This window comes from Microchirus variegatus (genome assembly GCF_963457635.1).
Source record: "Microchirus variegatus genome assembly, chromosome: 3".
Taxonomy (NCBI): domain Eukaryota; kingdom Metazoa; phylum Chordata; class Actinopteri; order Pleuronectiformes; family Soleidae; genus Microchirus; species Microchirus variegatus.
This window is the reverse complement of record NC_139804.1, coordinates 18,460,546-18,604,724: the sequence shown is the minus strand read 5'-3', so window position 1 is coordinate 18,604,724 and position 144,179 is coordinate 18,460,546. Positions and strand designations below refer to the sequence as shown.

The 144,179-nt window shown below is 38.9% G+C and overlaps 4 protein-coding genes across 5 annotated transcripts; 3 read left to right on the top strand and 1 right to left on the bottom strand.

Moving 5' to 3' along the window:
• Positions 1-7,910: 7,910 nt before the first annotated feature.
• akap1b (A kinase (PRKA) anchor protein 1b) lies at positions 7,911-28,506 on the bottom strand. The gene is made up of 11 exons (XM_083886661.1): positions 28,497-28,506; positions 21,914-23,556; positions 18,103-18,227; positions 17,091-17,217; positions 16,843-16,970; positions 15,202-15,379; positions 12,989-13,139; positions 12,536-12,603; positions 12,288-12,361; positions 12,120-12,185; positions 7,911-8,713 (listed from the first exon to the last, which is right to left on the bottom strand). Exons 2-11 carry the CDS (start codon positions 23,529-23,531, stop codon positions 8,645-8,647), a joined length of 2,604 nt encoding a protein of 867 aa, XP_083742787.1. The 5' UTR covers positions 23,532-23,556; positions 28,497-28,506; the 3' UTR covers positions 7,911-8,644.
• Positions 28,507-48,491: 19,985 nt separating this feature from the next.
• usf1 (upstream transcription factor 1) lies at positions 48,492-55,338 on the top strand. The gene is made up of 11 exons (XM_083886706.1): positions 48,492-48,512; positions 49,165-49,229; positions 49,337-49,386; positions 50,663-50,775; positions 51,634-51,747; positions 51,953-52,106; positions 52,289-52,364; positions 52,460-52,518; positions 52,619-52,713; positions 52,924-53,052; positions 54,606-55,338. The coding sequence occupies exons 2-11, from the start codon at positions 49,222-49,224 to the stop codon at positions 54,693-54,695; spliced, it is 888 nt and encodes a 295-aa protein (XP_083742832.1). The 5' UTR covers positions 48,492-48,512; positions 49,165-49,221; the 3' UTR covers positions 54,696-55,338.
• Positions 55,339-55,733: 395 nt separating this feature from the next.
• Positions 55,734-69,359, top strand: gkup (glucuronokinase with putative uridyl pyrophosphorylase; the record flags this gene model as incomplete). Its single annotated transcript, XM_083886873.1, has 24 exons — positions 55,734-55,822; positions 57,231-57,337; positions 57,453-57,497; positions 57,588-57,741; positions 58,289-58,360; positions 59,197-59,285; positions 59,385-59,541; positions 60,722-60,799; positions 60,964-61,055; positions 62,892-62,997; positions 63,104-63,183; positions 63,286-63,354; positions 63,619-63,679; positions 63,809-63,825; positions 64,552-64,609; positions 65,037-65,129; positions 65,215-65,275; positions 65,365-65,478; positions 65,597-65,654; positions 66,603-66,671; positions 66,750-66,813; positions 66,946-67,017; positions 68,203-68,284; positions 69,268-69,359. Exons 1-24 carry the CDS (start codon positions 55,766-55,768, stop codon positions 69,357-69,359), a joined length of 1,947 nt encoding a protein of 648 aa, XP_083742999.1. The 5' UTR covers positions 55,734-55,765.
• A 65-nt stretch (positions 69,360-69,424) lies between these two features.
• On the top strand, positions 69,425-115,797 carry ubash3bb (ubiquitin associated and SH3 domain containing Bb; the record flags this gene model as incomplete). 2 transcript variants are annotated; one of them, XM_083887321.1, is made up of 14 exons in its annotated part: positions 69,425-69,552; positions 103,312-103,365; positions 104,418-104,604; positions 105,796-105,994; positions 107,067-107,236; positions 107,364-107,572; positions 107,966-108,110; positions 108,199-108,322; positions 108,447-108,566; positions 110,093-110,185; positions 111,612-111,756; positions 113,805-113,911; positions 114,036-114,145; positions 115,660-115,797. In XM_083887321.1, 14 exons carry the CDS (start codon positions 69,425-69,427, stop codon positions 115,795-115,797), a joined length of 1,929 nt encoding a protein of 642 aa, XP_083743447.1. The 2 variants fall into 2 exon arrangements, with proteins under 2 accessions (XP_083743447.1, XP_083743446.1); XM_083887320.1 differs by having other exon boundaries at positions 108,196-108,322.
• Positions 115,798-144,179: the final 28,382 nt, after the last annotated feature.

Sequence of the window (144,179 nt, the reverse complement as noted above, 5' to 3'; positions counted from 1 at the left end):
CTCGTTTCCATGTTGTCTAACAGGAAGTGCTGGAGGCCTCTGGATTCCTCCTGTTCAAGCGGGACAGCAGCTCTGAGCAGCAAAACCACACCAGCTCCACTTTATAGTCTGGATCCTGCAGCAGAGCGAGAATCGAGTGAATGGATTTCCAAGACAAAACCCACACTTCAATTGATCCAACCTTGGAAAAAATAAATACATTGTCACTGATGGTGCTCTTTGTTAATGCTTTTGTTGGCGAGGCCGGAGAGCGATTCACATACAAACAGCTGACATCAATCGGTGCTCTATTAAGAGACACTTCTGTCATTACAGCGAGAGGGTTATCACACCATTTTGACTCAACCGAACTTCAACTGAGTCAATAACATGTACAGCTGGGGTTAGTTGATGTTGGCCATGAGGATTAAAGTATAATATGGACTTTTTCTTTAAAATTATGATGACAAGGTTTATTTATATCATCCGACTGTTAGTTTTAGTCCACGGGATAATATAGGGTTTCAAGTGCTTTATTGTTGGAAGGTGCCAACTTCTTTATTGAAAAAAAGCCACGATGTTTATTCAAATGTCTCGAGGCCTATTGAGCTGTCAGAACAAGCACACAGTCTGCAGTTTAAAATGATATCCGTGTTCACTCTGCAAAAAGAGAGAAGGGGCCCTGTCATTGATAATTAGTGATCAATCACAAATTAGTTTAAAAGCTTGAAAAGCTGAGCACTATTAGACTGCAATGATTAACTACTCTCCAATAATTGCTTTGGATTTTTTTTCCCCCAGGAAACCAATGTTCTCCTGTTTGTTTCCAATCACTCCCATAAAGTAGGTGTGAGGAGGCTCCTGAGTGTTCTGCTCTCACTTGTACTCATATTGGACTGACAAATCTGTGCATGTTATAAACACGTATGACTGCAGCTCATATCTGCGCTAAGAGACGATAATAAAGACAGCATAACTAACTTGTCATTATAATTATTAACGTTATAATTGTACTTTCTATGGTTATAGCTGGAATTATACCAGTAAGGCTGATTCATACTCTCTGCATCCACCGATGTCTAAAATTGTGACATAAACCTCGTCATCCACTCATGATACATGCAGACTCTATCAGTACGTACTGTTATACAAGGTCCGCACATTGTGCTCTGACCATACATACCAACTCTATGTAATAGTTTCGAAGTTGCATTTGGTTGAAAGCGACAAAGAAAAAGACTATATCCATGGACGCTTGCTTCTAAGAGGAGTTATTCTGGTCCCCATACCTGCATTATTATTATATTATAATTATAGTTGCAGTATGAGGTCACCCAGCATTCACAGCTCCTCCTCTCTTCTCCAAGCAAAAATATTCAGGCTTCTTGAAATTTCACATACACCAACAAAATTGTGCCGTCAATGGATACTTAATGCAAAAATGTTAAAGGGCCGTTAATGTCATGGTCCACGCATAACTTCAATAGTACATCCAGACCCTATGCTGTTGTCGATGCATAGCCCAAACATTTGTAAGCGTACGTGTCAACTGAGCTTGGTTCAGGTAGGACAAGCGAGGGAATGGAATGTGGAGAGGCCTCATTTCAAGTTGAATAGAATCGGAATGCATACCAGCTCTCTGTGGACACGGAACACAAAGTATAAAGAAACCTTGAGCCTGCTAAAAGGTATGCCCTTAGCCCTCCAGGATAAGGAGAAATAATCTAAAATTCAGGAGTAAAAGAAAGTGTTCATTGCAGATAAAAATAACGTGATAGCCTGCTTTTTTGTCCCCAAATCTCTTGCTCATAGGCAAACACGTTGGAGGTGGCGGCCTTGTGGCTTCCATTTTTCGAGTTTGACCAATCACATGTGAGCAGGCTTTGGTTGCTTGAAGGTAAATGGTCCACGTGGAGAGGTTTCACAAACGTGCATCATCTATCAGCTTTTTAGCTCGTAGATTAGCCAAATACTTGCCAGTTGTGAGGGAAAGAATATTCAGTCGTTGACATTGTCTCTCAACTACAACTGTTGGACTGTAAATGGCAAATGCAGAAGTCTTGGCCTCAATGTTCATTGTCCATACAGAAAGCCTCAAATATTGGCCCCTTGCCCTAATTTGTTTGAGTTATTTGATCCTATAAGTTAAAATCTCTGAATATCTTTCCAACTTCACTGAAGTGTCAATCAACCTAATTCACCCAAATCACATAACCCATCTCCCTTTTCACTTTCTTTAACAGCCAACTTCCCAGGCTGCTCTCTCACCAGGAAAACACTAAATTGGTGATTGTTTCACTTAACTGTGAACGTTGTGTGTCACAAGTTCATATTTCATCACAGGCTCTGTTTGTACATGTATTACCACCTGTAAGGACGACAGAAGAAAATTTGTTTTTCTGACTAATTCTGGCATATTTTCCCCTGACAGTTAAGCAAAAAGTAACATTCAAATTAAAAAATATAATACTCACCGCTTCAGATTAACCACCATCTATGACCAGCTCCAGCTGAAGGGAGGCAGCAGAGCGACCACATGTGTGTAAATAATAATAAATAAATAATAAATAATCCAGTTAACGATGTTTGAGTTCACTTTAACGTCCTCAGTTTCCGGGTGCGTGTTGGCGCACGGTCCTGACTCACAACCCAACAGAATCCTAATTAATAATTAATCAGTAACACCTGTGCTCCTCCTGCGAAAATATGTCAAAATGGCTGCTGTGTGTGTGTGAGGTCAATTAGGCTTCAGATGACCTCGTCAGGGTACAGCCAATCAGGGCTGACTAACTAACTTGTTTTTTTTTTAAATGGCTATTGTGTGTGTGTGTGTGTGTGTGTGTGTGTGTGTGTGTGTGTGTGTGTGTGTGTGTGTGCGTGTGCGTGTGTGTGTGTGTGAAAAAATAGACAAAATGTCTTTATATATCTGGACTTTGAGTCCTGTAATAAATCCAAATTCAGTAAAATTAGTATTAAAGTGTTTGTAAATTTCCGTCACCTAAATGAAATGCTATTTACCGGCACGGTACAAAGACAAGAACGTTCAAAAAGCTCTTTGGCCTTCTGTCAGATTATGTATCTCCTTTAAAACATACAATGATCAGCCACATCATTTAAACCAGTTGCCAGATTTAATGTTGTGGCTCATCTGTGAATATGTGTAACCTGTTTTGAAAGAATTCTGAACAAGAAATAATGTGACATGTGAAATATCAGGACAGGTGACTGGTGAGGACAGATGAATGGTGAGGACAGGCGAATGGTGATGAGGACAAGTGAATGATGAGGACAGGTGACTGGTGAGGACAGGTGACTGGTGAGGACAGATGAATGGTGAGGACAGGCGAATGGTGATGAGGACAAGTGAATGATGAGGACAGGTGACTGGTGAGGACAGGTGAAATATCAGGACATGTGACTGGTGAGGACAGATGAATGATGAGGACAGGTGAATGATGAGGACAGGTGAATGATGAGGACAGGTCTGACAGGTGAGAAAGTTGAAGCATTGTGTTTACATTTTATTTTGTTAGCACTTTAATGTGTTAACGTTTGCCTTTCATTAAAAACAATTAATGTGAGATTTGTGTCCACTGTCCTCTTTGCACGACACAAGAAAGAACTCAAAACTCGTTAAAAAAGTAACTAAGTAACTTTTACTTTAACTTGAGTTAATATATGAGATTTTTAGACCAGTACTTTTACTTGTACTTGAGTAAAATGTGATCAAAATAGTGGTACGTTTACTTGAGCTGAATATTTCAGGACTCTTTCCACCTCTGATTGTTACATAACATCTGTCAGAATCTCCACTTGGCACCAGGACTTCCAAAAAAAAGAGACAAAGAACAAACTAAAAAACACTTTCAATAACTTTTATTACTTTTTTCTCTCTCTAATAGATCTGTACAATCAGCAAATCAAACTTACAGATGAGCCTAGCAAAAAAACAGAAGGTTAACCTGGTCTGTACATGGTAAATGCTTTTGGGCATGACAGCTTCAACATCCATTTAAATAATCAAATGATGACTTGTCTAGCTGTGCAAACACTTATAAATCAGCCCCAGCACAGCGTGGGAACACTGAGTGAGAGAAGGAGAGGAAGAGGCAGGGTGAACCAGACCAAACCAAAGAAAAAAGTAATTAACAAAAACACGCATGTTCCCTTTAAATCTGCTTATCTCCAGTGTTATAGAAAAGTACCGAGTGTCTTTTGTACAGAGAAATGAACAGAGCTCTACAAGGTCTATGAGCAGCAAAGAGGTTTACATTAATTTATAGATTAAAACGTAAAGCAGGGAGAGTAAGGAGCCGAGTTCATGTGAGGAAAAATGCACACAAGCCAACGTCAAACAACACGGCTACTGCTCCTATTCCAGCACCAACCATGTGCTCCGCCTTCCTCAGCACGTTTAACAACGTCCATTACAATTTCCTGTACATCATCATTTCATATGTTCAAGCACAGACACCATCAGCTGCATGTCCATTTATTACGCAATCACCTTTTTAACCTTTCCTGAGATACATTATTGAAGTTTACCTACGTTACAGTTAACTTTACTTGTCCTTAGTGTCAGATACAGAACATATACACCCACAAACTGTCCTTCAAATTATCCAAATAAAGCTGCCTTATTGCTAAAAGAACCTGGACGTTGTTTCCTCAGAAAATTAAAAGGTGTACAAATAATGTTTTTGTAACTGCAGTCGTGAGGTGGAAGGGAATCCCTTTTTCCCCTCACACAGCTGCTTCATGTTCAGTCTAAAGTGATTATATCAGAAGAGCAAATAGAGAGACACATGGTCTGACTTCATGACAAATCTGTTCAAGTTTTCAACACAGGAGACTCAACTTGAAACCAGTTCCTAAAAATAAAAATAATTGTCTGTTTCTAAATGAACTGAAAGGACCGTGCTTTACAGAGGCCGCCATCTTGCCCCACAGTGTTTTTTACAGCAGTCCAAAAGGACAAATCAAACATAGCACACGTTTTGCATTTTGAAGCAGAAGCAAAATTATACAAACAAGGACCATTAGATGTAACTAATTCTTACATACTGGCCTTTAAACCTGGCTTTTATAGAATAGTTTGTATATAAAAATTGAAGCAGTCTTCCGGTTTGAAAAGTGGAGCCCAGGAAGAAAGACGGAAGTAGCAATTAGCCACCAGAGGGCGACTCTGCTGGTTGCAAAAGAACTCCATTTGAATGGAAGTCTATAGGAAAATGAGACTACATCTCACTTGATTTAAAACGTTTTCCTGAGGAGTTTATGGTCTCAATCACTAGTTTCAGGTCTTCGTCAATAGAACATGATGTCAGTTTTGTAAATCATATTCCCATTTATAGGAAAATAGACGATAAAGAATGACACATGAGTGGACACCAGTGAGACTGACCAAGGTCGCTTTGCAACCAGAAGACTACGTCCATTTGTATATACAGTCTATGCTTCTTAATCGTCATCGTAAGTGAACTTAAAACACCAAACCACCTGATCGTTCTTCCTAACAGATCTGTACTCGGGCTGAAAAATGATGCTGGTTCTGATCCAGCACACTAAGTTCATTTAGAGCTGCTTTCACACATGCACTGAAGTTGGACATTTTCCAGAAGCTGTCCAGATGCTTCGTGCAAGAACACAAATGTGGACATAAGTCACACCAGATATTTTCCATCACTTTTCCCTCCAGCTCTCCCAATTAAATTCCCAATGTCCACTCTCATCCATAAGAGAAGACAGCAGGGAATTGTCTGGAAAATTCCTGCGTCCTTCACTCAAGACACTACCCATTATGAAAACCTCCTGCTGTGTATGGCAAACTCTTTATGTGTGAAAATTTATTATTTTGATATTTTGCCAATCGGAACTAACTGGGATACATAACAATGGCGACAGTAGCTGATTTTTCCCTTCATTTTCCATGTCCTACATTCTCCACACACCTTTTTCTCTTATTTGACAAATAAATGTGTTGTTACTTATCCCCCATAACATTAGCAATGCATTCTTTTGTGATTACATGTCTGCTTCATGTTCGTGATGTACTTCAATACTACATCCCATCATACTGTGTATTGTTCAAATTAAAAAATATTCGAAATTGGCTGCGTCTCTCCCTGCAGGCATCACCATTTTAATTCCTGGCTCTGACGATGATGATATCCAGATTTATCCAGAATGTATTTCATTACATCCGTTTCTAAACATTGGAATCATCTCAACAGTTCTCAGATTTGAAGACTTACTATAAAGAGAAGTTAAAGCTGCAGTAGGCAGGCTGGATGCAGAAATAGTCAGTTGTTTACTTTCATCAACTGTTAGTTCATAGTCAGTTCATGAAGGCAGATATAATAGATAGATCAACAGATATAATATAGCGACTTTTTAGAACAGCCAATAGGAGTGTCCCATCTCTCTGTACTGACCTATGATTGGGCAATCTTACCCTGAAACAACGCTCTTTCAGACCATCTGATGCACCTCATGCAGAAAGATCAATATGGGTGTACTGATTCATAATGTCATAAATATGTCGCCTAGTGCAGCTTTAACACAATCCCACGTTGAAAAGGCAGCTCATACTCTTTCCCTGCACCAGTGTTAATTTGACGCAGTCATAGTTCTGCAGTGAAGGGCAACAGTGGCGTCTCCTTTTCAGTGGTTCCCTTGTATAAGTGTGTAGATAATGCTCCACATTATAATAACATCGCATCAATCACTAACAGTGTATTAATGTTGTGTACCAGCTCACCAAGCATGGATTTCTTTGGTCAGAGGATGAAACCAGAGGAGACGTACAGTAACGTGTCGTCACACGTGTACAGTGCAGGAGTAGACCCATCACCTCTGACCCCTAGCAGCCATTTCCCCTCAAAATGTAATTGTCTTTTTGATAGTTCTTTGAAGAAAAAAAATGCACCAAATGAATTTAATTCAGCTCCTGTTCTTAACTTGGAGCAAAAGAAATAGTGTTGACTAGTATAAACTCAGCAAGCACTTTATTAGGAACATCACAAGAGATTCTTCTCGTTTGATCTGTCTGAACAGCCTCAGTTCTACAAACTGTTTTCTTTTGAGATTGGCTATTTTCAGGCAGACGGTCCTATCCAGTGTTTTTGCAAGGGTTGCTACAGTAACAGTATGTGTACCCAGATTTGTGGTGGGTACACATACTCAAAAAAAATGGCCCTTTATGTTATTAGTGTTTTTGACAAAATTGTTGTGTCGTGTTCAGAGGGAAGCAAAGTATAATTTGAAATCTGATTTGAGCATCATGTATCAAACCAAACCACCTGCAAATGCAAGTGGGGTTTATTTTGCTGTCAAAACCCAATCCGCTTAAAATCGGGATATGGATATTATCTGCTCATTAATCTCCTGCTCTACCACAGTAAAATGTTTTTTTCATTCCCAACACAGAAGACACTTATTACTTCACTCCCACGGAGTGGCTCTGTGTGTTTGTGTTTCCACACTTCCACTTGCCACTATGACCAGCAGAGGGCGCCAGAGGCTTGTTGCATAAATGGGTTGAAGTCTGCAATCTCTGACTGATCCTCCGTTGAGGTCATTCTGACCATCAAAACCAGAAAAACTTTAAGCATCTAATGCCGACAAAAATCTCAGTCATAAAGCTCCCAAATCATTTTAGGTTTTGCTCTGCTGCCACACTACTGCTGGAGGTGATGTATAAGCTGGTGTTCCTAATAAAGTGCTCTGTGGGTGTATATCATAGATTATCAGGACTTTTGACGACTAAAGATTGGGGTTAGAAGGTGCAAAATGCTGGATCTTTACAGTCAACAGAACGTCATTGTGAGGATTAAAAAACAGACAAAATGTTCTCTGACCAAATACACTTTGAAATTAATTCATCTGAAATATCTTGCCAAAATTTCCTTGGTCCAGAATTCAACTGCATTTTTCTGTGTGATAGCATGAAACTTCCACAGGTTAATCTGTGATGCAGTGAAAGCTGGTGGAGAAAAACAGGAGCAAAGGAAAAGCAGGTCCTCTGTCCTGGTTGAAGGTGCTGCAGCAGCTCTGGATGGAGACACCAGAAAAGTCAGCGTCAGAGCAGATGGTGCCCTATGCTCCACCAGGAACCTCTCTTTACCCTTCAGTCTCCAAAGCCTTTCTGTCCCCCACATTCTATCCAGACGACAAACATCTGCCAGTTCGTCGTTTAGAAAAGTTAGTGACCTGCACGCGACTCCAGCCGTGGTGTCAGTGAACATTTAAAACAGTCTCTCCACACAGCATGATGATCCACAACCAAAGTGCAAAGGCCCAGAGCAAAAATTAAGGTAGGATGGGTGGAGGAAAAAAATATTTGCTGCACCTTTATTTAGTTATAATATAGATTCTTTTTTTTAAAAAACAAAAAACTGTACCTCTTCAAGTTCATTTAGTGTACAAGTATCAGAGGGGGAGGTCGTCTTATTTCGAAGCAGTGCCGTGTTCTTGTGGATTATGCCTGCAATTATTTTTTTAATTTCTTTTCAAAAGGAATGGGGAAGGGTAAAGAGGACAATAACAAAAGAAAAAAAAAATGAAAGAAAAACAATCTTCTTCGATCCAGTGGTGGGGTGGATCCCACAACGCTGACCACAACAGAATAATGTGGGAGGATGAAGTTGTAAAAGGTCAGAGCATGTTAGTTCAAAAATCCTTCCATCCAGACACCCAGGTTTCTCTCTGCCAGCGTACGGTTCACTGAGATCACCTGGAACAAAGACAGTAGGATCATACAAGAGTCGTCTATCAGGGCAGACACAATCCGTTTTATTCTGTTAAAGCTGGGGTTTACAACTCTGGGAAAACTAGAAAACTAGCAATAGGCCATTTGCATAGTAGCCATTGTTTCAGGGTACTGTGGGATAAATCAGTCAATTACTGCAGAAAGAAAATACATAACTGAAAACATTTAAGTAACCAGTTAATTAATAATGCCAGAGTTCCATTAAGCGCCCTTGTTTTTAGCGTGCATCAGGCGTGTGGCCACATAAGGGCCAACGTGGGCCAGTGCCAATATGATTGACAGCTGGCCCACCATATCAGAGGTGCCCATCATTAACTTGAATTTGATGGCGAGAGATTACGCATCGCGCTGTCCCCGGTCAGTAACACTCTACTAGCGGTGGCAGTAGCTATTGTCCTTGTGCCACTTACCTCCTTGGCACAAGGTAAGATATTAACCCCCAGTCATGTGATTGTTTTTGAGCCTCACTTTTTTCTCCTTCTCCGGTGCTCTGACTCGGCCAAAGCGCCGAGCATCCATCCATCCATCCCTCCCTCACTCCCTCACTCACATGTTTGTTAAATTCAATAGCCTTTCTTGGTCAGTAGTTGTCATTTTCTGTTTTGTTGGGCTACCACAGAATTAATGTTTTGAGTTCAGGCTGTCTGACCGGGCCGTTTTTTTTGTTCACAAAGAAATAGATTTTTAAAATCACATATGCATGCATTTTGTGCCTCAAAAAATACTAATAAAGTATAATCTATTTATCATTGTACCCTATTGTTGTTTGCAATTAATCGTCTAATATGTGATGAAATCAAATGTTTAATTTTGGGACAAATACTGCCTAATAATAATACAAAGTCATTAATCACTCCTTGTGACTCGCCTAAACTTTTGATTTTGTTCGTTCTTGTGCGTATTGCTTAATCCAAGCCTGGAGGCCGGGCGCCAGCTGTTTTTAATCGATGTAGCCTATTTGTTTGCCATTAATTGTCTGATATGTGATGAAATAATGTGCCGTTAAATTTCAGGACAATTGCTGTAGGCATACTGACAATAACGTTATTTTTTTAGAAATAATAAAAAAGAAAAAAAGAGTAAAAATAGTGGCCCACCCTACTTCGCAAAAAAAGTCCACCCTATTGAAAAATAGTGGCTACGACACTGGCGTGCATGCATGTTCACCTTCACTCCGTCATGACTTCGATGAAGTGAACAGTCATCGTCAATATAATAAATAACACCTGTGCTTTCATTGTTAAATCAAGTCAAAATGTCTGCCGTGTAAAGGACCCACAGCAGGCACCACTTAAGACAAATGTAACCAATAAATCCCTTTCTCTTTTTTTGTCGCCTTGCTCTCTAAGAGCCTATCCACATGGAAACACGTATTGAATATGCATAGGTGTTTTTTTGTTTTTTTTTTTTTTTTAAACAGGCGTTTTTCCACACAGAATATGCATTTTGGGAAACCTGAAACTGTATTATTGAAAACAGCACAACGCACTTGCATTTTCATGTAGACTGAATACCCAACTTTGGGAAAATGATTATATCATAGTCCCAGCTGTCTTGCATTGTCCCTATTGTTGCTGTTATCATCATACTCTTGTGTTTGGAGATTTTTTGACAGAGTTGCCAACTATATTCAATGAAAAGTAGGGCTGCAACAACGACTCGATAAAATCGATAAAAATCGATAACTAAAAGCGTTGGCAACTAATTTAATTATCGATTCGCTGAGTCGCGCGATTAATACGTCGCTCCTAGGCGCGGAACTGTTTACAGATGCCGACTGTTTCATGCCGGTTGATGCACGCCCACAGCGAGCCTTGTGTGCGCGCGAATAGTCGAGCGAATAAGCGGTGCGGGAAAGTTTTAGAGTGAGCGACAACTCAACTTTTAGACTTGAAACATGGCGGAGGCGGAGAAAACCGTTCCGCCGAAATCTTCTAAAATGTGGGAACACTTTGCCATTCATGAACCTAAAAAGTGTGTTAGCTACAATCTTTGCAAGAGCGAAATGGCATGGCACGAGAGAACCACGGTGATTAACCAGCACCTAAAAAGAAAACACGTCAGAGTCCTCCGTGACAAGGAAGGGAGTAAGGAAGTAAGGACATGTAGCATTAGTCTCTCATGTTTCCCGTTTAGTGGGTTAATTTATTCATTATTCAGCTTTACAAACATGAACAGTTTATTAAACTAGCGAAAGCTGGTTAAAGTGTGTGTGGGGGGGGGTGTGTGTGTGTGTGTGTGTATGTGTGTGTGTGTATAAGTACTTACAGCTTACTTTAACCTGTAAATGTATGTATATCATACATTGTATGTTTTTTTGTGTTATTCTAGTTTTGATTTTTTTTTTTTATCATTTAATATTACTTTTGATAGATCAGAGACGTTGGAGCAATAACCAGTTGTTTTTACACTTTAGTCTGCACTATGAATTTGAAATGTTCCATTTTTGAATAAAGATGTGGCAATTACAAATGTTTCTTTTTTTTAACCGATTCATCGATTAATCGAAAAATAATGGACCGATTAATCGTTAGTTGCAGCCCTAATGAAAAGTAAATCAAGTCAGCTTGTTGAAGATTAACAGTGAAACTTGAATGAACAATACAGATTAGAGATGCACTGAAAATGTGTGCCGCCGAAAAATTTTGTACAAAAATTACCAAAAAAAGGCATTTCCAAAAGTAAACACCAATGCACAACCGAAACAGGATGTTGCGATGACGCACACAAAAGCTGTGACCAGCACACGCCTGTCTATTCCTGCTAAGAGTCTGTCCAAGATCAGTTTGGAACACCAATAAAATGATTCCAACAAAACTTGGCTGCATATGGGGCAGATTATGAACTCCCTGCGACATTCACTTCACAACAGAGAACACTCGCTCTTCTTGCCCCCTTTGAGCAGCTAACTAAAGAGATGTTATTCCCTTAATTGCAGCACTAAAGTGTCTTCTACACAAAGAGGTTGAGACCGCGGAGTGAAAAAATGAAAAGTGCGCTCTTAAAAGTCTATTTACATGTTTTACTAAGATCTACTCGGATCCCCTGCACTTCATCGCGACTGATCTTCGTCATAACAGCGTTTTGAGGGGTTTCCGTGTGGATATGGCCCAAACTGCAAGAAGCCTGGAGCGAGCAAGTGAGAGGCTCAACCCACTTTTCAACGCAGCACCAATTCAGTGCCAGATTCACAACCTGACCATGCCCCCTGCACTGCTCCCCACTCTCTCTCCCCCTTCTCCCCTCTCTCACTCATCTCACATCCTTGCATTTTGCAAAATCAGGCATTAGGCAGTTGACCTCACAAGAGGTTTGGTTGTCCTTTAAATAAATGTGACTCATACAGTGTGTGACTGGCGGAGTATCATACCTCATCTCCAACCATGTTCCACAGGTGGACGAGTGGGAGGCCTGTGTTGTTGTCATAGTTTGATACCTTCACAAAAACAGAAGCAGACAAACAGCCAGATTAGAGTCAGATTAGAGGACACTCTACGGTCTTTCTACAGTGGGTCTACTGTGATGAAGCTTTAGTGACCTGTGCAAGCAGTGGCACTCCTCTGGTCATCTCCTCCAACGCAGATGTTGCCTCTGGTGAGAATCGATCCTCTCCTGTACACAGACATTTCAGACTTACCATTTAATACAGCCAGACAATATCTGCAGATTACACACATTATCAGCCTGGATCTCAACTGACATCAATACCGTTTGATTTACTCCACATGATGTTAACTTCTGATGAATAGATTTTATAAATGCATGACAAAATAAATTGTTCTGTACCTGGAAGAGGGGCAATGTTGTCAAGCAGTACTTCTGCACCTTGAAATGGTAGCGTTACAAAATCAGACCTGGAAAAAAAAGGGACGAGAAAAATAAAAAATTGAAATATCTGAAGCATATTTCCATTTAAAGTTATTTTAAAGGTTGCATACATTAGTTTCAAGAATGTGGTCGGACATTTTGACAAAAAGTGAACAAAGCGAAATAATTCCAAATTAAGGTCCGTCACTGTATGTTATAAGAACTGGAACCTTATAAAGCATACCTGCCCCTGTTAGGTAGACAAGTTATCCCCCTCACATTTTTTCACTAGATTTATGCACACCCTTTTAATCACTACCATTTTGGTCTGGAAAGCTGCCAATATTAACAAGTACAGGTACATTATATACGTTTAAAATCCAATGTTCTTAACACCGTTTTCCATTACAGTTGCAACACAGTGACACTCACCTTATCTGCCGTAAAGATTCTATCTTTACTCTGTCGTAGCCTCCGTAATCAACATATCTGATCTCCACTTCATTGCTTTCTTTATAAAAAGTGATGACCTGAGCTCTCCACCAGGCACCTTCCACAGCTGGGGCTGCACAGATCACACCAACTGCAAGACACAGAGATAAGGTTGAAAAGCCTACCCGACGACAGTATTTAAACAGCTCCCTCTAATGGACAAACTGGGGAGAAAATAATATAATTTATTTGCACAGTTTCTCTGAAATTATTGAATATACAGTACTGTGCAAAAGTTTCAGGCGCCATCCCATTAGCTTTGTTGTTTTTTCTGTCTGTCAAATTATTTGATCATTGGAATTTGGAATGAAGTGATGCGACTTAAAGCTGGTCTTATATTTTGGCGAGCTGTCAATGAGTTTAACTCATGCAACATGTGTATGTAATGCTCAAGCATGTCTTGACCGTGGGTCCGTTTCACAAAGCAGGTTCAACAAACAATGAGTCTAACCCTGAACTCTGAGTTGATCTACTCTGAGATAGGAAACTGAGTTTTCAGTTCCACAACAGCTGATTTGAGTTAGTTTATTCAACTCAGAGTAGTTTCACCTGGAGTTAAGCGCGTGCACCACAAGTCTAAAAAGACAGCATCAATGGAGCCCCGTTTCAAGGAGTCACCTTGGCATCGGGGAAGCGGAGGGTGACGTTCTACACTCCACCGGGATTGAAAACATTAAAGCGCTCATACGTGAGTTTGAGCAAGTTTTAGAAAGAAGTGTAACACTGCTGCAGCAGCAAAAGAGAGGGAGATGGCGTCAGAGAACACTGCTGCTGATGTGTAAGTTTAAATGTCGTCCTTTGCGCAATCAAAATAATATTACAGGGGGAAACTACTTGAGTGGTAGCCTGTTAAATTATTTCATTTAGGTGTAATCCCGCGGGGGAGAAGCGCACTTGGCAGCAGTTTAAGATGAAACATAAAAACATTGTTCAAACAGGTAAGACCTCGGCATAATCTCATGAGGGTACCTCATTTTGATGATGTTTTACATAAAGTAAATATGAAGTGGCTGTTTGACTGTACAGTTGTTTTATCCCCAACATAATGCTGTTTTCACGCACATCATGTTCAAGTGCTCTGCATCTCCGACGTTCTATAAAAAACTCCCATTTGTAAAAAAAAAAAACCCAGCGCAACAGTTTCTGCTGGGACGTGAAAGCATGACTTCTGTTGTTAATGTTGGAAATGTAAGGACGGATTAGGTTGTGTAAGTAAACGATGGACTGTGACATGAAACTGTACCATTCAAAAAGAGAAGTGTCTGGAAATGCAAGAACATCTATGCGCAGTCTGATAATCATCTCCCGACGAATATTAAATTCTCTGCGCAGCAATGCTGCACCTTCATCCACGGGATCACTGTCAAAAGGACATGCCATGGTAGTGAAAATAGTTGCCACCTAATATAACTTCTAATGTAGACGGCAAAACAGACGGCAGAACTATACTACGCCAAAACTCTGCTGACTGAATGAGGAAATCAAATACCGTGTGTGTCTGAAAGAGGGCGGAGACGGAGAGAAACTACAGGTTTGTTGAAAACCTGCTCCCGACCAGGTTAGGTTCATAGAGCATGTTACCATGGTAACTGACCGAGAGCTTAAGTTACCTCTCTCTGTGAAACAGGCTAGAGTTACTCCTCTTTCTCTGGTTTGACTTACCTCCCTTTGTGAAATGGAAAACTCAAAGTTTCCATCATTTCAGGGTTAACAGACTCAGAGTTTTCACTAAACCTGCTTTGTGAAACGGACCCCTGGTCTTGACCTGGCGTAATAGTTTTTTACAGCAGAGATTTCTTTAAATGAAAAAGTAGGATAAACACATGATTTACCAGTAACGTTAATTAAGGTTCCACTCCAGTATTAACAGAGCTGTGTTACTGTTCAAGTGTAAAGGTAGATCACACTAAATACTTGACACCTGTAGAGGGTGTTTGTTTTTGTTTTTTAAAAAAACAACAACAAATGAAATAGAAATAATTATCCTCTATTGTTGTTATAGCATTGCTAAAACAACAAATCTAATGGTGGCTTAAGATTTCTGCAAAGTATGTATTTTGGGTAGAGATTATTAAATATTTGGAGAAAGTAAGTGGAAAAACAAGTTTTGCAGAAAACCTGAGACTTTAATCTCACTTTGTGACCGTGGTTACCTTCAACAGGTGACGGCAAGGCCGGGGTGCCGGGCTGGGAGTAGCAGAGGAACATCTGCTGGTCGAGACTTCGCAGGGCGTGGTAGGTAGGGTGGGTGTGCTGCTGGACAAAGACGTGACCGGCTGACACAATGTTTACCACGATCACTTCAACTGTCACTCCACTGGGAAGCAGGAGCTGTGAGGACAGATTACATGTTTTAGCCTATTATTGAGGCTAAAACCACAATTATTACTTTCCAGGTTTCAGGTATGGTGCAAACCTAAAATCAGAATAAACCTACAGAGAGGAGACAAGCTGGACAAAGTGCTAGTAAGGTGCAAGGAGGGAGAGATGGTACATCATATGTTGCTAGCACTCATGAGCATCGATAGTCCAAGTTTCTGAACTCTAAGAAATAAAAACCACTCGTCAAAAAAGACATTAGATTGTGATCCGACTGATTTACATCAAAAATATGGTAAGGTCTTAAAAAAACAGAAACAGAACTTCCCCTTAACAAACAATTTTCTTTAAAAGTTTTCCGTAAACATATATTGTTCTTTCTTGAAACAAGAATTGTTTGTCTTCATATACACAAAGCCCTAACCCTAACCTTCCAAACAACACTGTAGTATATATCAGCCCTGTATGTGGTGCTGTAGCGCTGCTATAGAAGTTCACTGAAAGGAAAAGACAGAGCATGCATACAAACTTCAAACACAAGACAATAGCGATAATGAAGATCAAAAGCTAGAACATCGTTTTACTACACATTGGTATGTTTTTATATAATGCAGTTAGTTTGTCTTTAAAAAAGCTTTAAATAAGTTCTGATATTTTAAGTGCAATGCCAGTCACCTAATCCTATTTATATTTTGTGTCAGTTACTAAAACCATCAACGCTTGAGGTTACTTAACAGTGTTTCTTCTCATATTGACATACCAAGAACTATATTAAGTTCTTAAATAGGTTCTGTCAGCATCTCGTAAAATGAAAGGCTCCACCTCCTCCACCTACCACTAGTTCATTTGTAGCCAGGTAAGAGTTAACCGAGCCAGCTAGCAGCAAGCTTTGTAGTACAAGATATTAACAATGTCAATGTTAGGGAAAGTCAAACAAGATACAAATTAGATAGAAAAAAATAGATTTGTTGAACTCACTTCATTGGTCAGGCCTCTCTTTGTTTTAAAGTTTGGCAAAACAAGTTGAACTTGCTTCTATGGAAACCTGTTTTTATTACAATATGGTAGTAGTTCCTGAGGCAAAGTTGTGGCTATTTCATTGTTGGCCTCATTCAGACCTAGTATTATAATCTGTCCTGAGAGGTTCAAACACAATTGGACACAATTCATGTTCACACCTGGTATTAACAAAGATATGTTCAGGTACACTCATGAATGTGGCCACAATTCCACAAACCACCTCCAAATGTAGATTTTGTGACAGGTTCTGAAGATGCATTTACACAAAGTGGATTGATTCAGATTTGCAAACGGATAGTCCACTTGTGCTCAAATCACTCAGATGTTAGGAGGTCTGAATGGGTAATTTAGGTCACAAAGCAAAGTATATCCCACAACTTTGGATTAACATGGAGAACACAGCGGCTTTTTGATAAGTGGAGACTCGGAGCAGCAGCCAGAGAGCACATCCTTACCCAGGAAGTCATGGGAAGTGATGGCAATGTGAGTGCTGGTGGTGGAGGTGCATATAAGTTTGTCATGTCCAGATCTTTAAATTTCTTCCCAATCAATGACAGGGCTTTGTCAACCTGCTGCTGCGTACCTGTAGAGAGATCAAACACGCGTTTCAGTTGCTATCCAAAACAAGTTTAGCTAAAATCCTCAGTGATTCCCTGCACCCTGCCTCTTCTTCCCAAGTGTGGATGTGGTTGGTTGAACTCACCCTCTATGTGACATATCTGGAAGTCCTGTGTGTAAGGCAGGGTGGATATGTAGATCTTTGCACCAGAGTTCTGCTTGATGAAACTCACAAATCTCCCCTGCTTCCCGATTAACCGCCCGACAAGATGCTGGAGCAGAGAGACAGGTAGCAGAGACAATGATATGTCAACAATAGATGTCTTGGATGGGCTGGGAATCACAGGGTGCCTCACGATACTAATAATATCACAATAGAATGATTGTGTGATAATAAATATATTGCAAGACAATCATATTGCGATATATTTTCACGAGTCAACACTCAGTTGCTCCATTTCCTTCTACCCCTCTCCTTGTGTGTGTGGGCCAAGAACAGGACATGGCTGCCTGTGCGTATGTTTTTACACACGGTTTAGGCTTGTTTTCCATTACAATATAGTGCCTCCTCAACCTGGGTGGAGACATCAATGCATGGCTGAATGAAGCTGCCGTGACATTGTTTTCCACATGACACACACAAATGAGTGACTAGTGAGCAATTGTTTTAAGTGTAACTGAATCAATAGAAACAGTTCATTAAAATATTTGTTCAGTACGTCCTCCATGTCTGGACCACAGACAGTCCAACACAGTCACTGTGGCAGGGTTTTTGATGCGTCTTGCCGGTCACGATCTGTGCTGTCGCTAAATACACTAGACTCCTTAAATATTGACATTTTTAATACTCTTAAGTCTTTTTAACTGATCAACAGTTTGGCATTGTTCAGCTTGATTCCTGTTGCCTCAAGTCTCGCGCATGCCTCTTCCTGTGATGATTCCTCTGGTGACAACTTGCATAGTATCGCCTCAGCTCACTTTTTACCAGGTACTATCGCTATTGGAAACGCAAAATAGCTGTGCCGAGTTGAGTCTGGCTAGTGAAAACATGCCATTACTGCATATGAAGGAAGAATAAACTTGTGTGTAAAGGGAGGTGATCAAATATTTCATACCAACATGGTGTGTTTTGCTTTTGTTTTGCCATTTGCACTCACCTTTGGCACCTCTATCTCCCAAATGGCGAGCTCAGAGCTCAAGGAAGCAGCATGGTTGCTCTGACTTTCCCCTGTGCCCATAGTGCAGCCGCTGTCAACGGAGTCCATACTATTCACATCGGAGCCTGAGGACAGACACAGGCACACAAAAAAACTTTACAAGCAATTTCCAAATTTCCAGCAACATTAATATTTAAAGCTCCAGCGCACCGAATCAATATGTTGACAAAGCAGCAGGAGCCATGAGGAAACTTTTTTTCCTTTCCAAAGCCGTTTCAGTTTTTACAATGTCCTACCAAGCCTGATATATTTTATGAATACACAGTCAATAACTGTTCAACTACAGGTCATTACTGCAGCTTGATGATTTTGTGCTGCATGAGCACCGGTACATACAGTATATCAGCTGGTTTCACAGTTCCCTTTGTTTATTTTTTTTCTGTCTTGCAACCGAGAGCTCAGGTCGTCACTTTTTTTCATGTTGAGGGTGAGCAATGAAACCCACTTCCCATTAGTCAGTCCGTGATTCTTGCATCTGTATCTGCATGACAGAATCACAACAGCAACTGGATCACTTCAAAATAATAAGTTTATGGGTAGCTTTGGAAACCCCAGGATGTAACTGAAACCCAGTTTTTATACAGATGATACAGTTGGAAAAGGTAGCGTTTTGAAGAAATAAGGCCCTCTTTTAAAGTCTGCAAAGCAAATAAGATTTGAACTTCTTAGCTACCAGCTTGCCCATGGTTAAACTGTCCTGTGTTATCACATCATGGACACCAAACTATGCTAAAGAGTAGGGATGGGAATTTAACACATTTTTAGAGTCGATTGTCGAGGTCCACGTGTCAAATTTCTTGTCGACTTTTTTTTTTTTAACAGCAGCAACGCGGGGGTGTAAATTATTCTACACTGTACTACTTCATTTTGTCGTGTCAAGGTGCGCACGTGTCGATTGTCGATCGATTTGTCGACAAAAAAGTCCCATCCCTACTAAAGAGCGCTCAATTCACTGTATGCAGTTTAGCAGCCGGTTTTCAAGGAATCCCTACCAACTAGCTAGTCTTTATGGTTTGTCTATTAGTTCAGATTTTTTTTTTCTAGATTCTGCTTCTTCTTTTGTTTTGCATAGTCTTGCATGCGTACACTTTTTTTTCACCTCGTCATGCATGTAGCCAGAGGGTGCCACCATGAAGAATATGTCAGTTTACGAATTACCTCTGCCAAAGGGCTTATGATTTTCAAATACGTTTGACCTTTAGGGGCTGCAAAGCATTTCACAATATTCATAGAGAGAGATCAGGGAAAGTGGAAAGAGCAGCATTACATTTGATAAGAAATGACAATGTGTAGTTGGGTTTTGGTTTTAATGCTTGAGAGTGAGTATTACAACATTAATAATGTGAAACTACCTTATTTTACAAGGGCATTCTGGTTATGTTAGAATTTGAGAAGTCTGATCTGAGACCAAAGACACATGACACGACACAGAGCTCCCTGAAGACATCGGGGAGGAGACCTTCTAGCTGCTTGGCCAGATCAATTTTCACAGTAGGGTCATTACACCATATGATGTGTGATTATATGCAAAGAAAGACTCCACATGACATATGGAGCTGTGATGAAACAAATAGTAGACCATGGTAAAGCTGCATTAGCTAAATCCCAGGTCAAGCTAAAGCCACACCGAAAAAAGTGAAAAAAATGGAGATTAAATGGTGAGTAGCAATGGTTCCAAAACCATCAGAGACCAATCTAGAGCAGTGTGGGCCTTTTGCAAAGCAGCCAGTTTGACATGGTGGAGTGCAACAGTGAACCTGTATGTACACTGAAACTGCAGAAGCTAAATTACACTCGGCCATCATTCATTTGGTTAGCTACACCTGTTTTCCAACTGTGAACACTCAAAATGGCTGCTGTGCAACGGACCGAGTGAAGACCGTAGATGGTTCCTAGGACCAACACTACTACTAACTCACATTACCAAAACAAGAATCATAGACAGCTTCAATTAATGGGACTACTCTACTGACTTCTGTAATTGAACTTAAAGATAATATTATAATCATTTTATAGGGGTTGAATAAGAGGAATGATAACAGTTGATATCATCCTAAAGGCTTTCTTGGTTTGTTTTATCTGCATGTTTTCCAACCCACTCCCTAGGCAACATCTTTGAAAAAATGGTCAATGCGTTCCTCTGTAATTGGCAAAGGCTTTTTTTCAAGTTTTGGCCACCGTTAAAGAGGAAAAGCCCCCACTGCTTTGTGTGCTTGCGATCCATACAAGGAGGGACATCAAAAGATGAGATTGACCAATGAAACTGGCAATCGGTTGGCCGATCAATCAAGTGGAGCAATCTTCCACAGCATGTTTGACACACTCCTTTACTGTCCACTTTTAAACACTTATAACCCATTTTTACTCTTTGGATTTCGACCAAATATGAGACTTATCTTTTTTTAATAGCTTTATTGTATGACCTGTTTATTTGTGTTGTTTTTATATTTTCTACAGTATTGTATGTTTTATTATATCTCTGATGTACAGCACTTTGTTTCAGCTGTTGTTTTTAAAGTGCTTCATAAATAAAGTTGGATTGGATCATGTGTATTTTTTTCAGATCATCAGTATCAGCTGATGACAGAGCATTTAATGCCACTTAATAGGCAAGCACATCTGCATACAGCCCAGTGTTGCTGTAGAACACAATCGCTTTTTCTTATTGTTTACAAATGTTCCTTTACTAAGAAATGAGGAAATGGTGCCGTCTATGAAAGTGCACACAATCTTTTAAGTACTTAGTGACTACAGAAGGACTTAAGATAATAATAATTTTTAAAAAGCTGTTCAAAGCATCTGGTTGAGATGAGGTTTGGCAAAAAACATATCAATATTTTATATAATTTTCATACACAATATATACTAAATGGATTGTGTAAATAATAGGGGTGGGGGGATCGATTCACATAGGAATTGCGATTCTAATCATCCACGATTCTGAATCGATTCATTAACTTCAAAAATCGATTTTTGGAGAAAAAAAAGGTGCCATATGTAAGAATCTGGCCAACTATATTTTGGCCAAATTCAAAATGCAGAGGTCCTTTTGGTTTTGTTTTCTGACATAACTGGCAACCCGTGGTTGCTCTGCAGCTGAGACTCTACCGACTGCAATGATTGGTAGACGGCGGTAGGTGGTGCCACATGCCAAAACATGATTTACAGTCTGCAAAATATTTTTTAATGTAAATATTTTGGCTGTTCTGTTGTCGTTGGTGAGTTCAGTATGTCATATGAACATTATTCCTGAGTCTCTGTGACATATTGGGAGGATTCTATGGCCAGTTGCTTTAGATTTATTACATAATGCACCTTTAAGTTTCTATTTTGAAAAATAGATATTCGTGTACAGTTTAATTTTGTAACTTCTGGGAGAAAAAGGCAGCGAGCCTAAGCTTTTATTTATGCAAGTTAATTTTTTGTACAAGTAAGTTTTTGTTTTGAATGAATAAATTTCAACTTTTGTCTTAAGTTTGTCTTTGTGTGTTCACATTATCTTATACAAACTGTATTGTTTTGATGCCATAGTAAGCCTTAACACACATCAATTTTTGAATCGAGAATCGATTTTGAATCCAATCGTGACCCACCCAAAGATTCGCATCCCTAGTAAATTATGAATATATTAATTGACTGTGATTGACAACAAGGGTTCATTGCAGCCCTAGTTACTATTGGTGATTGTAAATAACGTCTAACACTAATCCTCAGAAAAAAACAACCCAAAACAAACTGATTGATGCCTCACCTCCAGACTGGTCCTGGTCTGCATCCATGTCACATGTCCCATGAGCTCCATTCCTCAGACCCACTCCGTTGAGCCTCTTTATCTCACATACAGAACCCAGTGAGTTTTCGTCCGTTATGGGCAAACCTGCTGCCTCTGTGGAGGTCTCAGCTAGTGACTGAGTCTGTTCTGCTTCCTTTTCTGACAAGTCTGTAACTTGGATCACATCTACTTGGTTGTCCAACGTGCTGTTGTGGAGGTCCTCGCTGCTGATGCCATCCTCAGAGTGGCATGTGCTGCAAGCGGAGTCCTCGGCCAGCACAGTTTCATCGCCTTTCAGTTTCATGTTTAGCAGAGGCACGCTCTGTGCTGCATCCTGTGTTGCTGTAGGCCAGGGTCCTGCCTGATCAGTCTGATGATCCCTAAGACTGATCTCAACAGGCTCCCATACAGAGGCTGAGGAGCATCCATTGGTCATCCCCTGCTGTTCTTTTTCTGTCGTCTCTTCAGACTCGCAGTCGATTGGCGTGGAGCTTGTCAGAAGGTGATGTTGCTGTGTTGTTGTTGTTATTATTGGCTCCTGTTCAGAGCATTGTCTGCTGCTAGCCAGTGGTGGACTGCTGCTGCTGCAGCTGGGCTGGCTGTTGTCTGTGATCTGGCACCTGGTGACACCAAGGACCTCCTGGGTGGCTGCCGAGATGACCCCATAAATGAGTCCAGCTGCCAGAAGCTCCAGATCCTGCTCACCTCCACTGTTGCTCTGTATTTGGATGTCCTCTGGGGTCACAGATAAGGTGAGGGGGTTTTGTACCGTGGTCAAGGCAATGGCAGTTGGGTCTGCAGTGGCCGGTGTGCTCGTTAGAATGTGTTGGTGGAAATCCTGCAATGAAGGTGGCGTCTCTTGAGAGACGACCTGTGATGGGGGCACTCTCAGAACTTTGGCTGGGGTGACTGCACAAACAATGATCTCATCTTGCGTAGTAATAATGTTGTGGTGCTTTGCAACCTCTCCCTCTGGCTCAGGCCTCTCTTCATCAGAAATGTAGGCTGTTGTGGTGGGGGAGATGGCGACTTCATTAGAGTGGCAAGGCAGGATGACCTCTTCTACCGATGATACGAAAGCAGAGGCTGGATCTTTGAGCTGGTGTTTCTCCGTCTCTATGACCAAACCGAGTGACAAGCTTTCCTCTGCATCTGCATCGTCTTTCAATGACAACTGCAGGGTTTCTTCTTTGCCAGATGATGGCTGAGTCAAGACAGAAGGTTTCAGGACTTCTTCTCTTATTCTGCCAGGATGAGCAGCACCTTCATCATAACCTTGTTTTAATAAAGGTGCTGCTTGAGTGTCCTGAACATGGATATGGGAAATGTTTTCATTATCGATTTTCTGGTTGGTGACATTTGGAGATGTATTGGTGGGGCATTCGGTGTCATTTGTGGGAGATACGGTGCATTTTTCTACCAAACCATTGCTACTCTCTGCTGGAGATGTTATAACGGCTGTATCAGTTGGAGCCCCCTCTGGGCTGCCATGACTGATGAGCCGTTCTTTCTTCCGTGAGCTGTACCACCACCAGCCGATTAGTGCAAGTACTCCGGGCAGTGTGTAAGGTACAACAGAGCGAAACCTCAGCGGCATTTCCTCAGGACACTAGCAGCTACACCTGAAAGTTGCAAAGAAAACAAGTTTGTATTAGTTCTGATTCAAAACACCTCACATAAATACATTCAACACAGAAACAGAAAAAAATAGACAATAAAAACAATACCAGACTGAAGCTTAACCAAAATTTCAATGGTAAAAAACAGGCAAATACACAAGATAAACAGACACTGAAATACTTCAGCTGATACAAAGGCCTGTTAAATAAGTGGGTCTTCAGTTGGTTTTCAAAACGAGTAACAGACACTGCAGAATATAAATCAATAAAAAGATTACTCCATATTTTGGGGGGCACTACTTCAAAAGCCTGATCACCTTTTCCTTTCAAAAGGTTGCAGCACATCACCGTAGATCTACCGGTTACATCCCCTTAACATTTCAAGAAAAAAAAAGTTGTTTTATCAATAATATCAAATGTAATAATTTTATTCCATTCCATTTGTAGATTCACATACATTGACAGCTGTTAACTGCTGAAGTCATGGAAATTTAAAAATAAATGTGTGATACAACAGACACCAACAAAAAAATGTATTGTTATACCAACCTAAACAACAGAATAGTCAACAGTAGAGATGTTTGAAGCCAATCTAAAATGCATTAATATGCAGTATTGGCCAATATAATATCTGTGTAGAGAGAAAGAGAGCACACCAGTGAGACTTGACTTCTGACCTCTATGACTAATGGCACAGCCAACTGCTCAACTAAATAAACTGTTCACCCCCTGCAGGGTAGAAGTTGCAGTTACTTGACCACTTTTCAACATACTATTAAAGCATATACAGCTACTTTATTGAAATGTATTTGTGTGGTACCAGAAGTATCTACAGCTCTATCTGTGACTTTGTGAGGCAAGGAATAAAAAAAAACTCTCCAAAGTTATATTTCTTTATTGACTATGAAATAACAGTAATGGCACTTGCAGACTGTTCAGTAATGCATGAAAACAAACAATGATAAAGGGTGTTGCATGACTCGGGCTGCCCTTCATGTTGAGGGTCACGAAGAAATAAATGTACTATTCTCATCCAAGTTCTTGGTGGTACATTTAAGACTACTCTGACGTTCCAGCAAATAAAGAAAAAAGGCAATAAAAGCATTGTGCCAATTAGCTCTATTGTTAAAATAAAGTGTACTCAGTGACGAAATCAATCCAATTGTATTATGAATGCCCTGTGATGGACTGGCAAACTGTCCAGGGTGTACCCGACCTATCGCCCTATGTAAGCTGAGATAGGCACAGCACCAACCGCGACCCTCCGGTGGAGGATAAAGTGGTAGATGGTGGATAGATGTATTATGAACTACAAGAATGTGCATCCCTGAAGACACCAGCAAAAGAGTTTTACAAACTGTTGCTGCTGACAGATGTTTGTGATCAGTAAGAAGCGCATGCTCAATGTTGACTGTGATTATTGGGTCATAATAAGCGGGGAGTTCAGTTTGACAAATGATCAAATGACAGGAATGACCTAAGAGGAGGAATCCTCAACAAACTAGTGAGATGAAGAGCTGAGGGCTGAAACTGAAAACCTCCAGCATATAATCCTTCAAGTAAACATTAGCCGTCTGATCATGCCAGTGCCAACAAATGAAAAACCATTTAGATCATAACCTCTAATTACAGTTGATTACAGTATGACGGCATGCTGTGGTGCTTTTGTAAATTAATATTTTACTTACATTTACAGCTATATACAGTGCCACATAAACGTTGACACATTGTTAGGTTTGCTTAATGAAAGTTTATTTTGCTTTATTAAATTGAGGCAGCTTTTTTCCCCAGTCAAAATTATAGAAGAATTCTAACAAAATGGTTTGCCGATGAATGTTAAGTGAATTAGGTCTTAACATGAGGCCACAAACTCAGATTTAGTAAAAAAAAAAATGTTTTTGACCTCAAAACAACAATTATAAGGACTGTGAACTTATTCAAGACAAAACATCCTTGCCTCTGGTTTGCTATTCGGTCTAAATCTATCACCCTCTTCTGCATATGATTAATACCAGCTTCCACAGTGGAATGTATAATACATTTTGAATTTAAAAATATATATAGCACTGAAGCTTTAGAACTGGCTTTTGAGCATATAATAAAACCAGAAATGGAGAATCACAGGATCTATGTATAGCTTTGCAAAATGTCACCAAGCACAAATTGTTTCAGGACAAAAATGTGATCACTGCTAATCAGTTAAATTAAAGACAAATGGAAAGGATTCAGAGCAGACCCTTACAAAAAAATCTCACATACTAACCCAAACCACAGCTGACAGTCTGACAGTACGATAGTCTCCACGTTGAACACCCAGAATTTAATGAAATAAGGGTACACCAGGGACAATGCAGAGCAAATTGCCCCACCACAGGCAGGTCACAAAATAAAATAAGAAATCCAACATCATCGCACATCTTTCTCAGTCTGAAGAGAAAGTTGGTATATGTTTGAAATATTAAATTTATGATATGGTACACTTTATTGTCGACAGAATGTTCTATTTATACATCTATCTAACCACTTTGTGTTTTATTTATTATCAGTCAACTATGTTAACTAGTCCAGGATTTAAGTGTATTTATTAAAAAAGTTTCCAAAATATCTGCGTTACCCGTGAGAGATCACATGATCCTGCTTGTGATCTCACAACAAAACCTGTAGCTTTGCTGCTGATCACTGTGTGCACATGTGCCCATGCAATGGTGGCCCACACTACATTCACCTTGAACAAGGTTAAAGCAAAAGTTAGCAACAGTCAAACAAATGTTGAGCAGTCTTTCCAGGACACAGTGGGTGTTCCCTGGTACTTTTCTTGACACACTCAAGTCAAGGTACAGGCCTTAGATCTTGCCAGACAGGAATGGTCGGGGCATTTACATGTTAAAAACCATTCAACATGTACAAATACAGACAACCTAACCTGCCTGCCTGCAGCCTCTGTCTACAGTCCCAACAAACAAACAGTGATGATAGATATATACAAACTTTATCTTAAAATCTGAATGCTTTACTATCAGATTACCCTACACTCAAGTCCCTCATCGTGCAACATGACCTCAGTGTACTCTATACGTTAAAGGTCAATCACTGGTAAATGTGACACACGGACAAACTAGAGCAGTGCGCTGAAAACCAGTAAAACTCTACTTCACATTGATTCCTCATAAGAAGGGCGTGCGTTTCCTTCTGTACCAAAACTCAAACTGAGGGGAGACGTTACAATAAACACAAACGTAGGAGTCAAAAGTAGGATACAACAGACACACTGGCTGCATTCACTGCTACAGCCAAGTTTCAACCGATCTCGCATTTATCTTAGCTATAATAGGCTAATCCCGAGAATTTAGCCGACACTCATGCAACGAAAGCCACATTTACGTAATTAGCAATAGCATGACACCACCAGGAAACTCTACATTCACGTCACCGATAGTGTACGCGAGTGTCACAATATCAACTTCCAGCGACGATTTAGACCGTTTCAACTTACTACTGTGGATATTACCGACAATGTTTGTTACATATAATCCCACGTGTCTCCTGTACCTCCAAACTATACTCTTTAAAAAATAACCCCTGTCGTGTGCGCCAATTTTAAAACATGCTAATATAACTAGCTAGCCGGCTTTGTGGGTGACCACAACGGGAGACTGCGCTTAACATTCATACTGTTCAGTGTATCCATACAGTGATGAAGCTAGGTTACGTATACCAGAATCTCTTTACACCAACCCCGCTGCAAAACCGTGTATGTTATTTGCAGACACTGTGCAACTCATGTTTGAAGGGATATAAACAAAACTGGTGGGTTGAAGGTTTAGCATGTAGCGAGAACATTTTATAGAAATTATAGCTATATGTGTTCGTTTGGTTGTCTAAATTGAACGCCGAATATATCAGACAACTTTAACAGTTCAGAGAGATGCATGTGTCAAGTGACCAAATGCAATAATTTCTAGTATAATGGTAGTTGGTTACTAAATGACCGATATATGCAGGGTGTTCAGTGTAGAGTTGTCTGTGATCAAATACGGTACAAGGGGTGGCTGTGACCTCACGCTAACGTTTTACTACTTCACAGGAGAAAAGGCATGGCAGGTTGGGAGGCCATTGAGCATGATACAAAGTATTAATTCATTCGGATAGAGTGTGACCCTGGCATACTTCCTATAATGTTCTAACGCCTGTGCATGAGCACGTATCTGAGCGCATACTCCCCACACTGCATTATTTTTGGATCAGTGACTGTGACCGTTGAATGGATGGTCCCACGGTTAAAGCCTCGTGTTTTACTAGATTTCGCGAGTTTTCATTCACAGACTGACCAACGTGTAAAACCACAACATGAAGGCATTGTGTAACAACTCCAAACGTAACCTAATGCACCACCGAGGGCAAGTGTCACACTGAAGCAGGGTTAAAGGACATTTTTAGCCAAAGAGCACTTATGTCCTGCCTGGGCCTCAGACCTCCAAGTTAGCCTTGCTAGCCGGGCCTGGGGCAAACATAGCCAGGTGAATTTTCCCTGACAACCTAAAAGCACTTTCCACCATTGACGACATACGGCCCCTTTGTTAGTGGACTGGGAGCAAAACAGATAGGGAATTAGCTTAGCTGCAGTTACACAACCTGGACAGAGGCTAGTCGGAGTGCGCCGAGTGTAATGTTGGAGAATTATGTGTTGGCTAGTTGTTCAATGACAAGGGCTCATTGCGTCAGTTTTAAAACACGGTAAACTGTAGACATCACACAGAGAGGTGGGGTAATATCAGTAAATGTGTGTTTTTGTAACGATGTGCCACTGCTACACCCCCGTGAGTGGATTTGAACTAAGTCACACTGAGTGCACATTATGCAGACGGTTACTGACTAGCATGCTCTTCCACCTTAGCCGCTATATGATGCGTCCTTTCCTATGTAGTAGTTGTTCGTTTACTCACAGTGTTTTAGGTTCCTCTGTGCCGCCACGGTGAGAACTCCACTGATAATGTGCCTTTTCAGACGTGTCCCCTTGGAAAGTCAATCTCTCCTACCCACGTGTTGACCGACTAGCATCACTATATTAAAAAAAAAAGTCCAAACAGCTGGTGAAATCTCGCGATAGTGAGGCAGTTAGGCCCTCCGTGGTCTCGCGATAACTGAGAGTGCAGTAAAGGCATATGAGCTCCCTGATAACTCATGACATACTGTTAACATGACACATATCAGAACATAATGGCATCAGATTAACATAAATATTGCACCGGCCACAAAATGATAAATATCAAGGGAGATAAGTGTAAAATCTATGATCACAATTGTTAAATAATATCATAAACAATCGACAACAGACACCAGAAAAGACCACAGTGGCAGGTTTTTTTTAGAAAGACCAGAGGCAAAATACTTTGAAAAATATTCACAACAGCTGTAAGGCAAATACCTTTCTATACAGGTGCTGCTGTCTTGCCGCCATGTTTGTACAGTACTGCACAGACAAACCTGACAGTCTGTACATTTCACATTTTAAAGCAAAAGCTTCAATGCAGTTTGGTAATGCTGCACTGTATGCATTTACTGACTGCCCATGCCTGCATCAGATGGTTTCTTACCCTTATGATAACAAGGACATTATTTCATAAAAGAGTGGCTGGTGTAAAGTTAATTTGTAACAGTGACAGTATTTTGTATGGCGAGAAAGGTATAAATGAGAGTGGAGGCCAAAAAAGTACAACTCATTTCATTTTTAATCGGTAATTAGAAGGTTGCTTTTATGTCGCCCTTATGCCCTGATCAGAGTATAATCAGAGTCTCATGCTTGAGCAATAAGATGTAGCAGGACTGGGATAGATGTGACAGGTCCAATAAATATGGCTACATATAAAATAACACTTGCATTAACAAGTTATTTAATGAGGAAATAAGAACCCAACATGTGTCTTCTGATTTATCCTCATAAGTTTTTTGATTTCAAATGTTCTCATAGGGAGATTTATCTGCCACGTCTCATCAGTTTGCTGCTCCTGGAGCTGTTGTGGATGTTATGAACATATTTGGTTTACTTTCGGTTTTCTTTAGTGTGACCTTCCCCCAGATTTACTTCCTGCTCCTGTGTTGCTTCTGACTGGTTCCACCTGTATTTTTTGAGTTTCACCTGTGTTAATTAAAGCACCCCTGTTTACATTTGTTAGACCTGCAAATTAGGTGTGTTATTGAAAAGTCTTGAATACATTATGGTTGCAAAGCTGTGTATAGCACCATAAAATGTACTGTGTTTCTGGTTTGTCAACACTGTGTTGAGCATGTGCGGTGTATGTGTGCTTCATGGCACAAAACAGTTAACCATGTTTATATGAACAAAACTCAGACTGACAAATACAATCTAATCTAGTATTAAGGGGCTGTAAACAGAAGTCAACAGACACTGTAGTAAAGCAGGTGTCAGTGTCACAGCAAATTACATGGTAAATTAGACCCTGATCCTCCATCGATAAAATGAAGGCATTGCTTATTGATTTTGAAAGTAAGACATTAATTAAGATAAGACAAGTCTTATACTGATACTGTCTAGAAAGGAATTTTAACAGATTACTTAGTATAAACATGTCTCCAGTTTCTACACATATCTGACTGACATCTGACCTTTATGTTTACATTACAAGACAAATGCGAGAGCTGGATGCAATGTAACAAACAACTAATGCCACCAACGATCACTAGAGTGCAGTGGTGTACTTTGTATGCAGTTCCATTCTGCTGTGAGGTTTTTTAGTTGTCAGTGTCACTGAGGCACATTGAGACAGCCCATCCATCCAGCCTCGTCACTGCCAGCTCACCTGGAATGGGATATCAGCCACTGTCTTAGCAAGGTACTCGGATTCCAGGCTGTACCAGTAGTTTTGATGCTTCCTCAGAAACACAGGCATCTCCAGAGGAACTGGTGAAAAATAAATATTTAAAAAATTGTTTTTGCAGGAGCGGTTTGGTTTGATTTTCTAGCGTGAATCTTTCTTGGTCTTTCAGTACTCAGCTTGACTTCACCATTTCTGTGAACTGCCATCTTACATTACAAACCGAGGGAATGCCTGTATGAAAGCAATATACTGTCTTCTCCAGCTTGGTCCTGTATGAATAATAAAAAATGTTTAGAATGCCAAGCAACTGTTTAGAGAAGCCGACAGCTGCTGATTATAGGAAGAACTTTTGAGGAGTCAGAAGTATAAAGTCTAGTCTCATCCAAGAATAACAATGAACAGTAATAGCAAACTAATTGAGATCTGAGACAGGAAAAAAATTATTCTAATTTTTCCAATTTCACACTACATTGGTACCAAACAAAAATAATGGTGAAAATAATAGTCTTCTGGAAATCAGTAAAAAATGTCAAATCCTTCCCTTATACTCACAAATTATCCCAGTTGGCATGAGTGCACCAAATAGGAGGAAGAACAGGGAGAAGAAGAGGAACGCAGTGTTGTCCAAGACCTTGCTGGCATCATTGCCAATTTTCAGATAGAGCAAGCCAATTAACAGACCCATCAGGATGTGAGTCACCAGTCTTAGTTGGGTAAATATCTGAAATCAGGACAAGTACAGAAAATAATAAATACGAAGACATTGAAGACTTAATGGCTAATGGTTTAAGACATAATGACACAGAGATATATTGTCTTTAACATGTATTATACATCAAATTAGCACCACAATTGTGCAGTTAATTTAAAATATGCCACTTACCTGGTCTCGACGTGTGGTTATAATGGTTGTCTTGAAGAGGACACCAAACTGTGTCGGTGTGTTTGTGGCAAAAGTGTTCCTCTCCGTGCATCCAGTGTTCTGCGTACAAGGGAAACAGTTAACGCTGATGAATATTCATTCATTATCTACTGCTCTATCCTCCATATGAGGGTCGTGGGACCACTGGTGCCAATCCCATCTGACACAGGGCGAAAGGCGGGGTACACCCTGGACAGGTCAGCAGTCCATTGAAGGACCACACAGAGACAAACAAGCATTCACTCTCACACCTAAGGTCAATTTAGTGTGACCAATTAGAATAGAATAGAAATACTTTATTCATCCCCAAGGGGAAATTGTTTAACTGCGGGAGGGAACCTGGAGAACCAGGATAAAATCCGTACACACAGGATGAACATGCAAACTCCATTCAGAAAGGGTTGTGAAACTGAAACTTTCAAACATCCATTATTGTCCTCTCTGATATGCAGATCCTTACCTTGTCAAACGTCTTTAACAGTTTGGCACTTGGTTGGTGGATGGTGCAGATGATGGTCTGACCGACCAGTGCCAAAGAATGCATCTGTGAGACCACCTGATGGCATGATTTACTCTCAAAATTTACTCACTCAATTTACTCACTCTTTACCCACTGAATGAAAAGACTAAACTGTTATGATGCTTTCATTCCATTTTTCATTCCATTGATCATCAATGTGATATGTGACTTATTGGGAGGAACAGATTATTTTACAGTACATAACATTGTGTTAGAAACCAACATTACCAAGGCCGTAGGTTTGGTTATAAGACCTGTGGGGATATTTCTGCTCGGCTGTGATGCGTCCATGATGCTTGTGAAATCTGCTCGCTCTCCTCTGACACCGCTGAGTGGAACTCCAATGGGCCCCTGGCCTTAAGTTGAATATTTGATTAAAGAGCAAACACAGAGGGACCTGTGGAACAGAAAAACACGTCCAAAGGCAAACAGATGTGTTCACTGGTTGGATAATGTCCACAGAAACTAGGAATTACTCCAAATCAACTGATAAGATGTGTGTTTGGTGTGCTTAAAGTCAGCATTTATTTGTGTATGGAAAGTATTACTTTTGTGCATTCAGTATTGACACGTCATCCGCACCAACTTCACTGAGACATGGATGCTCACTCTGACTGAAAACATGACAGTGGGGACACATGAAAAAACAGAGGCACAATAAAAAAAAATGTCTCATCTGATTCGGTCAGCAATATCCAAGATATCTTAAGAAAAAATGTGTCACTTTATCTCACTGTTCGACAGCCTTTCCTTGACTGAGACTTAACTGCTCACTCTCCTTCACCAGATGCAAAATCCTGAACATATTCTTAATATATTGTAGACAAAAGTGACTATAGATTTTATTAGATGAGCCATTTTGTTAAGCAGTTTTTCTTGTGTCTACACTGACGTCCATGTTTTTGGTTAGAGCAAATGTCCGTGTCTCAGGCGGCTCCTGTGTGATGGCAGCGTGCTGGCAGTGTTCGCCTTTGTCTCTGTTAAATAAGCAGATCATCTCTTTTTGAGCTCAGCTGTTCTTTCTTCACATCTGAAGTTTCATCCAGCCTCTTGTTGGCTGAAACCTGTGGTAAAACAAGCACAGTCACAAACATGAAATGCAACATCGCCACAGTGCAGCAACTTTGCTTTATACCATCAAACCTTTCGTGACTAATTCACAAATAATAAACATTTGTCTTATATTGAGCCATACCATATTGAGCAGTCTTTACTTTAATAACCATCCAAAAGTCTTAGATAATAGTTTAATTGAGGCCTGTATGTTTGTCAGTGTTACTAAATCATTAAACAAGAGACCAGAAAATGTGAGTGATGTTCACAGCATCACCAGTATTTAGTATTTAAAGATTTAGTCCATATTCAAATTTCTAAAAACTGAATTCACATTTTACCAACTTGTATATTTAGATTATCTTTAACATTTCCAACAATGATTTAAACTTCAAACACATGCAGTCTGTAACTACACATGAGTGAACACTTCCAATAGAGATTGTTCTTGTTTAACAATAAACATAAAAACTAGACACTAGAAACAAACACTAGACTCTCGCAAGAACAGGTGAGCGTCACATAGTGCACCCTGGGATATTATTATTCTGGACCATAATAATGAATTGGACAGATAATCTAAATAGACTACTGGCATCTCATGAGAAATGCTGGTACACAAATAGAGCCGGTATTGCGTATCGGACAGTAAGCACTGGTCACAGCTCACCAGTAAGTTCTGGCAGCAGCACGTCGTCCTGTATGATGTAGCAGGACATTTTCCCGAATGTCCTCAGATTCCTGGGTTTAGCATTTATCAGGACATGACCCGGAATTCCTGTTCCCCTGAGCAGCAGGAAGGACAAACACACATACACCAATATAATGAATAATTGAGTGTATTAAACAGGGAACTGTTATAATAATATTAAATGTTAAACAAATAATAATAATACTTTGAAGTGTGCTTGTTGACCTGCTTTTGGCTCTCTGAACCTGAAATGACTCAAATACAAAGATTCTTTTTATTACTACTATGATTCCATTTTTACAGAGACATTACATATATTTTGCTCTCTTACCTGTCTTTAGCTAAAAGGTTCACTAAGGTGGACTTCCCTGCTCCAGAGGGCCCCGTGATTACAATCAGCTCCCCAATGCAGAGCTTTCCGCTCAGGCCCTTCAATAAGTCTTTGGAACCTGACAACAGAGGGGACTACAATCAACACTTTTGTGTGACTTTTATACTTAAGTAAGTTTTTTTGGAAGTACTGTGCTTTGCTACCCTTAAAATCTCATCTGAGTAAAATATATACACTGCTGATAATCACTAGACCATAATGCTGCCCTATTCCTTTATATGCTATTTAAGAAAAGATGGCTGGATTTTGCTATCTCTCCTCTTCCACCGTGGTCCCGGTGGAAGTGTGTAGTTATGGATTGTAGTATGAGAACACATCCTTCACTTAAACCACCATGGCCACACTGATAACATTCACCATTCAAGATTCTTCCCAGTCCACTACAAATGGCAGCACTTGATGAACCAGACACTATGCTGTCTCTCCATAATTATCTAGTTATCATGAGACAATGGACCGCTATACCGTGATAACGAATTCATTATTCTGTGATCTTGAGATAGAGATCAAGGGCGTATGTTTGGACAAATCCAGATTGTCCCTAGTGATATTAGAGACTGCTGTGGGAGGAGAGTGTGGGTGAAGGTGAGCAGATTTTACGAGCACCAGTGAACTTCAAGTGTGTGTTTAGTGAATCAGTTTCAAGGGAAATGTTGAAACTAGCACTCCTTTGGATTTGGATGAAATGATTTGTTGGTATATGTCAGAACATTTAAGGTGGACTATTGTATGTTTTTTTTATTTGCTATTGCATCTTTGTTAGCTCTTTTCTTAGCAGTCTAGAGGAACTGTTGGAAGTTCAGCATCTTTACTAACAGACAGCTGTCAGCAGTATAACATAACGATGATGTCAACTCTTTCAAAACCTTGGGATGTAGGCTTAAGCCTTTACTTAAGGGCAAAGTGATCATGATTTAGTTATTTATTCATTTATGTAAGCATTTTGTTTCAATCAGATTTCCCTGATAATTGGATAGCCTTTTCAAGGTCTATCAATCAAGTGCATGCAAGGCTTATACGTAATCAATATGAATGAAGATGGTATCATTTAGTGCCGTCATTGCAAAACGTTGTCTGTTACCTTTAAAGCAAAGAACCAAAATCCAAAGAGCATTTGAACCCATTCAGTGATAACAAAATGGAACAAGGGCTGCAAGCAGCAGTCAATGGCTCCTCACACCCACCCATGCATGTCGGGGTGTGGAGCGACACCAATGGCCATCGCGTATAGCTCCAGAGATAGGCCACCAATATTGTGTTATGTCAGAGTGTAACAAGCTTAGACCACTTCCTGAAAGCTTCATGAACATGAAACAATGTTTGTTACTGAAGATGTACGTCCTGTTGCCAGTAGATGGCAGAATGACTGGCTTTCACAGGGTAAGTGAAAGAATAAGATGATGAAAAAGAATAAACAGAGCAGATACTATTGGCTTCTTATCTATTCAAGGAATTTCTGTCAGTTCTGTCTCTCAATCCGTTCATTGTATAACTGTCCAAAGGTGCTCTTGGCCTTGTGTTTTCAGCTACAACCTGTTTCACATCCCTGTCTCACATGACCAGCACATGTCACTGTTGCCTTTGTCCTGTCTTGATATAAAACAAGCTCCTTCCTGTTTGCAGTGTGGGAATGTCGCCGAGCGACATGAGATCCAAACACCACTATGCTGAGAAACAGCTGATACACCTGATCAGCATTGCGTGAACTGACTTTGGTTTGAATGTGACAGACATTAGCTCATATTTAATAGTTATGCACTACAGTTTTTAAAATCCAATTAATCAGTAAGCTGTCATCGATCAATGCAGTGGAAAACAGTGACTCATTAAAATGAGTCACTGTTGATTAAATAAAGATTTAACAAAAACACATTTACACATACACATAACCTTATCGTTCTTATCATTACCTCATGGTGACATTTTGGTCAATGGAAAACATTATTGGGAAACAGTCCAGTCCTCTTTATTATGTAAACATTTATGACGGAGATAAAACTGTGACTGTGAGCTGCTGGTCACCTCAGTCTTCTGTACAACAGCCACAATGGTGATGAAGCTTGCTCTTCTCTCTGCAGCTCTGCCACTGCTGCTGCTGCTGCTGCTGCCTCCGGGAACTGCAAGTAAGCTTCAGAATCATTTTCTGATGAAGTAAATATCAATCACTTCAACAGTTTCTGCTGCTTTTCTTGTTATTTCTCCCTCAGCTGCAGTACGTACCCCCATTGCGCTGGAGGTGAGGAACCACATTCACAATGCTGTTTCGTTGACCTACACCACCCACGTGGCTTATAGAGGGATCCTCATTGGTGCAATGAAGAAACTCATGGACTCCAACACCGACTTCAAGTAAGAACATAATATCTCAGCTGCCAGTGAGTGTAAATGTAGCCAAGGTGTAAAGGTATAGATGTGACTTCACCACCTGTAAAGACGACGACGAGACATGGCAACTCATCACTGAGTGGAAGGGAATTTGATTTGTAAGCAGAGAGCTGCTAGTTCAAATTCCAGGTCAGGAATTTTTTTTTTAATTCAGATTTTCTTTCAACAATTACAGTGTCAGGGAACATCATACACACATAGTTGAGCACTCTTTCTTATATCAATGTCCTTATTATTCTGTGGCAATGGTGGTGTCCTCTTCTCGTCTTCTGTAATCTGTCCATTTTTCACATTTATCTTCAAATTGTGTCTCTTGTAGTCTCAGTTTATGTGTGATTTTTTACTGGCTGACAGCAATACTTTGACAGGATACTCATCCTCTTTTTGTATTGTATTTTATGTTAAATTCCCCCATGGTTGCTGAATAGACACCTCCCCTTTCTTAATCTTTGGGGTTATAAAAAATCTGACCACATTCTTCCAGTTGAATTCTCTCCAGATCCTGGAGCTAGTGGACGTGCACTGTGTTTCACAAATATTAAGCCACTCTTCCTCTGTTATTTGTTCTTTCAATCCCTTTTCCCATTTTTCTTTGATGTAAAGGGAGGAAGACTTTCTACATGATCATAAGATGAATTGGATTTGTATGAAGCGGAGAGCTGCTAGTTCAAATTCCAGGACCGGTCAAGGGCCGAGATGCACTTGAGCAAAGCACCACCCTTGTTACTGATAAGTGCTGCCTGTGCCTGGTTTGAATATGTTCACTACTGGTGTGTAAAATGCAGAGGTCAAATGCATTATCACTAATTGCCGTGTTTGTTGCTGGGGTAAACAGCAGAAATGTCCCAGTATGAGGTTATAAAAGTGTTTTGTAAGTGAAGATATGAAATGGGTTGGCTTAAGTCCACAAAAGCTCAGGCGATGATAAGTGAGAGCAGACTCGGTTTTATGTCTATGAGTCTTTTTCATTTGAACCTGATTTAAGTTTGTTTTCATTCTGGATTTGAAGGTAAAGCTCATGGTGTCAAAGACACTTGTATTTGCTCCTGCAGGTTCACATACACGGACAATCTAGACTACGGCCCATACCTGGAGAGTGTGAATGGTTTGGCTGGCAATGACAAAGACCGCACATACTGGGAGTTGTTGGTGGAGAATCCAGATGGCAACATAACAAGACCTAATGTTGGTAGGTTCATGATTGCTGTATTTACATGAATAGATTTAGTTTTAAAATGCATCACTGTTGCCATATTTATGGCTGTAATTGCTAAAGCATTTTATACCAAATTTTATCCTTAAACTGGGAAATCCGAGTGGCTCCATTTACCTTTAATTTTGGGGCTGTATTTTAGTCTGAATGGGGAGAACTGATTGGGTTATATCAGTCATGACTTGACTACAAGTGGTTTGCTAAACTTACAGTCATTAGGATTCCACCTCCTCATTGGTTCCAGAAATTCCTGCTCTTATGTTTCACCATTGCTGTTGCTCATGTATTTTTGTTGTTTATCTCGTATTCAGAGAATAGACAGTCTGATTCCTGTTTACACTTTCATGTACATGCCCAGTGCACATGTATGACCATGCGATAGTATGTGTTGAAATGCTTGTCAAACCCATTCACATGGCTGTAGTCTATAAAACATCTGTCAAGCTTTCATATCATCAATTCATTGTAAATGAGATTGTAATTCACTAAATGGATCTTGTTTGCAGGTATTGGCTGTTACATTCCAGAGCAAACTGATAAAATCATTCTGAATTTCACAAAGTACTGAAGTTGATGAGAACCAACGCTGGAAAATAGCATGAGAACAATCAAAGCACATGCATCTGTGATTCATTTTACTGACCATAACATCTAAATAAACAATATTTTAATTAATTTCCATGTGATTGTGAATTCAACATCTTAAAAGAGAATAAATTATTGTCTTTTGAGTTTACAATGATGATTGTAGCTGTTGTTTATATGAACACATTCCATAGTTTGCCATTCATATATAAAGTAGACAGCAGGACATCATGGACTCACGTAAACATTTTCCAAATATTTGAATGGGGCCTGGACAGAAATGTTCTGAAGCAACATCTGCATCTACATCTGTACAAAAGCTTACAGCCTTTAAACGTCATTTGTGGAGCATAACTTATATTATTTTAACCAATGATCTTTGTGTTTAAACAGCTCCAAATGGTTTTATGGTGTTTTAACTATCAATGGTTTATTGATAGTTAAAACACTTATTTCCTCAATGCAGTTTGAATTGACTATCAGCATTTGGGTAGTCATTGATGTCCTGAACTCAGTTATATGTCATTTCCATTATGGAGCATTACATTTTTATAGCACTTTCAAATGTGAGATTTTTGTCATATGAATGTACAGATGGGGGGACTTTAAATTAGACTTTGAATTGGTCTTTGTTGTTGACATGATCAGGCCTATAGGGGGAAAACCTGATTTCAACAAGAGTGTGGAGACCTCCCCTTCTCATCTCCAAAAAAAACCCACCAGCAACACACTAAACAAACCATTTTAAAGGTTTATTAAAAAGAAGTTCAAAATGTCTGCTGGCAGTCTGACTGTGAGTGGTTCAAGGACGTCCACTATAGTTGGGATCATCAGGCCTCTTGTACTGGAACCTCCTTTGATCCAAGTGGCATCATTTTCTCATAGACCTACATACAAACAATTCATGCTGCTTTAAGCACCAGCAGCACCTCAATGATCATGGATCTCCCCTGATTTAAGACCTAATGGAGAAAAACTGTGTGTTTGAGTAAATGTGTGTGCGAGTGGGTGTGTGTGTGTGTGAGTGCGTGTGTGTGTACAATTGGGTTTCAGTTAGCGTTATGTCTACGAGTGTCTTCTTCACTATGAATGAAGTGCAAACAAATCCAACACCCCCAAATCAAATTCAGCATAGGTTCCCCATAGAAGCTTGGGTCAGCCCTGGAAGCCAAGCATTTTTCCGCACTGACAATGCTTGTATTACAGTTTTGTATTTGTCTTGCTACCACTGGCCCTTATAGGATTTTAACATTTATGTATCATGAGCTGCCCACCAGAGGGAGACAATCGACAAGTCTGTTCATGAACAGACCTAAACCAACAACAACCACAAACACTTGATTAAACCTGCTGCTTCTGTGTGAGTTTTGGTGAGGTAACTTCATGAGCCACAGAAATATAAGATATTTAGGATATATAGAAGACATTTATTCATACAAGTCTCAGTAAATAACAAACACAGAGTGTATTGCTTTTGTCTCACACAGTCATGTTTATATACTCACATTCCACCTTACAGTGTCACGCTGGTTTAGCTCAGTGGTTACTTCTCTGTCGCATAAAACTGAGTCCTTCCCTACATGGGATCGTACCACGGGCGCTGTCCAGTGTTTTTCTCTCACTCTGAGCTTTCTTCCTTCCTTTATTCCTTTCTTTCTGTCTATCTTTCTTTCTTCCTTCCTTTCTTTCTTTGTTTCTTTCTTTCTTTCTTTCTTCCTATCACCACAATGTGCAGTTACACTGAATGCACGTGTTGCACGTTGACAATAGCACAGTAAAATAACTGCATATCAGTGAAACAGATATGCACCGAACAACCATGTTGATTTAAATGATCGTCATTATTTGAGTCTTAATAAATAAATAACTGTTTCCCTTATTTCAACTTTATTCTGTTTTTGTGTGCTGATGAAGTAGACGGTTACTAACCTTACTTTAAAAGCTCACACATGAGCTTAAAACATGTAATACTTGATCAGCTGCAACACATTGCTGCAAAAAATATCTAGTACTGCAGTAGATAATAAAACCTTTCCCCACTAAAAACAATATACAATATAAAATATACAATGATTAGACTTCTTCTGAATGTCTGTGAGTGTTCTGGTGTTTGTGTATCTCTGATGTTCCTCAGTGTCATTTGGCTGGTTAAAGTTACCTCTGTACTTGTCAGACAGTTTTACACTTGAATGAAATTTAAGAGTGAACCAACACAACTGTGTCCAGAAAATGGGCCTAAATCGAGATGTGCACCAATGAGACAGGTAAACGATATATTGTGATACGGCTCAGGAATAATCATGCCCAAATATCATTGCCAATTCTGATTCTGATTCTGATAAGGTTTTGGCTTCTCAGTTTGGGACCCAGGCAGTTGCCTGTTTCTCACTCTCACTGTCCGATCAAATATATAACATGTCAGAGCCACACCCACTGGATTCCTGTGCAAGCAGACAAACAGAATAGTGACAGCAACAAGGGCGAAGGTTGTCACACCTGTCATTATTTTAAATCTGTCTCAGCCTCAGTTGACAGAACAGAAACACAAATTCCATCATGTAGTGTACAATATAAACTTTTTAATAGTACTTTGTACTCTTTATTTTTACTTCATTTGTCGCTTCCTCTGTTATTTGTTCTTTCAATTCCTTTTCCCATTTTTCTTTGATGTAAAGGGAGGAAGACTTTCTACATGATCAGGACAGGAATTGGATTTGTATGAAGCGGAGAGCTGCTAGTTAAAATTCCAGGACAGGTCAAGGGCCGAGATGCACTTGAGCAAAGCACCCACCATCCTTGTTACTGATAAGTGCTGCCTGTGCCTGGTTTGAATATGTTCACTACTGGTGTGTAAAATGCAGAGGTCAAATACATTATCACTAATTGCCGTGTTTGTTGCTGGGGTAAACAGCAGAAATGTCCCAGTATGGGGTGATAAAAGTGTTTTGTAAGTGAAGATATGAAATGGGGTGGCTTAAGTCCACAAAATAAAAGACTTTACACTTTACAGCTCAGGCGAAATCAAATTCAGCATAGGTTCCCCATAGAAGCTTGGGTCAGCCCTGGAAGCCAAGCATTTTTCCGCACTGACAATGCTTGTATTACAGTTTTGTATTTGTCTTGCTACCACTGGCCCTTATAGGATTTTAACATTTATGTATTATGAGCTGCCCACCAGAGGGAGACAATCGACAAGTCTGTTCATGAACAGACCGAACAACCACAAGCACTTGATTAAACCTGCTGCTTCTGTGTGAGTTTTTGTGAGGTAACTTCATGAGCCACAGGAATATAAGATATTTAGGATATATAGAAGACATTTATTCATACAAGTCTCAGTAAATAACAAACACAGAGTGTATTGCTTTTGTCTCACACACATGTTTATATACTTATATTCCACCTTGCAGTGTCACGCTGGTTTAGCTCAGTGCACTGTTAGACATTTCAGCAATTTCTACAGTACTTTACTTCCAATACTACAGTAAAATACTTTTAAAAAGTTTTCCAGTAAGTTATTGTTAATTTAGTCATTTTGTGTGATATGAGTGGTATGCTACCAGGTTTTTAAAAATTGTGGTAAGTAACCAGTTTGTTTTAAGAAATACGGTAGGCTACTAGTTTCCGCCTCCTCCCAACGGCCAGTACAGCCAACCCTGCGCTTCCTCTACCAGATCTGCCTGCCTCTCTACGGTGAAGAGCTACAGTACGAGTACGTCCCTCAACATTTTGCACAATCAACATCAACAAGTCCCACTATGTAAAGGTAAGCAAAACCTTGACCTTGATCATTTGTTTGATAGGCTATCCAGTCTTTGTTGAAATTAAGACTGGATAGCACTGATTTAATTTGGTAGGGTTTCATAAGTTAGCCACTGCTAGCACTAGCATGCAGGAGGACGTTATCTTAATCTTCTAGCTTTCTGTACACGATTGTCCACATTAAACGTCTTAATTTTTTTTCCAATGACATAGTGGTTTGTCATCTATGTAGCTAATGGTTACCTTGTAGCATATCCCAAAGGGGATGTGAAAAGTTCATCTTCATCATGCTGATCATGTATCTGATTTTTTTTTTTCATCTGCTTAACTCTTTTCTAGATTATTCGTGAGAATTAACCCAGAGGAAGGTACAAAATGCACGTCCAAAATAAGTGTGAGCAGAAAAACAGGACAGGTGGTGAAGAGAAAGTCGGTACCGGTATAATAGCAGAGTGGCTTTGTTTGTGTCAAGACTGGCACAATTTGAATGGCAGCACTCCGACTAGGTGAGACACTTGCAAGTATCCTACTATTTTATCCTGACTCGGATCTATCTATCTATCTAAAAAAATCATCATCTAACTATTTGTATTCTTTTTTCCTTAGGCACACCTGCGACAGTCCAGAGGCGGATGCACCATGGATTGAGAGAATCACACACGCACGCACGCACGCACGCACGCACACACACACACACACACACACTGTACACACATACCTCAGGATGTTTGTAGAATCATTTATGATTTCAGTCCAAAAACGTTATATATTCCAACTATCCCAACAGCATGTAATCTTATGTTTGTGTGGCACATTGTACGGGTCTTAGTGTGCGTAAAACACTCCATTAATTTGTGTAGGATCTACAAATATTACATTGTGTACCATTTAATGACACTATTTTTTTTGTATGTTTGTTTTGAAAAATAAATTTTAAAATATTTTGCAAAGTTTGGCTGTGTACATTTGATTATCAGTAATATACTTCTGTATAGGTTAAATTAAACAATTTTATAACAATGATAATAATTAATAATATTAAAAGTGATCAGTACAGTACTGTTTACCTGGGTGTTTACAGTACTGTACAACTAATATATAGTATGATACTGTAATCTGAGATACAGTAATCATACCGCAAATCTGAATTACAGTAAAATACTGGCATCAGTGCTGCCAGTATTTTACTGTAAAAACCCAATGAAATGTCTAACAGTGTGGTTACTTCTCCGTCGCATAAAACTGAGTCCTTCCCTACATGGGATCGTACCACGGGCGCTGTCCAGCGTTTTCTCTCACTCTGAGCTTTCTTTCTTCCTTCCTTTTTTCCTTTCTTTCTTTCTATCTTTCTTTCTTTCTTCCTATCACCACAATGTGCAGTTACACTGACTGCACGTGTTGCACGTTGACAATAGCACAGTAAAAAACTGCATATCAGTGAAACAGATATGCACCGAACAACCATGTTGATTTAAATGATCGTCATTATTTGATTCTTATAATAAATAACTGTTTCCCTTATTTCAATTGTATTCTGTTTTTGTGTGCTGATGAAGTAGATGGTTACTAACCTTACTTTAAAAGCTCACACATGAGCTTAAAACTTGTAATACTTGATCAGCTGCAACACATTGCTGCAAAAAATATCTAGTACTGCAGTAGATATTAAAACCTTTCCCCACTAAAAATAATATAAAATATAAAATATACAATGATTAGACTTCTTCTGAATGTCTGTGAGTGTTCTGGTGTTTGTGTATCTCTGATGTTCCTCAGTGTCATTTGGCTGGTTAAAGTTACCTCTGTACTTGTCAGACAGTTTTACACTTGAATGAAATTTAAGAGTGAACCAACACAACTGTGTCCAGAAAATGGGCCTAAATCGAGATGTGCACCAATGGGACAGGTAAACGATATATTGTGATATACATACTGCTCAGGAATAATCATGCCCAAATATCATCTACTGATATTGATATTTTAGTGTAGGTAAGAATAGGCACTCTTGTTGATAGACATTCTTTATACTGTGATGCTCTAAAAATTCCCCCATCACCCACTGTGACTCGCTGGTCCCCACTGTGGAGTCTTTCTGCTTTCTGGGGACCATCATGACCCAGGACCTGACATAATGAAAAAAAGCCCAACAGGTGATGTACTTCCTGTGGCAGCTAAATAAGTTCAACACTGCCATCAAGTTACCCTCACCTCCTCCATCACCTTCTGGTATGCTGCTGCTACAGCTGAAGACAAGACCATGCTGCAGGATGTCATTTGCTCTGGTGAGAGCTGACCCATCTCACCCTCTTACCCCAGACCCCATCTGTCAACTCAAATATTTTCTATTTCATTTTCCTTATATTATTTAACCCGAACCCTGCACACCACTGACCAGAGCTGTGTAAACTTAACCTGGCGATAAACGTGATTCTGATTCTGATTCTGATAAGGTGTTGGCTTCTCAGTTTGGGACCCAGGCAGTTGCCTGTCCGATCAAACATATAACATGTCAGAGCCACACCCACTGGATTACTGTGCAAGCAGACAAACAGAATAGTGACAGCAACGAGGGCAAAGGTTGTCACACCTGCCATTATTTTTAATGTGTCTCAGCCTCAGTTGACAGAACAGAAACACAAATTCCATCATGTAGTGTACAATATAAACTTTTCAATAGTACTTTGCACTCTTTATTTGTACTTCATTTGTCGATTTCAGTGGAGGAGCAGGAAATTATATCTTGCATGTTTATATACTCACATTCCACCTTAAGTTTCAGCGCTGCTTTAGCTCAGTGGTTACTTCTCTGTCATGTAAAACTGAGTTCTTCCCTACATGGGATCGTACCACAGGTGCTGTCCAGTGTTTTCTCTCCCTTAGCTCTGAGTTTTCTTTGTTTCTTTTAAAAACCACACTGTGCAGTGACACTGAATGCAACTGCTGCACTTTGACAGAAGCACAGTAAAAAAGCACACACACTAACACACTAACTCTGAGTCACTGAACAAACTGACTCGTGTTGAATTATATAAAAAAATAAATGTTAGGTTTTTTTTGAGTGTTAAATAAATAACTTTTTCCCATATTTCTACTCTATTCTGCTTTTGTGTGCTGATGAGTACTAACCTTACTTTAAAGCTCACACATGAGCTGATTTGAACAGATTATCTGGCCAAAGTATACTGTAGTGTGAGGGATTAACAAATGTAACATTTTAATGTCATCAGATCAGATGCAACAGAGTCTTCGTAATTTCAAATCATAAGTATTAAACATGTTTGATATTTACGACTGAACAGCAATTGAGGCATGAGCAGAAACCCTGCAATAACCAATGAGAGCGTGTTGACCGGGAAATGGATGTTGCATACTTTTGTTCAGAACGGTAAATTGTACAAGCCAAGTTGATTCTGTCTTTCTCAGCACCAAACATCACAAACACATCAGCTATTAACTGACGACGTAGACATTCCTCCTCTATGTCTGCTTGTTGATCCCAAATCCCTGGAATCTCCTCCCTGAAGTGGTTTGATTAAACGCCAAACGTGTGGTCCTGCACCTTGACTGGATCGTTGAGTTTGTTGTGTCTGTGGTCTGCCATGTTTTAAAAATCAAGTCAGATGTGAAAATTGTCTTGTGTGGGGCAGGCCTTAGTTAGGCATCAGTATCAGTATCTGTGCTTTTCCCGCTAAAACACAAAAGCAGCTATTGCGTCCTTCTGACAAAAGATGATGCTGAAGACAAATGACTGAGTGACGGGCAAACACATCATGGTCTGTACTACAACAAGTCACATTCCACTGTAGTCAGACGCACTGGTCTAGCTCAGTGGTTACTTCAGTGGACATTTCTCTTCCTGTAGAAATCCCAGTCCTCTCCTCTGTGAGAGATCAAACCATGAGCTCTGTTCAGTTAAATACTCTCATAAACACCACACTGTTGCTTATTTACATTATTAATGCATGCACACATTATGAATGAGACAGTGATAAGCTGCAGCCTGGTCTCCCTCCAGGAGCTGTGCACTGTTCAGGACTCTGAGGAGGCCGACCCCTCCCACCCTGGACAAGGACAGTTTGACCCTCTCCCCTCTCGCAGGAGACTAAGGTCCATCAGGACCAAAACCTCTCCCACAAAAACATGTTCTTCCCCTAAACTGCTGGCCTGTAGCAACTGATAGTGTAATAACAGCTCATAATGTAATAGATTACATGTAATAAAAGTTAATATTGTAATAATCGGCTCATAATGTAATCAAATCATGAGCACATAACGGAATAACGTCTTTGCACGCAATGTAATAATGTAACAATTCATTACTCATAATGTAATAACAGGTCATAATGTAACACTGGCTTATACTGTGACAAAAGTGTTGCATTATAATCTTATTAATAATGGATGACACTACCAGCAAATGCAAGTTAGGGCTAACAACCAAGAGGGTATCATCAGGAACAGAAGGAACAATATCAGGGTCAGTTTGATGGACTGTGTTAAGGTCACCATGTGGGACATCACATGGTGACCTTAACACGATGTCATCATGAGGAGCATTTTAGTGAAGGTTAGAGTCAGGGTCAGAGTGGTGGTCAGAATTTGAATATTGGTCAGGTTTTAAATGGTGGTCTGAGTTAGAGCTGCAACTAACGATTATTTCCGTAATCGATTAATCTGTCGATTACTTTCTCGATTAATTGATGAATCGTTTGGTCCATAAAATGTTAAAAAACGTTGATCAGTGTTTGTCACCAAAATGATTCAGTTTAAATGATTTCTCTGTTTATGTGGAGCAAAGAAACAAAGAAAATATTCACATTTAAGAAGCTGAAACAATCAGAAATGTTGTTTTAATCATGAAAAAAGCTTCAAACCGATTAATCGATTATCAAAATAGTTGACGGTTAATTTAGTAATCGATTAAAATCGATTAATCAATTAAGTGTTTCAGCTCTAGTCTGAGTCAAGGTTTGAAGGTTGGTCAGAGTCAGGGTATGAATGGTGGTCAGGGTTTGTCTTTTGCTTTATTTGTACCTTTATTTCAGAGGTAAATGATGATAATGCAACACTTTTTTCACAATATAATCTATCATTACATTATGAGCTGTTATTAAATTATGAGTTGCTCATAATGGAATAAATTGTTACATTATTACATTGTGCGTTAAGACATTATTACGTTGTGCGTTCATGATTTTATTGCATAGCCGATCATTACATCATGAACTTTTATTACATGTAATGTATGACACTATGGGCCATTATTATATTATGAGTTGCTATATGGCAACTCCTCCTCTGATTGTTTCTCCCCTGTAATAAACTGCACTTTTCATTTTCTATATCAGATTGCACAAATTATATACACAGTCCTTTATCTTCTTCTGCTTTGTCATGTTGCAAAACTGGCATATTTCTATCATACCTTTATAAGGTTACATTTCGTGGAAATTCACCGCGCTGGTTTAGCTCAGTGGTTACTTCGACTCAACACAAACTTTGTTCAAGTTACGCCTTCCCTTCCCGGGATCGAACCACGGGCGCTGTCCAGCGTTTTTCTCCTGTTTTAAGGTTGAACTTTTCTTTCCTTTACTGTTAAAAAACTACTCTCATAAACCGCTCGTTGCGTGGTCATCGTGGTGGTTTTTATTGTGTTATCTCAGACTTTTATTTTAGTTATGTATTTGATGCATAATAGTCAGGAAACACCTGCTGTGGGTCACCACACAGCGACTCCTCTCGGCCCAGACGCCGAGACGCAGCTCGTCTTTTCTGTTTACCTGAGTCAGGTATACGAGATGTACGACTTCCGGTTTGTAACTGTCAAAATAAAACAGCTCGGTAACTCTGCGCTCCATACAGAAGCAATGGTTCAAATGAAAATCCGATTTAAAAGAAGATTCGAAAAGTTAGTGTGATCACTCTCTGATCTTCGATGAAACATGTTTCGTAACTTAAGGGCTAAATCGTAAAAAATAAAAAGGAGAGATTCTTTTTCAGGCCAATATATAAAACAGCTACAGAGATGCAGAACAGACAATGCTTAAATAAAAACAGAATAACAATAAAATTACAATAAATATATATTTTTAATTATTATTATTAGTAGTAGTAGTATTCATGCAAATAACAACAATAATATTTCCTTGAATTACAATAGGGTCCCTAATAACAATAATTATTACAAAATAACATCCACATTTGTTGTTGTCTTCAAAATTAAAAATTGACAAGAAACAGAATCAGATTGACAAGGAAAAAACATCAACATCCTCATTTTGATGAGCACAACAACTGAATACAATATCTCTATATTGCAGGGCAAAACAATGTCTGTGATTAAAATGCTGACATATTTCCATAGTCATAGTCACGATGCAACTTGCTTGGCAAGTGTTCACTTTTTCCCTGCTATTTGTTTAACCAGCAAATGTGTATATGAAACAAACCATGTGAATGATGGTTAACACTTGGCTATACTAATTTGTTTTGGTATGGAAAATGGATTCTAAGTTTACATGACCTCATTTCCTGTGGCGCATGCGCAGAGCCAACACAGAGGCAGGTCTGTTGACAAATATCGGGGGAGGATCACTGCGGCGTAAGTAGATCTTTGTTTGGACTGGGATATATTGGACATTAATAAACGTTGCGTATATACTGTAGTTGGTTTTATATCGAGTAAACGTCATAGTCAGCCTCCGTGGTCGCTGCTGTAACTAAGCTAGCGCTGAGGAAAGTGTTTTATTCAACATCTGTAAAAACCGCTGGGGCCGAGCGGCAATGTAGCAGAAAAGAAAGTAATCGCGTCGCAAGTCGTCACAACGAAACAACTTCCGGTCAAAATGTCAAATTAAATCATCTGCTTGCACACACATAGAATCTTCTCAGAATAACAAAGCATACACGTATAAACACAACTCGTTGATGAACATTGGTTTATTGTCGCATCAAACGTATGGTTTATTGAACATGTAGACGCATTTTGATGTTTGATATGCTCTACATGTAGGCTTTCATTGTGAAAACAGGAAGATCTACTTTCTGGTATTACGCATAGTAATGGGTTTGTAACTGCGCTTGCAGTCTCCAGCTAGCTACTCCACCAACCCTAATTTAACATTTTACCTTCAAACCTCTGCTCCTGCGCCCGTGTCGTTAAATCTTAATAACCACCGGTATAACAGTCTTATACCGTAGTCCACAGTAACTTTCCTTTGTCTTTGTTTTTAACTTATGATTTCGCTTTTTAGTGTGGTGGCTGTGGGAGAGAGAGAAGGCGGTCTCCTCGTTCAAGGCTGTGGGCAGAAATGAAGAGGTGAGTGGGGCTGGAACAGTGTCGGCTAATAACAACTAGAATATATAGAAACAGCATATGTTTAAGCATATTATTGTTTGTTTTTTATTTTTACTGTATACGTGCAGCCAACAGAAGAGCCCTGATACTGATGGGAGTGTTATCGTCAACGAGGAAGGTAAACTGATCACACGTGCAGCTAAATCTATGACTTTATTGTTATGTAAAAAAGTAAAAAAGTTAGGGAGAATATCTTTAAAGCCATGTGCTATCAAACACAATAACACAACCCGGGGGGTTGTTGGGGGCGGCTGTGGCCTAGTGGTTAGGGCTTCGAGCTCGAGACCGTAAGGTAGCCGGTTCAATCCCCGACCAGTCCGCAGCTGAAGTGCTGTTGAGCAAGGCACCTAACCCCCTCACTGCTCCCCGAGCGCCGCTCACTGGCATGGCAGCTCACTGCGCTGGGTTACATGTTCTACACCTCACTGTGTGCTGTGTGTGTTCACTAACTCACTGCAGAATTGAATTTCCCCTTGCGGGACTTAAAGGGTTCTTAATCTTAAACCCCCTCACATCTCTCAGCAAATTTTGGACTCAGATGCAATAAAGTAAGGATGACTGAAATGTCTCTCTTTATTGAATCTGTTTCCATTGTACCTAGTTGCATGTACCTTCTTATTCATATGCCAACTTTTCGATCATCCTGAGGTGTAAAAACTTTGATATTTCAAGATTTATATATAAAAAAAATTGTGATTGCATTTACTTTATGTACAATCTAAAATGAGCATAAACTAGGCTGGTGTAAATCTGCTATAGTGAAACATACAATACATTTTAACCAACATTTTTAAAAACAAATCAGTAAAAGTCATGTCTGTTTCTGTCCACTGGAGTTCATTCACAGAGATGAGCAGTAGGCAGGTACAAAAAAATGTAAAGTGCAGCTCACCACAGAAAATGAAGAGGAAAAGCACATCTCGACATAAACAAAGAGCACCCAGCAAAACATTTGCCTCTTGCATTTAGTCGATAAATGTTGTGGTTTTCTCATTGGGCCACTCAAACCTCCTCTTTTGTTATTCCGTATGTATTCTCTGTATCTGCTTCCTTTGCGCTTATTCACATTTTTTATCACTTATATAAATTTACCACATCCCCGAAGACTAAAAACTTCAATACAGTATTTAAAAACTTTGTCCATCGTTTCCATCCATTTTTATCACAAATTAAACACATAAATCTGGCTGATGGAAACCCACCTTATGTCTCTGAAGTGTCTTGGCCCATTTAAATTCACTTTGAGTGCCTGCACTTAAACAGTGAAACCATGACAACATGGTATGTTTGTGCTTTGTGTGTACCACTTCCAACCTTTGGCATTATCATTAGTGCGGCAGGTATGCTCTGTTTCCCTCCGCTGCTTCAGTTTCTCTGGCTATGTGCTCTCACAGGGTCAGTAGCCACTGCAGAGGATCCAGCGGCTATTGCCACCATTCAGTCTGCAGCCACCTTCACTGACCAACCCATCAAATATCTCTTCAAGACAGAAGGAGCAGGAGGGCAGGTAGGAAGGAAAGAGCTCTGTAAATAAAGATGAGTTGTGTGGCCCAAAAAATGTGAGAAAATAAATCGAATATTGTTTCCAAATCTGAAAATTAAACATTCTCAAATGCGTTATTTTGCCGAACAACCAAATAACCAAGTTTCTGTCATCGAGGCGCAAACAAAAAAAAAGTTTATGAAACTGAAATCACACAACTTGTTTTTGTTTTTCACCATTCAAACTGATTAAATGATCAAAATAGTTATTGATTGTGAGTTAATAAGTTTTCAGTTGCCAATGTATTATTTGTTGCAGCCTTAAACATAACCACAAATACACTTACACTGTTTATTCCTTCCAATACCACACACCATCCATCCATCCATTATCTACCCCTTTATCCTCCACCGGAGGGTCACGGGGGGTGCTGTGCCAATCTCAGCTGACATAGGGCGATAGGCGGGGTACACCCTGGACAGTTCGCCAGTTCATCACAGGGCCACACATAGAGACAAACAACCATTCACTCACCCTCTCACACCTACGATCAATTTAGAGTGACCAATTCACCTAATCCCCAAATCTGCATGTTTTTGGTCTGTGGGAGGATGCCGGAGAACCCGGAGAAAACCCATGCACACAAAAGGAAAACAATCAGTGATACAGAGAAGCAGATTACTGCAGAGATGAAGAGAAACAAGCTGACATCAGTAAGAGCTTTCAGCAGTGACTGTCACTGTCTGTGTACTAATGAACCACTTAGCGCAGACTTGACAGCAGAAGTCTGTATGTGTGCAGTGCTCCTATAGCGATTTGTGCATCACCTTAGTTGAACAGTCCATTAATACGAACCACTCGGTGTAATATCTTGTGTTGCAGGTGACCTACAGAGTGATCCAGGTGTCAGATGGCCAGTTAGAGGCTCAGACAGATGGAGCCGCAGCAGTCAGCCTTGTCACCGGTTTCCCTGCAACCAGTCAAACTGTCACACAGGTGATATCATCACTGACTAAAGCCTGGGGCACACTGGTTGTGTGAGCAGCACATTTGGATCACAGAACATCTTCATTTAGGAACACATGTTAACAAGGGCTGTGCTAAAAAAAAAAAACATGACAGAATATCGAGATGTGTGTAGAAATTCAGATGTTACTGAATACAAACCAGAATTATCCCTTGAATGTGTTTTTCATTTCAGGCTGTGTTCTCCCAGTCGGAGGGGTTGGAAGGAGATGGCAGCAGTGAGACGCAGTACACGTACTATCCCGCCACCATTGCAGACGCCACCACCGGCACCATGGTGACCACAGTGCAGGCCTCTGACACACTGCTGGGCCAGACCACACCCACAGGTAATAACGCATATACAGTAAACTTTATGAAATCTAAACCAAAACCAAAAAAAAAAACCTAGAAAACTAGAACTTTTTAAAGAAAGATGTAACATGATTGTTAAAGCTTTATGGTGTAAGACATTGTAAGTATTTTTGCTGTAAGATGCTTTATGCTTAAACAGTAATCTCTTGTTTTATAGGGCAGCTCTACGTGATGATGTCACCCCAGGAAGTTCTGACATCCAATCAGCGGACAATTGCACCTCGCACTCAGCCGTAAATAGCGTTATTACATCATAACAGAACACACTTACATTATGTCACAGTGCGTAAAAGAATCACTTTCTTCTTTCCTGTAATCTCTTGTCTAGGAAGCAAGATGCTCCTCGGGGGTCAAGAGATGATAAACGGCGAGCACAGCACAATGAAGGTTAGAGCTCATAATCTGATGTGACAACTGTGCTTTTAATACTAATATCTGAGTAGATACGACAGACTCAATCTTAAATGAAATAATCTTGTACCAACAGTTGAGCGGCGAAGGCGGGACAAGATCAACAATTGGATTGTGCAGCTGTCGAAGGCCATCCCAGACTGTAACATTGACTACACCAAGACAGGACAGGTGAGACCACAGACTGAAGCCTCTGTCACTCTAAATTCAACAGCTATACCTGGCATTTTTAGCCTGCTAAAAGTGTAGAATAACACAGTTCCCAATGGTTGGCCTTTTGTGCTCTGTGTTGTTTTTTTCATCTGTGTGTGAATAGTGACAACACAAACATGGAAACAAGGAAAACAACATCTATCTGCTTTCTGTTTTGTTTTCTTTCAGAGCAAAGGAGGAATCTTGTCCAAAGCATGCGAGTACATCAAGGAACTCAGGCAGAGCAACCTGAAGCTGGGGGAGGACATTGGCACCCTCGATCGTCTCAGGATCGATAACCAGCTGCTCAGACAGGAGGTTTGTCACCATGTGGTCTTTACCTCTGATTTAGATTTTTACACAGTAATATATCAAGTGAAGTCAAGCTCACACCACATAACTACCAGATTTGATCTCAACACAGCCTGTCTTATGATCAGGAGTCTTTGCAGTCAGTGTGTTCACTGTCCGTGAAATTTCTAGCGTACTGGAAATTAGATCAGGGTCTGCGCCACTGGCTCTCCACGGGCCATGCCTTTGAATATGTTGCACTTAGTGTGACTACCAATCATGTGTGGCTTAGGGGTGATTAGCCATGTCTTGCAAAACACATTTGTAAGTGGATTATCAGGCTGAAAAATCATGTAGTGTGAACTACGCAGTTCTACTGTAAAATAAAAACCTATATGTGGAGACTGATTGCAAATATGTTCACCTTACATGTTGTCTTACAAACACACAAAGAGAGATTATTTTAAGTGCTAGTTTATGTTTCTAAATGTTTACATCAAAAAACACACCCCTGCATTGCGTTTGTGTCACTTAGATAAACCTGCACGAAGGATGTGAAACACAGAAGTCACAAACTAACATTTATATTTACTGATGGAGGCAGCAATGAATCAAGAATTTTCTCTATAGACTTTGGTGCTGGCCACACGGTTGGTGCAGTGGTTAGCACTCTTCCCTTCGCTGGAGGAGACCCAGGTTCGCGACCCGGTCGGAACAAGGGTCTTTCTGCATTGAGTTTGCATGTTCTCCCCGTGTGTACATGGGTTTTCTTCAGGTTCTCTGACTTCCTCCCACAGTCCAAAAACATGCAATGTGGGGATTAGGTAAATCGACACTCTAAATTGAGCATAGGTGTAAAAGTGGGTCGTTGTTTGTCTATGTATCTGTCTGTGATGGACTGGCGAACTGTCCAGGGTGCACACACCTCCCCATGACCCTCATGTGGCAAAATAAACTTCAATTTCCAGCCAGAGAAGGCTATTGGCTAATGGCAAACATATTCATAACATGAAAAATTCAAACTTGAGCAGAGTAAGTGTTAAGGGTTGGTGTCCATTTGTATGGCTGTTTTTTTTTTGTATCATGTATAAATTACAGCTGTTACTGCACTAGTTTACCAGAAACAGGCCTCTATAGGACTGGAAAGAATCATCATAATGACTTTTTTTGGAAAGAATCATCATAATGACATTTTAACAAAACTGTTGTCATCACCTGGCGACGGTGGCTCAGTGGGAGCTAGTCTACAAGCCGATGTGTTCTTGGGCAAGACACTTAACCCCACGTTGCTCTTGACAGCTGTGCCGGCAGCGTGTGAGTGGTATGAAAGTTGAGTGTTAGAGAAATGTATGAAAGTGTGATTGAATGGGTGTGAATGGGTGAATGGGAACTGTAGTGTAAAGCAGCTTTGAGTGGTCATAAAGACTGGAAAAGCGCTATATAAATACAAAACCATTTACCATTAACCATCAGAGCAACGTAGCAAAACAAAACCCTCTCAGAGTTAAATATGGCTCCCAAATGAGCCATTCATTTGGTTTTACCACATTACTTATGTTTTTTTATCTGTTGTTGTTCAGGTGGAAGACTGGAAGTCCAAGAATCAGATCCTGAGGAACCTGCTGCGACAGCATGGTGTCGTGGGATCGTCCAGCACAGATCCACACTGAGAAGCCTGATGCCAATGGGTATTTGAAGAGAACCACATATGGGCCAAAAGAGTACTTGAAACACTTTGAGATACTTTATTAGTGATCGTGCTTGCATGTAATAGGGGATAAAAACATAATATTGTCATGAATATTCAAATCCAGCTTCTTTGCTAAAGGAAAACTTTAAATATTATCTTTGAAGCTTTTTACAAAATGGAAAAAAAAAACTTTGGGACAATGAAAAAACATTGAGTCATTTTAGCAAAGCCCTCATTGGAGGCTTCCTCCATGAACATTATGATTGTTTGACATAACCCTCCAGTACAGTAAGCTCTTCAACATGACCAACTTCTAATGTCAGCTTTTTTCTCTTCATCTCTCCAGTAATCTGCTTCTCTGTATCAATTGCACTCATGTTGATGTCTTTTATTCATGTCACTTTTGACCAGTTGATTTTTCATCCAGTATTTAGTAGTCAAGCTTTTTTTTTTTTTGCTTTGTTTTTTTTTTTTGTATTTTGTTCCATGAAAAGTTACTGGAGACAATAATAATTACATTGCAACAATGTAACAAAGAAAATAAACCGGGGTTGTAAGTGTTGCATTAGGTTGGCTCCACATGTCTTTACAATCATGTCATAAATAAAACAGATCATGTGCCGTCTGTCATAAACCACTTCAGATGTGTTTATTAAATTTGGTAAATTAGTCGAAAAGTTGGAGCACTGTGGGGTAATTGTTTAATATATATACGTATACATATACACAGTACTGTGCAGAAGTCTTAGGATACCATTAGATTTGTTGTTTTAGCAATGCTATAAGGAAAATAGAGGATAATTATTTATATTTTACTTATCCAGAAAATATGTATGCAGTTTTTTGTTGTTTATATATATATATATATATATAAAAAAATCCTCAACAGGATTTAGCATGATCTACCCTTATACTTGGTAGTTTTATTGTGAAGGTTATTTCCCGGAAGTCTCTTCACTGACACTGGGACATTTAAGCTCTCACATATTTCTCAACCCTTCCACTGTTAGAAAACAGTTTAGCAGCATCGGACAAACTGAAGCTGGACTAATGATCTGTATTCTGCTGGTCGCCGGTCACGGCACCGTCTTAGAGACACAAATCAAGGTAAGTAGTTTGAAATTGCAGAACGGTGCAAAGTCCGCGTTAGTTGTACTGAACGTATACCTGAGTGTGCGCCGAACTCGCTTTAATAATAAGGCATTTTCACGTCACTAACTTGAATTATAGGTAGTCTTGTCGTATATACAGGTACTTGGACCATTTACGCAATCGGGAAGATGCAGGCGTGCATTCGGCTCACACGTGATTTAGTTGTAAAACTGTACTTTTCATGAAATGGTTTATTGTTGGACCTGGTTTACTGTGAGCTCTACCGCCCTCTAGCGATATAAAGTTATATATATATATAGTTTTAACAATGTGAAGGGGAGCTCAAGTGTGAAAGAGGTGAGGTTTCTTTAAAACGAATTACGTCATTATGTATGTCGACGTCAGCCATTAATACAACTTTATTTACAAAGCGCGTTTCATACATTTCAAGTTACAAACAAAATGGTTCACATTAAAACATGAACACACAATCATGTCACACATAAAGGCCAGTATACAGTAGAATAGAACATTAACATTGGAAAATACATCACAAAGGAGCGATATAGTGATATATAGTGAATATATAGTATATATATAGTGTTTACTAGAGGCAGAAATATATAAATAAATCAAGATTAAACATAAAAAAAACTGTGAGAACAGATAAATTAGTTATGAGGACATGGTAGTAAATAAAAATAAAATTGCTAGAGGCTTTTTAAGCAAAACACCTTATTCTGAGACCTCCCCTACATGTACATTATATCAGTGGTTGAGGGAGCTTGGGAATGTAATTAATATGGATGCCTCTGATGTATAAATATATAAACTTGCTAATTAAGAACTCATCTTCCTAAAAATCTGGAAAACACTACTTGATAAATAGTCATCAGTCCACCAATGATGAGTAGGTAAATCCACAGATCTTAACCAAATGTGGACCTTTTTATGGTTTACACCTTTGTAATTGTTGTCGGCAAGGTTAGATCTTTTTTTAGCTTCTTGTTTATTTTGTGCCCTTTATGAGTTCTGATTTCTTTTTTACTTGATGCAATTATATCAGTATTTATTATATTATTGTTTGTTACTTTTCATGCTTCTGTATTCTTTGAACAGAATGCTGTCACCACAATGTACAATAGCATTTCTGTCCTTAAAAAATCAATAAATAGAATCAAAAGACTTTGAGGGTTGTCAAGGGTTAAAAGGTTAAGAGTAAATCAGACAAATAAGATGGTGTCATTTTAAAAACATTGGTTTATCTTTTACTACATAACCTGTTTTTTAGAATCCCAAAGGCAGAGCCATATACATGCGATCACATCCCCGTGGACGGATGTTCATTTATTGACACGGTGTGGTTGGCTGCTGTGTCCACCTGTTTTTTTATTCTTATTCCTCTCTCCTCTCTACTTCCCAGAATGACGTCACCGGCCTGTACAGCCACCTGGCCGGGGTCCCAAAGGCCCTGCTCCCTGGCATCGGAGGCAAGAAGATCCTTGACTTTTGGTGGGAAACTGTTAATATGTGAGTATCAGTGTAAAGTCACCCCGACACAAACAAGCCTCTCATGTGAGGACCCCGCGTTGACAGAAAGTGCACAGTTGGTACACGGCTGACGACGTCTTTGATTTCTCTACAGGCGGCAGCTCTTCACAGAAGTGTATCTGGTCACAAACGCAGACAAGTAAGCACATCAAAAGCACAGTCCTTCATACAAGCCCATCACTTTTTGATGCTTGAATTAAGCTTTTCCCTCTTCTGGTCCTGTGAGCAGGTATAAGCACTATGAACGCTGGGCCACGGCCAATGACTTCCCTGTGGAAAACGTGGTCAATGATGGCAGCACTACACTGGCTGACCGTCTTGGAGCCGTAGCTGACCTGGAGCTGGCCATACGCAGTCGCAAGCTGCAGGACGACATCATGGTGGTACGATAAATCTGTGATTAAAATAAAAATATATTTCACTGTGTCCAGCGAATGCCTCTCTTATGCTGCTTTTACCCCAAGTGGTACAGTGCACTTTGGCTCACTATGGTACAGTTTGCAATGGTTAACCTTGATCTAGCTCAGTGTGAGTGTGCAATAGCTCTGTCAGCTATGCAAATAGTGTGACATCATAACAGTGCGACACAGTTTAGCCCGCTAACAAATTAAACATAGAAGAAAAAAGCAGCACTGCTGTCTAAAACTAAACTAAACTAAAAACTGGATTTATGTTTCACATTTTCCCAACTTGTATATTTAGATTATCTTTAATAATTAAATTAATTACATGTATTGTTATTGTGGGCCATGATAACTTAAACAGAGAGATGCTGGTACCGTCCCACTTTTTGGCAACAAATAATGTAATCATTTTACCAGAAAATGAAACAACTTTTGACCATTAAAATGAAAATTACTGTGTAAATGTTTGACAGTTTGGTGGAAACAAGGCTGTACATAAGTGGATTTCCTTTGTGTGTTTAAGCAGATTGCAGGGGACATGCTCTGTGCCGACCAAAACTTTGATATTGCTCAGGTCATCCGCTTCTTCAGGTCAAAGGTGAGATTTACAATTTACTCAAATACACATAATTATTTCAGTGAAGTTGGAATCACGCAGTGTAATGTGTGCACAGGGTATGTTCTGATAACAGCAGCAGATTTAGATTAAAGCTGCAGTACGCATAATTGCTGGACAAACAGTTAATTTCGAGTCCAAAATGACAGCATTTTTCATCTTTCTTTTAGTTGTTTTGCAGCATAGGTGGCAACCTTTCAACAGAAGAGATGCAACTGCTTAGTATCCCAGCCAATAGGAGATCTCTCTCTATATATATTATTGGTCAAAATCTTCTGTCACAAGGCCCATTTCCCCAAGTCTGGAAGCAGAGTCCACAGGATGTGCAGGAGTCTAGTTTTCTATCAGATTACTTGATTTACATTATGTTGACAGGTTATTGTGGAATTATTGAAAAATCACAATGAAAATATGTTCCCTATTCCAGCATTATATCAGTATAATTAAGTTGCAGAGCAATCATGTTAATCTAGAATTGAAATTGTAGTACTTAGTTTTTAAATGTAAACACATGTTGGATTCAAACCATTATCAAATCAGCTCCACATGACACTCTGTGTTTGTCAGTATAGCAGTGTTTGGATCTCATGTAGCTGGGCGGCATTACGCTGCTTGACACAGGAAAACATAAAGGAGAGTCCAGAGTGAATGCTGCAGCACAAAAATAATGTTAAATTTTTTTGGGTCAAAAACACCAAAAGTTGCGCACTGCATCTTTAAAGTCCCTGCACCCATATAAAAGATTCAATTAATCTTTGATTAATGCTTTTTGGATGTAACTAATGTCATGAGCACATTTTGTGTGTCTGTGTCTGCAGTCTGGGGAGCTTATCATTTACTACGAGCTGGAGGAGAGCGAGAAGAGCAGCTCCAGGGGCATCGTGGAGGTTTGCCCTGACACCAACAGGTGACAAATAAAACACTTTCTGTGGTGCAATTTTGGACATTTATCTAAAATGATTCTCTTGCTGCCATGTTGCCAATTTGATTTCAATCAATGACTCAGAATAACTCGCTTCTTGGAGAAACCTCCGGCAGGTACGACATCATCACGGCTGGCCAGCGTTGTCTTTTACTGCATCCAGAAGGACACACTGCCCCACCTGTCTGACTTCCTCAGGCTACAGCCACAAGCCACAGACAGGTCGCTGGGAAGATTCTGGGTAACTATCAAAGAGTCAAGCATCATCAACATCCTGCCATTTTGTCACGTCATAGGGTCTGGACTGTGATTAATAGTTAAAGTGATAATTCAGGTTTTATAAGGTACTGCCACATGACAACATGGCTGCCTGCAGGAACAACAAAATAAAATGTTTTGCCTCTTAACAAAAGACTCACCTTAATCAATCTATGTCAGCATAAGATGATGTTTGTTGCTTTGTCTTGACATTATTCAACCAGTTTCCAGACAATATCCAGAAAGTCAAGTTTGTATACAACTCACTCTTCTGCACCAAAGTCCATAGAGAGAATCAGAATTTTTACCACACGTGGTCTACTGCTGTCTCATTTGTCAAATTTATGTCACTTAAGTAATCAAAGGATTTTAAAGACCATAGTCACAAAATAACACATCTGAACTTGCAGCGGGTCAATAAATCCTGTTTGCCATGATGTAAAATCACAGTTTTTCTCTATGGACTTCGGTGCAGGAGCGTGAGCAGTTTACAACTTTAGATTTCAGCCATAAAACGACTGTCAGGTAAAGTGGTAAACATATTCTTAAGATGTCATACACTTTAACAGGTATAGCTTTTATAAGGTGAGCATTGTGTGATGTGGCTAGAATCTGTTTTTCCTTGTGTTCCTGCTGAAAGCCATGTTTTCAATGAGCATGAATGTCCATGACTTGCATTTGTTCCTTGTTGACACACTAGGTGTAGTCAGGGCTATGAACCTCACACAATCATACTTGAAAAAAGTTGAACTTTAACTTCAGGTCTTCTTCATTTACACAGTATTTCACACATATACACATGTAATATGTGTACAAATATTTCCTCAACTTTCCATCAAGATCAAGTCTTACAAAAGATTGTACAAACAAAACCATTTACTGATAAATGATTTGCTTTTTAACCACTCGGACAGTTATTAGAACTTCTTATTCCATGGAGATGCTTGACTGAAACTACTGCTCTAATCTAGGTCATTATTAACATGTGTGCATTTACGAATACATTTGTATGCATTTCTCACTTTTCATGAAGAAATTGTTCAAAATCACTGTGACGTCAGGTCATTATCAGAATCAGAATCAGAATCAGAATGATTCTATACATGATGATTCTAAGATAATTGTGACTCAGGGAAGTAAATGCCAGACTCTTGTGTCTTCAGGAGTGGCTCATCAATGAGAAACAGATGGATGTGTTTGGGATGAAGCTGCCTACTGGCTTCCAGCTTATTGGACAAGTGGTGTGTATCCTTATCTCTTATTGTTTATGTTTGTAGTATAATGCAGTCAGCGCTGATTATGCGTTAATAACCTGTACTATCTCTTTAATGCACAGCTAAAAACAACAATGAAGCATATGCACAGCAGATTTACTCAGTTCTTCTTGTATTTTCTGTCATCTCAGGGCCTGTCGGACTACACCAAGTGGCTCACCCACTACTCGTCCAAGCGGCAAGACAATGCTGCTAAACCAATCACATGCAGGTCATATGCCAGGTGAGAAAGCAGCATCACCAGGAAGACAAACACTCTGTGGAATAATTTGCTGTCACCTCAAAGATTATCAATGATTAACTTTATAAACAGGCTCTAATTGGTTTCTTACTTGCAAGGATGAACACAATGTTTTGGTAACGCTTTCTTTTACAGTCCCCTAATTACCAGGTATTTACCTGGTAAATTCATGGTAACACCAAAGTGTTACTAGGTAATTACCAATGGTAATAAGAAAGTAAATACAGTGAAACTGTTGCCAAAATACTGGGCATTTACCTGGTAACTATATAGTTAATTATAGCGTGTTATTACTGCTGTTAATAAGAAGGTATGTACAGCTAAACTATGGCAAAACTATGGTAAATGTAAGTGTATTATTGGGTTATAAACTGGTAATAAGCAGGTACCTAATTACTAGCGATTTACCCAAGGGGTAATCTAACAAACCTAACCCTAAAAATGTGTGTAATTACATGGAAACAAGCTTGGCTTTCTTTTACAGTACAGTTTTACTTTACTTACCGAGTACATTACCGTGCATTACCCAGTATTTTGGCAACGGTTTCACTGTATTTACTTATCTTATTACCCTTGGTAATTACCTAGCAACACTTTAGTGTTACCATGAATTTACCAGCTAAATACCAGGTAATTAGGGGACTGTAAAAGAAAGCGTTACCATATTTTGCTCTTGGAGCCAAACTTAAAAATGAGCGCAGTCCCCAACCCCCATTTCCCCTGGCGCTGCTCAATGGTTGTCCGCTGTTCCAACACACCTGATTCAAACAAATAGCCCGTGATCAGGCTTCAGCAGAGCTTACTGACCAGCTGACCATTTGAATCAGGTGTGTTTGAACAGGAGTGAGAAACCCTGAAGTAGAGGATGGGTTAAATGCAGAGACGGAAGTGTCCCTGTGGGACTGATCAAAGGACTCATTTCAGTTAACTGCTTGTTAACACAAATATCTAATTAAGCAATCACGTGGCAGCAGAGCCGAGTACTAAGCGGCTGCTTGGGGCCCCCAGTTGTATGTGAAGAATTTTTTTATAACATACTTAAGAAATCTAAATATCGCTACATATATTTAAATATCTAAAAAGTGTTGAGAGTTTTAATTCAAATTCAGTATCACCATACATGAATATGAAAGTGCAACTCAATACTAGGCCACATTTGTGATTTTACTGCCCTCTACTGTTAAAAAAACTACACTAAAAACTATAATTAAAGGTGCATTATGTAATAAATCTAAAGCAACTGGCCATAAAATCCTCTCTTCTGTCAAATATCATGCATAACGTTAGTCCCCAGTCAACAGCTAACAGTACCATAAATTATAATACATCTTGATCTTTACTGTGAGAAAAGAATTGTGTGTCTTAGAGCCACTCATTTATGATAAAACGCTCGCCATAGTCACAACCTCGCTCGTTGCTGACGGAGAACACGCTGCTCTGGCAACCTCGACTCTGGAGGGGAGGGGGGGAGCGGGAGGCGGGTACGACTCGCCGCACTGTTTTGATTTTGAGTGTAGTAACCGTTTTTGGCCACATTGTTACAGATGGCGCCTTTAATGCATTTTTTAGTGTTATATTTGTATCAATAATAGGCAAGCATATAGTCAACCCTCCTGTGATGCTACAGATTTAGTTGTGAGGCTCTAAACATAGGCAGGAAGAGCTGCAGAAGTGTTGTTTTCAGATGAATTGATTCATGTTATGCTACTGAAAGGTTATTATAGAATTATATATCAATACTGGAAACGCGGTCTTGCCTACTGGACCTTTAACTGCTAACATGCAGTGTGACAGATGTGAATGTGTGATCACTGACAGAGTCGGATTGATGGGGAATCCCTCGGATGGATTTAATGGGAAAACCATCGCCATGTCCATCTCCAACTTCTGGGCTGAGGTCACTCTAGTGGAGAGTCAAACTTTGGTAACACACACACATACACACATACACTTACATTTGCATTTTAAACGTCTTCATTGGTGATATCATGTTTCAATCTCATGTGGCTTTCTGCAATTTAATGTTGTAGGTTTTGGTGCCTCACCCACTCAACGATCCTACGGAGTTTGGAAGTTTACAAGATCTGTTCTGTATCAGCAGGAAGGAAGGGTGTGTGTGTGTGTGTGTGTGTGTGTGTGTGTGTACTCGATGACTACAGTGTCAATCATCTTGAGGCTTTCTCAAAAATGTTTTGTTTGTGTCTCACTGCAGATATTTGGGAGGTCTGCGGCTGCTGCAGGCCACCTGTAAGAAGTTCTACCAGTTCTGCTCCAAACATGGGTGAGATCAGGCATGACGTGAAGATATTGATCACACAATCTCACAGATAACAAGAGGTGTTTTTGATAGGATTTAGTGTAGCTCTGCAGAATGATGTACTATGGGTTATCCTACGGCCAATGCAGATTTTAAGAAATCAGGGCACTTTTTATTTATTTTATTGAAGCGACTTTCTTTTTGGGTATTCTTATTCTGTCACTTTATTTTTCCCATGTTGACAACACTTGTTGTCACTGATGTTGTGCTGTTTACTCTTCCCTGCAGCATTGCTTTGACAAAGCAGAACTTCACTCTCAAGTACGACACCAACATTCCTCGGCAGGTGGTAAGAATTCCTTCAAAGCACCAGAGATCACAGCAGTATACTGTGTCAAGTGTTTAAGAATCCAAACTACATAACAAGTGACTATGTTCCTCCTTAACATAAAACACTCAAACACTGTCTCTGTTTCAGGGTCTTGCTGGAAGCAGGTAAGTGATTCAGTCTGTTTCCAAATGTATTTATTTATTGACTATGTAGGACCATTGTTTAGGATTTAGTGACATCTAGGGGTCTATTTGGTTCACACTCTCCATCTAAATGTATATGAGAAACTATGGTAACCCTCAAGTAGCATAAAAAGCCCTCCCTTCAGCCAGTTTGTCCATTTTGGGAAACTGTACAAATATGGCAGCACAACATGGTGGACCCACTCACTCAAGTTACTGACAACATAATAGTTATTTATCTTAAGGTGATAATACATTTATAAAAATGTAATTATAAACAATGTGATCAATTTCTGTTGAACGTTTTAATTTGATAGAAAGTTAAGTAAAGAGAAGGGGGAAAAATGACTTCTACATGTGTACACATTATACCTTATATGTACTGTATGTTAATCTATAACGGTTTATTAATCGTGATCCTAGATTTAGTTTAATATACTAAATCTATCATCAATATTCTGGATGTTCATTTATTTAACAGAAAGATTGATCAGTAAACACAAATTCATATGTACATATGGATTGGATTCATGCTGAAACTTTGTACGTCCGTTTCTAGCTTCCCACAGATTCATGTATTCATAATAAAACATGAGACCACCAAAGGAAATAATAAAAAAAAAGAATTAACATTGCAAAGTAAATGAACTATTATCAGCTTTTTATTCATGAAATCTCTCTGTGTGTATAATCTCCTGTTTTGTGTAGTGCCATCGTCTCAGCTACCCTGAAGTGTCTTATGAAATTCATGAACATCACAGACAATGTAAGGAAGTTAATTATTTACCATGGTCTTTCTCTTACACTTTCTATTATTTTTCTTTTCATCTGTGTTTTACTCTAATCTGCAAAGATCAATATAACTTTAAAAAATATTCACACTCACACACACTGGTCCTGATAAAATTATAACTTCAATACAGTGCATAGAATTCAGACTAAAAGTGCACAGAAAAGCCAAAAAAGGTGTCCACAAAATAATGTGAGTGTGTATCTGCTGTGCATCTGTAGCTAAATGTCTTTTTCAAAAAGTAAACTGCCTTTTAATAATCCAGCAGGCATTTTGAGTATAACTATAAATAAATGACGACAAATAAATGAATTAATTGATGTTAGCAAAAAGGGAAAATGCATTACAACAGACAGCTACAGTATGATTAACTCTGGCTTTAATTTCATCTTTCACACTCCAGGATCTCCCAAAACCAATCCGTGCCAACTTCATCCTCAATGTGGAGACTGATGAACTCTTCATTACTGCAGGTTTGCAGGACAGAGTAGTTCAGGTCAGTGATGGAAATCATTGTGAACACGCGTCTCCTTTTTCCAGCCCTGTACTGGCATGAATGTATTGTCCCTTTGCCTTTGCAGGTCTATGAAGGTTTAGTCTACATGGATTTCAGCAAAACGCTCATGGATGAGCAGGGCTATGGTACTGATGCCACTATGCTTAGATATGATGTTGACGATACAAAATACACTCCCTCTCTTTTTAATTGGCTGCATGTTTTCTCCTCTCAGGAAATTATATTTCTATGGACATGAGTGACCTTCCACAGTTCTGGCTGGCCTACCTGAGTGACCCCAGTGACTCTGGACGCATTCACAGCAACATCCGACAGCGCTGGCTCAGCGGTACACCTGCATATCACACATCACATGAACTATTTTTGAAAGGAGATTATGAAATGAGTCATACAGTATTTACCATGACCTGGGCCCTTTAGTAGGATGCTTCTCTGTCATTCCACAGGTGAGTCTCTGGTCGTTGAGGTCATGAAGACCTTTGCTGAGATAACTGATAATGCAAGGTTAGTTTGCATAAGCAGAAAAATGCAGATCACTCAATAATCACTAGAAATTTGACTGTAATGTTTTGAATATATGTAAAAGTGTATATACACAATGTCAACAATGCTTTATTAAGAATATAGCCTGTTAGATATAGATGCTAATATCTCTGCATTGAAGGGATAGTTCAGTTTTTGTCAGCACTGACTTGGCCATGTGCACCACTGTGGCAGCTGTCACTGAAAAACATAACAAACTTAACAAAAAAGTTACCTCATAAAATATACACAAATGTGTTCACCACTTTATCTTGCAAATAGACAGACTTGGCTGTCAATAAATTGAAATTTAATACCACTCTCTCCCCTGCACCAAATTCCAGACAGAAAATCAACATTTTTAGCATGCAAGGAAGGACATTAGAGCTGATGGTGAACTGCTGTCTTCTTTGCTAAGTGTGTGGCAAATATTTTAATCTGGACAAAGGCTTTCAAACACCGAAATCGCAAAATTAACACATTTGAACACACTGATGGAGGCAGCATGGGATCGATAACTACAGTGTTTTATGATGTAATATAGCTGATTTTCTCTATGTACTTTGGTGCAGGAGCATGAATAGTTTACAAAATGAGACAAACTGGTGGAAAAAAATCTGCCTAACGACAAGCTATAGTGGATTTAATAAACTTAGGAGTAAATGTAATTAGATGAGCCTTTTGTTAATTGCCTAAAATTATGCCATGTACTATACTATCATCCATGTCTCAGACTGGTTTCTGGTCACTTCTGATTAAATTTCAGCACCTCATACAACTACACTTTTATTTATCCAATTATTGGATGCTCATGATCATGTCTAGCTATTGCAGCTTTTGACTTTTTCTGGTGCTACTTTGCTGACAGAGCTGCAGTTGCTGTCTTTAGTTCAGACCCTGAGCTCTGACTGAACATGTTCTTTCTTTCAGGGCAGCTCTGCAGGACAGAGACTGGAGCCGACTGGCACAGCTGATGGACCAGAACTTTGAGCTGAGGAGGTAAAACTGCATCATTCTGATTTAAAGTTGTTCTCATTACTGTCACACGTGCAGCTAAAGTAACAGCACGTGCCGCAGGTCTGTCTACACTGATGACTGTCTGGGTCCTGGGAATCTCAAAATGGTTGAGCTGGCGAGGCAGGTAGGTGCTCAAAGGATCTACAGCATGTTTTATTGAACAGTGTTCAGTGTGTGTTTTTTTCTACACTGTGTGCCTGCTGGAGAGTTTCTTTTCCTGATTATTCATTTACAAGGTTTCTGCTGTTCCTTGCAGTTTGGCTCAGCAGTGAAGTTACCAGGCAGTGGGGGGGCAGTGGTGGGTCTCTGTCTGGACCAGGCAAGACTGGTAAGATGAGCATGTTAAAGAAGTTGTGACTTTACCCAACAGAAATGAGAAAGTGAGGCGCAGAAAGAACATATAGAGAATGCAGTTTTAAAACCCAGAGTAACGTCCATGATACAATCAAGAGATATTTTATATTTACACTTTATCAGAGCTCATTTTGACTTTGTGCTTAGGAAGACAGTATCTGATGTAGGTTTATTACCCACAGGATGCAATGTGTTTTTTCTTTTTCTCAGATTTTCTACCTTTTATTGTGGTTATGGGAGATATTTCAGCCCCAGAAACTTTACATAGATAGAAGGTATTTTACTGCAATACAAAAAACTAAATCTGAAATGTGTTAATTCATCTGAACCTTAATTAAACAGACAAATAGACAGAGAAAAGATTTGCAGTGTTTTCACCGACAAACTAAGCTCTACTTGTTGAAATGCCTGCAACACACTCACAACATTTGGGACAGAGTGATGTGCACTAGTGAACATCAGTTTTTCTTTTAATTACTTTTTTATTGTATGGATATTGTAGATAATTAATTGTTGCAGCGTTCAGTGTTTGGCATTATTACTGCTAAGATTTGAGCTGCTTTTGAACTAAAGTGTTCCCAAGCTCATGTTGTGATGTCATCACTGCAGCATGACGGTCTCTAATATATTACAGCCTGAGGGCTTGATGTCATATTCAGCATGTTCAGCAGTAGATTCCACCTTTTCCCCTGATTCCAAGGATGGATTACTGAACAGACTGGTGTGTCCAAACCTTTGACTGGTAGTGTATATCTACATACATATAATATATAAATGCAGAAATACAAATAGGTTTGCCAGAAAAAACACTGGAAATCTTTTCTTGGTTTTGTCTGTCAAAGTTTCAAGTCATTCAACAAATAACGTATTCAGAGCATCTGTTCTGTAGAAGGAACAGATGCAAAACATTAATTCCTACTCCATCCCACTTCTTAACCTAAATTACTCGACTTGTTAGGTTAATGAGGAAGTTTACTGTATTTAGTGTGTAATTAAACTCTCAGAATGGTGGTGCAATAAAGTCCTGTCTTCTTTTATGTGTTTGTTGCATTGTTAGAAAGCTTCACAACTTTGCTATAAATGAGGTTTGTCATTGAATGTATCTGTGGTGGTGTCCCCGCTGCCTGATGGTGATGCAGTCCTGTGTTTGGCCCACTAGGTGGAGATGAGGCACGCTTTCCAGGAGGCTGGCTGTGTCTTCTGTGTCATCACGCCATACAATCCATTCGCCAGCACAGCTGGTGGCCAACACTAACTTCAGATCTCACCACGCCTTAGTAAGGCTGCACATGGCCAATTTACAGCAGTGTGGACCTCTATGTGTCCAACAGTCATTTCAGAGGATTATTTTAAGACAATTCTTGCCATTGGAAAATCATGATGAGATACATTAATACTTCTGGTAAACATACTGTACATGAATCAATCAGACTTTTCATGAGCACTAGTCTATGGCGATAGTTTGTCAGATAATTGTCAGATTCAGTAATCAGAAACAAGATATTTTGTTGCATTTGACTTATGGAAAGGTGTGGGTATTAGGCATAATGAAGTAAGGACCTTTGTAATGACCTTTGTGCCAAACAATGTACAAAATGTATTAAAAAAAATTTTTTATGTGTGACTCAATTGTATAGTCTTAATTCCTTTATCAATGTATTATGAATGTAATCTGTATATATAGATTAAAAGCAAATGTGGAACTCTTTATGTCTTGTCATTTATAGTATTTTGTGCAGCTCTTAAGCAGATTAAGTAGCTCTAAAAATTATTAATTTTGTGTCATATCAATTTATTATTTTATAAATTAGGTAGGGCTCCATCATGACTGGATAATCTCTTGATTATAAAATCAGTGTAATTAGTTTGGTCCACAACATATCTGAACATGTTGGAAAATATTGGATATCTGTTTCCCCAAATATGTCTATTTAGATCTATTTCATTCTGATCAACAGGATCGATAATATCAAAATCTACTATGTGGTAATATTTTTGATTTTTATCGATTAAAGGCTGGTGTATTATATTCTAGTATAATAAATGGTGACATTTTATATTCAAATCTAATACATGAGTAACTTTTTTGTTATGATCTATTACTTGCTGTTGAATTAGGTATGAATGTAATAATGTGTTATTGTTGCGTAGAGTAGACAGTGAGCAGCTGTGCTGTACCGTCTCTCTCCTCTGGGGGCGCACTGCCTCCTCTTTGGCCACACAGCACAGATCAGCTCAGCTCAGCTCTCTCCTCCGCTCGGCGTTGTTGCCGTTTCTCATCCACTCATGCGGACGCCGCTGAAGCCGATGGACTAGTCGGAGGTTTGTGGCTCCTGCTGCTGCTGCTGCTGCTGCTGTTGGTGGTGGACTGTGTAGTGACCATGGCTGCCAAAGAGGACATCTACAGTAAAATCCTGCCACGGAGGCTCCGGCAGAACCGACCGGGCTCAGTGAAATGTGGCTCTAATCTTGATGTGCTGTTGTCCATGGGCTTCCCCAGACCCAGGGCGTAAGTAGCCTTTTCGTGTGTTTACGTGTGTGTTTATGTGTGTTGACTGGAAAATGACGTCCCTATCGTGGAGTGGACGGGGACGTGACGGAGACGGTGACGGGGACATGGCCGGCGCCTGAGCTCAGAGTTACGGTCTGTTGTGGTGGGAGTTACGTTAGCTGACGGGTCAAACGCAGCATCACTCTCGCCGTGGTTTACAGTGAGCGCAGCTAGCTGCTGCTGCCGTATGTTACAAACACAACAGAGACGGTTCAAACCAAATATAAAGTCCTCTGTGGCGAAGAAGAGCCGGTGTAGCTAAACGCAGTTAGCGCGAATGGAGCAATAAAAGTTAACAGAAGTAGATAAGTCAGTTTCAATAAAAAGGGAAACACACCGAACACATATCTACTATACTTTATTTTCATTTATGGTTTAGCTAAGTCAAAGTTGGAGTTCTCGGTTCAAAACGGAAAAAAAAACTTTATTTAAAATACTGTATACATGGATATGTACGCTCATAGCTGTCATTTTTGAGCCACAGGGAGTTGTCTGGCGTGACCTGTCCTGAGAAGTAGAGTCAGGAGTCATCAAGTCATGACTGTGTGTGTGTGTGTGTGTGTGTGTGTGTGTGTGTGTGCGCGCGCGCGTGTGCGTGTGTCTGTGTGTGTGTACAGTCGCTTTTGCGACCCTTTGAGGACCTTTTCCGGTGTAAACACTGACTTTTTCAGGACTAGTCGTCCTCCTGAGGACCATAGCCTGGCCTAATGATGGTTGAAGTTTGGATGTAGATGTTTATTTTAGTTTGGGTGGAACTAGACTTTAATTAGTTAGGGTAAGAATTCAGAAGATAGTTGATTGGCTGATGCAGTACATAGAATTTGTATCAGTCAGACACTGGCTATGTATTGGAATTTGGAAAAGACAAAACTAAAATCAGACACAATCAGTAAACTCCAAATATCGTGTCAAATCACAGTCGTGTGAGCAGGACGTGAAGTGAGGACTGCATGTGTCTTTCACAGTGCTGTACTGCATTTTATTTTATGAAATTAAAGTTAAGTAGTCAGTGACAAATGTATCAACATAAATGTTGTGTTATTAACAGGTTATTTATTATAATTATTATTATTATTATTACGATGACGATGATGTTTATTATTATTGTTGTTATTATTGTTATCGTCATCATAATAATAATAATTTAAAGCAGATAAACAGACTGTAACCCCTGATGTAATCATCAGAGGACATACATTCTGTTATTGTGTGTGTGTGTGTGTGTGGGAGGGGGTGTGTGTGTGTGTGTGTGTGTGTGTGCGTGCTTGTATTTGTTATCTGTAGTCCTCATTGAGACCTTAATGAAGCTGATTCTCATTTCTGAGAAATTGGTTAAGTTTAAGGTTTAGAAGATTTAAATCTTGATTAGGGTTAGTTAATGTAGAGTCCTTAGGAGGACATATGTGCAAACCTGTGTGTGTGTGTGTGACAGGGGAATCACCCACTGTCCTCTGTTGTTGCTGAATGGAGGGACTGTCTTTCCACTCGGCCAGATCAGTGAGTTCATGCCTGTCCTGTCGGCTACAGGCTCTCACTATAAACACAACACTGCTGTCTACTGTATATGAGCAGCAGTGGGTCACACTCAGCTAACAGGCAGCACCGCAGTCCAACTGCTGCATTTTTCATACTTGCATTGGTTGCCAATGTTGCCAATTTGTTCACGTATATTCTGTGTTGTTGTCCATCAGTCAGAGGAAGAAAGGATGAGTTGCTAAAATCACATCAGCTAATGGAGTACAGGTCTATGGTGTCTGTCTCTGGTTGTTTGGCATCTTCAAATGGATTCCTGGCACGGATCATGTTTTATTGATTGAATAGACACCTCTTCAGTAAAGTCAGGCATGACAGCTTAGTAACAGTAATGTAACAGGAGCGACACTGGATGTTTGTAACATGAAAACATAGAGCATCCAGTTTTGTGTTGAAGCCAAAAGTCACCATGCTAATCTTAACCACCTAGCTTTAGAGCTGGTTACTGGTATCTCTGACTGGTACAAAATTGTATGATTCAAGTCTGGAATTTGAAACCGGTAAGTGTACACAGTGGAATCTTTCTATGGTAGATTATTTAAAATCACACTTAACGCATTTCCTGTTATGTTTACGTCACACTCTCCTGTTTTTCACTCGAAATAGAGTGTGGTTCATGCATGGTGCCGGTTTCAGACAAACATGTCATTTTAGCTCACAGATAATTGCTACGATAATGTCAGCCAAACTAGTAGAAAATTGCCTAATCTCCATCCACAATTTATTCCAACTAGTTTATTAATTACCCCGAGATGGTGAAGGAGTTGCCCCCATTTTCCTCAGTATAGATGTGTTGCCCGGCCCAGCTTTATATTTCGGATGACATTGCAGCAAATAGTGTGTGTTCACTTTTGAAAAGGGTGACCACACTTGTGAGCAATTTTAGCTGGTCTTTGGTCTGGTTTAAAGTCTAAACTTTGGTCTGGAGTCATGTTTGCATCTCTCTGTCACCCAGGCACACCACACAGTTGGTCCAACATAAAAAAGAAATATAGACTTTGATACCCAGCTCTATTTAGCTTGCATAGAGCATGTGTTAAAGGTCCCAAATTATGCATAATTGGCTTTTTAATAATTTAAATCCTTATATTTGGGACTCTGGAGGTCCTATAGTCGTCAAAGTGTGAAAAACGATAACTCACTCATGTTTTTGTGGTCCTCATCAGTCTAAGTACACGAGATAAAACACTCGATATTGACTTCCGCGCTCACTGGGACGTCACAATGGGCTAAATTCCTGGAATTGTTGTCTCGTGTGAAAAGTTCTATTCTTGGCTCCACAGTGCAGCACAGAGTCCTACACAAACTATCCAGTGAATACATGTTATATATGATGACAATGTGCCTGCTAGAGCCTGCAAATGATCACTTTTCCAAATGTTAACTGCTGTTAGCTCCCAGTGGCCTCTGTGGCTGATGTCATTTTCCTGTCCCTTAAGTTTTTTGATCAGGGCTGTTTTTGCAGGTTGATTGAACTGCTGAGGTGCTCCATTCTTATGTTATTTTGATCAAAGCATGTCATGTTCATTAGGACATCAGGGAACTAGTTTAACTTGGAGAAATAGGGTATAATATGAGTCCTTTAAAACATTATGTTGTAATCAGCAGAACAATTTTCAAACTCAACAATGACATTATATTATCATAGCGTTAATATTGCAGATGTAACAGTCACAGGAATAGTCAAACACACAGCAGACACAGAGCAAAATAACATTAGTTCAGAGTGAACCAGTGTTTTTTTTTTCTTTCCTGGCTCTTATGCTGCTAAATGTTTTTATATGTTCACTGGCAAACTACAAACTTCTGCTGGTTCATGCAGAGCAGAACATGTACAATGTGTTTATCAGAGGTTTTTGCTGTAGACAGCTGCCCAATAGGGGCAGGAATGATGACAGAGGAGAGTGATTTATCATTTTGTCCATAAAAAAATGATAGCGAAACATGCTGTTGTTTATTCCCACCACAGCCCACAGTGGTGTCTTATTTTGTCCAAACACCAGTCCCAAACCAAAACAGATATTCAGTCTCTTATCATTTATAAGGAAAGCAGCAAATCTTGACATAACCACTTTCTGTGCCATGAGATTACAGACAAAGTCAATGCAAGGCATGAGATGTGATGAAAAATGAGTATGATGCAAAGTAGTGAAATGTAGTCAGTGTTCAGATTCTTGTATCACAAATGGTGGTCAGCTGCTGTTTGTGCACACGCCTAGCTATCAAGAGAATGAGTGGGTCAGGAAATGCATGTGGTTGTTGGTCAAGGACATTTAACATAGGAATCTGGTGTAAGCACCGACAGCACTGCCAAAGGTCGGTGATCGGGAGCCGAATCATAACCCGTTTAGACATATTTCAGTTTGGTGACTGTGTCAGATGGAGTCTATGCTCCGGTCATGCAGGAAGTCTATAGATAGATCTACCTATCTGGCATTTTTGGACTGCAATAGTTCCTCACTGATTGGCTGACTGTCAAGTACACACTTATCAATATTTTTAGCCAAGCTCTTTTATCAGTCAAACTGTGGAAAAAAAACACTTCCTGTGTATGTCGATGCGATCAGTGGTCAAAGTTTTCTACCAAGATTTACCCAAGAAAACAACCCAATTTTTGTCAGGATTTAGTGGTAGAGAAGGTTGAATCTTCACAGGACTTCTCTTTTTTTCAGTTCATCCACTCAGCATTGTAGTCTTTCTATTCCTTTCACCCAGACAGATGTCACACGTCAAGAGTGATAAAGTGTTTGCCTGTGTGTGTGTGTCAGAGGAAGTGTGCTGTGGTTTGCTGAATGGACACAGCAGATGATGACAGGCCCCCAGGCAGGCAGGCCTAAACACACTCCCTCAGGGAACTCACAGCCTCTTTTATATCAGCCCACCACTGCTTGGCCTGGACACAGTCATTTAGTAAATCTCTCCCTCTCTCTGGCTGGCCGTCTCTCCCTCTCTTTTTTCTGTCCAGTGGTTGACCCACTTAATATTTTGACCAACTTCAGGTTTCCTTGCTGTTTCAGTTGTGAAAGGATTATTTATGTGCAGAGAGATAATATTTTTCTGCTGCTGTTGTTCTGGTTTTGGGGAAACCCCACATGGCAGCTCGTGTTAACTCTGTAGATATAAAGATAACCTTAAAGTCAATAACCTACAATACCTCGTATCTTTATTGGTCCGAATATCCTAAATCCTAAAATATACCACCAAATATCACTGATACACTTGTCTAAGCACAGGCCGTGAGGGATACGTGCACCACCAATGCCATGTGACATGAATGTGTGCCTGCCAGGCTGCAGTGATGATGGATGTGGATGTTTTTTAAGACATAAGAAGAAAAAAAGGCAAAACAGAAGAGTGTAAATATATATATATATATACATATATAAAACCTGTGTCAGACTGATATCAGTATCAGCACTCAGAACTGTGATTGTTGTATTGGACATGAAAAAGTGGTACTGAACCATCGAACGATAGAAATACAAACATGTTTTTACATTTATAAATGTATATGTATGGATGTAACGTTTCTTAAAAGTTCCTGATTAGTGATGTTACATCGAGTGATCCATTATTTCCAAGGACTCTTAGGTTGTTTTATATATAAATGAACTCCCCTTTTACACAGGGTATTACTGGGAAACAAACTCAGCCTTGGACTCAAGCTTGGTAGGAAACAGAGCTCTCTTCAGAGAGCCATAATTCCCATTACTATTGTGAGGGAAGTTTTTCTAAACACTACTGTATATTTTTTTCAAGGCGAAGCTTTTTAAAACTCATTTTCTGCAAGTGGAGGAGCACACATTTTGTTTTGCCAGGTTATCATATATCATATACTCAGAAGGCTAATAAATATTAGGCATGTCATGTTTTGTTCATGTCACAAAAATCAAGTTAAAACTAATTTGATTTCAATTTGCACTTGGTTTGACCTCATAAAACTGTGAAGCTCTCAAGGCTAAACATTTTAACAGGAATTCACTTTCTATTCATTCACTGTTGTAGATTTTAGTGGCAAGCTGATGTTACTATATGAGGTTAAATGAGATGTCAGCAAACAGTCAAACGGCCTCACCTTGTGCTCTGAGCTTTCCTTTTATGGTGTGGAATCTAGAAAGGTTTGTAATAAAGTGGTTTGGTTCATAATGAAGCATGAATCACCAGTTTCCCCCATGGTTGTATGTATTCAGCAAACAGAACATTTTCCGATACAGGATTTTTTTGGGGCTTGAAGGTGAAGATGATTCTTGGTGACAAGTCTAGTGTGTCGTTAATGAGGACTATCTGCCCAGACAAGAATAAATACATTACAGTAAGCTTTAAATAATAAATGTATCTGTCTCAGATGCACATTTTTTTCAGTTAAAATGTCTCTTAATTAATTTGTTGTAACTTTTACAAAAGAATAATCTTATCAAATCCACAAATCATGTCAAAGGGACACTGTCTCCAGTATATTTTTATTTATTTTTTTAAATCCATCTTGCTATTATTAACAGTTGACATTTCCATCATGTCGGAGCCAGGAAATGATTCTCGGCCCGGTGTGCATCAACTGCAGGTTAAATCATTCTGAAAACAAAATCGATTGCACACATAATTCATCTCTCTAGAGAGTAAAGGCTTCCAGCAAGTCACAAGGTGCATCACTCTGACTTGGTAAATGACAGTCTTGTGCATGTCAGCTAACTCTTAATGTAATGATCAATTATACATGAAACAAACAGAGTCATGCTTGTTTTTACGAGCCTCTGTGTGTGTTGGCACAGAATGGTGAGGGGGATTTAATTGTTTAGGAAATCAAAAGATTGCAGATCAGAACTTGACCACTCATGAGCATGAACAAATACCAGATCACTACATTAAATGTTGAGGAAGTTCAACGTTGTATGAGGTAGTGACTTGCTGGCTGCACAGTGAACACACCTGGCATGCATGGCGCTAGGCTGAACAGGGGAAAAACAGTAAAATTTAACTGTCGCCACTTCCACGGTCCCATACCAGAATCCACAAAGAAAATCACTGTTTTTAGTTTGTGGGGACATTGCAGCTGCTGGTCTACTGCTGCTCATTAGGTCCGTTTTTGTCACGTAGGTCAATCCGAACAAAGGATCTTAAACTCCAAAGTCACACAGTAACACGTTTGAAGTGACTGATTGTTGCAGCAGCGGAAAAAACACTCTTGTTTGCCATGATGTATAATTGCTGATTTTTTCCATGGACTTTGGTGTGGGTAGAAAAATGGTTTACAAAGCAAAACACCTAGATATTTGGTGTGAAAAGGCTGTCTGTCAGTGAAATAAAGAAGAGAACAAATATCTCTACTTACTTTAGTGCCAATTTTATTCAGTGAGCCTTTTGTTTAATGGTCAAAATCAGTTTTGTGTTACCACTACAAAATCCCAACCTCTTGCCTAATGTCAGCTTTGAGTGGCGCTAGCTCTTTGTGACCCTCAAAGGCTAAGGGTATAGATAATGGATGGATCTGGGTTTTTTGCTGGGGTATAGTAATTAAAATGTCTGCATGTCATTCTGTTCACATGTAGTCACTTTATCCAGAGCAAAACTTCTCACCAATTATGTGTCACAATTATGTTAATTTAGTAGTGGAGTGGTGCTTTTAGATATTACCACTACTTAATTGTGGTGCCTTTAAATATTCCAGGTTTCAAGATTGGAATACTAGGACTTCACTAAGTGTGGCAGTGACTGTCTGCCTGTGGTTGTAATGTCCTGGTTACATTAGCCAAACGATCAGAGTCCAGTTATATTTTTTTTTTATTGCCCAATCTGATAATCAGTATTGCTGGGTTCCAACAATGGCAGTAGGTGCCTGGATGCACTGGGGGGAAACATCAACGGATAAGGAGTGACGACTCCTCATGGTGACTTTGAGATATAAAGTTTTATCTTACTCTCCTTTTGTCATTTTCTCTTGTACCCCAATGGAATAGGTGATATCTAAAACATGTTTTGTTAAAAAACAGTGAAAATTGGACTGAATTGGCATTGCATATGTAATGCAGACATCATTTAAGCCATGTTACTGTTTAATGTGACATCGCTGTCTTCTTTTCAGTGAGCATACTGTGGCTGTCAGTTTATGTAGTAACATTTAAGCTCCTCATGGACACCCACTCACTTCCTGTGTAGATAATGTGTTGCCTCACTGGTCATAGAAGTGTGTAATGTCAGAATGAGAAAAGCTGAAATGCACAAGTCGTGTTCTCTCTGTGGTTTGGATGTGTATTTGAAAATGGCGAGACAGGTGAACACTCAGCCTATTTGTATATATTGTGCCATATTTGCACTTCACCTTCCCAGCGCTGTTTTGAAGTATTTCCTATGGTTTCACAACAGCTGTAAACCAAGGAAATGTGTTTTCTGTATAGCTCAGCTCAAGCGTTGCATATTTGCTGATTGGAAAGAGGAAAAGAAAATGTGTACACACACACATTTTCAGTGTACTGTATATTCTGCTACATCTGTGAGAGCTGCACATAGAATATCCCAGCTATGGGAACACTAAAGTGCTGTGGAGTTGGTAACTCTCATGAATTATTGAGTCACTCGCTTTTTGTTTAAAATCCCAGTATCTTGGAAATGCAGATGAAAACGAGCTTATACTGACAGTCTCCATTCTGCCTTCAGCTCTTTGTGACGATTCCAAGATAGTTGTAAATTTGTAACAATGCACCTATTATTACATTTCTTGTGTCATCATTATACATCTGCCTCGACGGGGAACCTCTAACAAGGTCATATAAATGTCATTAGTCTCCTTCCTGAAATAGGAGAGGTGCATCACTGTCTGGATATAGCTTCCGTCGGTCACTGGTGCACTTTCACTGCAGCGTGGTGATCGTACCATGGATCATTTGAAGCTCTGTCCGGAAGCAGTGAAACAGACAGCGCTATCAGATTATGGGGCCATTGTCTCCACTCAGATATCTCGCCATGGTGGTATGAAATTTAAGGTAGTGCAAGTGCAAGAGTTCAGACCTGCTTGCAAAACAAATCAAAATAATAAAATATTTTACAGTATAATTAGAGCTGTGTATTAACAATCATTCTCATTCGAGTTTGGAAAGGGTGTAGTCGCCACTTCCATGAGGCGTGACCAATAGATATAGATCAAATTGCCTCTGTAAGCAATTGAAAAGATGCACAACCAATCAGACCAATGATCCAGATGACGTATGCAGAGTGACGGAAGGGGCAATGGATATGAAAATTGTAAAAATCAGACCCATCCTTTCATTGAAAGGTGCTCAGACTCTTATCCATGCCTTGTAACATCCAGTAACATGGATTACTGTAATGTGCTGCTATCAGGGTTGCCCAAGAAGAGATTCAGAGGCCTGCAAATGGTTCAAAATGCAGCTGCTTGTATTTTGACAGGAACGGCTAAATATGAGCATATTAGTCCTTTATTCTCTGGCTCCCTGTCCAAACCAGTTTAAAATTTTAAACTGTCTTTCACCCACATGTCTGTCAGACATAATATAGCTTTATGCGCCCACATGATCGCTGCGATCTCAGGACAGTGACTGTCTGGTTGTCCCAATAGCATAAAGAAGACAGTTCGTAGGTGAGCGTGCCTTTTCTTTCCGTGCTCCCATGTTGTGGAACATCTTCGTCTTCCTTTTGATGTCAGGCAGGCCAGCTCTGTTGAGGTTTTTAAGTCAAAGCTGAAGACGCACTTGTTCACTGTGTGTATTAGTTTAAACAGCTTGTTTTGTACTTTCTGGTGTATTTTTAGTATGTGTGTAATGATTTAGTGTGAGTGTTATTTTATCAGTGCTGTATATTGTTGTTGTGTTCTCATCAGTTTTTAACTTCTCCTTATTTTACTACACTTTGTAAGTTTATATATATTTACTGTAAAACTACTATGAAACTACTGTCAGATAACCATTGTGTCAATACTGACACAGCACTTCAATGAATCAACACAGTATCAAGCCATGAACTATTGCGATATTCTATTGTTTTGTTATTTTCTTAAAGGAATAAATTGAAGAGTGTTTTTACCTTAAATCAGGCTCAAAAGTGTTCATTTCCACAGTGGATTTTGATGTGAACTGGCACACGCGGAAAATAGGTGAGAGCTCTATTCAGAATAGCGGTGCAGCTAACTTTGTGTCCTTGTGTGTTGCATTTTGTGCTTAGTTTTTAAGAGGTCTGTCTAATGGCGACATATTCTTAAAATATCGGTGATGCTGTCTGGCTTAGAAATCATTTAGCAAGCCTGTTTTCTTTTTCAAAGTTCCACTGTGGAAAATTAGTGACGTCTTATAGTGAGACTGTAGATTTCGACAAACTCCTCTGCTCACCCCTCTTTTCCATTGTGTCAGGCAACTACGGTGGCCTTCACAGACCAGAAAGGATGTTATGCATCAGGATTTTGAAGGCAAAGCTGTTCTTCAGTTAATGAGTAAGCCTGCTTCAAAATACAAAATGCATGCTCTCGATGGTTTGTCCATTCAGGCTCCTATAGAAAGCAAGAAAATGGCGCAAAATGGCATTTCAGCCATGTTTGTCTGTTTGGTTGTTGTTGGTTAATTTATTTATTTTATTACAAAGTAAAGGACATATTTTGTAGGAGGTAGACTATGGCTTTGCAAAGGAAATTATAGATTATATAATAGAAAAACTTACAAGATGGGATTGTGTATTGACACTGGGAAACTGAGAAGTGGAGCTTTGAGCTCTTGAGTGCTTTCATTCTATAATTAACTACTACCTTTTTACCTCAGTGAAGCTTTAAAACCTTTTTTTACAATGTTTCCACCAAGGTGTATTTTTGCTAATTGAAAATGCAGAAGAGGTGGATAGAAACACATGATGACACATGTGACACAAGCCTCCAGTCACCAATGCAGGGCAGCGTGGACTGATGGTGGGCAACTGCTGTCAGATTTTGAACAAATGGCCAATATTATCCTGATGTATCTGTCCAACCTCAGTAAGCAGCTCCCAGGACAGCTGTCTGCCTGCCCACAGTTGCTGTGACAGCAAGGGGTTTCACGATTAGGCCTGGAGGCTGCTGGGATTGACAGCTGTCCTCCACCTCCCTCTGAAAATCCCTGCGCCCCGACCACAGCACTCCTGTCACCAACATCACACAGCTTCAGTGTGACTCTGATGACATGTCAAACCCCCATTCCTCCGTTTATTTACGCCTCAGCAAAGGACATGGCTCCATTCATGAATGCACTTATCTCTTTTTCTCAACACTATGACATACACAGTTCAAGAAATGTGTGTTGTATGGAGAAAGGGAAAACCACACTTTTCGATAGTTTAAGATTACTACTACTAATACTACAAGTCTTTAAGTATCCAATATTTTCTGTACTTATTCTGAAATGTAATTAAGCCAATGTGAACATTTTGAGAATTATGATGTTTATTCACCAACTTTCATACAAGCCTTAAGGATTAAAAAAAAAAAAAAAAAATTTAATATTGACCTCTACCAGAGATTCTTGTGGTCATAACTTGTGGCATGCGTGTGTTTGCATGGAAATGTATCCACTGTGATGCCTGTTTGCACTCGTTAACTATTGACTATTTCAAACCTGACTTGCTGTCTGTCTCAACTGTGGGTCAGTGGCCATATCATTGAAGTCTGCCAAATGTCAATGTAAGAAACTCATTTAGAAAATGTAGTGGTGTAAAAGTGAAAGTTGCGAATATATATATAATTAAAATGAAAATCAGAAATATAACATGAGTCATTGTCTCCTATGGAGCATCTCTATGGAGCATCCTTCATTCATGTGTTGCTTTTCTGGTGTATTTTCTGCAAAAAAAGGAATAAACTATGGAAATGGAATAAACTATGGAAACTTAATGGAAATTAAGTCAATTACAATTTATTAGTAGGTTTACCCACAATTGTTTTTGGTTTTTTTAAATAACATACACAAACAATACAAGTTTGGTTGCTTCATTTAAATGAATGAATAAATGTAAAATTAAATGATTCCAATCAAACATTATAATCATGATCTGGCCATTTTGACAAGCTATCCTTGAGTAAGAGAAGTCATACAGTACACCACAGTGAAATTACTTTCATGGACATGTAGTGGAGGTTCCTCTTCTTCTCATATAATGTTACTTCTTGGTTGATTGAATCAAAGTCAAACCTCTGTGGCAGATGTAAAGGAGGTCAGGTCATGAGGAAGATTAGTGTCTCACAGGCAGCAGCACGTTGGGAATTGGCTGTTCCAAGTTACACGTAAATGAGGAAATGTATTAAAATAGATGAATCTTTTGTTTGCACGTTAGTAATAAACAATTAGTAATACATTGAAAATTGAGGCCGACTGCTGTCATCTTGGGTAACACAGTCCCATTGTGCCGTAAATGCAGTCATCAACTTCCAGTAAAAACCGCGTCCCAGTGGCGAAAAGAATCACATGGTGAAAGTTGGGATTAGGGGAACTTTATAAGCATGTATGGTGTCATTTTTAAAGTGCCATGACTTTTTGGAATCAGGTTTTGCCAAAAAGTTTTCTACTTTAACATTGTTGTGTTTGTATAGAAAGTGAATTAATGCCCAGACGTGATCTGATAGTTATACTGCAGTGTATAATTAAATATTCATGTAGAGGTGTTATACATTATTTGTCGATATATATGTTTAATGGTTTTTTTTAGGCTGAAACTATCAGTATAAAATATAAGCTCTCTGTGTCTGCTGTCTGACACTCAAACTCTGCTGGGCTGAATCTCCTGCATGTTTAAAAATATGCATTTTATTTACTAACACATGCATTGTGTGAAGAAGAGAATTGTTGCATTTGCTGTACACTCACTTTAATTCCTTCTTTTCACGCTTTAATTCATACAGGGACAAACACAAAGTCTCTTCTCACTGTGCAAAGTAAGAGTGAACTCAGAATACCCTATGTTTTCTTTCATAAGCAGTGGTAGGTCCAGGCTGACACTGAGTAGAAAAATGGAATGTGTCCTTGTCCCATGCTCTTTCTGGCACTGTCAGAGAGTCTCTCTGTCTTTTCAACACAGGCACACAGGATTGGACAGGACAGCTATTCTCGTTAGGACCACAGACCATTTCTAATAACCAGCCAACCAGTACATGAAAATGTATTCTGTTTGAATGTTTGAAAGTCTATGGGGAAATAAACCTACTTTTCACTTGATTTATAGCAGTTTTATAAATGTTCGCATTTAGAGGAAAATAGATAATAAAGCATGCTGCATGACACAAATGAGTGGATACCAGTGTGATTGACAGCTGGTCTTGTCCAATAGGAGCCTGGTTGCTGGTGAAATTATGTCTGCAAAACGTCAACATGGCATAATTCTGAAGGCCTTAACAAAGGGAGTTCAGACCAAAATCTTAAGAATTATTGCACACACAGCAATTAGTGATAGTGAATTTGTCCTCTGCATTTAACCAATCCTTATTACACACCAGGAGTGAACATACACACACAAGCAGTGAGCAGCATTTATCTCTCTGAGGATCAGCAATGGCAAACACTGCTTTAACTGGAGCCATAAAATGAGGTTCTGCCTCATTAGGACCAGGTTTAGGTCTCAATGAGGACGACTGGACATGGTCAGTGTTTATGCCGGAAACAGTCCTAAAGAGGTTACAAATACAAGAGCGCGCGCACACACACACACTACAGTGGGCATTAGATTAACTGTGTAGTACTAGTGACCTCCTTTACGAAAACAGAAGAAAAACACCCAATGTGTGTGTGTGTGTGTGTGTGTGTGTGTGTGTGTGTGTGTGTGTTTAGTGATGACTGAGCCATCTGTGCTTGTAGTACCTTTGCCAGTGCAGCGACTGGAGCAGCTCCAGCAGCCAGCTTTCTCCAGCTCCTGCCGTCTGCCCTCGCACTCACTTCACTGATACACTACAGGAAGCGCCTCCATCTTGGACCTGCTTCCTGCTCAGATCCCCCCCTCCCCTCTCCGTCCCAGTAATCTTTCTGGATCACTGGGCTGAGCACGATTGTGGAGGAAAGTTATTCTGAAGACGCATTTAATTACTGGCCTGATTGGATGTGGATAATACGGCTGTTATTGAAAGTTTCCTTCAATCAGACAAAAATGGTGATTGGACTCTTCAGTATTCTGTTAATGAATTTCAGGCCCAGCTACAATGTAATTTCATCTTTTCAGTGAATTTATTGTACGTGCTATCTTCACATATAGCAGCGAAAAGAAAAGACGAAGTGTGAGAAATCCATAAGTGTGTCTGCTGCTGCTGTTCCCGCTTGACTGCAATTCTAATGTTACATAATATCAAATCAGCTGCATCTTTGAGGGGAAGCAGCTCACACATTCTGGATCAGACCAAATGCTCTTTTCATGTTGAGAGAGTTAGACGTACAATATGTAGCCTAAATACTGAGATGGGCAATAGCAAGCTTTGCAGTGGATATTATGAATATGATTCTCGTTGTGTGTGTGTGAGCAGAATCAATGGCAAAAATGTGTTGTGTGAACAGTGAATAGGAGCTATGGGTGGCAATTTGGTTTAATGAGTTGGGAGGATAAGCAACACACAAACGAGTTGCAGAGAAAGATGCTCATTGTTTCCCCGAACACTCCAACAAAAGCTCAGAGTTTACAAACAGGCTGAATCTTGTCTTGTTAATGAGCAGATTAGAGTTTTAGCTCAGTAAACATCTCCTGGAGGCAAAGTTGGCCCAGAAACACAAGTCATTTCACTGCACAGCCAAATCTTTACACTATTCAAGAAGCTGAAATGTCTTTTTGTCTTGTTCTACTCCTGTTAAAATGTGTCAGTTTTCAAGTTTAACAGACAGAATATTGCTACCAGTTTTGATAGGAGCCTCATAATGGTCAGGATTGAATACATAACAGGGTAATTGCTTCTGTGTTTTTCAATTCTCGCCATTTGAAAAAAAGCCTGTACGATGTTTACTCTTGTGTTGACCTTCGCTCGATCATCAACGGTTTTCTCTGCTTATTTTCTGCAGGATGAACGCTAAAATAACGCTATCCCTGCCTTGATCTTATATCCAGTACCTGGCTAGGCTAGTGTGTATGTGTAGTGCCGTGAAGTCATTTCTTTTTCTCCTCCTCCTGATTGTGAGGACTCCTGATCTTGCATGGCTGGTTTTCTGCTAACAGAGAGTAGAGGGAATAATTCATTCATTCATCCCTGCTTTCATCCAGTCATTATTGTGAATGTGCCTGCGAACTTTCACAGTGTGTTGTCAGGTAACAAACGTTTTCACGGACTGTTAAGAAGAACTAAATCTCAAATAAGAGGTATTATATTTAATGTTTTCGGGACATGATGAAAGTATCAGCAGCTTTATCTCCTTGTGCTGCTCACTTTGAGCCTAAGTGTGGTGCACGTTCTGTGTGTGTGTTTGTCTAGCTGCAGGCGACTCGCTGGAACAATGTACAGTAAAACAGGAAAAAGATTATCAGTTCTATTATTGTGAGGGCGGAAGTTTGTATCCCCGACTGCCGCACACAGCACAATGCTGGCTTAGTATAGAAACAGAGTCTGTGAGAACAAACATGCACTGTTTCTGCTAATACAACCACAGCTACCAAATCAGCTTATTCACCTTATGATCAGACACACACTGACTGACAGGCAGCTCTCCTCTCTTATTTAAAGGTACCATATTATGCAAAATCAACTTTTTAATCATTTTAATACTATATTTGGGACTCTGGAGGGTTTGCGATGCGATGGTTTGTGATTTGTTATATATTGAGATTTTAGACATTTCCCTGGTAATTGTTGGCGATTAACCCACATTTTTAAGATTATTAAGCATTTTTAACTGATCTACAGTTCCTGTGACGGCACTCTGGCCAATCAGTGGTCAGCAGTCTGGTGCCGTCACACATTGTACCGACTCAGCTCACTTGGAATCTCACCAGAGCAGGTAATAAAAAAAAGTACCTGGTACCAGGTACTATGCAACTTAACCGTGCCAAAGCGGGGCGAGTAGAGCTGGTGGAAACACACCATTAGTGACAATGTAAAAACACTGCAGAGATGAACAAAAAGATGAAAAACACAGTGTTATATAAATTAAACTTCAAAATAAAATATTATATTTTTTTAATTCCTGTGTTTTGTTTTTCTAATGGAGCATTTTTCAGTGACAATACTTGTTTTAGTGTCAATACAACTTTTTCTACAATGCCAAATTTTATTTTCTAAATGTAAGTGTTCTGGCTCCATACAATACATGCTTTATTTAACTCTGATGGATTGGAACTAACTGAATGGGTTCGTAATTTACAAAATGGACATCATGTTGTATTGAAGAAGATATGAAATTAGTTGTCAGAAAAATGGTTACTGATGTTAAATCAATTGAGATGTCGGCTCATTTTCTTAAAGACAGATGGACACCCAATTGAATACAGATAACAGGCTCTGAAACATGTTGAAGCAACTTTTATTCATTTCCGCTATTGTCACAACAGTTGTACAACTGTTTTTTGTTAGAATCTATATCGTGTTGCAGTCACTTACTACATCAGTAATGGTTAGTAGAGTGGCAATTACTTTTTTTTTAGTAGTAATGTGCTTTTAATGGGACTGAAATTACAATTGCGAATATTCAATATTCAATAATATTGAAAATATTGTTTTTTAGCAGCAAATTATGTCTGACCTTTTATGGAGTTTACGAGTTAATTCCTGTGAGGATTTTTGGTCAGATCTCATGTTTAACCGCGTTTTCTTTAGGACGGCAACAAATGTCTTTAACATGATGGTCCTTGCTGTCATTTTCAGAGTCACTCAGTGCAGTGTGTTCTCCATGTTGACAATGTATTATTTTACTTATTATGGAACTTAAGTCCAGTCTGGTCAACAGTGTGACATTTTACCTGCGACTGACTATGCAAATCACACAGGTATATAAACACTGTCCTCCTCTCTTTCTTTCGAGAGTCAAAAACCAGATGTCCAAATGCTCTTGCTATCACAACATTAAATGACCTTTAATATGAAATTTAAATTTACACGTGAATGGAAATGCTGCAGTGACAGAAAGAGAGCCAGAGTGAGCATATCATAGAGAAGGGGGCAGCGATGGAGATCAGTCCCAAATATCTATACAGAGGAAGACACTGCAACACTTCAATCCACTCCCACTCTTCTTCTGATATTATTAAGATACATGCTGCTCCGAAACAGCAGGGCAAGTTTACTTCGTGTGGAGGAGCCATTACTATCAGCAGGTAATGAGTCACTCTAACCTGCCACTGCAGTAATGGTGCTTCCGCAAGATGGTAGAACACACAAATCCGTCTTCAGATTTTTCTGTAGCTTTATCATTTAAAACAGGGTTCCCACAGGTCCTTGAAATCCTTGAACATTTTTGAAAATCAACCTAAATAGACATGGGTCATTGAAAGTGTTTGAATTTTGTGCAAGAAAGAAGTTACCGGTAAGTTGATATTTCGATAAATGTCTCCCACCTACTGTTTCATGCTCTGCATTGCTTGATGTTCGTAGACTAGGCGAGTCAGGATTACTAGCGGTGTTGTGGACACTGTCCACTGTCTCTCTCCTCTGTTGATGTGTGATTCCATGTAGAACAATGAGCAAGTAACCTTAAGCAAGAGAGAGCAAATTATGTGATGTCTGGGAAATGAGAATTCCAAGATCTCTGTCTCAACAAATAAAATCACAAAGACTGACTTGCCCAAGATCCAAATGATAATCACTTGTCCAGATGCAGGACGCAATTGGTCCTGGAAAGTCTGTGAAAAGTCTTTGATGTCAACCAAGGTGTGGGAACCCTGATGATGTAATTCATAATTATTTTATCAAATATGCAAGATTGCACAGTGCAATAGTGCTGGTTCACATTAACTACACTAATATCAGTATTTTTATATATTTAGGATAAAAATATCAACACAGCTATTTCCTGTTCACCAGGTTATATGTTTTTTTTTTTTAGGCCAGTCATTTTGGTGAATGTTATACTTCCTGGTTTTGATCTATCTTACGCATACAGGAGCTTGCTGTTGAGGTTTTGAAACTCACTTGTGACCTTTGATGATTAATAATACGAGAGGCAATATTGAACAATTACATTTAATGGAAGTGGGTTTTCTCCTGTTGTAACCAGGCTGAATAATGAGCTTTTCAGGCCTGCGTTGATAACAGCTGTGGCTGGAGACATGTTGCACATCCATCTGTCCTTTTCCTTGTGAACATGGACGCTTTAAGGGAACGTTCATGTTTGCTTGACTTGAGAATGAATTGGTTAGATTTTGGTGGTGAAAAGGTCACAGTTTACATTGAAATCATGACACATTTTATGGACTAAGGTCAATCAGATCAAATTATGTGACATTTCATCGCTAATAGGTCAGCTTTACTGTGACATTATAATGTTCTGCTTAATCTGTTTCTCTGGTCATTGTACAGTGTCATAACTCAACAAAGGGGGAGACTGTGACAGTGTTTCCTGTTTCTTAGTTGGCAGAGACAACCAACCGCACGGCAGTCATTCTAGTGTCTGTTGTAGATGATGAGGTCAGCTGGTTATCACAGGCACAACACTTAAAGGTCCCATATTATACCCTATTTCTCCAAGGTAATGTTTGTGACATGCTTTGGTCAAAATATTGTAAGGATGAAGCACCACAGCAGTTCAATCACCCTGCCAAAACAGCCCTGTTCAGAATGGTCGGTTTAGTAGTATCTCTTTAGGTCCACCTTAAAAAAAAAAGTAAAATGAAACTTAAGGGACATCAGCCACAGAGGCTACTGGGAGCTAACAGCACTTAGCATTGGAAAAGTGATCATTTTCAGGCTCTAACAGGCACATTGCCGTCATATATAACATGTATCCACTGGACAGATAAATCCTCTGAGGCTGGAAGTTTGTGTAGGATTCTGTGCTGCACTGTGGAGCCAAGAATAGAACATTTTGCGGACTTCCTCGCCAGCACTCTCGCGTGTTTTACGTCAATTAGTCATCAATTAGTTTTTACAGCTTTTTTCTGAAATACTGAGCATGTGTAAGGCAAGTTTATTTATATTGCACAGTTCAGCAACAAGGCATTTCAAAGTGCTTTAGAATAAAAAGAAAGAGAAATACAGCAGCAGCATTAAAGATATAAAATACATAATAAAACTCAATAAAAACATTTGACTAGAGGGGGGAAAAATAATTGATTTAACAGACCTGCTAAATCTGTGTAGTGTACATCCACAAGGCTAAAATGATTTATTTCTTCTTCTTGGTGTTGCATTTCTGCCACATTCTACCCTGCAGTTAGTTAAGATTAACTGAACAAAATAAATTGGAAGAATAAACCCTTGGATACCGTTGTGTTCTACAAGTGTTCTAGAGACGAGCGGATACAATATCCATCAGTTAGATTACTGGTACTGGTCAGATATCAGAAAAAGACAAACAGAAAAACCATAAATAACAACATAAATGCTTTTTCTATCAACAGAGGCGTGCATCACCCACATGGTGGGTGACACACACAAAAAAACATACTAATCTTGTAAAAAGTTTTGTATCAAGACGGTGATATAGGTATCTGTATCATACATTATATTGTGATATCCCTCAACTGTATATAAGATGTATAAGATCATCGTATCATGTGACACTGACACAGACAGAAACAGACCTTGGTGGAAACTGTAGTGACCTGCCTATGAATCTGTTTCTGCTCACATGTTGTGTATATGACTGTTTATGTATATATGTGTGTGTGTGTGTGTGTGTGTGCCTGCGTGCGTAGTGTGCCTCTTTGCAACTGTTTGTGTGTGTGTTGTCAAATTTGTAAACAGGAAGTGTGAGGATGCATGCAGTCAGAGGACAAAGAGCCATGGGATTTCCCACAGTGACAGAAGTGCTCAGCTGAACGTGGCTTCCCGTGAGTGGGTGGTTCGTGTGTGTGTGTGTGTGTGTGTGTGTGTTTGTGTGTGTGTGTGTCTGTGTGTGTGTCTGTGTTTCCTCTAACATGGGTGGGCCAGTTCATGGTCTGTGACAGCTCTGGACAGCTGATGAACAACATGAGACCAACAGAGTTCAGTTATCATATACGTGTGTTTAGTTTGATATGATTTGCATTATGTAACTGAGTGGCTCTCACCTTTAAATGGATAATTCAGGCTTTTTTGAAGTGACGGTGTATGAGGTCAGTGCTGACCCCTGCACCAAGGACCAGCATAAATTAGACAGTTAGTTACTTAGTTACTGGTATCTGGAATGTTCCACTACTGCTTTCTTCTGCTTTCTTCTGAATTAATTCATCCATTTCCTCTCCAAATCTGTCTTTTCTCTCTGTCAAATTCAAACACCAAAGGCGTTTGTCTATGGGCTTTTTGTGTGGCGAGTGAGTGGTTTACAAAGTGATACAAACCTCAGTTCTCACGCAGAAAAGGACATCTAACAGTGAGATGAAGAGGCAAACATATTTTAACTTAAAGGAGATATATTATGCAAATTCAACTTTTTAATAATTTTAATTCTCATATTTGGGACTCTGGAGGCCCTATGAGTAGGCAAAGTGTGAATGTTTTTGTGGTCCGCCTCAGTCTAAGTACAGGAGATAAAGCATGCGATGTTGACTTCCACGCTCATTGTTATGTCACAATGAGACATTCTTGAAATTGTTGTCTCGCGGAGCTCCGCTTTGTCCCTAAAAAAATGCGAGAGTGCCGGCGAGGGCAACAGTGTCTGGAAGAGTGGAAGTCCGCAAAGTGTTCTATTCTTGGCTGAACAGTGCAGCACAGAGTTCTACACAAACTTCCAGCCTCAGAGGATTTACTGTTAGCTGCCGGAGCCTCGTTGGCGTAGTTTCCTGTGTCTCATTTGCATTTAAAGAGACAGGCACTCAAAACCGAGTGTTCTGCACCCTGTTTTGACAGGGTGATTGAACTGCTGTGGTGCTTCATCCTTAAGGTATTTTGACCAAAGCATGTCACAGACATGTTCATTAGGTCACCAGGGAACTTGTTTAACTTGGAGAATAGGATAGGATATAGGATATAATATGTCTACTTTAAGTTTAAGTGAACCTTTTGTTAAGTGGATAAGTGTCCGATCATGAGCTGTCTTTTTAAAAGCCTCTAGTAGGTCTTACTGCATCATGTCCATCAGTGGACCAAATTGAAAACTTAAATAAAATGTCAGCTGGTGTGAGTGCAGTTGGTGTGATGCTATCAGTGCATGCTTTCACATGTGTTGCATTAATCTGTGGGAGCAGGCGAAACAAATTAATCTTGAGCAGTTGTCAGACAATGCAGGGAGAGGAGCAGAGCAACCAAAATTAGCTGTCAAAATTCAGCGTCAAGACAACTGGTGGTGACAGCTGGTTATGAGTTTTTTTTTTAAATTAACAAATCATTAAATCTGATCTTTGTCCTCCAAATGAAAAACATTCATTTATAAGTCCCAACGTTATGCCACAATTCATAGGAAATGTGCAGCTTATACGCTGAGTGTTATGATAAAAATATCCTCACTGGAAAGAAATACACAGCAGAAGACAGACAATTGTTTCCAGCTCAAGCTGCACTGATGTCTTCTGCAGTAAGTACTGCCATTTAGAGCCTGATGCTAGAATTGTATCTATAGCCAGATAGGGACACATTAAAGGGATAGTTCAGGGTTTTCTGTGCTGTGCCTGCTCTTTCCACCGGCAACCTGATTGAGATGCAGACACTCTCACTGAAAACCTGGTTGCCAGAGGGGACACAAGGTTTTAGCCATTTACTGAAAACTTCACCTGATAAAATGTTATGCCTGCTTAAGTTTACGACATTCTAAAAATATCTGTGCTGCTTTGTCTTGGCTTTAGACAGCCTTGTCCAGTTGGAAACTGAAGTTTATATACTGCTCACTCTGTCAAAGTCCATAGAAAAAGTCTACCCTTTTAGCTCTCGATGACACATGAGCTACTGGTCTAAGGCTGCCTTCTTTGGTAGGCTTGTGTTACTTTAGGTAAATCCAAATGAAGGATTTTCAGCACAGATTTTACAAAATAACACATACTGTATATAATGATGGAGGCAATAGTGGACCAACAACTCCTGTGTGCTGTGATGTTGTGACTGATTTTTTTTATGGACTTCGGTGTGGGTATTGTGCAGCTTACAAATTGATAAAGCAGTCAGTGCTGACTATGTGTCAGTACTTTGACTATGCTGTTCCGTTGTGTTTGGCCATATTTATGAGTCCTTTATAGGACCAAAGACAAAATAAAGTGTACATTAAATATAAATAAATCAGAAACGGTGCAGAGTTCATTCCAAACTGTATCTGCTTCACGAATTTGTAAATGGGACCAATGTGATTGGGCAAGTGCTACCTTCTTCATAGGTACATAGTTGAAGTTTCGAAGTTAAACCTTACATGTGGTATGTACAGGTCTGCGCAGCGATGTGTTGTGTGGGCGAGTTGCTCGTCTGTTTCTCTTCCTGTCTCTGTGTGACTCGAGCTGTTAACAGAGGATCTCTCTACGGATGGAAAAAAACGTGCTTTCACATCTCTGTGGGTGAGAACCAGCAAGTGGTTTTCTCACAGTAACTGATAATGAAAAATATGATAAGTTGACCCTGGATTTGTCAGTTAGGAGGCAAAAATATTCAGAACTGCTATGGTCACAGTGCTTATTGAAATAAATTGTTGCTTCAGCTAAAGCAGATGTTTGTGGACAAAAAATTGATTGTACGGTTTGCATTGTGATGTTTCACAGGGTTTGATGAGCGAGCATGTACAGGCAACACTGTTTTCATTAGTGATGGAGAAAATCGTCATCAAGGGACATTTTCCTACAAAAGCCTTTTATTCAGTAAGCTCTCAGCCCACACTGCTCTGCTTCCCCACAGGTGAAGAGGTTAAGAGTTTTTTTTTTTTAAGACTGTCAGGAAGTGAAGCAGCTGTGTAGTTGTTTTATTGTAGGGACACAGGGAGTGGTAACAAACCGCGTTCAACACATGTGGCTGATGTCGGACTTAAAAAAGTCGGATACTTTAATCTGCAACTGATTGGTCAACCGATTCATTTAATAATGTCAGTTCATTGTAGTGAAAAGGAGCTGAAACGCTCATCTGGGCTTTTTTTTCTTGAAATCTGCATTTTCAAATGAAAGAGTGTATGAATGTTATCTTTCCTCAGCTCAATAATGCCCTTGGAACTTGATAACAGAGCCACCTGGTGGAACAAAGCTGAAGGCTGTTTGAGGTCTGTGTCAAACAGAGACTGGTACACAGAATGTCGAGGGTGAAGTGTGCATGAAGCACTGTAGATTACCTTAGTGCACAACATTTATTACAGGCTAGAACAGCATTCGTCTACCTTGTTAAAAGCCTTGCCTAGAAGTCAGGATACTGTTGTTTCTAAGGCCAGGTCCACACTGGTTGCATGTGCAACTGGGTCGCAGAGCATCTTGTTTTTAATTTAGGTACACACACATGTTAACTGATAATAGAGATCACACTGCCAACAGAAACAATTTTAATGGAACTCGAGCTAACCCAACACATTAAGGTAAAATGCTGTTGTTTTATTTTCAGCCCCATTAAACATTAGTTGAAAACATTTCACTTCTTATCTGAGAGGCTTCATCAGTTTATTGATTGGTGGAAAACACCACTGTGTAACCAGTTACCCGTCTACAGTGGTGTCCTTATGTTAAGAATGAAGGTGGTGATGTTGATAAAACTACACCTGCAATGAAAGAAACTGCATGGCAACTGCATAACTAAGTGTAAGGCGCTATCATTAACAGCCACATTGTTCAATGTCCATTCAACAGTTTACAATGGACTAAAACAATCAAACCGAAATGCAACATGTCTTACAAGTTTTATACAACAAACATCTATACCCAGCCGAACACGAGTGAAGCATCACAGCTCTTTTTGGAAATGGTTCAAAAGCAGCAGGTATTTCATAGCAAAACACACAGGAAATGATTTTTCACCACAATGTCGATGTCTGTCATTGCTGCATATGTCACAAACACTTAACGCACCTGTTTCAAAGTAAAAGCACTCAGTCATCTCATCATGATCAACACGTGCAGCTGTGGAGACTGAGTCCTGGTATTTAGTATTTAGAGTATTAAAAGTATACTTATCTTCACACACAAGTATACTTATGTGTGAACAACAGCATAGCAAGAGATGAAACAAATAAGCCACGCAGCCTTCACACACTCCACACACCCACACTGGCCATGTGTCCAGAGATGCTTGGGTGACATGTCTGTGTCACAGAACAGAGCAGACATCACGCGGCCACACTGCCCACATGAGATGTGCATTTAGCTGTCAGCCGTGCGCAGTTTGCAGCAAAATGTACTGTGAAAATGATCTGTCGCCACAGTTTCTGTGTCTCAAACATAATATTTGGAACACTTTGTATCAGTTTAGAAGTAAAAACACTCCAGCCCATTTGCTGTTGATTATTGAGTGTTCAGTATTTATCCTTAATAACAAGGGTTTTATTGTGAAAAACTGTATGTGCAGAAACCAAAAATGCACATCTACATACTCTGGTCCTGGAATTTGTTTGACTATAGTCAAACGAGAGATGACACATCGGCTGTAGTTTCAATTTATAGATAAAGGTGATCGATTAAAGGGCTATTTCTCCAATGCAGCCTTCCCTCCCTCTCTCTTTGTCAATCAAACCACGTGGCTGCCAAAGACGTCTGGCAGAACAGATGAAACAGAGTCAGCATATACACAACAGAGACTCTCCCTGTGTGAACAGCAGACGCAGTAGATCAGCTGCCACATACCACAGATGCACCCAGTGTGGCCCATTTAGCATCAAAGCTAACTTTGATGGTCCGTGTTCGTCACCGTAGATGGCCCGTCATTTTCTAGTCCGTAATTTGTGGCTACTTGTGTATACTTGTGTAGAACTTGTGTTATCTTGGGGAAGCAGAGCTAACTAAAAATATAGCAACTAAAAGTAGTATGAAATGACACTCAATACTTATTTTTAGTTGTGGCTTTTTGTAATTGCTGAATAAACCTGGTTGAATCAGATAAAGAGAAGATGTTTCCGAGGACGTTCCAGTTGACTGTTTGATTTTCTGCCCAAAGCCGTTGACTGAGCAGAGTGTCGAAGAGCTGCGTGTGTGTGTCATCATGAAGGCTGAGGTAGTGGTGAGGAGCTGGACTTTGGGGCTGTAGCGAGGAAGCTCTCTGTGTGATCCACTGATCATTACTGTCTACTTTGATGGCCAGACCTCAGGCCAGGCTGCGCTGTCATCGTTAGTTCTGAACATGTTAGGTTTGATTTCTTTCATGATTCGACTGAAATGTACTCTCTCCCCAAATAACTCCTTGTAGTGTTAAATTTTATCCTCCTCTTTGAGTCCACACCAGCCTCTAATCGACATGTTTGACCTCACTCAGGTTTTGCCGTATGAAGCAAAAAATCACAGTTGTGGGAAGCTAAAGGACAGCAGTGGTTTTTCAGGGCTTTTACTTCTTGGGTTTCAATTTGATGAAACAAGATTGGTTCACTGTAAAAACTGTTTCTGGTCTGAAAAATGAGGAGAGGATTTGGACTTGTAACCAGGAGGGTTGCTTGGTCAAGTTCAAGGCTGCGGTGTCCCCGAGCAAAGCACCCAATTATTGCTCCCTGGGGGTAGATAAGTGCTGCCCACTGCTCCCGGTTTGTGTGTGTTTACTACTGGTGTGTTTTAAAAAGGATGGGTTAAATGCTGAGGTTAAATTTACTATCACTAATTGGTGTGTGTGCATAAATAATTCTAATTCTAGAACAGTTAAAGCAAAGGTTATTCTGTTCCAGTAAATCACCTTGCATGAAGGACTGATCTGTTTTGAAAATCACACCTGACATTCGGATTTGGAGTGAATTAATTCACATCTGCTGTGAAACTATCACTTCTTGATAATTTCTCCTGAAACAAGGTCAACTCCTGTGAGAGGTGAAGAGATTTTTAGATCATTTATTTATTGAGGGAAGTCATTACAAAAAATCCCTGTGTGCTGAAGTAAGGCCTCATTTAAATTCAAAAACTGTACACTTCCTGTTCTTCAGCCTCCCTAATGTAGGGTTTCTGGTTTGTTTTGGATTGGTTATCTTGCCTCATGATGCTGTGTTGTTTCAGTTCTAGTCTGTGAACACATGAAGACATCACATCAGGATTCTTTCACACAGTGATTAAAAGTCACATTATGCATTGTTACAGCCTCTGCGAATTACTGCTGCTGCTGCCACCTGCAGTTGTCTCACAGTGGAAGGCAAGGCAGTATTTGGTTTTCACCAGAAACAACTGAAACCCATTGTGCCAGCAGCATGTACCCAGTGGTGGCACATCTGTTCACTGAGCATCAGCCCCATTGCCCTCAGAAACAGAAGCATTTTTCATAAACACATGCATTACTTCTCTCTCCATCCATACTCTCACACAGCAACACATGAGCATACGCAGTGCCAGATGATGGCAGAATGTTCATTTGATCCTGCTAAAAGGCTTGTTCTAGGAGAAAAATTGTTCCCGGGTAAGAAGATGACATCCTGGGCATGGACATAAACATGCATGCTACTGTATCACAGTGTAAAACTATAATATTTAGCCCCAGTATTGTAAGTGTTAAAAGAACAACTTATTGTTCTTATTTTCATCAGTGTGTTTCCTGAGTTTGGCTGAGGGTGTAAACTTCCTCAAACACAATAGAACAGGACAGAGGCACAAGCAAGCTCTGATTCAGCAGCATTTTGCTGGAGAAGCTTCCACACACTGGGGAATGGTCAGTAGCCACAGTGGACACATTATGTATTTGGGCTTTTTTGGGGGAGTGAAATTAATTCAACACGCCTTGGCATGGACATTGAGCTGCTACTGGACATACTGACATTTGCAAAGACCTTGTTTAATCGATCCTTTACACTTCACATCTTATTTCTGTCACTGATGTTGTCGAAATCATACACACAAGGAGGACAAGAAGGTGTCTGCTGGGATTGTCTTGCTTATTTTCCAATGATTGCTTTCATTCTTTAGCATTCAAGAGAGAATTTTGATGCATCCAAGTATTGGGTGTTTTTCCCCACCACTAGTATGTGATGTCCATGGTTTACATTTATAGTCCCTGCTGACACAGCTTGTGTTCTTTTCCTTCAGAGCTCCTCTTTTGTCATGTCAAACAGGGAACCAGTCAGTCAGTCCACCATAACTGTGCTTCCACATATTAGATTCATATGTTTATCATGTGTGTTCGTGTGTGTTTTACTACTTTGGACTATTTATAGAGGTCAGGATTTCTGGTATGAAACGTGACCATGAAGTATGGGTTAGTTAGTGTTGGTTATGTATAAGGTTATGGTCAAGCTGACTTAATGAAGTACAGTCAAAGCAGTGTTCTAACAAGAATAGTTGTGCACCCCGTGTGTGTGTGTTTGTTGAAGTGGTTTAAGGTCCTTCCTAAAAACAGCTTCCTTCATCTACCACTTCTCTCTCTCGCTCTCTCTCTCTTTCCCGCTCTCTCTCAGATTCTCTCACTTACGATGTAGACAGTGGTATGTAGGTCTGCACCTGTGAGACACAGCAGCTTCGCTTAGTGAAAACCCAAGCAGCCGTCTAGCAGCCACACTACAGCGAGTTGACTGATGTCTCTGCTGTGGTCAGAACTGCTGTATAGTGGAAAAAAAATTATTGCCTCGCATGAAAAAGTCTGGGTGGGTGTATTTTTGGTCTGGTTAGATATGCTTTGCATGTGGTCTCTATGTGCGTGCAGACCTGTTCCTCTCAAAACAAAAAGGTGTTTTCAGTCCAGACAATGAAAATGCCTGATCTGAGGCTCACAGTTTCTGTTCATGTACTTTTTAAATTATTCATGCCAGGGCATTAAGAGACCCCTTGTTTGTCATGGGATTCAATTAGTTGCAATATATAACTTCACCAGTAGATGCCACTAAATTCTACACACTGGTCCTTCAGTGTTTGGATGGTGATGTGTGGTAATGTCACGTTTTAAATCAGTTACGGAGTGAATGTTGAACCGAAGCTGAGTAGAAAACATATATACAGTACTGTGCAAACATTTTAGGCAAGTGTGGATAAATATGATGTTAAGTAAAAAGGCATTCACAAATATAAATTCTAATTTGTATCGATTTAGAAAGCACAGCATGGACCAACACAAGAATCCACATTAAGTACTCTAGTAGTCTTGCCACGATGTGTGCCCTGTGACATGATGAAACTGGCTTTCACAACCTCACCTTGTCTGAGTCTGGCTGTTCCACACCCACTTTTTAAGCCTCCTACACAGCTGTGTCTGATTAACTTAACAACTGTGTTTCAAACTGCACATGATGGAAATGATGATCATTAGCCCTTGTTTGACCTGTTTGATAGAACTAGTTAGTCATATACACCAAACTATAATCCTACAAAATCCTACAGCATATTTTCAGCCTTTAATCATGCTTTTAATGTTTCTCCTTTTCCTTTATTTTACCTGTTATGTCTTATTATTTATGTGATATTTAGAACTTTAACTCAGTGGTTTAATTTCACTGACTACTTTTAAAGTCAGCACGAAAGAAGAATGTTTTTGTTCAATGATCTCATTAAGTCAAATTCTTTCTGAATGTTTTCTTGTTTGTGTTCCTTTGTCTCGCTATGTCTGCGACTTTGTATGTGATATCTCCCTTAAGAAAAATAGAGATTATCAGTCTCAGTGGGGTGCTTTGTGGTTTGGAATTTTGTGTTCCATGAAGGTCTGAATCATTCTGCTGTATGTTCCAACCAGAGAAGAATGAATATTGGATCCGCATGATATTCACCACCTTCTGCTTTAATACAATAATTCCCCATGCCTAATGCTGGAAAGCACACTTTGTCAGACCAGTGAATGAATAATAATGATTTATTACAGATTGTAGAAAATGAATTGTGCTGATTGTGTCTTTAGCACTTGGACTCAGCAGGGAGATGTTGAGAGGGCATCTGGTCTGAGCAGCAGCAGCTAAATATGTCCTGTGAGTCCAGACACTGATGGTTGGCTGATGAGGAGGATGAAGACTGATGGTACTGTGAAGAGTTGGCAGTGATGAGGAGGTGGAGGGCGTGCGTTACGGCAGCATGAATGGACTAAAGCAGGCAGAGAGGAACACGCTCTATTTAAAAAGACAGCAGCAAGATAACAAGCTAACTGAGATATGTTGCTGTGCTATTGGTGCCCCAGGAAATGACAGCAACATTTTAGCGTGCGTGTGTGTGCATGAGAGGAGAACAGCCTTTCTGACAAAACTTCAGCTTGAGCTTATTATTAAATGAATTTACAAATTATGCGAGCCTGCAAACTAGTTCAGGCAGTAAACCTGAAGTGCCTGTAATATCCATTAGACCCACCACACATTCACTCCCTTTCAAACTGGCGGGGTATTTAAGCTGTGAGATCTCTCCCTCTGCCTGCTACTGCTACCCTGTGCTGGTGATGCTGCTCGTGCTTTAAGCCTAGCATTCACCTGTATACATTTCTGTGCGGAGTGATTAAGTTGGTGCCTGGACGCCAAAACTATATCATTCGTATTGTGATGCCATTACCATTCTAATATACTAATGAGTTGTCTGACTGAATTGGACACATTTAATGTCCTTTTTCTACACACTAAATTAATAAGAAAATCACAAAATGTAATATGCAATGTAAACACAGGTTTTTAAGCACAAGGAAAGCCACCAAGCTGGTGATTAACTTTTGAGTTGAATATGACCAGTCAAATAAATCACATGTATCTGTTTCTAAGGTTGACATCGTTAGTAAACGTGTGCTTTTAAAGCGTTAAGTTAAAAAAACACTCTTTGAGTCTGCGCTGTGGCTAGCAGCAGATTAGCATTGTTAGAATGTACTGTAATGGACAGATATGTAGACTCTCTGGATGCTAATCAGGAGTTATTGGCCGCACCTTGTGTTGTTAAGCCTCAGCTGAGGGCAATCAGCCATTGGAGGTCATTTAGGCAGGTAGGTTGGAGTGCCTCTGTTCCCACAGATTCAACTCCTTGAATTTGTTTGCTCTTTGTTCTGTTTTTGGTGTTAAGAGAAATCTTACAGTATTTTCTCATGAAGTTTGTGTGATATTGACGAGGGCTGTATTATTAATTCGAAGATGTTCAGGTTCACCCTGACTCCCACCATACTGCTTGAAGGCATAATGGGTAGTCTTGTGTTTTGTATAATAAATAGCTGCCTACTTATGTAAACTGCTTTGCATAGACAACAAACATTAGATATCCACATTCCAAGTTAAGAGTGTTTACTGCTCTGTTGGCACAGTATAGTAATTGTATTAAATTGAAGGGGTTATATGTACATTTCTACAACAACAACAACAAGAGTACTACTATCTCAATTGAAAACAGTATGAAATTGGTTGTCACAGATTCTGAGACAAGGAAATAAAAAGCTGTGCTTTGCTACACTGTGTTCACACACATGGACAGGCAAAACTGTCCCACTGCTATTTTTAGAAACACTGAACCTGTTTGTTTATTTTTCATGTGTCTGCAACAGGTGGAGATAGAAATGGATGGTAAAACAGAATCATAGAATGACAACATGATGAGTAATGGAGGAGATGATAAAGCACTGTAAAAACATATTATAACTTAAACCACCAACAATGTGAATGACAGGTACTTTTGTTTTTTGTTGTGCTTCCCTGTCCAGGACAATTATTCACTGGTGTATCTTCCCTCAAATTATGTTGTGTTTATTTGATCACATCTCCACTGCAGAGTCAGTTTTTTGTTGTTTTTTGAGAGGGCTAGTGATTGTTTTTTGTTTTTTAATCAGGAAGAAACATACAATCTTCAGGAGTCTGTGATTCCTTCATGTACAAATTGATGAGGTGGTGCAAAGCAGGTTTTGACCCCTCCAGGTACTCCCTCCCACACTCCCACATATACTACATATTATGCTAATTGTACACTCTCTAAAATTTAGAGAGTGTACAATTGGCATAATATGTAGTATTAGTATTATAAGAACCACTTAGAGTCTAAATTGTTCTTAGGTGAGACAGAGATAATGTATGTTTTGTCTCTGCCCTCCAATGGACTGGTGACCTGCATTAGCTTCATCCCCTATGACCCTCATGTGGAGGATAAAGCAGTAGAAAATGAATGTGCAACTGCCTCTGAGACTGCAACAAAACTTAAGTCATCTCTGAAGTTGGGTAACCATTTACTGTGAACTGCAAGCAGTCAGTCTCACTTTAATTTATCAGTAAAGTAATTCTTGGCTGTTGATTAAATATTGTGGAAACCCTGTATTTATTGGGCTTTTTACACTAAATTCTGCTATAAGATACACATTTCAAATGTCAAATGAAGCCTTTTAAAGTCATGCTGTCCAGCTTGTCAAGTCGGCATGTTTATTAATTCAAGTTTGCATTCGAAAACACACACACACACACACACACTACTCTGGCACTGATGCCATACTAGAGCTGCTTGGTCCCTGGAGTGAGCCACATTAGCATGTACAGCTCTTATCTTCACAGCAGTGGTTAATTAGATTCTGTGTCTCTCATATGAAAAATGTGATGTGCTCGTCCTTTATCTCGTAATCAGCCAAGCCTCCAGGTTTTGCTGTAGTAAGGAAATTCAGACGTGAATAGATTTTCTTATTTGTCTACCTTGTTTCTTCCTTAGAAACTGATCTTTATCCATATATTATGTCGGTCAAAGAATTGAGATGTCTTTCCCATGAATAACCTTTGTGTTTTTTTTAAATCATGATGTGAATATCGTGCTTTGAATCAGAATGTACATTTTGAATAATATTCTGATAAGATAATTCATACAGATGAGTCACTCTGTCACAAGTATGTGCGAATGCTTGTCATGGTTAAAAGGAGTCACCCACCCATGGGTTTTCCACCCTTGTTATAGCTTCCTCTTTGAGTTAAACATGTCACATTCTATGCTGCTCTGTAGACACACAAGAGGAACTGTTATCTCCTCTGACCTGTAATCCATATAGAGTGCTGCCTACACTGACCACCTACTTTCAGAGTCACTCTTGTTCAGGAAGTAGAATTTACTCCCTGAATAATAGGGCATTAAATGCCATTCAGTTTCTTCAATGACGTTTTAGAGTTTAAAGCCTGGAACTAGACCAACCAGTTCATGAATAAAAAGGAATTGTGACAATTAAAAAAATAAAGGTAAGACTGTGTACATTACTATTCGGAGAGTGAAGGAACTAAGCATTCCATTAACCATTGTGATTTAACCTGTAGAGTGTGTTACATAATCGATTTCATTTCACGCTTTATTTTGCATTAAATCCATGAATTTTTAAATAACCATTACAAATATATATATTTATATATACGTATGTATATGATATATACATATATACATATATGTATATTCCAAAACTTGTTTTGTTCCTACTGTGTCCATGATGGCACCAATTCAAGCATGGGTGATGTACGTGATGCAGGGGAGAAAAAAAAAACACCCCACAGCAGACCAACCACTGATATTTAGGAATGGTGTTAATCAGCATTTTTTTTAGTGGCTTCACCTGGGTTCAATTTCAAATTAAATTCCAAGATACTTATCCTCAGGGGTGTACCTTAGTATAAATGAGGCTCATGAAATGTCAGGTTTAAACGCCCACTAAATGAGAACATAAGTTAGAAAATTGACATTAAGTGCTCCTGAAGAAGAGCTTAAACTAGTGTTTGAGACTCCTCAGGAAGATGTTTACTTATAAATAAATTAAGTGAGAAATGAAAGCTAATTGTTCCATTAACTGAGTTCTTTTTGCAACCAGGAAGATAACTGCTGCTTCTGCCCTACTTCCTAGACTTCACTTTTCTGACCGGAAGGCTCCGTTCATTGCTTATGTACAATCTATGATTGAAGTTTATTGTAGTTTTAGTTTTGTGTACTGTAGTCAATTTATGGCTGCCCTGTGCTAAATGTCATGTAAGTCTGAGCTTTCTGATAGTAGTCGACATGATTTTCAAGGTTTCTCATAATCAATTATTTACCTTCATTGTACATAATGTAATGCATGAATATTCTAAAAGTCATACTTTTTGTAATTCTGTAATCTGAGTGAATTTTTAATACAAATGAATCGTGCCTTAAAGGTGAAGTAAGTAGTTTATAGTGACATCTAGAGGAGAGGCTGAAATTTACAACAAAGAACTGCTCCTCTGCTCACCCCCTCCCTTCCCTGAGCGCTACGGTATCCTCAGCCGGTCAAATGTCGTCCTCGTCGTCTTTCTCCGTGTCAGCAGATGAGGTTCGTGAGGTGAGGGAGAGGGCGAGCTACCGCGGCCGTAGCAGACGAAGCGGAGAGAGTGGAGGCGGAACTTCCGCTACAAGTAAAGCGACACTTGATTTGTTCTCTCGCGTTTGTCCTTACGGGCTCCGGTAGAAACATGGCGTCTCGCTGCTAACAGTGGCTATGCAACCGCGGCCTGCGACCATGTTATTTTACATGACTTTTTGAAACACTACGAAAATGAAACAAAAACTATTATACAGCGACTAGACAATGCAGGAGCACATAATATGTATAAAAAAGTGGATTTTGGGTTATATAAACCCATAAATACTACACAGTGTCCCTTTAAATGTAAGTACATACACAAATACCTCAATGTGCAGAACCAGTTCATAAAAAAGCTCTTTATGTTTTTCATGACTGCCAAAAGCACTCTACAGCAAAAGTAGAAGCTAGTTTCAGCTAGACAAACCTAAATAATTCAATATTTTTCTTATTCCAGTAGCTCCAGTGCCATCACTATCCAGTCAACAACTTCAGACCTTTTTTATATTTTATTCTCACCCTTTTAAGTCCTCACTTTCATCTCTTTTTTTATGTAGTCAGAGTTTCCCCATAGGTGGTGTGGAACCTGAACAGTTCTCCTTTTACTCACCATCTGCTCTGCTGCCAGAAAAGATGGTCAGATGATACAAACTACTGCAGCTTGCCTCATTTCTCACAAAGTAATAAATAACTTTATTTACACTAATATTAACTGGGAGTAATGAGTAACTTTGTCACACGCGTCAGCTGTGACTTGTGGATGCACTGTGGATGAGTAATTTGTAGGGGAACATTCTCAGAGTTGTTGATGCCCTCATTTGATTTTTGTTCCTCTCTGTGTTGCTGTTTTTTAGGCTCAAAGCTGTGGTATCAACAGGGGGTCGGAGTGTGCAAGCAGCATGCGACTGGTAAGTTTAAACAAGAAGTGTGCTTGCAGTATGGTCACATACAGTATACTTTACACACACACACACACGAAGCATGTTATACTGCCCTCTGCTGTAGCAAGATTATAAAAAGAACACCCACATACCCTACATGTGGTGTTGCCTCTAATACAAATACTGCTAATACAGAATCATTACCAATACTTGAGTAAACATTTCAGTAAATGTTTCTCATTGTTGTTGTTTTGTTATTAATGAATTACACCAGCCAGTGTGCCAGGGCCTGCTTTGCAATCTGAAAATCCCACCCAAGGCCCAACAAACCTTAAATCATGACTCTGATCGTTAGAGACTAGGATCTAGTAATGTCTCTATATATATTATTGATTTCATGTGAACATGATACAGATTAATCAGTCCACTTCACTTTATTTCTGAACTTGTGTGCATGGTTATTAAATCTGGGCTCCATGTTATATATGAAACACAACAAACAACAAAGTGCTCACTCTCAAAGTGCATTATTATCCATCAACAGATATAACAATTTACAAATTAACATTGAGTGCAAATGCTGAAATGTTAGGCCTGTATGCTAACCAGCTGACTCTCGATAACACACAGCTTAATTGCCATGGCTTTGTTTTTTCCGATAAGTATTTCTTCTAATCTATCATGTGGTCCACACATTGGGAATGACTGAATTATCCTGAAGTAGCACAAAAAATTTGAGTTGACTAAACTGAGGCTGCATATTAACACCAAAATTTAAGGAAAGATGGGAAAAAAAGGCCAAATACAGAACCTTGGCAGTGGCACACATAGCAGTGGGGAAATAAATAAAGCCTGTTTTTGGTCCCCTGATGATGACAGTAGAGCCATTAAGCTCTGAAATGTTGAATCAAAGCCAAGGAGATGATTCATTCAGAATCACTGCCCTGTGCTGATGACGAGGGACATCTTACCAGCAAATAAACAAGTGAAACAGAAAAACAACAGCAAGAATTTCTGCTTAAAACAGGCCTACGTCTTTTCCTTTCCCTGTATTCCAATCATCTCCGTCTCTCCCCTAGGCTATTTTCTCATGTGGACGACCCGTTTCTGGACGACCCCCTGCCCAGGGAGTTTGTCCTCTACCTACGACCCAGTGGACCACTTCAGAACCAGCTCTCCCACTTCTGGCAGCAGAGCCGGGTCACTTGTGGCAAAAACAAAGCCCACAACATTTTTCCCCACATCACTCTCTGCCAGTTCTTCATGGTGAGTTAAGAGGAATGTCAAGTGAATTATTGTGAGTGAAGGCTGAATGTTCTCGGTGGCTTGACTAACTATTGACTGAGACAGCTTAAATCTGAGTTTGTGATTCACAAAACTCTCACAGCAACCACAGCAACAGAGGTTGAAATCAAAGCACTCATCACTTTATGAAAAAAGTAAAATACATAATGCTATTTTCCTCATCATGTGAGGTTAAAGAAGTGGAAAGACAGTTATGATCTCAACTTAAATAAAATACAGCATGTAAGCAAATCTGGGGGAAAAAACTGTTTTGTGTGTGAACTCACCAAAACGTGCACATTTCCTTGTTCCTGAGTTTACATACAGGTTGATTCACATTTGTTTTTCACATTCACATTCATTCTCTAACCAACTGTAAATGGGTGGAATAGAATGAAACAGCAGGCAGGAGTGTTTCTTGCACCTTTTGTAATTAATGTTTATCCTCATCCCTTATACAACACAAACGAAATCACTAACCAGCAACACTCTACATGGTGTGTGTGAGATATGGTCACTTTCTCTTTTGTGTCCTCTCCTACTTCCAGAAATGGCAGCAGAATTCTCTACATAATAATTGATTCCTTTTCATACGCAGAATGAACCTTTACTCTTACAAGTTACAGCAGCTTAAATATATACATATATATGTATATATTTAAGCTGCTGTATACATTATATTCATTTTTTATATCATTCTGTCTGAGCAAAGCAATTGGTCATATTTATTACTGTAGTGTGAAGTCTGCAGACACCAGGGCCTATACCCAAGAGATTGAGTATAGGAGAAGAATGTTTTCTATTGCATTATGATGCACACAGAAACAACGTTTTAGGTGCTCAATATGATTTCAGATATCTCAAAGCACCACATGTTTTCATGTATTCAACCAATACACAACTTTGGGAACACAACAATGTTATAGCACCACCTGTCTAACACTCGCTTTAGCTGTATCTAGCTGTATTTGTGTGGCAGCGTTACAGTGCCACATATAGGCCTAACATATGTACTACAGCATGTATGGTCGGCATTTGTATCGTGTGCGTTTCCATGTACATATTTTTATTTATTTATTTGAATCCAGACAACTTTTTTGATGATTATCAGGATGTGATTTTAAAAAATATCATTAAGTCTTTCAAAAACACATTACAAACTTTTCTACACAGTGTGCAGACCACAAAGTAGAAGCCCTGTGTGAAGCCCTCCAGGCCACTGTACAGCAGTGGCGAGGTCGCTTTCCCAGCCCGCTGCCCCTAGACCTCTACACATCCTCCAACTTCATCGGCCTTTTTGTGGAAGAACAGGTGGCCGATGTCCTTAAGCAGTTTGCAGCCGACTTTGCCACAGAGGCTGCTGGGAAGGCAGGTAGGAACGACACACAATATACCCACAATGCAACATGTAAGATGCTGCATGTCTTTCCTCCTGTCTGATGTTATATTGCTGAGTGTTAAGAGTATGTCAGTATCACTTATTTATATTCATTACGTGTGGTGAAACCTCTTTTTTCTGGTGTGGATGGTTGTTATGCTGGGTTAATAGATCGCTCACTTCCTCTGTCTCTGTAACACTTTTTAAAACACAAGCACAACATTAGACTTACAGCCAAATTGTATTTCAGGCCACATCAGATTGGAGGCATCAGCATTAGAATTAATCCTCTTTAATATGTGAACTTCATGGTATAAAACCGATTCATGATGTGTCATCAGTGGCAGATGTGGAGATGGTGAGGGTGGAATTATCTACAGTGACAGCACGTCGAGCAAAAGTTGCGTAGTGTTTCTTTAACAGAGAGTTTCATGCGGGAGCCATTAGTCATCCAACTGTGAGTCATAATATTCTGTGTGGGTAAAATAAATTATTCATTCTTTCTTAGAATCAGGACCTTGTGGATTATAACTATCAAAATTATAAGATTGGATTTGTAAGATTATAAAAAGCAGCTTTTAGTGTCCTCCTTTGAACCTCTGGAACAGCCTACCACAGGAGAAGCACATAATCTTACAACCTACCTCTTTAGCTAAGTGTTCTTTTAACTCAAAGTCATTTGAAGCAACTTGTTTCATCCTATTTTATCACCTATTGATTTGATTTAACACAGCATTTGGAACTTGGAATGTATTCCAAATGAAAATTAAAAAAACATTATACATGTGTGTAATATGTCTCTTTCATTTTGTAATTTTAATTTACTTTTTTTATTTTATGGGTTCTATCTGTCACCTCTTGCTGAAGTAACAAGTGAATTTCCTTGATGTGGGATCAATACATTTAAAATTTTGAGTCTTACTATTTAATTTGCGCTCGATCCGCCTTTCAATATGCATTGTGCCTTTTTACTCAGATTTCTGCAAAAATCTGCTGTGAACCAGGTTTTAATAGCAGACATGAATGATCTCACCTCTCATCTTTCTTCATCTCCTGTCTCATTCAGAAGTCCATGTTGAGCCTCATAAGAAGCAGCTCCATGTAACTCTGGCCTACAACTTCCCCAGTGATCACCTCCCATCACTGGAGAAACTGGCCAAGGGCATCGAAGTCAAGCTGGGCTGTGATTGGTTGGCTGTCTTGTTCTCCCGGGACATTCGTTTTGCTAACCATGAGGTAGCTGCTATTCATACTACCAGTGCATGTTTTCAAGATTTAAGCAGATACATCTACAAACAAACTGCACTGAAGCACAATGTGACTTTGTTCTAAACACCAGCTCATCTCCATTTCTGATTTGCAGACACTGAAGGTGATGTATCCATACATGCCTCAGAATGAGGATGAGCTGGAGCTGGTTCCTGGGGATTTTGTCTTCATGTCACCAGTGGACCAGAGTGGGACCAGTGAAGGTTGGGTGTACGGAACCTCGCTGGCCACAGGGCTTTCTGGACTGCTGCCTGAGAACTATGTCAGCCTGGCCGATGAGTCCGACACTTGGATCTTCCACGGGTGAGCAGATTCATGACTTAGTGTGTTAATTAAAGCACATCATATTCTTTCAAAAACTGACATTTTCATATTTATTTTAACACTAAATACAATAAAGTTATAATACCAGAAATCCTGTCGTTATACTGTATTGCCATCTTTGTCAAATTAGTGGCTGTTTTACCTGGGCTGCAACTAATGATTATTTCCATTATTGATTAATCTGTTGATTATTTTGTTGATTAATCAAATAGTTGTTTCATTCATAAAATTATGATAAACAAAATAGTTGCTGAATAGTAATTACTTCATAATATATTAATCAATTGAACAGCTGTAATGTATTCGGGATATAAAATATAGCATAAATAAAAAGCGAACTTTTATGCTCTTACCTCTGCTTGTCCACCACAGCTCCCATTCCTTCTTCAGCTGTGGGCCCAGTGACAAGACCAGTAAGGAGAGAGGGATGTTAGATGGACTGCTGGACAGCCGACGCCCCGACAGCACTAGTCCTGGAGACACACCCGGCCTTAGTCTCATTTGTCATCCAATGCAGGTAGTCTTTGATTCAAACTCATGTCATTTTAAATATTGAATATATTTTTTTAAAACGTGACAGTGACAGAGTTTTTATTTCCCAGCAGGTCCTGCGGATCAGTGGCGGTCAAGCACGGCAGTCCAAGCGCTCACTTTTCGTCTGCCGGCACGGCGAGAGAATGGATGTGGTTTTTGGCAAACACTGGCTCACCCTCTGCTCAGACAGTAAAGGTGATACACCCACTGTGATGCCCTCTGTTCATGCTCACTCTGGTGTCATCTTTTGTTTCCTCTCATTGGACTGAATGCATAAATTCATACATTTAGCTAATGCATGTTTCTTGTTGTTTGACAGGTAGATATGTTCGCTCCAATCTGAACATGCCTCCCAGTTTGCCACTGTGGGGCGGACAGAGAGACTATGACATGGACACTCCTCTCACTGTGTTTGGATCCACTCAGGCTCGAGTAGTGGGTATGTTACTTGTTTACAGTTAATGGAAAAACCCCATTGAGACCTGGTATTTGCATCACTCCTAAGAGAATTTGTCACAGTTTGGCAGCTCTAAATAGGACTATTTTAACACCTGGCATTCATTTTACTGCGATACGTAGCGTAACATTTTACTGGTGAGAATGACGACATCACAACCATCGTACCCTTTTATTCTGGTACCCCAAGGGAAGGATACCGGGATGGGGCTGGTTATTTTGATACTATTCCTAATGGAAATCCAAAAATAATGTTAGATAGTTATAGTTGGATATAGTTGTTGTTTATTTTTATTTCAAACACATGCAACATTTACAGTGACGACACATATATTTACATCCCGTCACATGTTTGAAAAGGAGCAGGCAGAAGTATAAACTCATATGTACCTACCCAAAATGATGTACAGTACTGTACCAAACTGAACCGTTCCACTCAATGGAAACACAGCTTTTGTGCCCCAGATTCATCTGCTGTGACCACTCATGATTAGTTTTCAATTCCATTCACTGTATGCTAAATCACAAATTTTTTGGCCTGTTGACTGATTAAATCAATGCTCCACTTACACTGCTGGAACATGAAATGAGATTTTGACCAGTAGTTACAAATAAATAAAAAATATGGGCACTGAGACTTGTACAATTTTTGTTTTGTACTTCCACATATTTAGCAGTGCTCAAAGAAAATCACCGGTTTAAACCAGGTTAAAACCCTCTTGGTTCATTGTGAAACTTCAACAAAGGACATCTGCTGAGAATTTGGTCTTCATTACATACCTTAGAATTTGACCACATGTGTTTCTAAAAAAAAATCTCTAAATGTGGTTTGGATTGAATCTCAAGACACAGTCAGGATGCATTGGGTGTGGTCAATCCTTTTTTCTTTTTTTTTTTACTGTTCATATCAGTCTCCAATACAGTTAGTGACTGATGAGAAGCAGCAATACACAACCTTTTTTGTTTCTTTCTTCCTTTTCCCATGCACACTTCTCCCTCTGTCATTTTTCAAACTCTCGAACAAAACAGAGAAGGATAATTAGAAAACATCAAAATCCACATCTATCACAACAAATGTCTTACCCTTTTCTCCCAACCTTACTCTGGCAGCCAGGAGGTGTAATACACATAAAAGGTACACTGTATAAAATCTTTATAGCAATTGTCCATTTGTTTTGACAGTGCATAATATATATATTTTTTAATCATGTTGTAGAAAGCTCTAGTTATACATTATGAGCCATTCCCCCACAGATGGTATGATGTGGTTTCCAATGATAACATTTAGCAGCTGTGAGAGCAGCTAATAGGAGACAGTTGGCCTTAAATAGGAGTAGTGGTTCAGCCATGGATTTAGCCTTGTCCACTTGATGATTGTGATCAGATGACTCAGGACAGACAATAATACCAGGTCTGAGTGGGGCCTAAATGATGTATTCCAGTTTGTGATGGGTAACCAATGATCATTCTGTTTCTGATTCTCTGTTTAAAATGTGCTTCTTCTTTCAGGTGAGGCCCTGCTAGAGAGCAACACAGTGATAGACTTTGTGTACAGTTCCCCATCTCTGCGATGTGTTCAGACTGCACAGAACATCCTGAAAGGTAAGAAGAGTCTCCCTGTATGGCCAAATATGACAGGACAGCTATTCTCCAACATTCAATCAGTGATGCTTGGACATACCTAATGAAACAGAGCTGTATCTCTCAGACATCGAGGGTGTGTTTATGCCTGAAAGTTTGAACTCATGTTCATGTCTTTGTTACGTTGTCACATTACACTTTTAACCTACATATGTATGTTCTGTTATCACCCATTTGAGCTGCCTCTTCCTACAATTACACTGGCTCCACTTATTTTCAGAATTACATTTTTTTCCATTCACATATTTGCCCCTCCATATCTCTCTGACCTCCTCCACATTGCCACTTCCTCCCACTCCCTCAGATTGTCCTCCTCCACCCTCCACAGCACCATGGGGAGCAGAGTTTTCATCCGCTCTGCTCCCCATCTCTAGAATTCACTCCCATGAGACATCTGCAACTCTGACTCTCTTCCCCTCTTCAAACCCAGACTCAAAACCCACCTGTTCAAAATAGCTTACTCTCTGTAATTTCACTCCAATATCCATTTACTGTCGCCCTGTTGTCTGTTTTTATTGCTGTTTTCTTTATTTTTCTTTCATTATCAGTTGGCTTGAAAACACGACAAATATGTTATTTATTTAACAGTTATTATCTCTGTTTCTTCCAAATGTAAATTAAATGTATGTATTTAACCATGAGAAGTGTTACCTTTAGTTGGAGGTTGATAGAAAATGCTGCTATTCTGTTGCAATCAGCAGAAACATCAACTGCAGTGCACCGCCTTTAGATTGTATTTGTGATTGTGTTACCCCTTTACCTTTTACATATGACACCCTCATGCTGTGTTTTACTAAATCTGCCGAAGTGAGCCTAAAAATGCAGTTCAGTGCAGCAACAATCATAATGACCTGTATAGTGTTATAATAATACTGTCTTGATGTTAATTAATTATTTCAACACTGACCAAACTGAAACATGTACTAATGTAGTAGCAGTTCTCAATAACCCATACTCCCATAGTAGTAGACCATCTTTCTGAAAATGAATGACTCAGTTTGCTTAATTGATTTATTTATAATATCCATTGTTAATATCAGCTTCAGTCACAGTGCATTATTGTCAGTGTGACTTGTTGTTCAAACTATCTGTAGCAAAGTTTAATGTTGTTTCAACTTCCTGAAGTCTGAACTACCCAAAAAAGCTGCACATGCACATGCAAAGCAACCAAATCATGATTCAGTTCCATCTGGACTGAGGTCATCTCTTTTGTTCAGACATTGTTTTGGTCTGTATTTCAAACCATGGACCAAGGAACATTTCACACCTCTAATTTTAGTTCGGACTATACCAAGAAGTTTGATCCATACAGGAAATGAGTCAAAGTTAGTTATTTAATTTTTTTTCCACTCTGATCCTTATATACTGTATGTGTGTGTGTGTACAGGGCTGCAGCAGGATGCTAAACTCAAGGTTAGAGTGGAACCAGGGCTTTTTGAATGGACCAAGTGGGTTTCTGGGAACTCGCTGCCTGCATGGATACCTCCAGCTGACCTGGCTGCTGCCAATTTCAGTGTGGACACAACATATAGGTAATACACAGCTCAGGGCTAAACACACTGCATTTTGCAACTGTTTGTGATGCATGTTGATTGTAATATCAGTGATACAATAGTAAATGCTACCCACACAATATCGTATACTTTACTGATACTGATGTTTTCATATGAAAGCCAAAGTGACATAACTCATATTTTCATCTTTGCTTTTGCACTTTTGCACTTTCAGTATCAGTGGTAAGATCTCTAATACAATCCTAAATTAAGTCCTCCTCAGTTCTTCTACCTACACACACAGTGTGATGGTTCACACAGTCAATAATGCATACAGAGCCCCTAAGGTCACTCCACCATTGTATCATACAATGATATGGTATACATACAATTTGTATGTATACCATATCATTTTCAATATCAAATGTTATCCTCCATTGTATTTCATTTTTCTCTTTTCAAAACCACCCACCATCTGCCAGGGTGATGTGTGTGCTGCATTTTCACCATCTGAACATACGCCATTATAAAATAATAAATAAATATTATAAAATATGAATGGACTGCAGTTATACTTTATACTTGTACTTAGCCTTTGTAATCTTTCATCAAGTGTACATCTCATTCACACACTGACACACACATTCACACTGGAGCATGAATACATAACTTAAACCTGTTGGAACTCATATTTAAATTGTTATCACATGCTGAGCCAGCCTGAGGACATGCATGGCACCTTATATATTATTTTATTTCATATCTACTTTATGTGCATGCATCAGACTCGTGCGTGCATGCATCAGACTCACTGTGGGAAGACACCAAGACAAGTAAACTATGGGGGGGGGGGGGGTGTTGCGGACAGAGTAGCATAAAATCAGAGAAACCTTACATGACTGTGGCACACTGAAAGAACTGGGGGATCAAAACAGGAAGCAGTTTGTGTATAAAGTATGTATACACAGTATGTGTTTATAGAGTTTATGTGTCCAACCTGCAGCTGTGGCTGTGCTGTTTATCTGCTCTGCACAGATGTCCTGTCTGTAGCACTGAAGCATCTCGACGTGGATTTACTGATGAATGAAAATCAACCCCACATTACAGGACACCTCAAAAGAACAACAACATTTTTTGAATCTGGAAGTTCTGATGTAACAATTAAAGGTTATAGTTAAGCCGTTTTCAAGTGTGCTTGTATGAGATACTGCAGCCCCTGAACCAGCTCAAGACAGATGAAAACATGGTTGGTGGGGACAATAAATATTTTTTGCCACTTAACAAAGTTAAATTAAGTACATTTTTATCTCACTGTTATGCAGCTTTTTCTAACTGGAAAGTGAACATTGTGTTCTTTAGTAAACCACAGTCCCTGCACCAAAGCTCATAGAGAAAATTGCAGTTTTACATGAAGGCACACCGGAGTTGTTAATCCACTACTGCCTCCACCAGTTTGTTGTTGTGTGTTTGAAAATCCTGTGCATGGATTTACTTATGTGACACAAACGAGTCAGCAGCAGACCAGCGCCTCCTGTGTCCCCACCAACTAACCTACAAACCTTTACCTGTGGACATTTGTGATAGAGAGTGACAAATTCCTTTGATTTTGGCTTCTAAATGTTGGTTGTACGACATGAAGTATCTCTGCTACGTCATGAAAATTGTCTGCTAGTGTCAGAGATTTTGCATGGCCATCTCACAGTTTGTGTGTTGTTACGATCTACGTCCTCTGACTCGCAAATAAATATGAACTTACAGCACGACGCAGTCAATTAAAGCAAAATATGACTAAATGCCGCCTCCTCTTTTGATTTTTCTCTGCACCATGTGCCAGTGGATGTTCTCCGATAACCACATGCTAATTACTTTTTGAACATGTGTTGCAGCTGATGACTTGCGTCATAGCCTATGATTCAGTAGGAGTTAGGTGTCAAGATTATTACATCCATGTTGCACAATGTGATTAATAACAATCTAATTAGATTGCTGGAATCTCACACTGTGTAGGAGGCATAATGTGGTGCTGTAGTGCTGACTGTCATATGGCCACACTTCTGACCTCTGTCTTTAATATTTGCCTCATGTAGACCACTGATCCCTGTCAGCAAACTTACTGTTTCTGAGTCCTATGAAAGCTACATGAGTCGGAGCTACCAAGTGACCAAAGATCTCCTGTCGGACTGCAAAAACACTGGTAAGAGAAACTCCTGCAGCTTTCGTGTGAGGTTCATGAGTGTGTTTTTTGTATCATATTATTTTACACTCGTGTGTGTTTGTCCTCTGATGTTCTATCCTGTCTTGGTTTCCACTGTGTGTAGGAAACAACGTGCTGATTGTAGCCCACGCTTCTTCCTTGGAGGCCTGCACACGCCAGCTGCAGGGCCGCGGCCCACGGAGCGCCAAGGACTTCATCCAAGTAGTCCGAAAGGTCTGTATGTGGAGCTAGTCTTTATTTTTTCTATACATCCCCCATCTCTATCCATCCATCATTATACTTCCATCTGCTTCTCTCAGTTCCTCCCACCATTCTCATTATGCCAGATGTACAGGAACATGGGTGACCTTTAAAACTCCGGATGTGTAAAGCATCCATATGTAGGCAATAAAATCCATATGAAAGCTGTTTGTTTTACTGTTTTTTTAATGTTATTTTTAGGTTCAATCAGATTTTCAGATTCTCAACCATTACCTTGTCCAGTCTAATACCTCACTCAGTGAAAGCTGACCTGCTTTCATACTCACAACTAGTGACATAATGTTTGTTGTGCCTTTGGATTCCATCCAGACCAAACTTCCTCTTTAGATAATGGTTCTTTGTTGGGCTTCTCATTACTGAGAAAACAGGGTTGCAAGCTTTTGTAACTCAGGGCCTTGAGGCTTCAGTGTTTGTCTGCATGTTCTGTAACAAAGCAAACTTGTGTCTCCTTCTTCCCAAAAAACAAGCTTGTCAGTACTAATTAAAATGCTTAAATAGAGATGAACCAAGTTCCTGCTCTGGATTCAGCATTGGCAGTTGGATCCAGCTGATTTTGCCGTCTCCTAGTCAACACTGATATTCAACACACGTTTGTCTAACTTTGAGGGTTGTGGGGCAAGCTGGAGTCAATCCTAGCTGGCACTGAGTGAGAGTGTGATAACATTCTGGACAGGTCAACAGTCTATCACAGAACCAATACAGTGATAAACTACTATTTACACTCACACCTGTGGTCAATTTAGAGTCTCCAGTATGTATTTAGACTGTAGGATGGAACTTGAGTACAGGGAGAAAACTCACTGTTTAAAGAAAACTTGGCCCAAACAATAATAATATAAAAAAAAAAAAATATAATGAAATATGTTCCCACAATGGGTATTTTGCCTAATCCCTCAAGGAATGTAGTGTTTCCATCTAAACTGAATTCACCTTTGAGAGAATCATCCTTACAATGGCCAGACTTATTTGTTTGGCATGTGCCTGAGCCTAATCAAAATATAATTTCACGGCAGCTTTGATAGTTTGTTGTTCACACCACAAGGTGGCTGCAGAGGACATTGTTGTCCAATAATTCTCTGGTCAGCAGTGCAGCTTCAGTGAAATAATGACATAGGGTCAGGTTCAGTCAAACGATGTAGTTCAGCTATATTAAAACAAAAAGCTTGTCACTGAGAAAATGAGTGTGCTTGTGCTTAAATCGCCTTCTACACTAAACTACTCTACAGGACTAAAGCCCAATTACTGAGGTCATTTATGGTCTGCCTAACATAAATACCGTCAGCCGCCCATGTTTGTGACAGTACATGTGTACTCTGAAATATTGTTGACTCTAAGCAATGACTCCAAGTTTGAAACTCCAGACTGACGCACACCCTGGTTTTAGTAGAATGAAACCACAGGCATGTATGTAAGATGTTTCCTTACTTTCCACCTTCTGACCACTGATTCCTCTGTTTGGTTCTCAGATCCCCTACCTGGGCTTCTGCTCCTGTGAGGAGCAGGGGGACACTGGGGTGTGGCAGTTAATGGACCCACCCATCCTTCCCCTCACACATGGACCAAACCACAGCTTTGACTGGAGGGAAACACTTGAGCAAGAATGATGTCTGCCCGACCAGAAACCCTCCAGCCTCCCTCCAATCTGATCATACTGCAAAAAAAATAGAAAGAAAGAAAGAAAATATACTGGAACTTTTCTCTTTTCAGACTCTTTACACAATTGATGGTCGAGAAGGAGCTTCCTGCCTGAAGATGAGTCCCAATTGGTGAAATGTTCATGCCCAAAATTTCACTGTAGGCTATAATTCACAAGGTGGATGCTGGAGAAGGCAGTTTGGAGCTGTTCAGTATGTCTGACTGTGTGGGAGAGCACTGACTTTGAGCTACAACAATTTTTGATATTGTCAGTCCAGTCTCAGGAAATTTTGTGGAATTTGCTTTAGCTCTTCCTCTGCATATGGATCAAAATAACAACAACAATAATAATAATAATAGTTATATTATAAATAAAATAAGTTGGATTTGTGCCACTTTCCAGAAATATTGGGAGTTGGATATGATCCGAGCTAGAAAAAGACATTGATTAACGTTACATTTGTGCTGTAGAGTTGTACTTGTGCAGTAAAGATGGTGGCATATTTTGACATCAGCTTACATGCAGAATCAGTTTTATTATATACATTGTATTCATTAAATGTAAGCAAAGATGTCGTCTTACTATATGCCCTGTCATGGGTGCTGCAGTTTTCAGACAGCTGCTTCTTAGCAAAAATGGGGTAGTTTGGTTTTACGCCACGTTTGGGAGTAGTTACTCCAAATTGGAGAACTTTTCCATTGTATTTTTCGAGAGGGGGGAGCGCTGTACATTTCTGAATTCTGTGTTGTCTGGAACATGGCATAACATTCAACTCAAGAATCTTGACTGAAATAATGCCAACTGAAAGCAAAGGAGCAGAAGTTAGAAAGTGGCTATAGCTTTAGCTCAGAATGACTCAGGCTCTGCTTTTATTTAAATTTACGCTGAGATGTTTTCCTTTTCCACTGAGCCAAATAGTTTTAGTTCTAAACTCACCAAATGCAAAGGGTAATGTTTAGCTGTCTAAACTGTAAGAAATGTTAAACAATAGCTATATCTGACATTAGCTATGTGTAGCAATGGTCAACAACTCTTGCTAACTCACTGTCACTGTACTCTTGTCTGTCAAATTGTCTGATATTGTGGAGTCATTAGCTACACTTTGTTTTGGTAATCCTTCAGCATGCTTACATTTTTAACATGCTACATTTAGCTTGTTACAGTGTTCACCCTGCTACAGTTAGCAAAACCATGTAATCATGCTACTGTGTGTCAGGTTTAGCCTCTGTTATTAGCGTGTCACATGCTTGTTACTATGTTAATATTAGCACAGCTCAGCTAACCTGTGCTTAATTTCAACATATCTCACATGGTAAATGTTAGCCCAACACGAACATGTACTAGTAGCTATTCCAATAACAAAAAAGGCATTTGTTGCTTCAGCAATGTCAACCATCTAATAATACTGTTATTTGAGAGCCATTCATTAATATTTTGTGCTTTGTACAATGTGCACAACAGCCTCAGGGGGGAGCTAGAGCAGCCACAGACTTTCAGCTTACAACCTCTAAAAAGAGGAGCAGTAGTTGCAGGTTCATATTTTGGCCAATGTTGCCATGCTTGGGGGGGAGGGGAAAACTAACTTAATATTTGCATCATTTCACAAAATATATTGAGACTATTAAGTGTTAAAATGTATTATGAAAGTATTAACAGTACCGCTTCCCTGCACAGTTTGAACATACTGCACATGTGAATGTGTACATGTTTGCTCAGCGTTAAACACAGAGCTCCTGACCAGAAAACAAAAACAAATGATATAATCTGTCTGGAAAAAAAAACGCCATTTTGTTGTCCTGCTTGTCCTCGTGCATCAGTAGCTGAGGGGAGACACATCTCCTCTGGCTTATTGACTCATGTTGTGTCTACTTTGGTGCCACATGTAGCACATACAGTACAACTGTGACTCCTGCCAGTCATGCAGTGTACATAATATATATATATATATATTTAAAAAAAAACATGACACAACTATAACAGCACAACCTGCATTCTAGACAATCATACAGTAGCTTTTTGATACTGGTCCAGCAGCATTTATGAGTCTGTGTTTGTTACATGTTGTTCAGAGGTGCAGAGTAGCTGTACATAATCATATTTTGGAAAAGAAAAAGGTCTTCCGATTTTATTTCTATTTATTTATAAACATTTCTTCCAGATGTTACAAGTAAAACTGTATATTAAAAAAAAAAGGATCATCGCTTTTAATAGCATGCAAGAATTAATCTCAGGTGTTGACTGCATTCAAGACATACAGTATGTATATGCAGCTTCTAAAAGTGTTCCACAAGTTGAGTGACTGTGTTGTTGTGAGAATTAAAGTGATGTCTCCTGAGTTACTGACTGGCCACTCATAGCTGTGCAGCGATTGTGTTGCTTTGGGGGATATTAAATGCACATCATCACACATTACTACACATGTCGCTTATTAAAACAACATAGAAGTTGCATGTTTTGAATTTCTCATGAGGCAGTTCCTATAAATCCCTTAGGGGTCAGGGGTCACCAAACTTTTTGAGACCGAGAGCTACCTGAAGAGTAATATGGAGGGCTACCATATTAACATTTTATGCAATTTACCATTTAAATGATGAATATTATACATTCAATTGCATACACATTAATTCCAGTGCTTAGTCCTAATGATTATCACAGTTTTTAATGAACAAAAGCTCTATGTTGTGGAAGGTTTTTTAATACTAAAGCATGCAAAGGTAACAAATAATAGAAAACATAAACAAAAAGGTCCAATAAAATGAACAAATGCATTTTAAAAATAGCCAACAGAAATGTTTTTAAAAAACAGATGTGGAAAAAAAAATAGTGTATGAGATAAATAATGAAAAAAAGAAATTATACATATTTAATAAAAGATTTAAAACCTGTGACGTGCAGTGAATCTATTGAAGCTACATTCAGATGATTCAGAAATGAGAAAAACCTGCCCAGGGCCAGCAAAAGTAAATTAGCTACACGCTAACTGTGGTGCAGTTATGTATGTCCCTGTAAATAAAACAATAAATAACTTGCATCAATAAAATGTTTTGAATCCAAAGTGTTGGCTTAGGTCTAAATATGCAGCTTTCTTTCTATGGCTGCATCCTTTGAAGGAAGATCAAACTGTATTTTCCCCTGAATATCATTAAGTATTTCATCGGCAGTCATACAACTTCACATTAAAATCATAACTGTACAGAAGCTTGTGCAAAGTGAACCCTCAGTGATGACAAAGGGGTTGATTTAAAGCAACAATATAGATGGTTTTCACATCTGTGACCTACAATGGCAAACTATATGAACCTTCTCTGTGTTCAAACATCTACATATTCTCCACATTTCCCCACAAAAGCTTAAGGTTTTGTTCACATGGAGTGTCAAAATAGAATGTATCAATAATCAATAATATGGAGAAAAAAAATCAGGCCATATGCAGCCCAGTTTCTAAGACAGACTTGAAAATGTTAGTCTTGCAAAATTCTACTAAATCACTTTTCTCAAAGTCAGACTAACACATTCAGATAATGCAGTAGGGAGTTGAATTACTATTGCATGGATACGTTTGAGTTTACTCAAACCAAGGAAGAAAAAAATCTAGTGCATTTTTGAACTGGTGAAGACTGAATCTTTGCTCAGACCAAAACAACTTTACCTGCTGTCTATTTGTGGCCATGACAGTGATATGATCGGTGACACACACCAAATCCCACTTTAAATACATTTAACTGCCTTCCCTGTACATACACTGAACTACAGAAAGAAGTAAATGTAGAAAGAAAGTACAGAAATACCTAATCAGTATGTAGTGTAGAAATTGAGTGATGCATATAGATATAAGATAAATGTAGAAATAGTACTCTTTTTTATTTATTTGGGCCTATGTGTCAGTAATTTATTCAGAAAAAAATGAATTAGTTTTTATATTACATCTATTTATCTAAATGTGAATATTGAGTGAGTATAATTTAATTATGAAATCCTGATGACAGAGTGAGCACACCAATGACTAATTTTCCTTAATCCAATGTACAAATAAAACTTGAATTCCAGGTTTTTTTTGTTTTTTTTTAATGAAATTGACTTCTATCACATCTTCACTTGTGAAGCAGTAACATCTGACTCACTTTGTGCTTTTTCTGACTTGCTAAATTAATCAGAATTTTAATGTAATGTATTGTGTATTTATTTAAGTATTTTGTCTATCTACTTTGGATTTCTGTATTTTTAAGATTTATATATTAGTTGTTGTGTGTACAATGCATGTATAAGTTTTCTATATTTGTTTATGATTGAATCATTGATCACGTTGATTGATCGTTTAATTCTCTATCACATCCTCTCAACAACACCGGAACTCTGAGTTTCTGAAATGTTTTATTTTGACAGTTACAAACCGGAAGTCGTACATCTCGTTGGGCAAAGAAGAGGAAACAAGATTTATCTGAGCCGACAGGAGTCGCTGCTGAGGTGGTTTACAGCAGCGTTGTATGTTTAATCATTCATGACATGTACATGAACGCCTATAAGTTATGTACATTTAGAGCAAAGAAGGTAAAACCAACACAGAAACCGGAACATGTGCTGTTTATGAGAGTATTTTTGACAAAAGAAAGGAAAGGAAAACAGTGGAGAAAACACTGGACAGCGCCCGTGGTTCGATCCCGTGGACGGGGAAGAACTGCTTTTTCAAATAGAAATGTCAGTGAAGTAACCACTGAGCTAAACCAGCGCGACTGCCAATGCTGGAATTTAATATTATAAACATGAGCATGTGGATGACAGTGTGTGGAAGGTGATAAATGAATAAATAAATGTTGGTCTTAACTGACACTGATATAATTACATGTTTACTATTATTATCTGCTCGAACTCATGACGTCACATTAGTAGTTTAATCAGGAATAAATAAAGATAATAAAGAGGAGAAGTTCCATGAATATGCAGAAAGAAAAAGCACTGGACAGCACCCGTGGTTCGATCCCGCAGAGGGAGTGAACTGACTATTCCTCCAAGGAGAAAATTCAGGGAAGTAACCACTGAGCTAAACCAGTACATCTGTTATAGGTGAAATGTGACATTATAAAGATCATCCTTACATATGCAATGATGGAAACTTCATCACCGGTGATTTTGCACTATTTGGGTTTTGGATTATTGCAATTTTTTTGTCTTGGGGCAGGTGCTGTGGCGGCCCCTCAGCTCCTCCTGGAAAGAAAGGAGAATTAGAACAGACAATAACAATTAATGACTGAATGGATGACAGTAGGTTGTGTGGGTAAATTGTGTTCATATGTGTTAGGACTTTTATAGTAAATAGATGTTAAAGTCATTTTCTTTAGTTGCAGCATGGTGTTTGAGTAAATGAGTCCAAGGCAGGAACTTATTTATGAAGCAACTGGCCTTAAAATCATCCTAATATGTCACAGAGACTCAGGAATAATGTTCATACAACAAACTTCATCAGTCCAAAAATACACCGCTCTGGATATCACCATGTTTTTCTCACTGTTGTCTTCTTCTTCTGCTAAATCGAGTCAAAGCTTGTATCATGTGCAGAGCATCTAGGCCAGTTTAGGTAAACCTCAAATGTATACATACATGAACAACACAATCATTTGTTTGGATCTAACGTCAGTTATGTAGCTTCAGAGCAAAGACACTAAAACCAACATGGAAACCGAAAAACGTGCTGTTAATGAGAGTATTTTTGACCAAAAAAAGAAACTAGTAGTGAAAACACTGGACAGCGCCCGTGGTTCGATACCTCGAGAGGGAAAGACTGCGTACATTTTACATACATTTTGTGGAATTTGCTTTAGCTCTTCCTCTGCATATGGATCAAAATAACAACAACAATAATAATAATAATAGTAATATTATAAATAAAATAAGTTGGATTTGTGCCACTTTCCAGAAATATTGGGAGTTGGATATGATCCGAGCTAGAAAAAGACATTGATTAACGTTACATTTGTGCTGTAGAGTTGTACTTGTGCAGTAAAGATGGTGGCATATTTTGACATCAGCTTACATGCAGAATCAGTTTTATTATATACATTGTATTCATTAAATGTAAGCAAAGATGTCGTCTTACTATATGCCCTGTCATGGGTGCTGCAGTTTTCAGACAGCTGCTTCTTAGCAAAAATGGGGTAGTTTGGTTTTACGCCACGTTTGGGAGTAGTTACTCCAAATTGGAGAACTTTTCCATTGTATTTTTCGAGAGGGGGGAGCGCTGTACATTTCTGAATTCTGTGTTGTCTGGAACATGGCATAACATTCAACTCAAGAATCTTGACTGAAATAATGCCAACTGAAAGCAAAGGAGCAGAAGTTAGAAAGTGGCTATAGCTTTATCTCAGAATGACTCAAGCTCTGCTTTTATTTAAATTTACGCTGAGATGTTTTCCTTTTCCACTGAGCCAAATAGTTTTTAGTTCTAAACTCACCAAATGCAAAGGGTAATGTTTAGCTGTCTAAACTGTAAGAAATGTTAAACAATAGCTATATCTGACATTAACTATGTGTAGCAATGGTCAACAACTCTTGCTAACTCACTGTCACTGTACTCTTGTCTGTCAAATTGTCTGATATTGTGGAGTCATTAGCTACACTTTGTTTTGGTAATCCTTCAGCATGCTTACATTTTTAACATGCTACATTTAGCTTGATACAGTGTTCACCCTGCTACAGTTAGCAAAACCATGTAATCATGCTACTGTGTGTCAGGTTTAGCCTCTGTTATTAGCGTGTCACATGCTTGTTACTATGTTAATATTAGCACAGCTCAGCTAACCTGTGCTTAATTTCAACATATCTCACATGGTAAATGTTAGCCCAACACGAACATGTACTAGTAGCTATTCCAATAACAAAAAAGGCATTTGTTGCTTCAGCAATGTCAACCATCTAATAATACTGTTATTTGAGAGCCATTCATTAATATTTTGTGCTTTGTACAATGTGCACAACAGCCTCAGGGGGGAGCTAGAGCAGCCACAGACTTTCAGCTTACAACCTCTAAAAAGAGGAGCAGTAGTTGCAGGTTCATATTTTGGCCAATGTTGCCATGCTTGGGGGGGAGGGGAAAACTAACTTAATATTTGCATCATTTCACAAAATATATTGAGACTATTAAGTGTTAAAATGTATTATGAAAGTATTAACAGTACCGCTTCCCTGCACAGTTTGAACATACTGCACATGTGAATGTGTACATGTTTGCTCAGCGTTAAACACAGAGCTCCTGACCAGAAAACAAAAACAAATGATATAATCTGTCTGGAAAAAAAAACGCCATTTTGTTGTCCTGCTTGTCCTCGTGCATCAGTAGCTGAGGGGAGACACATCTCCTCTGGCTTATTGACTCATGTTGTGTCTACTTTGGTGCCACATGTAGCACATACAGTACAACTGTGACTCCTGCCAGTCATGCAGTGTACATAATATATATATATATATATATTTAAAAAAAAAACATGACACAACTATAACAGCACAACCTGCATTCTAGACAATCATACAGTAGCTTTTTGATACTGGTCCAGCAGCATTTATGAGTCTGTGTTTGTTACATGTTGTTCAGAGGTGCAGAGTAGCTGTACATAATCATATTTTGGAAAAGAAAAAGGTCTTCCGATTTTATTTCTATTTATTTATAAACATTTCTTCCAGATGTTACAAGTAAAACTGTATATTAAAAAAAAAAGGATCATCGCTTTTAATAGCATGCAAGAATTAATCTCAGGTGTTGACTGCATTCAAGACATACAGTATGTATATGCAGCTTCTAAAAGTGTTCCACAAGTTGAGTGACTGTGTTGTTGTGAGAATTAAAGTGATGTCTCCTGAGTTACTGACTGGCCACTCATAGCTGTGCAGCGATTGTGTTGCTTTGGGGGATATTAAAGGCACATCATCACACATTACTACACATGTCGCTTATTAAAACAACATAGAAGTTGCATGTTTTGAATTTCTCATGAGGCAGTTCCTATAAATCCCTTAGGGGTCAGGGGTCACCAAACTTTTTGAGACCGAGAGCTACCTGAAGAGTAATATGGAGGGCTACCATATTAACATTTTATGCAATTTACCATTTAAATGATGAATATTATACATTCAATTGCATACACATTAATTCCAGTGCTTAGTCCTAATGATTATCACAGTTTTTAATGAAAAATAGCTCTATGTTGTGGAAGGTTTTTTAATACTAAAGCATGCAAAGGTAACAAATAATAGAAAACATAAACAAAAAGGTCCAATAAAATGAACAAATGCATTTTAAAAATAGCCAACAGAAATGTTTTTAAAAAACAGATGTGGAAAAAAAAATAGTGTATCAGATAAATAATGAAAAAAAGAAATAATACATATTTAATAAAAGCTTAAAACCTGTGACGTGCAGTGAATCTATTGAAGCTACATTCAGATGATTCAGAAATGAGAAAAACCTGCCCAGGGCCAGCAAAAGTAAATTAGCTACACGCTAACTGTGGTGCAGTTATGTATGTCCCTGTAAATAAAACAATAAATAACTTGCATCAATAAAATGTTTTGAATCCAAAGTGTTGGCTTAGGTCTAAATATGCAGCTTTCTTTCTATGGCTGCATCCTTTGAAGGATACAAACTGTATTTTCCCCTGAATATCATTAAGTATTTCATCGGCAGTCATACAACTTCACATTAAAATCATAACTGTACAGAAGCTTGTGCAAAGTGAACCCTCAGTGATGACGTAGGGGTTGATTGAAAGCAACAATATAGATGGTTTTCACATCTGTGACCTACAATGGCAAACTATATGAACCTTCTCTGTGTTCAAACATCTACATATTCTCCACATTTCCCCACAAAAGCGTAAGGTTTTGTTCACATGGAGTGTCAAAATAGAATGTATCAATAATCAATAATATGGAGAAAAAAAATCAGGCCATATGCAGCCCAGTTTCTAAGACAGACTTGAAAATGTTAGTCTTGCAAAATTCTACTAAATCACTTTTCTCAAAGTCAGACTAACACATTCAGATAATGCAGTAGGGAGTTGAATTACTATTGCATGGATACGTTTGAGTTTACTCAAACCAAGGAAGAAAAAAATCTAGTGCATTTTTGAACTGGTGAAGACTGAATCTTTGCTCAGACCAAAACAACTTTACCTGCTGTCTATTTGTGGCCATGACAGTGATATGATCGGTGACACACACCAAATCCCACTTTAAATACATTTAACTGCCTTCCCTGTACATACACTGAACTACAGAAAGACGTAAATGTAGAAAGAAAGTACAGAAATACCTAATCAGTATGTAGTGTAGAAATTGAGTGATGCATATATAGATATACGATAAATGTAGAAATAGTACTTTTTTATTTATTTGGGCCTATGTGTCAGTAATTTATTCAGAAAAAAATGAATTAGTTTTTATATTACATCTATTTATCTAAATGTGAATATTAAGTGAGTATAATTTAATTATGAAATCCTGATGACAGTGAGCACACCAATGACTAATTTTTCCTTAATCCAATGTACAAATAAAACTTGAATTCCAGGTTGTTGTTTTTTTTTGTTTTTTTTAATGAAATTGACTTCTATCACATCTTCACTTGTGAAGCAGTAACATCTGATTCACTTTGTGCTTTTTCTGTCTTGCTAAATTAATCAGAATTTTAATGTAATGTATTGTGTATTTATTTAAGTATTTTGTCTATCTACTTTGGATTTCTGTATTTTTAAGATTTATATATTAGTTGTTGTGTGTACAATGCATGTATAAGTTTTCTATATTTGTTTATGATTGAATCATTGATCACGTTGATTGATCGTTTAATTCTCTATCACATCCTCTCAACAACACCGGAACTCTGAGTTTCTGAAATGTTTTATTTTGACAGTTACAAACCGGAAGTCGTACATCTCGTTGGGCAAAGAAGAGGAAACAAGATTTATCTGAGCCGACAGGAGTCGCTGCTGAGGTGGTTTACAGCAGCGTTGTATGTTTAATCATTCATGACATGTACATGAACGCCTATAAGTTATGTACATTTAGAGCAAAGAAGGTAAAACCAACACAGAAACCGGAACATGTGCTGTTTATGAGAGTATTTTTGACAAAAGAAAGGAAAGGAAAACAGTGGAGAAAACACTGGACAGCGCCCGTGGTTCGATCCCGTGGACGGGGAAGAACTGCTTTTTCAAATAGAAATGTCAGTGAAGTAACCACTGAGCTAAACCAGCGCGACTGCCAATGCTGGAATTTAATATTATAAACATGAGCATGTGGATGACAGTGTGTGGAAGGTGATAAATGAATAAATAAATGTTGGTCTTAACTGACACTGATATAATTACATGTTTACTATTATTATCTGCTCGAACTCATGACGTCACATTAGTAGTTTAATCAGGAATAAATAAAGATAATAAAGAGGAGAAGTTCCATGAATATGCAGAAAGAAAAAGCACTGGACAGCGCCCGTGGTTCGATCCCGCAGAGGGAGTGAACTGACTATTCCTCCAAGGAGAAAATTCAGGGAAGTAACCACTGAGCTAAACCAGTACATCTGTTATAGGTGAAATGTGACATTATAAAGATCATCCTTACATATGCAATGATGGAAACTTCATCACCGGTGATTTTGCACTATTTGGGTTTTGGATTATTGCAATTTTTTTGTCTTGGGGCAGGTGCTGTGGCGGCCCCTCAGCTCCTCCTGGAAAGAAAGGAGAATTAGAACAGACAATAACAATTAATGACTGAATGGATGACAGTAGGTTGTGTGGGTAAATTGTGTTCATATGTGTTAGGACTTTTATAGTAAATAGATGTTAAAGTCATTTTCTTTAGTTGCAGCATGGTGTTTGAGTAAATGAGTCCAAGGCAGGAACTTATTTATGAAGCAACTGGCCTTAAAATCATCCTAATATGTCACAGAGACTCAGGAATAATGTTCATACAACAAACTTCATCAGTCCAAAAATACACCGCTCTGGATATCACCATGTTTTTCTCACTGTTGTCTTCTTCTTCTGCTAAATCGAGTCAAAGCTTGTATCATGTGCAGAGCATCTAGGCCAGTTTAGGTAAACCTCAAATGTATACATACATGAACAACACAATCATTTGTTTGGATCTAACGTCAGTTATGTAGCTTCAGAGCAAAGACACTAAAACCAACATGGAAACCGAAAAACGTGCTGTTAATGAGAGTATTTTTGACCAAAAAAAGAAACTAGTAGTGAAAACACTGGACAGCGCCCGTGGTTCGATACCTCGAGAGGGAAAGACTGCGTACATTTTACATACATTTTGTGGAATTTGCTTTAGCTCTTCCTCTGCATATGGATCAAAATAACAACAACAATAATAATAATAATAGTAATATTATAAATAAAATAAGTTGGATTTGTGCCACTTTCCAGAAATATTGGGAGTTGGATATGATCCGAGCTAGAAAAAGACATTGATTAACGTTACATTTGTGCTGTAGAGTTGTACTTGTGCAGTAAAGATGGTGGCATATTTTGACATCAGCTTACATGCAGAATCAGTTTTATTATATACATTGTATTCATTAAATGTAAGCAAAGATGTCGTCTTACTATATGCCCTGTCATGGGTGCTGCAGTTTTCAGACAGCTGCTTCTTAGCAAAAATGGGGTAGTTTGGTTTTACGCCACGTTTGGGAGTAGTTACTCCAAATTGGAGAACTTTTCCATTGTATTTTTCGAGAGGGGGGAGCGCTGTACATTTCTGAATTCTGTGTTGTCTGGAACATGGCATAACATTCAACTCAAGAATCTTGACTGAAATAATGCCAACTGAAAGCAAAGGAGCAGAAGTTAGAAAGTGGCTATAGCTTTATCTCAGAATGACTCAAGCTCTGCTTTTATTTAAATTTACGCTGAGATGTTTTCCTTTTCCACTGAGCCAAATAGTTTTTAGTTCTAAACTCACCAAATGCAAAGGGTAATGTTTAGCTGTCTAAACTGTAAGAAATGTTAAACAATAGCTATATCTGACATTAACTATGTGTAGCAATGGTCAACAACTCTTGCTAACTCACTGTCACTGTACTCTTGTCTGTCAAATTGTCTGATATTGTGGAGTCATTAGCTACACTTTGTTTTGGTAATCCTTCAGCATGCTTACATTTTTAACATGCTACATTTAGCTTGATACAGTGTTCACCCTGCTACAGTTAGCAAAACCATGTAATCATGCTACTGTGTGTCAGGTTTAGCCTCTGTTATTAGCGTGTCACATGCTTGTTACTATGTTAATATTAGCACAGCTCAGCTAACCTGTGCTTAATTTCAACATATCTCACATGGTAAATGTTAGCCCAACACGAACATGTACTAGTAGCTATTCCAATAACAAAAAAGGCATTTGTTGCTTCAGCAATGTCAACCATCTAATAATACTGTTATTTGAGAGCCATTCATTAATATTTTGTGCTTTGTACAATGTGCACAACAGCCTCAGGGGGGAGCTAGAGCAGCCACAGACTTTCAGCTTACAACCTCTAAAAAGAGGAGCAGTAGTTGCAGGTTCATATTTTGGCCAATGTTGCCATGCTTGGGGGGGAGGGGAAAACTAACTTAATATTTGCATCATTTCACAAAATATATTGAGACTATTAAGTGTTAAAATGTATTATGAAAGTATTAACAGTACCGCTTCCCTGCACAGTTTGAACATACTGCACATGTGAATGTGTACATGTTTGCTCAGCGTTAAACACAGAGCTCCTGACCAGAAAACAAAAACAAATGATATAATCTGTCTGGAAAAAAAAACGCCATTTTGTTGTCCTGCTTGTCCTCGTGCATCAGTAGCTGAGGGGAGACACATCTCCTCTGGCTTATTGACTCATGTTGTGTCTACTTTGGTGCCACATGTAGCACATACAGTACAACTGTGACTCCTGCCAGTCATGCAGTGTACATAATATATATATATATATATATTTAAAAAAAAAACATGACACAACTATAACAGCACAACCTGCATTCTAGACAATCATACAGTAGCTTTTTGATACTGGTCCAGCAGCATTTATGAGTCTGTGTTTGTTACATGTTGTTCAGAGGTGCAGAGTAGCTGTACATAATCATATTTTGGAAAAGAAAAAGGTCTTCCGATTTTATTTCTATTTATTTATAAACATTTCTTCCAGATGTTACAAGTAAAACTGTATATTAAAAAAAAAAGGATCATCGCTTTTAATAGCATGCAAGAATTAATCTCAGGTGTTGACTGCATTCAAGACATACAGTATGTATATGCAGCTTCTAAAAGTGTTCCACAAGTTGAGTGACTGTGTTGTTGTGAGAATTAAAGTGATGTCTCCTGAGTTACTGACTGGCCACTCATAGCTGTGCAGCGATTGTGTTGCTTTGGGGGATATTAAAGGCACATCATCACACATTACTACACATGTCGCTTATTAAAACAACATAGAAGTTGCATGTTTTGAATTTCTCATGAGGCAGTTCCTATAAATCCCTTAGGGGTCAGGGGTCACCAAACTTTTTGAGACCGAGAGCTACCTGAAGAGTAATATGGAGGGCTACCATATTAACATTTTATGCAATTTACCATTTAAATGATGAATATTATACATTCAATTGCATACACATTAATTCCAGTGCTTAGTCCTAATGATTATCACAGTTTTTAATGAAAAATAGCTCTATGTTGTGGAAGGTTTTTTAATACTAAAGCATGCAAAGGTAACAAATAATAGAAAACATAAACAAAAAGGTCCAATAAAATGAACAAATGCATTTTAAAAATAGCCAACAGAAATGTTTTTAAAAAACAGATGTGGAAAAAAAAATAGTGTATCAGATAAATAATGAAAAAAAGAAATAATACATATTTAATAAAAGCTTAAAACCTGTGACGTGCAGTGAATCTATTGAAGCTACATTCAGATGATTCAGAAATGAGAAAAACCTGCCCAGGGCCAGCAAAAGTAAATTAGCTACACGCTAACTGTGGTGCAGTTATGTATGTCCCTGTAAATAAAACAATAAATAACTTGCATCAATAAAATGTTTTGAATCCAAAGTGTTGGCTTAGGTCTAAATATGCAGCTTTCTTTCTATGGCTGCATCCTTTGAAGGATACAAACTGTATTTTCCCCTGAATATCATTAAGTATTTCATCGGCAGTCATACAACTTCACATTAAAATCATAACTGTACAGAAGCTTGTGCAAAGTGAACCCTCAGTGATGACGTAGGGGTTGATTGAAAGCAACAATATAGATGGTTTTCACATCTGTGACCTACAATGGCAAACTATATGAACCTTCTCTGTGTTCAAACATCTACATATTCTCCACATTTCCCCACAAAAGCGTAAGGTTTTGTTCACATGGAGTGTCAAAATAGAATGTATCAATAATCAATAATATGGAGAAAAAAAATCAGGCCATATGCAGCCCAGTTTCTAAGACAGACTTGAAAATGTTAGTCTTGCAAAATTCTACTAAATCACTTTTCTCAAAGTCAGACTAACACATTCAGATAATGCAGTAGGGAGTTGAATTACTATTGCATGGATACGTTTGAGTTTACTCAAACCAAGGAAGAAAAAAATCTAGTGCATTTTTGAACTGGTGAAGACTGAATCTTTGCTCAGACCAAAACAACTTTACCTGCTGTCTATTTGTGGCCATGACAGTGATATGATCGGTGACACACACCAAATCCCACTTTAAATACATTTAACTGCCTTCCCTGTACATACACTGAACTACAGAAAGACGTAAATGTAGAAAGAAAGTACAGAAATACCTAATCAGTATGTAGTGTAGAAATTGAGTGATGCATATATAGATATACGATAAATGTAGAAATAGTACTTTTTTATTTATTTGGGCCTATGTGTCAGTAATTTATTCAGAAAAAAATGAATTAGTTTTTATATTACATCTATTTATCTAAATGTGAATATTAAGTGAGTATAATTTAATTATGAAATCCTGATGACAGTGAGCACACCAATGACTAATTTTTCCTTAATCCAATGTACAAATAAAACTTGAATTCCAGGTTGTTGTTTTTTTTTGTTTTTTTTAATGAAATTGACTTCTATCACATCTTCACTTGTGAAGCAGTAACATCTGATTCACTTTGTGCTTTTTCTGTCTTGCTAAATTAATCAGAATTTTAATGTAATGTATTGTGTATTTATTTAAGTATTTTGTCTATCTACTTTGGATTTCTGTATTTTTAAGATTTATATATTAGTTGTTGTGTGTACAATGCATGTATAAGTTTTCTATATTTGTTTATGATTGAATCATTGATCTCGTTGATTGATCGTTTAATTCTCTATCACATCCTCTCAACAACACCGGAACTCTGAGTTTCTGAAATGTTTTATTTTGACAGTTACAAACCGGAAGTCGTACATCTCGTTGGGCAAAGAAGAGGAAACAAGATTTATCTGAGCCGACAGGAGTCGCTGCTGAGGTGGTTTACAGCAGCGTTGTATGTTTAATCATTCATGACATGTACATGAACGCCTATAAGTTATGTACATTTAGAGCAAAGAAGGTAAAACCAACACAGAAACCGGAACATGTGCTGTTTATGAGAGTATTTTTGACAAAAGAAAGGAAAGGAAAACAGTGGAGAAAACACTGGACAGCGCCCGTGGTTCGATCCCGTGGACGGGGAAGAACTGCTTTTTCAAACAGAAATGTCAGTGAAGTAACCACTGAGCTAAACCAGCGCGACTGCCAATGCTGGAATTTAATATTATAAACATGAGCATGTGGATGACAGTGTGTGGAAGGTGATAAATGAATAAATAAATGTTGGTCTTAACTGACACTGATATAATTACATGTTTACTATTATTATCTGCTCGAACTCATGACGTCACATTAGTAGTTTAATCAGGAATAAATAAAGATAATAAAGAGGAGAAGTTCCATGAATATGCAGAAAGAAAAAGCACTGGACAGCGCCCGTGGTTCGATCCCGCAGAGGGAGTGAACTGACTATTCCTCCAAGGAGAAAATTCAGGGAAGTAACCACTGAGCTAAACCAGTACATCTGTTATAGGTGAAATGTGACATTATAAAGATCATCCTTACATATGCAATGATGGAAACTTCATCACCGGTGATTTTGCACTATTTGGGTTTTGGATTATTGCAATTTTTTTGTCTTGGGGCAGGTGCTGTGGCGGCCCCTCAGCTCCTCCTGGAAAGAAAGGAGAATTAGAACAGACAATAACAATTAATGACTGAATGGATGACAGTAGGTTGTGTGGGTAAATTGTGTTCATATGTGTTAGGACTTTTATAGTAAATAGATGTTAAAGTCATTTTCTTTAGTTGCAGCATGGTGTTTGAGTAAATGAGTCCAAGGCAGGAACTTATTTATGAAGCAACTGGCCTTAAAATCATCCTAATATGTCACAGAGACTCAGGAATAATGTTCATACAACAAACTTCATCAGTCCAAAAATACACCGCTCTGGATATCACCATGTTTTTCTCACTGTTGTCTTCTTCTTCTGCTAAATCGAGTCAAAGCTTGTATCATGTGCAGAGCATCTAGGCCAGTTTAGGTAAACCTCAAATGTATACATACATGAACAACACAATCATTTGTTTGGATCTAACGTCAGTTATGTAGCTTCAGAGCAAAGACACTAAAACCAACATGGAAACCGAAAAACGTGCTGTTAATGAGAGTATTTTTGACCAAAAAAAGAAACTAGTAGTGAAAACACTGGACAGCGCCCGTGGTTCGATACCTCGAGAGGGAAAGACTGCGTACATTTTACATACATTTTGTGGAATTTGCTTTAGCTCTTCCTCTGCATATGGATCAAAATAACAACAACAATAATAATAATAATAGTAATATTATAAATAAAATAAGTTGGATTTGTGCCACTTTCCAGAAATATTGGGAGTTGGATATGATCCGAGCTAGAAAAAGACATTGATTAACGTTACATTTGTGCTGTAGAGTTGTACTTGTGCAGTAAAGATGGTGGCATATTTTGACATCAGCTTACATGCAGAATCAGTTTTATTATATACATTGTATTCATTAAATGTAAGCAAAGATGTCGTCTTACTATATGCCCTGTCATGGGTGCTGCAGTTTTCAGACAGCTGCTTCTTAGCAAAAATGGGGTAGTTTGGTTTTACGCCACGTTTGGGAGTAGTTACTCCAAATTGGAGAACTTTTCCATTGTATTTTTCGAGAGGGGGGAGCGCTGTACATTTCTGAATTCTGTGTTGTCTGGAACATGGCATAACATTCAACTCAAGAATCTTGACTGAAATAATGCCAACTGAAAGCAAAGGAGCAGAAGTTAGAAAGTGGCTATAGCTTTATCTCAGAATGACTCAAGCTCTGCTTTTATTTAAATTTACGCTGAGATGTTTTCCTTTTCCACTGAGCCAAATAGTTTTTAGTTCTAAACTCACCAAATGCAAAGGGTAATGTTTAGCTGTCTAAACTGTAAGAAATGTTAAACAATAGCTATATCTGACATTAACTATGTGTAGCAATGGTCAACAACTCTTGCTAACTCACTGTCACTGTACTCTTGTCTGTCAAATTGTCTGATATTGTGGAGTCATTAGCTACACTTTGTTTTGGTAATCCTTCAGCATGCTTACATTTTTAACATGCTACATTTAGCTTGATACAGTGTTCACCCTGCTACAGTTAGCAAAACCATGTAATCATGCTACTGTGTGTCAGGTTTAGCCTCTGTTATTAGCGTGTCACATGCTTGTTACTATGTTAATATTAGCACAGCTCAGCTAACCTGTGCTTAATTTCAACATATCTCACATGGTAAATGTTAGCCCAACACGAACATGTACTAGTAGCTATTCCAATAACAAAAAAGGCATTTGTTGCTTCAGCAATGTCAACCATCTAATAATACTGTTATTTGAGAGACATTCATTAATATTTTGTGCTTTGTACAATGTGCACAACAGCCTCAGGGGGGAGCTAGAGCAGCCACGGACTTTCAGCTTACAACCTCTAAAAAGAGGAGCAGTAGTTGCAGGTTCATATTTTGGCCAATGTTGCCATGCTTGGGGGGGAGGGGAAAACTAACTTAATATTTGCATCATTTCACAAAATATATTGAGACTATTAAGTGTTAAAATGTATTATGAAAGTATTAACAGTACCGCTTCCCTGCACAGTTTGAACATACTGCACATGTGAATGTGTACATGTTTGCTCAGCGTTAAACACAGAGCTCCTGACCAGAAAACAAAAACAAATGATATAATCTGTCTGGAAAAAAAAACGCCATTTTGTTGTCCTGCTTGTCCTCGTGCATCAGTAGCTGAGGGGAGACACATCTCCTCTGGCTTATTGACTCATGTTGTGTCTACTTTGGTGCCACATGTAGCACATACAGTACAACTGTGACTCCTGCCAGTCATGCAGTGTACATAATATATATATATATATATTTAAAAAAAAAACATGACACAACTATAACAGCACAACCTGCATTCTAGACAATCATACAGTAGCTTTTTGATACTGGTCCAGCAGCATTTATGAGTCTGTGTTTGTTACATGTTGTTCAGAGGTGCAGAGTAGCTGTACATAATCATATTTTGGAAAAGAAAAAGGTCTTCCGATTTTATTTCTATTTATTTATAAACATTTCTTCCAGATGTTACAAGTAAAACTGTATATTAAAAAAAAAAGGATCATCGCTTTTAATAGCATGCAAGAATTAATCTCAGGTGTTGACTGCATTCAAGACATACAGTATGTATATGCAGCTTCTAAAAGTGTTCCACAAGTTGAGTGACTGTGTTGTTGTGAGAATTAAAGTGATGTCTCCTGAGTTACTGACTGGCCACTCATAGCTGTGCAGCGATTGTGTTGCTTTGGGGGATATTAAAGGCACATCATCACACATTACTTCACATGTCGCTTATTAAAACAACATAGAAGTTGCATGTTTTGAATTTCTCATGAGGCAGTTCCTATAAATCCCTTAGGGGTCAGGGGTCACCAAACTTTTTGAGACCGAGAGCTACCTGAAGAGTAATATGGAGGGCTACCATATTAACATTTTATGCAATTTACCATTTAAATGATGAATATTATACATTCAATTGCATACACATTAATTCCAGTGCTTAGTCCTAATGATTATCACAGTTTTTAATGAAAAATAGCTCTATGTTGTGGAAGGTTTTTTAATACTAAAGCATGCAAAGGTAACAAATAATAGAAAACATAAACAAAAAGGTCCAATAAAATGAACAAATGCATTTTAAAAATAGCCAACAGAAATGTTTTTAAAAAACAGATGTGGAAAAAAAAATAGTGTATCAGATAAATAATGAAAAAAAGAAATAATACATATTTAATAAAAGCTTAAAACCTGTGACGTGCAGTGAATCTATTGAAGCTACATTCAGATGATTCAGAAATGAGAAAAACCTGCCCAGGGCCAGCAAAAGTAAATTAGCTACACGCTAACTGTGGTGCAGTTATGTATGTCCCTGTAAATAAAACAATAAATAACTTGCATCAATAAAATGTTTTGAATCCAAAGTGTTGGCTTAGGTCTAAATATGCAGCTTTCTTTCTATGGCTGCATCCTTTGAAGGATACAAACTGTATTTTCCCCTGAATATCATTAAGTATTTCATCGGCAGTCATACAACTTCACATTAAAATCATAACTGTACAGAAGCTTGTGCAAAGTGAACCCTCAGTGATGACGTAGGGGTTGATTGAAAGCAACAATATAGATGGTTTTCACATCTGTGACCTACAATGGCAAACTATATGAACCTTCTCTGTGTTCAAACATCTACATATTCTCCACATTTCCCCACAAAAGCGTAAGGTTTTGTTCACATGGAGTGTCAAAATAGAATGTATCAATAATCAATAATATGGAGAAAAAAAATCAGGCCATATGCAGCCCAGTTTCTAAGACAGACTTGAAAATGTTAGTCTTGCAAAATTCTACTAAATCACTTTTCTCAAAGTCAGACTAACACATTCAGATAATGCAGTAGGGAGTTGAATTACTATTGCATGGATACGTTTGAGTTTACTCAAACCAAGGAAGAAAAAAATCTAGTGCATTTTTGAACTGGTGAAGACTGAATCTTTGCTCAGACCAAAACAACTTTACCTGCTGTCTATTTGTGGCCATGACAGTGATATGATCGGTGACACACACCAAATCCCACTTTAAATACATTTAACTGCCTTCCCTGTACATACACTGAACTACAGAAGACGTAAATGTAGAAAGAAAGTACAGAAATACCTAATCAGTATGTAGTGTAGAAATTGAGTGATGCATATATAGATATACGATAAATGTAGAAATAGTACTTTTTTATTTATTTGGGCCTATGTGTCAGTAATTTATTCAGAAAAAAATGAATTAGTTTTTATATTACATCTATTTATCTAAATGTGAATATTAAGTGAGTATAATTTAATTATGAAATCCTGATGACAGTGAGCACACCAATGACTAATTTTTCCTTAATCCAATGTACAAATAAAACTTGAATTCCAGGTTGTTGTTTTTTTTTGTTTTTTTTAATGAAATTGACTTCTATCACATCTTCACTTGTGAAGCAGTAACATCTGATTCACTTTGTGCTTTTTCTGTCTTGCTAAATTAATCAGAATTTTAATGTAATGTATTGTGTATTTATTTAAGTATTTTGTCTATCTACTTTGGATTTCTGTATTTTTAAGATTTATATATTAGTTGTTGTGTGTACAATGCATGTATAAGTTTTCTATATTTGTTTATGATTGAATCATTGATCTCGTTGATTGATCGTTTAATTCTCTATCACATCCTCTCAACAACACCGGAACTCTGAGTTTCTGAAATGTTTTATTTTGACAGTTACAAACCGGAAGTCGTACATCTCGTTGGGCAAAGAAGAGGAAACAAGATTTATCTGAGCCGACAGGAGTCGCTGCTGAGGTGGTTTACAGCAGCGTTGTATGTTTAATCATTCATGACATGTACATGAACGCCTATAAGTTATGTACATTTAGAGCAAAGAAGGTAAAACCAACACAGAAACCGGAACATGTGCTGTTTATGAGAGTATTTTTGACAAAAGAAAGGAAAGGAAAACAGTGGAGAAAACACTGGACAGCGCCCGTGGTTCGATCCCGTGGACGGGGAAGAACTGCTTTTTCAAATAGAAATGTCAGTGAAGTAACCACTGAGCTAAACCAGCGCGACTGCCAATGCTGGAATTTAATATTATAAACATGAGCATGTGGATGACAGTGTGTGGAAGGTGATAAATGAATAAATAAATGTTGGTCTTAACTGACACTGATATAATTACATGTTTACTATTATTATCTGCTCGAACTCATGACGTCACATTAGTAGTTTAATCAGGAATAAATAAAGATAATAAAGAGGAGAAGTTCCATGAATATGCAGAAAGAAAAAGCACTGGACATCGCCCGTGGTTCGATCCCGCAGAGGGAGTGAACTGACTATTCCTCCAAGGAGAAAATTCAGGGAAGTAACCACTGAGCTAAACCAGTACATCTGTTATAGGTGAAATGTGACATTATAAAGATCATCCTTACATATGCAATGATGGAAACTTCATCACCGGTGATTTTGCACTATTTGGGTTTTGGATTATTGCAATTTTTTTGTCTTGGGGCAGGTGCTGTGGCGGCCCCTCAGCTCCTCCTGGAAAGAAAGGAGAATTAGAACAGACAATAACAATTAATGACTGAATGGATGACAGTAGGTTGTGTGGGTAAATTGTGTTCATATGTGTTAGGACTTTTATAGTAAATAGATGTTAAAGTCATTTTCTTTAGTTGCAGCATGGTGTTTGAGTAAATGAGTCCAAGGCAGGAACTTATTTATGAAGCAACTGGCCTTAAAATCATCCTAATATGTCACAGAGACTCAGGAATAATGTTCATACAACAAACTTCATCAGTCCAAAAATACACCGCTCTGGATATCACCATGTTTTTCTCACTGTTGTCTTCTTCTTCTGCTAAATCGAGTCAAAGCTTGTATCATGTGCAGAGCATCTAGGCCAGTTTAGGTAAACCTCAAATGTATACATACATGAACAACACAATCATTTGTTTGGATCTAACGTCAGTTATGTAGCTTCAGAGCAAAGACACTAAAACCAACACAGAAACCGTAAAAGAGAGTATTTTTGACCAAAAAAAGAAACTAGTGTAGAAAACACTGGACAGCGCCCATGGTTTGATCCCTTGAGAGGGAAAGACTGCGTATCTGAAAGAAGTGACAGTGAAGTAACCACTGAGCTAGACCAGTGCAGAGATTTGATGTGGAATTAACTATTATGAACATGAGCTTGTGGGTGGTACAGAAATCATGGTGATGAATAAATGAATAAATAAATGTTGGTCATTAACTGAGACTACTATAAATACATGTTCACCATCTATTTTCAAATATCTACGCGGGCTCAAGGCGTCACGTCACTACAGACTTACACAGAAACAACAAAACAATGATGTCACATTAGTCTTTATTGATTGTGTGGTTCAGTTGTGAGGTCACAGTGGCTCAGTTTAATCAATGACAACATTAGGTAAAGTAGTTCTTTGTATAAATGCAGAATGAAAAACACTGGACAGCACCCATGGTTTGATCCCACAGAGGGAGAGAACTGAGGATTTCTCCAGGAGAGAAAGGTCAGTGAAGTAACCACTGAGCTAAACCAGTGCATCTGCCTCAGGTAGAATTTATAAACATGAGTGTTGTATTAAAGCTCATGATGTGTTTTCACTTCACGCACACATTTGTCTTCATCATATTTCAGATGTGACTGCTTCACTGTCATGATGATTTTATTCACTGGTGCAGTGGCGACCATTTTGACCTGTTTTAGCGGGAAAAGCACAGGTGATACTGTGATACCGCCTCCAAGATCTGACTACTGGCCATAATATCCTCCTAATATGTCACAGAGACTCAGGAACAATATTCCATAACAAACTGAACTCATTAACAACAACAGTACAGCCAAAATATTTGCATTAAAAAAATCTTTTGCAGACTACAAATCATGTTTATGTTTTGAAATCATGTTTTGGCATGTGGCGCCATCTACCAACCATTGCAGTCAGTAGAGTGTCAGCTGCCGAGCAACCACGGGTTGCCAGTTACGTCAAAAAACGAAACCTAAAAGACCTCTGTATTTTGAATTTGAATGTAGTAACTGTTTTTGACCACATTCTTACATATGGCACCTTTAATGGTGATTGTAGAGTTTTGTTTTAATAAAACAATAATAATAATAATAATAACAACTTTATTGAAAATGTGTAAAAACTTGTTAAAAATATTAAGTTAAAAATAAATTGTTTGTTGATAGTAATGATGTTGATGGGTAACCTGCAAATGGTAGTACCATAGTTGACTATCAGGGACACAGTATAAAAGGCTCCATTTTACATCTGTGTGTGTTGCTGGTTAGTGCTGAGATCATTGTGATCATCAGTGTGTACTAAAGAGAAATAAATACAAAATGGACGGTGGGGGCACTGTTCGGTTTGACTCTTGTGCCTCTTCCTGTGATGGCACTCTGACCAATCAGTGCACGGCAGTCTAACACCGTCACACATTTTCCCTGGTTATGACGTCACGTGTCGAGCTAGTGGAAACACGCCATACATATATACACGCCACTACAATAATAACAACAATAACATCAATAAGCCCATGATGCAGGGCCACGTTCAGGTTCTAAATAAATCACACTGCTTGAATGTCTGATTGAATGTTTCTAATCTTTTTTTGATGAGCGCAATAAACATTTGGATTTGTGAAAAAATTGTGCAAGAGAATAATGATCTCAATTCTAAATACCATGACAGAGCGTAGATTCAGTCTTCATCAGTCCAAAAATACACCGCTCTGGATATCACCATATTTTTCTCACTGTTGTCTTCTTCTTCTGTGTACCTGCTAAATCGAGTCAAAGCTTGTATCATGTGCAGAGCGTCTAGGCCAGTTTACGTAAACCTCAAATGTATACATACATGAACAACACAATCATTTGTTTGGATCTAATGCCAGTTTTGTTGCTTCAGAGCAAAGACACTAAAACCAACACGAAAACCATAAAAGAGAGTATTTTTGACCAAAAAAAGAAACTAGTGTAGAAAACACTGGACAGCGCCCATGGTTTGATCCCTTGAGAGGGAAAGACTGCGTATCTGAAAGAAGTGACAGTGAAGTAGCCACTGAGCTAGACCAGTGCAGAGCTTTGATGTGGAATTAACTATTATGAACATGAGCATGTGGGTGGTACAGAAATCATGGTGATGAATAAATGAATAAATAAATGTTGGTCATTAACTGAGACTACTATAAATACATGTTCACCATCTATTTTCAAATATCTACGCGGGCTCAAGGCGTCACGTCACTACAGACTTACACAGAAACAACAAAACAATGATGTCACATTAGTCTTTATTGATTGTGTGGTTCAGTTGTGAGGTCACAGTGGCTCAGTTTAATCAATGACAACATTAGGTAAAGTAGTTATTTGTATAAATGCAGAAAGAAAAACACTGGACAGCACCCATGGTTTGATCCCACAGAGGGAGAGAACTGAGGATTTCTCCAGGAGAGAAAGGTCAGTGAAGTAACCACTGAGCTAAACCAGTGCATCTGCCTCAGGTAAAATGTATGAACATGAGTGTTGTATTAAAGCTCATGATGTGTTTTCACTTCACTCACACATTTGTCTTCATCATATTTCAGATGTGACTTCTTCACTGTCATGATGATTTTATTCACTGGTGCAGTGGCGGCCATTTTGACCTGTTTTAGTGGGAAAAGCACAGGTGATACTGTGATACCGCCTCCAAGATCTGACTTAGCAGGTACACAGAAGAAGACTGAATCTATGCTCTGTCATGGTAACAACTAGCCAGCAGCTAAAGTTGTTTTGGTCTGTGACGCCACACAAAGTTTTCTGAACATCATTGTTGTGAGTCTGAGCTGAGAGGAGTCGCTGGTGAAGTGGATTAAAGCAGCGTTTTAATGTAAAATCATTCGTAACAACATTGACTTCAACATGTGTCAGTTATGTACGTGTTAAATACAGTAAAACCAACATGGAAACCGAAATATGTTGTTTCTGACAGTATTTTGACCAACAAAGGAAAAAAAAACGGTGGATCAGAGGACAAAACACTGGACAGCACCCGTGGTTTGATCCCACAGAGGGAATGTACTGAGGATTTCTCCAAGGAGAAAGGTCAGTGAAGTAACCACTGAGCTAAACCAGTGCAATTATTTCATGTGGAATTAGATATTATGAACATGAGCATGTGGGTGGTGCAGAAAACATGGTGAATGTGGAAATAGATAAATGAATAAATAAATGTTGGTCATTAACTGAGACTATTATAAATACATGTTTACCATCTATTTTCAATATCTACGCGGGCTCAAGGTGTCACTTCACTACAGACTTACACAGAAACAACAAAACAATGACGTCGCATTAGTCTTTATTGATTGTGTGGTTCAGTTGTGAAGTCACAGTGGCTCAGTTTAATCAATGACAACATTAAAGCTCACATAGAGTGGTCCTGTTGCACATATATGTTAGGTATGGAGGTCTACTTACATACATTAACTTGTGTTTATGGTCAAAAACCTCCTAGTTGCTGCTGTAAACGAGCCGTTAGAAATCCTCTTTTCTGACGCTGTTCCCCAGCCGCAGACTCAACTCTCACCCCGGCTTCCCAACTGTCTTGTGATTGGCCAGTACCCTGAAGTGACATATTCAGCACACCTGCTCTCAGAATGGTGGATGCACTGCTTATCATTATCAAAACATTGTTTTAACAATGTTTAAAAATAGCTTCGTCACGACTCCCCGCCGCAGTCCCTTTTATGACTTTAACCCGGAGTCAGACCCAGAGTCAGAAGACACTGTCGCTCGTGAAACACCGCCACAACGGACGTTATTCTTCTTCTGCGGTTCAATGTACGCAACCGGATGTGCCCGGACTAGTGCCCGGAGCAGGAGGATCTGCTGTTCAGGAGAAATGCTGTTTACTAAACCGGACCGGGTTTTTTCAGAGATCTCGCAGAACTGTTTGTTTTGAACCTTCAGGGCTTCTTAAACAAGGTAATGACGCAGATACACACTAGAAAACAATGTTAATTGGAACTTCCGGTGTAGGTCCGCTTTAAAGTAAAGTAATTCTTGTATAAATGCAGAAAGAAAAACACTGGACAGCACCCATGGTTTGATCCCACAGAGGGAGAGAACTGAGGATTTCTCCATTGAGAAAGGTCAGTGAAGTAACCACTGAGCTAAACCAGTGCGTCCACTGAAGGTGGACTTTATAAACATGAGTGTTGTATTAAAGGTGCATTATGTAATAAATCTAAAGCAACTGGCCATAAAATCCTCTTAATATGTCACAGAGACTCAGGAATAATGTTCATATAACAAACTGAACTCACCAATAACAACAGTACAGCCAAAATATTTGCATTACATTTTTTTTTGCAGACTGCAAATCATGTTTAAGTTTTGAAATCATGTTTTGGCATGTGGCGCCACCTACCGCCGTCTACCAATCATTGCGGTCAGTAGAGTCTCAGCTGCCGAGCAACTACGGGTTGCCAGTTTAATCCGAGCTACAATGGTGGAGAAAATGAAACCTAAAAGGCCACAGTTTTTGCCCACATTTTTACATATGGTGCCTCATGATGTGTTTTCACTTCACTCACACATTTGTCTTCATCATATTTCAGATGTGACTGCTTCACTGTCATGATGATTTTATTCACTGGTGCAGTGGCGGCCATTTTGACCTGTTTTAGCGGGAAAAGCACAGGTGATACATTTTCTCTTCTCTTTGTCTTTAAAATGCTCACCAAAATATATCCCCAGTTACTTGATTTTGTAAAAGCACAGCAAATTGTAATTATTTTGGTAAAATTCAGTTGCTAAAATAAGGATAACATTATGTTAAGGACAATGACACCATGACAATAAATAAACAATGTTTTTGGAATATTACATTTTGTACAATTTCTTAATAATAATATATGTTGTAAGTTTCTTGTTTTTATAAGCGAATGTAAAGAATTCAAATGAAGGTGAATAATGGAATCCATTTGTTTATATTAAAGAATAAGAAAGAAAATATAAAACTATGTGATATTAAGAGTTACTTTGTAACGCTTTCTGGTTACGTTTAAAAATCCAAACCAAGACAGCAAATTATGGACAAAAGGTTCTGTGGATTTACATATTTACATTTAAAACTCTAATCTAAATAAACTCAATTTAAGGATAAATATATATATTTTAAAACCATCCAGTAAGACACATTTCAAAGGCCTTATCTAGTTATTTTATTTGTGATCACATGGATGGTACAATCCGTCCAGTGTTGAATGGCTGTGGTGATTAATAACACACATGGCACAACACATAGATCTTTATTCTTTTTTATTTAATGTTGTTTATATTTTCCTTTCAGAACAGGGTTTCTGATTTGACATAGCATTCACACAAGTGTCAAAAACATTTTTAATGTAACATTTTAATCTTAACAAAACAACATATAGACTATTTGTTAACTCAAAGAGAAATTAAAGCTGAAAAAAACCAAATATGGCTAATGGTACCTCCCGACTTAGAAGGTTTTATGTATGACGTGCATTGAAGATTTGTAAAAGAAAAGCTAAACAATGGCACACTGACTGTTCAGTGGGAATGTTGATGCAGAATAAAGATCTTCAGTGATTTTTCTAAGCAAAACGGACAATTCTTAGTTGTGTAAGGCAGCTTCAGACATGATTCTTGTCCCGAGTAGGCACTTGGATACAAACCAGAGAAACTGAGACAGTGCTATCATATACAGGCAAGTTACTACGGTCCCATTGTATGAAAATATGTGTTTTTGGAAACACTACAACTATGTTATATAGAGTACAGCATCATAAGTTACAGCAAATGCAAACAATTTCATTTTCTTCTCATTAATCAAACACATCAAAACCAATAACCTGCTAAACCTGCAGCCACCAAAATAAACACTGGCCTCTTTCTTACATAAATATATAGATCTTGTTGTTTGAGCATCTCATATTAACAGGACATGTAACTTATAGTTGTTGGGATAGTTGTATGAATGGGTTTCATGATTATCAGTATGAGATCCAGCCCATAATCTGGAGAGACGGATGACTCAAACCCCAAAATGATGAGATTACAGGCTACGTGTCGTTTGTTCTACAGCATGGTGTCATCAGCACGGC

Excerpts from the sequence above, each read along its gene's own strand:
- akap1b (XM_083886661.1), bottom strand. The coding sequence starts at position 23,531 with ATGCCGCTGAGGTTTCGCTCTGTTGTACCTTACACACTGCCCGGAGTA. Across the intron at positions 17,218-18,102 it reads GGGAGATAGAGGTGCCAAAG|CATCTTGTCGGGCGGTTAAT; the intron begins GTGAGTGCAAAT and ends TCTCTGCTCCAG. Across the intron at positions 16,971-17,090 it reads CCAGATATGTCACATAGAGG|GTACGCAGCAGCAGGTTGAC; the intron begins GTGAGTTCAACC and ends ATCTCTCTACAG.
- usf1 (XM_083886706.1), top strand. Across the intron at positions 51,748-51,952 it reads CCAGTCAAACTGTCACACAG|GCTGTGTTCTCCCAGTCGGA; the intron begins GTGATATCATCA and ends TTTTCATTTCAG. Across the intron at positions 52,519-52,618 it reads GCGAGCACAGCACAATGAAG|TTGAGCGGCGAAGGCGGGAC; the intron begins GTTAGAGCTCAT and ends TTGTACCAACAG.